This window comes from Dendrobates tinctorius, unplaced genomic scaffold (genome assembly GCF_039654945.1).
Source record: "Dendrobates tinctorius isolate UK_male_01 unplaced genomic scaffold, ASM3965494v1 ptg000231l, whole genome shotgun sequence".
Lineage (NCBI taxonomy): Eukaryota > Metazoa > Chordata > Amphibia > Anura > Dendrobatidae > Dendrobates > Dendrobates tinctorius.
This window is the reverse complement of record NW_027361898.1, coordinates 4,625,131-4,769,309: the sequence shown is the minus strand read 5'-3', so window position 1 is coordinate 4,769,309 and position 144,179 is coordinate 4,625,131. Positions and strand designations below refer to the sequence as shown.

Sequence of the window (144,179 nt, the reverse complement as noted above, 5' to 3'; positions counted from 1 at the left end):
GTGAAGCAAGATGAAAACACTAACACAGATAGAAAGATAGGTTGAGCAAATGATGGGGCCCAAGCTAACTACATAGGACAGGATAGGAAAGCTGCTGTCTGCCATCCGCAAAAACCCTATCAAAATGAGCCAACCGACTGATAGGAAAAACAGGCCCTGAAGTCGCTAGGCTTCAAAAGACTATATCAGCACTCAGGTATATTCTGAAGACAGAGCAAAAGATCAACAGATCAGAGACAAAAATGGAATTCAGCTCACCCCCGGCCGGGGATGGCAGAACTCCCAAAAAACAAGGCAAAACAAAAACAAAACTGAAGAGTACAAAGCAGAGCAGAAAAACTTAGCTTTGAGATGCAGGAATCAGACTGGTCTCCAAGAATCCAGCAGGAAAATCACCAGCCAGGAAGAAGGGCGTCAGTAGCCTTATATCCAGTCCTCAATTCCAGCCACCCAGTCATCATCTAGCTGCCCAGGTGTTTGGTAATCAGCCTCACTACCTTCCTTCACCAGAGGAGGGAGTTCATCAGACCTCAATGGTGAAGGGAAAAATGAACTCACAACATTTAGCAAAACTGGGTGCCAACCTAAACCTCTGCCTACACTGGGACCGCTCCAACCTTCGTTCGGCAAAGCGAAGGTCTATACGGGTGGAGACGGTGATAAGCTCCTCCAGTGTAGCGGGAATCTCCCTGGTGGCCAGAGCGTCCTTCACATGGCCAGCCAAACCCCTTCAGAATGCCGTAATGAGGACCCTATCTGGCCACTCTAACTCCGAGGCCAGCGTCCGGAACTGGATGGCAAAGTGGCTGACCATGGATGAACCCTGTGACAATGCCAGTAGCCGGAGCGCAGTGTCATGGGTGACTCTCGGTCCCAGGAAGACCTGCTTCAGAGTCCCCAAGAACTGCAAGGCACTCTGCACCACATGATTACCACGCTCCCACAGCGGTGTGGCCTATTCCAAAGCCCTGCCCAACAGGAGGGAAATAATAAATCCCACCTTAGCCCACTCAGAGGGGAATCGTGCTGCCAGCAGCTCCAGCTGTATACAGCACTGGCTTACAAAACCCCTACAAGTAGCACTATCGCATGAGAACTTCTCGGGCAGCGGGAGGCGGGACAAAATCGGGGCAGGGATGGCAGTGGTCACACAGGAGACAGCCTCCGTGGCTGCCTGAACAGCGACCGCAGTAACATCCACAGCTGAGGCTGAACGCTCGAGAGCCGCCAACCTGCCCTGTAGCTGCCGGATATACTGCAGCAGTCGCTGTTCGTCCGCCATTACTAACAAGACCCTGGCGCTAGTATAATGTTAGGGGCTGGCGGAACGCACCAAAGAATAAAGATGGTAGTTAGGTGCGTTCGCAGCCCGGGGTCCACTCAACTGCTGCTCGGTAATGGCGGACGTGATATGGCGGTATAATAAAGGGACACACGGGGTTAACCTCACCCAGTGTGTACAGAGGCTGACTCTGTTACCTCACAGGGCCGCACAACCGCCAAATAATAAATGCGTAAGCCTGTTTGTACTCACAGAGCTTGGCAGTGTGAGCGCTAGCGTATAGTCACAGGACTCTGCCCCTGAGACACTGGATTAGAGTCCCTCTAGACACGCTAGTACTTGGTACCACGACTGCGGTGCCAGCAGGGCAATAGCTGCAGGAAACACGCACTCAGTGTAGACTGCATCGCTCTGGCGGACGCCAATAACCTCCCTGACTAGGGCACGGAAAGCGCATGACTTGCGCACGGTGCCGCACTGGCAATTGCAGCTACTTACTGCGGTACTGTACTGAGTTGCCTTGTGCTGAAGGGCACAATATGGCGCTAAGAAGAGTGCTGTGACTTGGAGCACAGTGGCGTGAGCACAGCCACCTTTTGGCACTTACTCTAACTCTGAATCCCTAACGACAAGCACAAGCAAGCATAGGGGTTTCCAATGAGTCAGTCACCAGATACATGCATCCATCATCATACACACCATGAGTATTAGAGTCTATACTAGCGCATGGCCATGCGGCTCTTTATAGCAGCGTCCTTCCAGGACCTTCCTGATCTTCCTGATGGTCCAATCCGAGCTGGAAAAGGACCTGAGCATGTGACCTCCGATCTCCAATGAGAGATCGCCCCAAGAGCATGCTGGGTGGACCGAAATAGGACTTAGTCCTTGGAGTAGCTTGCTGCTGACCAGCACGCATTGCTATAGCTGGACCAGAGGTGGCAGCAGCAACCAAACCTACAGAGCTGGTCTGAGCAGAGCGCCTGAATTGATGAGTCTGCTGAGCAGCCTCCTCTGCGGCCGGAGAGGAATGGGAGACTGCTGAATGCAAGACTTGGGATCTCTGCTGTGCAGTTACAGAAACCCGACGCCTAACATTGGGATGATGTGGGATATTAGTGGTAGTTGTCCGGTGGCTATGGCTGACGGGATGATGTGGGATATTAGGGGTAGAAGTCTGGTGGCTTTGACGGGATGATGTGGTATATTAGGGGTAGTAGTCTAATGACTCTAGCTGATGGGATGGTGTGGAATATTAGGGCTAGTAGTTTGGTGGCTCTGGCTGACGGGATGATGTGGGATATTAGTGGTAGTAGTCTGGTGGCGTGGGATATTATAGTGAATGTGGCTATGTGGAGTGAGTGGGGCTATGCACTCAGCTTTATATATATAATCATAATTTGTTGTAACTAACCGTAGATAGTTACTATGCCCGGGCAGCGCCAGACTCTTCAGCTAGTTAGAAATATTGGTCTTGTAGAAAATCTTCCTTTCCTCCATCCAGAGTAATATATCCCATCTGGTGCTTGGGATGGGGACAGCCAGGGCCTGTGTGATTTCAAATGCCAGCACTGAATTTCAGCCCCAGTCCATACCTGGCTATGTACATACATGGCAGACACGGGGGTCCTCAGTCGGCCCTTGGCTGCCATTATAAGGCAAACTTCTGATGCTCTTGATGAAGGAATCAGTTGGACTTTGAAATGCATAGTGATTAAACTGCAATACTTATAATCATTCCTTGTCTGGACATTCCCATTCATTGAGATGCCAGCTGTGCAGCATAACCGCATCTCCACATCATTTGATGACAAGGTCATCTGCACTATGTTTCGAACTTCTTAAATGAAGCTGTCTCAAAAGACATCAGCATCTACAATGTTAAACTGCTGCGATCATAGCTAGCTGTGATCGTACTCGGGTACTAGCTGTACAGCACTGCCGACTCCAGTGCTGTCAGTTTTTGACATGTAATGCACTCAGGAATGAGTGAGCACTTGCCAGGGTTTGCCAGGTGTGAACGCTAGCCCTTATTCAGCACGCGAAAGGAGACTCTTTTTTTTTTAAACTTCATTTTCTCTCAATGCAGAGAGATGAAAGCTTCTCCCCCACCCCCCAACAAAATAAACCAGCAGTTTCCTTGGAGCTGAAGAGGTATTGAATGTATCACCCTGTGCTATGAGACTAGCATTAAAAAGGAAATTTTGACGCTCATTGTCAGTAGGAGGCAAGAAAGCCTTCACGATTTTCCGCACATTTCTCATGTGGGATTGGAAATACAGTGACTGCTGAGATGTTATCCGGTTAAGAAGCAGAAGAACCATTTTAGAAGTGACGAGAAGTGTCAGCGTTTTGAAAAGGAAGGAGAGCTCAGTGCGGTTGATGGTGGTTGGCGGCTTTCGTTATCAGTGCCTCCCAGTATCCCATGAGGAGACAACACCCCATCCTCACCCAATTACTCAGCAAGTTTTGCCTGCTGCAAAACACAAGAGTGAACAAATCTCACAGTCTGAAACAACTTCTGCAAAATCTACAGACATTAAGAAATTAGTATGTGAACCCCCAAAATCCATATCCTATGCAAAGGGAAATTGGTGGTAGTTTCCTAATAACTACAAACATATTTTTGCACAGTGGTTGAAGTTTAATGGTTTGACCATGTGTTTGGGGAGATGCTTACTCTTCCCCCTACATCATCTGTCCAGGAAGGGACCAAAATCCCCCTTACGCCGGGATCACACATGCGAGAACCTCGGACGAGTCTCGCATCTTAATACCTGGCACTGTCGTTGGCACTCGGATCGGAGCGTTCGGCTGCATAGAAATATATTTAGCCACACACTCGGCTCTCGAGTGCCGGTAGCAGTGCCAGGTATTAAGATGTGAGATTCGTCCGAGTTTCTCACATGTGTGATCCCGGCCTTACACATTAGATGGTCAGCCAGTGCCATCTGTTTGAATGACTTTTATCCCCTTAAGGATCTGGCATGTTTTCATCGATTGTTGCACTGTTGCTTTTTCCTCCTTTTTTGCCCACATAGCCATATGAGGCTTGTTTTTGCAGGATAAGTTGTAATTTTGCTTTACATGATTAATTTTACCATATAATGTACTGAAAAATGGAGGCAAAAATTCAAGTTAGGAGAAATGGTGATTTTTATTAAATTATTATTATAACGTTTATTGGGCAGTAAAAATGATTCCACACCTTGGTACGATTACGGCAATACCAAACTTGTATAGTCTTTCAATTATTATTTTAATAGATACAAAAAATTCAGAATGTAATAAAAAATATTTTTGGTTTGTGTCGCCATTTCTGAGACTTTTTTTATTTTTCCATCCTTGGAGTTGAGTCAGGGCTTGTTTTCGCGCCCTGAGCTGACGTTTATATCAAGACCATTTTGGGATAGCTACGACGTTTTCACTGGTTTTTAGGCCTCTTTCACACGTCAGTGTCTCCGGTACGTGTAGTGACAGTTTTCTCACGTACCGGAGACACTGACACACATACACCCATTCAAATTAATGGGTCTATGCACATGTCAGCGTGTTTTCACTGACCGTGTGTTCGTGTGCAAAACAAGGAGACATGTCCGTTTTAACACGGACACACGACCCGCAACACGTGCTGCACACGTGCAAACGGAGAACAGTTCACACTGTCTTCCGTGCTCACGGACGGCCGCCGGGAAGAAGCGCTACTATAGGCGCTGTTCCCGGCGGCTGGTGCTGACAGCGGTTGTCATTCTGCTCTCCTGCTCTGCCGGCAACAGCAAGCAGGAGAGCAGAATAAATGAAAACCCGACGTGGGATCCCCCTCATTTTATGAACCAACCAGACGAAACTTACAGCAGGGGGCTGCAGCCCTCAGCTGTCAGCTTCATCAAGGTTGGTTCTCAAGAATAGAGGGGTACCTCACGTGGTGTTTCCCACGTCAGGTTTTCATTCATTCTGCTCTCCTGCTTGCTGTTGCCGGCAGAGCAGGAGAGCAGAATTACAGCCGCGTTCAGCACCAGCCGCCGGGAACAGCACTTACTGTAGAGCTACTTCCTGGCGGCCGTCCGTGTGGTCCTTATGCGGCTCACGTGTGACACACGGTTGGCACACGTATGCCACACAGAGGTACCACATGTCCACACGTACTCGGATAGCTCCGGACCGTGTTTACCGGTACCAGAATTATCTGGATGTGTGAAACTGGCCTTATTTTGTTCTTTAGGGGAGAGATAAGGAATGGGATTTCTGGTACTTTGACTTTTCTTTCTTTCTTTACGGTGTTTACCACATGGGTATTTTTAGTTTTATATTTCAATAGATCAGATCATATGTCAATTTGTTTTCTTCCCTTTTTTTCATTCGCAATGTGGCTTGGGGGATATGGGGTGATTCAAACATATATATATATATATATATATATATATATACACACATATATATATATATATATAAACAAAACCTTTATTTATCCTTTTTTATCCTTATCCATGGTTTATAAAGCGATCACAAAGATGTAAATTCCAGAGATTACTTTAATCTGACATTTGATAATCCAGAAATTCTGATCCAATATTGATTGAAGAAGTCGGAGTCTTTGCTAAAATTAACCCTTTGCAGACATATTATAATGTGTCCTAACAATCTTCCCTCTTTCACCCTCCTTCATCCTCTTCCATCCAGTTCTGCCATGTGATTGACTGCTTATTATTACCCAATGTCTTTGTGGGATTATATTTTAAGCTTTCTTATTTTTGCTGCCAGAAAATGGTTAATATCTCCAGCACCCAGCAATCCTTTATTTCCTCCCTGCCTGGATCATTTGCTCCCAACTTCTCTGGGAGTCCTCATGTTCCTAAAAGATAAACTCTGAGAAGCACCAGCTGACCACAGTCTTAAATCCCGGGGAGATAGCCAAGACATTTTTACATTTCCCTTTAGTTGTTCTATTGGGATTTTGTCATCCAGCTGTGTGTGTGTATATAGGCAGGAGATGCCCGGGTTATACCAGCTGCACATATATGACTATATACAGGAGATACCCAAGTTATACCAGCTGTATATATATAATTATATACAGGAAATGCCTGAATTATAAAAGATGCACATATATCACTATATACAGGAGATGCTCAGGTTATACCAGCTGTTACATATATAATTATATACAGGAGATGCTCAGGTTATACCAGCTGTTACATATATAATTATATACAGGAGATGCCCAGGTTATACCTGCTGTACATATATAATTATATACAGGAGATGCCCACGTTATACCAGCTGTACATATATAATTATATACAGGAGATGCCCAGGTTGTAACAGCTGTACATATATAATCATATACAGGAGATGCCCAGGTTATACCAGCTGTACATATATAATTATATACAGGAGATGCCCAGGTTATACCAGTTGTACTTATATAATTACATATAGGAGATGCCCAGGTTATACCAGTTGTACATATATAATTATATACGGGAGATGCCCAGGTTATACCGGCTGTACATATATAATTATATACAGGAGATGCCCAGGTTGTAACAGCTGTACATATATAATTACATATAGGAAAAGCCCAGGTTATACCAGTTGTACATATATAATTATATACGGGAGATGCCCAGGTTATACCGGCTGTACATATATAATTATATACAGGAGATGCCCAGGTTGTAACAGCTGTACATATATAATTACAAATAGGAGATGCCCAGGTTATACCAGTTGTACATATATAATTATATACGGGAGATGCCCAGGTTATACCGGCTGTACATATATAATTATATACAGGAGATGCCCAGGTTGTAACAGCTGTACATATATAATTACATATAGGAGATGCCCATGTTATATCAGCTGTACATATATAATTATATACAGGAAATGCCCAGGTTATACCAGCTGTACATATATAATTATATATACAGTAGAAGATGCCCAGGTTATGCCGGCTGTACATGTATAATTATATGCAGGAGATGCCCAGGTTATGCCAGCTATACATATATAATTATATACAGGAGATACCCAAATTATACCAGCTGTACATATATAATTATATACAGGAAATGCCCGGATAATAACAGCTGCACATATATACTGTAACTATATACAGGTGATGCTCAGGTTATACCAGCTGTACATATATAATTATATATAGGAGATGCCCAGGTTATGCCGGCTGTACATGTATAATTATAAACAGGAGATGCCCAGGTTATACCAGCTATACATGTATAATTATATACAGAAGACGCTCAGGTTATACCAGCTGTACAGTACATATATAATTATATACAGGAGATGCCCAGGTTATACCGGCTGGTCATGTATAATTATATACAGGAAATTCCCGGATTATAACAGCTGCACATATATAACTATATACAGTACCGGACATGCCAAGGTTATACCAGCTATACATGTATAATTATGTACAGGAGTTGCCAAGGTTATACCAGCTTTACATATAATTATATACAGGAGATGCCCAGGTTATACCACTTATACATATATAATTATATACAGGAGATGCCCAGGTTATACCAACTGTACATATATAATTATATACAGGACATACCCAGGTTATACTGGCTCTACATATGTAATTATATAAGGAAATGCCCAGGTCATACCACTGTGGGAGAGAGGGTCCCCGCCGAGTGTCCGAGTCGGAACCAAGGGGACCGTCACCTGGGTTTCGGGGGAAACCGTTTCCGGGGGACAGAGTTCAGGGATGGACTGTGGAGACTGACAGGTGGGCTGGGGGAGGAGCCAATATAAAAGGGGCGGGGAACGCGAGTCAGTGAGTCAGCAGAACGAGACAGAAGGAGCAGGAGACCGTGGGAGCAACTGAGAGCCAGAGCGACTAACCGGAGCCAGGAAGGAGGCCAGAGACAGGAGAGATACTCCCCCTGGACCGTCCGAGAACCGCTGTCCCGCGTCAACCAGCGGCAGCCTTCCTCCAGCCCGCGGCTGCGGCCTGCCCGCGGTCACTCGCGGCCGTTGCCGCCTCGCTCCTGCCCGCAGCTGCGGCCTGCCCGCGGACACCAGCGGCCGCTGCCGCCTCACTTCAGCCGAGGCTGCGGCCTGTCTCCCGTCGCCCGCAGCAGCCCTGCTTCTACCCGTGGCCGCGGCTAGTTCTGTGCCGTTGGCGGCCACCACTGTCCCGCTCCAGTCCGCGGCAAGGGCCAGGCCGTTGCTCGCCGTGGGTCCCCCGTTGCAGTCGCTGGTGGCGCAGGTGGCCTGCCAGCCGCCACCCTGCATCGCCGCTGCTTGCCCCTATCCGGGGGCTGCGGCCCATCTGTCCAAGGACTCCTCCAGGGCCTGTTGTGCCCCTGCTTCACCGGAGCATTGGAACACTCGAAGACTACGAAAGATCTTCAGCAGCTGGTCCCAGCGGCTGCTACGCCGAAGAACCATTGTCCGGGACGACGAGGGACGTCGAGCCGGTTAAATGACACTATAGAGTTAAGGACCCGTAGTCGGCCATACTGCTAGTACCACATTTGGCGTAGTCGGCAGGATATAGTCTCCGAGCGCAGACAACGGCCCAGCATTTCTTTGGTGGCTATGCTAAGCAATCTACCCAGGTTCTCGGTGTGACGAACGTCAGCTTACGCTGAGTCATTTTCCTTTTTTGAGTGAGTGGAGCCTCTGGGCCGTGGCACCCACCCACCTAGGGCGAGCTGACCTAGTGAGAATCCACCCCCTATACAGGGAGTGTCAGGGGCAAGACCAAGGGGCTGAGCCACCACAGCAGCTGGCTCAGGGAAACAAGACAAGGTGAGACGAGACATTAGTTTAAGGAAACTTCATTAAGGAACACTTCTGGGTACAACAGGTGCAAAACGTGAACACACAAAGTACATAAAGCAAGATGCGTGCAAGGGCACGCCGAGGTCCAAGGCATGAGGAACACTTCAGGGTATCGAACGGTGATCTGCACATGTAGAGAGACACGTCAGGGACAGGGTACAGAGCATAGCATAACAAGGAAGCATAGCGAGGACAAACAAAGCACGAAGGACAACACAAAACAAAGCACGAGACAAGAGATGGAATACGACCACAGAGCGTGTGCAGAGACGCACGACAGAGCAAAGTGCAAGGGCACAGAATAGAGGGAGCGACCCAGCAGACCAAGCAGCCATGCAGGGAAGCAACCCAACACTCAGGCCCTGAGCATAGGAAGAGGCGGTCTGATATAGGGCATAGCACCTCCACTTCTGGGTCAGGACCAGGGAAGAACTTCCAGTTCAGTCCTCCAGGATCACAGGGAGCAGTCACATGATCAGGATTCCAGACATGCAGGGATGAATGCAGAACCAGCCTCTGCTGGAACATAGGAAGGACACATGATCAGGGGTTCTATACATGACGAGACGATCACAGAAGACAGAGCAGAAACGCAGGCATCCCGCAGCTCAACAGTCATGAGGTGAGTGTGCACACTGTTCTAGGGAACATGCAGGATAGCAGACATGAGATGCGCGTGCACACCACTCCAGGGGTCATGAGGCAAAACAGACATGGCGGACATGACAGACATGGCAAGCATGACACTTAGACAGCAATACTATGCTGTGGAACTGGACGGAGTGAATGCGTGGGTTATTTAGGATGCATCCGCTTATCCCTGACCTAGAGGCAGAAGTGGCCCTGATGGCGTTGGACGGGGAAGCCCAGAATTCCGTAATGATGAGCCCCCGGGGGCAGCGAAACACCTTCGTCAGGGTGTTACAGATCTTAGAAAAGACCTATGGGGACCCGACCGATGTGGGGGAACTGAGAACCCGGATGTTTAGTCGCATGCAGATAGAGGGGGAAACAGTGACCCAGTATATGAATGTGTTGCAGGAACTGTTTCTAGCCATTGAAAGGAAGGATGGAGTCGGCATAGGGACCGTGGACGTAACATTTTGTGACCTGTTAATGACCGTGTTACGAGACAGGCTCTGCGAGAGTGGGTGCGAGTGGACCCACATCTGACCTTTTCAGAGATAGGGAAGGAGGCACGTGTTCGGGAACAGGAGCAAGAGGTAACGGTCCCCGTGGGGATGGCTCGGAGTATCGAAGTATCCATAAGCGCCCTGAGCGAACCCCACTGGGTACAAGAGGTGAAGCAAGAGATACAGAGTATTAAAGGCAAATTGACCGAAGCCAAGAAAGAGGCCACAAGGAGTCGGTCAGGGCCGGGTAAAGGAGGCATGAACCATCGCGGCCCTTACCCAAGTCGGTCTCCACGACCATTCGCCTGTTACGATTGTGGAGAATTGGGACACTCCGCCCGAGAGTGCCCACGTTCCAGAAGGAACCCACCCCGCTGGCCAAGAAGAGCAGAGAACCCTGAGCTGTGGAGACGAGAGTTCGGCAACCTCCTCCTCAATGAGCCCACACAAGAGACTCTGAGCCACTGGGGTTCTCGCACGGCTCAAGGGCAGGTCTTCCAGCGGTTGGTGCGGGAGGCGTGAGTGCTCCAGGAGTGCCCGTAGGGTGAGGCGCTGGGCAAAGTCATCGCGCCGGCGGCTCCCCCGCTCGTGCTTCCTCCAGGGCAGACGGTGATGGCCCTGCCGATCCGCGCCCCGATGCCACTGGAGAGCGTGCAGGTGCAGGTGGAACCATGCTACTCAGAGCACCTGCACCCTGGCATACTGGTAGCCCGCTCCCAGGCCACGGTGCGGGAAGGGACCGTCCTAGTGCGTTGTGTCAACCTGGAAGACCAAGATATCGCCTTGAAGCCCCGGGCCGAAATGGCCAAACTAGTAAGGCCTTTGGAGGAGATGCTGCCGGACCCCGCGGTCCAGTTGAAGGTGCGGCCCGAAGATCCTTGGGAAGTAACGATACGGACCCTACAGACTGCCATATCCTCGACCCAGGAGAAAGGTCGAGCCATCCTGGAGAGAATGCGGGCCGAACTTTCCGGCCTAGCACCAGCCCAACTTCTCCAGGTAGAGACACTTCTCGGACAATATTTCAGTGTCTTCGCCAGTCATGAGGATGACTTTGGATGTACCACGGCCATCACACATGGGATCCCCACAGCAGGAGCCGCCCCCATCCGGGAGCGATATCGGCAAATTCCACCGCAGCTATACCAGGAAGTGAAAACCTTATTAGCTCAAATGCTTCGGAAGGGGGTCATACGAGAAAGTCAGAGCCCCTGGGCGGCCCCCATTGTACTGGTTTGCAAAAAAGATGGTACTCTGCGTTTTTGTGTGGATCACCGAAAGATGAACGCCTGCACCATCAAGGACTCGTATCCACTGCCCCGCATAGAAGAGTCTCTGTCCGCCTTGGGGAACGCAATGTACTTCTCAACTCTAGACCTGGCCAGTGGGTACTGGCAGGTGCCGATGTCGGAGTCAAGACGGCATTTATCCTTCCCATGGGACTGTTCGAGTTTAATCGGATGCCGTTTGGGCTGGTCAACGCCCCAGGAACTTTCCAACGGTTGATGGAGCGGTGTCTGAGAGACCTCAACTTTGCAGCCACGTTGATATACCTGGACTATATCATCATCTATTCCGCCACGTTCGAGGACCACCTGCGGCGGTTGGGGCAGGTGCTCGGCCAGCTGCAGAAGTACGGGTTGAAGGTAAAGCCCCAGAAATGCCACCTGTTCCGCACCCAAATCGAATATCTGGGGCATACCGTCTCGGCGGAGGGTGTCAGACCATCCCTGGAAAAGGTTGCTGCCATCCAGGGGTGGCCTACCCCCGAGACGGTGAAAGACGTGTGGGCCTTCCTGGGGTTGGCCGGCTACTACCGTCGGTTTGTGAAGAATTTTGCACGCGGTGAAGTGTGCAGACAGGAGGTGCGAAGCTGAGAGGTTGAGCTGCAGAAGGCGAGCTCCCTCAGCTTGAGAGCGCACAGAACTGGAGCCTGGTCTCCACGGTGGTGGTACGGATACTGACGGTCCTACCACAGATACCAGAGGAGTAGGAGGCTGTAAATGCCCTGCTCCCAGCAGAGACTTGGGACACAACAGCAATTGACTAGTGAGCCAGGACTCAGGAGAGGAGTCCCGGAGAGAGGCTACAGCTGTCTGTCATACAAGTAAAGTTCTAGGAACATCTGAAGAGAGGCATTTCAGAGTAACTAAGTACTGGAGTGCTTCACACTACAAAGCGCTAGGAAGGAGACTGCACAGCCCTTCTGCTGAGAGAGAATCCTGATCTGCTTCCAGGCTAACCTGCTCCAATACCATCTGTAATTAGGACTCTGGACTGCATATACTCAGTAAAGGTACAGAAACTACAACCGCTGTGTCTTGTAAGTTCCCTACGCTTTCGGCACTGCTACATCCCCGTACCAACTACATTTACACTGCCCTGGGACTACAGCTCCACCTGTGGGGAGCTTTACCATCTAAGCTGCACATACCATCAGTCCCAGTGGATCTATATGCAGCGTTGGCTTAACACCATATTTGCCAAACACCACGGGTGGCGTCACGAACTATTTTAATAAACTTTAACACCATTAACATCACCGCCATTGATATTGGGCGCCCAGGGGCACGGACCGGGTCACCGCTGCTGAGACACATTCCCACCTTGACACCGGCCCGGTACCGAATACCCCGCTGCCCTGGGCGTGCGAGGGCGACCCACGGATTTCTCGCAACCGCTCATCCTGCATACCGACAGGAGCCTACAGGGACTAGGAGCTGTGTTGTCACTGATGCAGGACGGCCGAGAGAAAGTGATTGCCTATGGTACCCGGTCGCTGCATGACTCCGAACGCAACCCGGACAATTACAGCTCCTTTAAGCTCGAGCTCCTCGCAGTAATGTGGGCAATGACGGAGCGGTTCGCAGAGTATCTGGTGGGCTCCGAGGTTGTGGTGCGGACTGACAACAACCCACTAGCCCATTTGGAGAATGCCAAACTGGGGGCCCTGGAGCAGCGGTGGGTGGCTCGGATGGCCAAGCTCAACTACAACATCATCTATAAAAGAGGGGCTGAAAATGTGCACGCTGACGCACTCTCCAGAATCCGACACACCACCCCAAGGAGGAATCGAGACGACGAATTAGAAGGAGAAGAGACGCTGTTTGCCTTCACCACCGCCGTGCTTACAGCCACCGCGCAAGAAGCGCCTCATCCGGGACCCTTAGGGGGAATGCTGGAACAGCCACGTGACAACTGGATCCAGCAGCAGCAAGAAGATGGAGAAATTGGACTCCTGCGCCGATGGGTGGCCACCTGCAACTGCCCACTGGCTCACAGAGACAGACTTTGACCCAGGATATGTTGCTGATGTTGTGCCAGTGGGAGAAACTAGTTATCAAAAAGGGACTTTTATATCGGAGAGTCGTGTCACGAACAACATCTGCTACAATATGGCAGGTGATCGTGCCCGGAACCCATCTCAGTCAACTGGCTCGGTAAGCCCACGCAAAGGGGGCTCACTTTGGTACTCAAAAGACTTAGCAATGGTTGCAGCAGATAGTGTACCATCCACGCTTGCACGCTGCTGTGGAAGAAGTTTGCCGAACCTGCCGCCCGTGCGAGCTCGCTAAACCTCCCGCGCAACAAGCCCCGGAGCAGACAATTGTAACATCAGCTCCCCTCGAGCTCCTCACGGTGGACTATCTAACCATAGGTCCTGCCTACCAGGGGTATGAACATTGTCTCGTTATGGTGGATCATTTCACCAAGTTCGCCGTGGTCACCCCCACCTGAGACCAGACAGCGGAGTCGGCCGCCTATGCGATTTGTAAAAACTTTATTCAAGTGTACGGCTGCCTGCAACGAATACATTCGGACCAAGGAGCGTGCTTCCTAGAAAGGGTCATGGAAGAACTACATCATCTCTACGGTATCGATAAGTCTCGGACTACACCATACCACCCGCAGGGAAACGGAGCCTGCGAACGATTCAATCAGACACTAATTCAAATGCTGCGTACCCTGGAGAGTGACCGAAAGGCCCGCTGGCCTGAATACGTCCCTGAGCTGGTGTGGGTATATAATAACCGGGTGCACCGGGTGACTGGCTACACCCCCTACTCATTGCTGTTTGGACGGGAAGGCAAAGGAATCACGGAAGTGGAGTTAAACTCGGAGGAACCCCAACCCTGGACCGAAGTATCCTCGTGGGTCCGAAACCACCGGCACCGGCTGCAGACCCTCCACCGAATCGTCCATACAAAGCTCCAGGATCTAGAACACCCGGGGGGAGCGCTGCCCCCACCAATTGACTTCCAGACTGGGGATCGGGTACTCGTACTAGATCAACGCCCCCAAAACAAGTTAGAACCACGGTGGGAGGAGAACTCGTACCGAGTGTTGCGCCGGATAAGCCCCGACGGGCCTGTGTATGAAATACAATCCGAAGGAAACGACGCACCTCTCACTCATACTGTGAACCGAAATATGTTGCGCCCCTGTGCGTCAACTGATCCCATGCGACCCGAGCCGATCCCTCAGGTCCCTGACCCCCCGTCAACGGCCTGGGACCTGGATGACGAAGAGGAGTTCCCAGCCACATCCGTGGGCCCTCCAAGTAGTGACACTGCAGCAGACCCAGTTAGCCCGCCAGAATCGACCAACCTACCACCATCCACCACCCCAGAAAGCTCCACCACAGTCGAACTTAGACGTTCCGAGTAGTCAACAGCTGGCAAACCCACTGAACGTTATGAACAGGACCAGTTCGTATGGCGACAAGAACTGTCGTCTCCAAAGACTAACTCGAGTCTACTAAAGCCCTCGCCCGAGGACTGGCAAGCATACAGGGTGGGGGAGTGTGGGAGAGAGGGTCCCCGCTGAGTGTCCGGGTCGGAAGCAAGGTGTCACATGCCCCGTCCTGTGTGACACGGCCCGCAGGCCGGTAACTAATACAACAAGACACAGGGGATAGGGAAACATTTACATCGGTGGGCCCTGCGATAAGGAACGGGGGACGTGGAGACCTCCTGCACTCCCCTGACTCAGTGTCCCTAACACTCCTAACGTTCCCTATACAGGCTCCTCACCTGTCGCCGATCAGGATACCTGTCACCCTAGCACACCCTACACCTATTCCTTACTAGGGAATAGGGTGGTGCAGGCACTGGCCCCACCGCTGTACTAACACCAACATGAGGAAAAGTGACAAACAGGGAAACACTTAGCTTTGCTCTGATGCACTTGCTCCTGGCAACAGAGTCCAACACCTGAGTGCATCTTCCGTGTTCAACACCTGGGTGCAGCTTTACAGCAACAGCGTCCAGCACCCGAGTGCCGCCTTGGAGCAACAGAGTCCAGTGTTGTGAGTTCATTTTCCCCTTCACCGTCGATGTCTGATGAAGGTTGATTACCAAACACCTGATCTGGTGGATGATGACTGGGTAACAGGAAATTCTGACTGGATATAAGGCAGCCGATGCCTTTCTGAGTCGCTGGTGATTTCTCTGCTGGATTCTTGGAGACCAGTCTGATTCCTGCTTCCCAAAGATAAGTTTTGCTCTGCTATTGAACTTATTAGTTTAGTTTTGTTTACCTTGTTTTTTGGAGTTCAGCCATCCCCGGTCAGGGGTGTGCTGAGTTCCATTTTTGTCTCTGATCAGTTTGTCTCTTTGCTCTGTCTTCAGAATTTACCTGAGTGCTGATATAGTCTTTTTGAAGTCCTAGCGACTTCAGGGCCTGTTTTTCCTATCAGACGGTTGGGACATTTTTTGGTAGGGTTTTTTACGGATTGCAGACAGCAGCTTTTCTATCCTGTCCTTTTTAGTTAGCTTGGGCCCCATCGTTTGCTCAACCTATCTTTCTATCTGTGTTAGTGTTTTCATCTTGCTTCACCGTCATTATATGTTGGGGGCTGCCTATTGCTTTGGGGTCTGCTCTGGGGCAGTTTAGATTTCCCCTTTCTTTCTTTAGGCCTATTTAGTTCTCCGGCTGTGTTCGAGGGGTCTAGGGCATCGTAGGAACCCGCCACGGCTACTGTTAGTTGTTGTGGATAGGATCAGGGGTCTGCAATCCGATAGCTACCAACCTCTCCGGTTTTCTGGACTTAGCTTGTATTTTTGTTTTTTCCTCCTTTGGTGACTCAATCATAACAGTCCAGCACCTGAGTGCAGCTGTACAGCAACAGTGTCCAGCACCTGAGTGCAACTGTCCAGCAATGGAGTCCAGCACCTGAGTGCAGCTTCCAGCAACAGAGTCCAGCAACTGAGTGCAGCTCTACACCATAGCTGCCACTCCACCAAGCTTTGCAAGAATTCTTCACTGACACCATAGCTGCCACTCCACCATGCTTTACACAAACTCCTCGCTGACACCATAGCTGCCACTCCAGGACTCTGACTGAGCTGCCCTGGACTCTCCTCAGCTCCTTCCTTCACCCAGGAAGGTTGGAAAAGACCAACAATATCACCAACGTGAGTGAGCACAACTGACACACCTTTATTGAGTAAACACACCTGTTAGTGATTCCTGTGCAATTACACTAACCACCACCGTGGGCAAAAGTATCTCTAAGCACACCAGTGCAATGACCATACTGGCCACCGGGGGCAAAACTATCTCTAAGCACAAAGCTAGAGAGAGGAAAAAAAGGTTACTAGTGCTCTTATCTGACATGATCCAGCATGGATCATGACACAAGGGGGCTGGGGGAGGAGCCAATATAAAAGGGGCGGGGAACGCGAGTCACAGTGAGTCAGCAGAACGAGACAGAAGGAGCAGGAGACCGTGGGAGCGACTGAGAGCCGGAGCGACTTACCGGAGCCAGGAAGGAGGCCAGAGACAGGAGAGATACTCCCCCTGGACATCAGTGGGATGGCGCCGTGACGACCGTCCGAGAACCGCTGCCCCGCGTCGACCAGCGGCTGCTGCCACCTTCCTCCAGCCCGCGTCTGCGGCCTGCCCGCGGTCACTCGCGGCCGTTGCCACCTCGCTCCTGCCCGTGGCTGCGGCCTGCCTGCGGACACCAGCGGCTGTTGCCACCTCGCTCCTGCCCACGGCTGCGGCCTGCCCGCAGACACCAGCGGCCGCTGCCGCGTCACTTCAGCCCGAGGCTGCGGCCTGTCTCCCGCTTCTACCCATGGCCGCGGCTAGTTCTGTGCCATCGGCGGCCACCACTGTCCCGCTCAAGTCCGCGGCAAGGGCTGGGCCGTTGCACGCTGCGGATCCTCCGTTGCAGTCGCTGGCGGCGCAGGTGGCCTGCCAGCCGCCACCCCGCATCACCGCTGCTTGCCCCTAGCCAGGGGCTGCGGCACATCTGTCCAAGGACTCCTCCAGGGCCTGTTGTGCCACTGCTTCACCGTAGCGTTGGAACGCTCGAAGAGTACGAAAGATCTTCAGCGGCTGGGCCCAGCGGCTGCTACGCCGAAGAACCATCGCCGGAACGCCGAGGGACGTCGAGCCGGTTAACTGACACTATATAGTTAAGGACCCGTAGTCGGCCATACCGCGGCCCTATAGTAACCGGCTTTTGCCGGACGTAGTCGTGTTCCCATATTTCCGTGTTTGCTTGTATTGAGTCCCTGCGAGGACAATTCCTGTTATTTGTTCGGTTGCTGAGACTACCCCTGCGGATAGTTATAAAAGTTATTACTAGAAACACCAGACCGTCTCGGGTCTCGTCACTGCATCCTACGTACCTGTTAGTACCACACCACCACGGTCCATATCACAATACGGAAGATGTATGGCATATGTGAGCTGTACATCACTTTACTAAAGTTCTGTGTTATTTGGTGTTGGCAGTGGATGTCCTATTGTATATAATTTTGCACGTTTGCCATTCAGGACTCTAGGACAGCTGGGTGCTGTATTTTTCATGTTACTCCTTCATTGAATCCCATGGGTCATTTATGAGGCGTCCACACTTTCTGTTGTCTCCCCAAGACAGCTTTGCCCGCTGACATTACCACTGGCAGTTAGCAGGCGGTGGGAAAAGATAAGGATATCACAGAACAGCAATGAGTGGAGTCATCACTGCTCCTCCCAAACCTTCAGATTTCTAACACAACTCGCTATCCAGTGTATCCGTACAACAAAACATCACACTTCATTCGGACGTTTCTGCACCAACATTACAGCTCCAACAGTGTTAGTGCCAATATTCTTGGTGATGTCTGGTAAATAAGGGGTCAAAATCCCTGGTGATCTAGTGTTTTGAAAAATTTCTGGTGGTCAGTGGTATTATAGAGCTGTGCTATAGTAGCCCTGGTGGTCAGTGTCAGACTGGGGTGTCAATGGCCCAACAGTAACCAATTCCAGGGCCCCACTTTACAGCTACATGCAAATATGACATTATCCTCAATCACAAATTTACATCACAATAGACTGGGTAGATTATTATATGAATAAGATGCTGCCTGTGTCTGTACACAGTCATCCAAGTATATAGTGCCAAGTCCTGCTCATATGGAGGGTGGTGCTCACTCCTGCACAGGGGCCCACCGGAGGGTTCTCCTGCTCTTCTGTGGGCCAGTCCGGGTCTGCTGGTGGTTAAGAGCAGTAAAGGAATAATGTTTGAGTCTCTAGTGGCCTTGAGTAGTGAAGGGGTTAGACTCAGAAAAGGGTCAGAGTCGGCATCAATCACCAGGGAGGCGAAACAGTTACTGACCAGATAACATCCCTATTGATGCCCTAGTGATATGCCATCAATGCCAGTATCCCTGGTGGTCTAGTGTTTTGAACTTGATGGTGTCAAAACATCTAGTGGCCTAATGCAGTAATGGACTGTAGCAGCATCCCTGGTGGTCTAGGACAGGAATGGGGAAAATGTCAGTGTTATTGATAAAGAAGCAGAGTAAGGCATTATTTTCTGGATTCCTGGCGGTCAACAGAGGGAGGGAGTTAAAAAGAATATCAATTACCAGGCAGGCTGGGAAGTTACTGGCCTGATGGCAGCCCTAGGTATGTTCTTGTGCTAGGCCATCACTAGAGCATAGTTAGCTTGTATCCCTGTGGGGTAGGTTAGTGAAAGCATTAATATCTGCCTAATTCTCTACAATTTTTAAGGGATCAAATTTTTGGAAAGGCGAATAAAAAAAAACCCTGGTTGTCTAGTGGTTTGGGCAGGGAAGGGGTAATGACACTGGGCAGATTTGACCCTTGCTGGATAAATGGCAACCCTAGGTATGCTGGTAGTGTGGGAGGAAGGGCCCCCGCCGAGTGTCCGGGCCGGAACCAAGGGGACCGTCATCTAGGATCCGGGGGAAACTGTTTCCGGGGGACAGAGTTCAGGGACGGACCGTGGAGACTGACAGGTGGGCTGGGGGAGGAGCCGATATAAAAGGGGCGGGGAACGCTAGTCAGAGTGAGTCAGCAGAACGGGACAGAAGGAGCAGGAGACCGTGGGAGCGACTGAGAGCCAGCGCAACTTACCGGAGCCAGGAAGGAGGAAAGAGGCAGGAGAGACACTCACCCTGGACATCAGTGGGACGGCGCCGAGACGACCGTCCGAGAACCACTGCCCCGCGTCGACTAGCAGCCGCTGCCGCCTTCCTCCAGCCCGCGGCTGCGGCCTGCCCGTGGTCACCAGCGGCCGCTGCCGCCTCGCTCCTGCCCGCGGGTCCCAGCGGCCGCTGCCGCCTCACTCCAGCCCGTGGCTGCGGCCTGCCCACGGTCACCAGCGGCCGTTGCTGCCTCACTCCAGCCCGCGGCTGCAGCCTGTCTCCCGCCGCCCACAGCCGCCCCGCTTCCACCCGTGGCCGCGGCTAGTTCAGTGCCGTCGGTGGCCACCACTGTCCCACTCCAGTCCGCGGCAAGAGCCGGGCCGTTGCTCGCCGCAGATCCCCCGTTGCAGCCGGTGGCTGCGAAGGTGGCCTGCTAGCCGCCACCCCGCATCGCCGCTGCTTGCCCCTATCCGGGGGCTGTGGCCCATCTGCCCAAGGACTCCTCCGGGGCCCGTTGTGCCCCTGCTTCACCGGAGCGTCGGAACGCTTGAAGACTGCAACAGATCCTCAGTGGCTGGGCCCAGCGGCTGCTACGCCAAAGAACCCTCGTCCAGGACGCCAAGGGACATCGGGACGGTTAAGTGACACTATATAGCTAAGGACCCGTAGTCGGCCATACCGCGGCCCTATAGTGACCGGCTTTTGCCGGACGTAGTCGTGTTCTCATATTTCTGTGTTTGCTTGTATTGAGTCCCAGCGAGGACAATTCCTGTTATTTGTTCGTTTGCTTAGGCCTGTTTCACACTTCCGTTTTTTCAAATCCGTCAAAATCCGTTGTTTTCCGTAAAAAAACGGATCCGCCATTTTTTGCAGGATCCGTTTTTTTTGTCCCATAGACTTCCATTACGGTTACCGCGGATCCGTCAAAAAAACGGATCCGTTTTTAAAAAAACGCATCCGTTTGCATCAGTTTCCGTCAAAAAAACGGAAACGGATCCGTTTGGCGGACACAAAAACGGAAGTGTGAAACAGGCTTTCACACTTCCGTTTTTGTGTCCGCCAAACGGATCCGTTTCCGTTTTTTTGACGGAAACTGATGCAAACGGATCCGTTTTTTTAAAAACGGATCCGTTTTTTTGACGGATCCGCGGTAACCGTAATGGAAGTCTATGGGACAAAAAAAACGGATTCTGCAAAAAATGGCGGATCCGTTTTTTTACGGAAAACAACGGATTTTGACGGATTTGAAAAAACGGAAGTGTGAAACAGGCCTTAGACTACCCCTGCGGATAGTTACCTATAAAAGTTATTACTAGAAACACCAGACCGTCTCGCGTCTCGTCACTGCATCCTGCGTACCTGCTAGTACCACATTTGGTGTAGTCGGCAGGATGCAGTCTCAGAGCGTTGACAACGAGGGCCCCCAGCCCAGCATTTCTTTGGGGGCTATGCTAAGCAATCTACCCAGGTTCTCCGGCAGCAATACTATGCTGTGGAACTGGACGGAGCGAATGCGTGGGTTATTTAGGATGCATCCGCTTACCCCTGACCTAGAGGCAGAAGTGGCCCTAATGGCGTTGGACGGGGAAGCCCGGAATTCCGTAATGTTGAGGCCCCGGGGGCAGCGAAACACCTTCGTCAGGGTTTACAGATCTTAGAAGAGACCTATGGGGGCCCGACCGATGTGGGGGAACTGAGAACCCGGATGTTTAGTCGCATGCAGAAAGAGGGGGAAACAGTGACCCAGTATATGAATGTGTTGCAGGAATTGTTTCTAGCCATTGAAAGGAAGGATGGAGTCGGCGTGGGGACCGTGGACGTAACATTTCGTGACCTGTTAATGACCGTGTTACGAGACAGGCTCTGCGAGAGTGGGTGCGAGTGGACCCACATCTGACCTTTTCAGAGATAGGGAAGGAGGCACGTGTTCGGGAACAGGAGCAAGAGGTAACGGTCCCCGTGGGGATGGCTCGGAGCGACCCAGCAGACCAAGCAGCCATGCAGGGAAGCAACCCAACACTCAGGCCCTGAGCATAGGAAGAGGCGGTCTGATATAGGGCATAGCACCTCCACTTCCGGGTCAGGACCAGGGAAGAACTTCCAGTTCAGTCCTCCAGGATCACAGGGAGCAGTCACATGATCAGGATTCCAGACATGCAGGGATGAATGCAGAACCAGCCTCTGCTGGAACATAGGAAGGACAAATGATCAGGGGTTCTATACATGACGAGACGATCACAGAAGACAGAGCAGAAACGCAGGCATCCCGCAGCTCAACAGTCATGAGGTGAGTGTGCACACTGTTCTAGGGAACATGCAGGATAGCAGACATGAGATGCGCGTGCACACCACTCCAGGGGTCATGAGCCAAAACAGACATGGCGGACATGACAGACATGGCAAGCATGACACTTAGACAGCAATACTATGCTGTGGAACTGGACGGAGCGAATGCGTGGGTTATTTAGGATGCATCCGCTTATCCCTGACCTAGAGGCAGAAGTGGCCCTGATGGCGTTGGACGGGGAAGCCCGGAATTCCGTAATGATGAGCCCCCGGGGGCAGCGAAACACCTTCGTCAGGGTGTTACAGATCTTAGAAGAGACCTATGGGGACCCGACCGATGTGGGGGAACTGAGAACCCGGATGTTTAGTCGCATGCAGAAAGAGGGGGAAACAGTGACCCAGTATATGAATGTGTTGCAGGAATTGTTTCTAGCCATTGAAAGGAAGGATGGAGTCGGCGTGGGGACCGTGGACGTAACATTACGTGACCTGTTAGTGACCGGGTTACGAGACACCCTGACGAGACAGGCTTTGCGAGAGCGGGTGCGAGTGGACCCACATCTGACTTTTTCAGAGATAGGGAAGGAGGCACGTGTTCGGGAACAGGAGCAAGAGGTGACGGTCCCCGTGGGGATGGCTCGGAGTATCGAAGTATCCGTAAGTGCCCTGGGCAAACCCCACTGGGTACAAGAAGTGAAGCAAGAGATACAGAGTATTAAAGGCGAATTGGCCGAAGCCAAGAAAGAGGCCACAAGGAGTCAGCCAGGGCCGGGTAAAGGAGGCATGAACCATCGCGGCCCTTACCCAAGTCGGTCCCCACGACCATTCGCCTGTTACGACTGTGGAGAATTGGGACACTCCGACTGAGAGTGCCCATGTTCCAGGAGGAACCCGCCCCGCTGGCCAAGAAGAGCAGAGGACCCTGAGCCGTGGAGACGTCGCCCGGAGCCGGAACCCACCACACGGGGTGGTGGAAATCACGAAGACCTAGTCGCGCGGTGTCCAGTGGTATTGGCAGAGGTCGAAGGCCGTGCCGTATGATGCCTATTAGATACGGGATCGCAAGTAACGACCATGCAAGAGACTTATTTTCGGCAGCATTTTCCCAAAGCAGTGAGACCTCAGTGGGGGACCGTGATAAAGTTGGTAGCCGCCAACCAGCTACCAGTTCCTGTCGTTGGAGTAGCCTGGATGCAGATTTCGATAAGCGGCATATCACTCGGCCACCGGGGAGTGGTCCCAGGGAGACACAAACAGCAAACATCCGGTTACTCTGGGTATGAACATACTACGAGAGTTCGGCAACCTCCTCCTCAATGAGCCCACGCAAGAGACTCTGAGCCAGTGGGGCTCCCGCACAGCCCAGGGGCGGGTCTTCCAGCAGTTGGAGTGGGGAGCGCGAGTCCTCTGGGACTGCCAGGAGGGCGAGGTACTGGGGAAGGTGATCACGCCGGCAGCTCCTCTACACCTGGGCAGACGGTAGTAGCCTTGCCTATTCGGGCCCCTGTGACCCTGGAGGGAGTAGAGATGGAGGTGGAGCCGTGCTTCTCGGAGCGCCTGCCCTCTGGAGTCCTGGTGGCCCGCACCCTAGCCACCGTGCGGGAAGGGACCGTCCTGGTGCGCTGCGTCAACTTAGAAGACCAAGACATCGTCCTGAAGCCACGAGCCGAAATGGCGAAACTGGTCAGACCTTTGGAAGAGGTGATGCCGACCCCTGCGTTTCAATTGAAAGTGCAGGCAGGGGACCCTTGGGCGGTGTCTATCCGGTCTCTTCAGGCCACCGGGACCTCGACAGAAGAAAAGGGCTGACCCATCCTGGAAAGAATGCGAGCAGAACTCTCTGGCCTTACACCAGCCCAAATTCTCCAGATAGAAACGCTTTTGGGCCAGTACCAGGAGGTATTCGCCAACCATGAAGATGATTTTGGATGTACCACAGCCATTATGCACGGCATTCCCACGGCAGGAACCGCTCCCATCAGAGAGCGGTATCGGCAGATTCCCCCACAACTATACCAGGAGGTGAAAACTTTACTGGGCCAGATGCTGCCGAAGGGGGTCATCCAAGAAAGCCAGAGTCCCTGGGCAGCCCCCATCGTATTGGTTCGCAAAAAGGATGGCACCTTGTGGTTCTGTGTGGACTATTGGAAATTGAACGCGTGTACCATCAAGGACTCATACCCGCTGCCTCGGATAGAAGAGTCCCTATCCGCCCTGGGGAAGGCAACGTACTTCTCGACTCTAGATCTGGCCAGCGGGTACTGGCAAGTGCCGATGTCGGAGGAAGACATGGCCAAGACTGCATTCATTCTTCCCATGGGACTGTTTGAGTTCAATCGGATGCCGTTTGGGCTGGCCAACGCCCCGGGGACCTTTCAGCGGCTGATGGAGCGGTGTCTGGGAAATCTCAACTTCGAGGCCACGCTGATATATCTGGACAACATCATCATCTATGCCGCCATGTTTGAGGACCACCTGTGGCGGTTGGGGCAGGTACTCGGCCGGATGCAGAAGTACGGGTTGAAGGTAAAACCCCAGAAATGCCACCTGTTCCGCACCGAGATTGAATATCTGGGGCATACTGTCTCGGCCGAAGGCGTTAGACCGTCCCAGGAAAAGGTTGCCGCAATCCAGGGATGGCCTACTCCTGAGACGGTAAAAGACGTGCGGGCCTTCCTGGGGTTAGCCGGATACTACCGTCATTTCGTAAAGAATTTTGTACGCCGAGCCCGGGCGCTGATCACTTCATGACTCCGAACATAACCCTAACAATTACAGCTCCTTTAAGCTTGAGCTCCTCGCGGTAGTGTGGGCAATGACGGAGCGGTTCGCAGAGTACCTGGTGGGCTCCGAGGTAGTGGTGCGGACTGACAACAACCCGCTGGCCCATTTGGAAAATGCCAAACTGGGGACTCTGGAGCAGCGATGGGTGGCCCGGATGGCCAAGTTCAACTATAAGATCATCTATAAAAGAGGAGCCGAAAATGTACACGCCGACGCCCTCTCCAGGATCCGGCACACAACCCCAGGGAAAAGTCGGGACGATGAATTGGAAGGGGAACAGACGCCGTTCGCCCTCACCACCGCTGCGCTTGCAGCTGTAACGCAGGAAGCGTCCCATTCGGGACCCTCACGGGGAATGCTGGAACAGACACGGGACAGCAGCAGCAGGAAGATGGAGAAATTGGACTCCTGCGTCGATGGGTAACCACAGACAAATTGCCCACTGACTCACAGAGACAAACTTTGTCCCAGGATATGTTGCTGATGTTGCACCAATGGGAGAAATTAGTCATCAAGAAGGGGCTATTATATCGTAAGGCAGTGTCACGGGTGACGTCTGATATAACTTGGCAGGTGGTCGTGCCCGAAGCCCAAGTAGGTGGACTGGCCCGGGAAGCCCACGAAAAAGGGGCTCACTTAGGTGCTCAAAAGACTTTACAATGGTTACAGCAGATAGTTTACCATCCGCGCTTGCACGCTGCTATGGAGGAAGTTTGCCGAACCTGCCGCCCATGCGAGCTCGCTAAACCACCCGCGCAACGAGCCCCGGTGCAAACAATAGTGACATCAGCTCCCCTCGAGCTTCTCACGGTGGACTATTTAACCATAGGTCCCGCGTACCAGGGGTATGAGCATTGTCTCGTTATGGTGGATCATTTCACCAAATTCGCCGTGGTAACCCCACCCGAGACCAAACTGCAGAGTCGGCCGCCTATGCAATTTGTAAAAACTTCATCCAAGTGTACGGCTGCCCGCAATGAATACATTCAGACCTGGGAGCGTGCTTCCTAGGAAAAGTTATGAAAGAATTACATCATCTCTATGATATCGATAAGTCTCAGACTACACCATGCCATCTGCAGGGAAACGGAGCCTGCGAGCGATTTAACCGGACACTAATTCAAATGTTGCATACCCTGGAGAGTGACCGAGTATGTTCCTGAACTGGTGTGGGTTTATAACAACCGAGTGCACCGGGCGAACGGTTATACCCCCTACTCACTGCTATTTGAGCGAGAAGGCAAAGGAATCAGAGAAGTGGAATTAAACCTGGAGGAACCTCAACCTTGGACCGGAGTATCATCATGGGTCCGAAATCACTGGCACCGGCTACAAACCCTCCACTGAATCGTCCATACAAAGCTCCAGGATCTAGAACACCCGGGGGGCGCTGCCGCCACTCACTGACTTTCAAACGGGGGATCGAGTACTCGTACGAGATCAACGCCCCCAAAACAAGTTAGATCCACGGTGGGAGGAAAACCCTTACCGAATGTTGCGCCGAGTAATCCCCGATGGGCCTGTGTATGAAATACAATCTGAAAGAGACGGTGCACCTCTCACTCATACTGTGCACCGAAATATGTTGCGCCCCTGTGCGTCCACCGATCCCATGCGACCCGAGCTGATCCCTCAGGTCCCCGACCCCCCGTCTGGGACCTGGATGACGAGGAGGACTTCCCAGCCACATCCGCGGGCCCTCCAAGTAGTGACATTGCAGTAGACCCAGTTAGCCCGCCAGAATCGACCAAACTACCACCATCCACCACCCCAGAAAGCTCCACCACAGTTGAACTTAGACGCTCCGTGCGGTCAACAGCTGCAAACCCCCGAGTGTTACGAACAGGACCAGTTCGTATGGCGACAAGAACTGTCGTCTCCAGAGACTAACTCAAGCCTACGAAAGCCCTCGCCCGAGGACTGGTGAGCATACAGAATGGGGGAGTGTGGGAGGAAGGGCCCCCCCGCCGAGTGTCCGGGCCGGAACCAAGGGGACCGTCGTCTAGGTTCCGGGGGAAACTGTTACCGGGGGACAGAGTTCAGGGACGGACTGTGGAGACTGACAGGTGGGCTGGGGGAGGAGCTGATATAAAAGGGGTGGGGACAGATAGTCACAGTGAGTCAGCAGAACGGGAGAGAAGGAGCAGGAGACGTGGGAGCGACTGAGAGCCAGCGCAACTTACCGGAGCCAGGAAGGAGGGCAGAGGCAGGAGAGACACTCACCCTGGACATCAGTGGGACGGCGCCGAGACGACCTTCCGAGAACCGCTGCCCCGCGTCGATTAGCGGCTGCTGCCGCCTCGCTCCAGCCTGCGGCTGCGGCCTGCCCGCGGGTCCCAGTGGCCGCTGCTGCCTCACTTCAGCCCACGGCTGCGGCCTGCCCGTGGTCACCAACGGCCGTTGCCGCCTCACTTCAGCACGCGGCTGCGGTCTGTATCCCACCGCCCACAGCCGCCCCGCTTCCACCCGTGGCCGCGGCTAGTTCAGTGCCGTCAGCGGCCACCACTGTCCTGCTTCAGTACACGGCAAGGGCCGGGCCGTTGCTCGCTGCGGATCCCCCATTGCAGCCGCTGGCTGCGCAGGTGGCCTGCCAGCCCGCATCGCCGCTGCTTGCCCCTATCCGGGGGCTGCGGCCCATCTGCCCAAGGACTCCTCCGGGGCCTGTTGTGCCCCTGCTTCACCGGAGAGTCGGAACGCTCGAAGACTGCGACAGATCCTCAGCGGCTGGGCCCAGCGGCTGCTACGCCGAAGAACCATCGTCCAGGAGGCCGAGGGACGTCAGGACGGTTAAGTGACACTATATAGCTAAGGACCCGTAGTCGGCCATACCGCGGCCCTATAGTGACCGACTTTTGCCGGAAGTAATCGTGTTCTCATATTTCTGTATTTACTTGTATTGAGTCCCTGCGAGGACAATTCCTGTTATTTGTTCGGTTGCTTAGACTACCGATAGTTACCTATAAAAGTTATTACTAGAAACACCAGACCATCTTTCGTATTGTCACAGCATCCTGCGTACCTGCTAGTACCACAGTAATATGCCATCACTTGGCAAAGCCAGCCAATATCACTGGGGTCTAGGGCTGTTAAAGGATAATACCAACATCCCAGGTGGTCTAAAGTAGTTTAGTGGTCAATTTTGTGGAAAGATAAATGCAAAAATCCCTTGTAATCTAGTGGCTTGAAGCCTTCAACATCCCTGGTCACCTGGGAAGTTAGTGGTTATGTTAGCATCTCTAGTGTTCTAGCACATAAGGGCATAAAGTCAGCAGCCCTAGTGGACAAGGGCAAATGAAGATTAATGTCTGCATCCCAGGTGATCTAAGGCTGAGAAGGGGTTAATTATAGCATCAATAACACTACCATATATATGTCCTTGTGATATGCCATCACTTGCATAGCTAGCTAATGTCCATGGGTTCTTAGGCACTAAAAGGGTTAATACCAACATTCCTATTGGTCTGCGGTAGTTAAGGGTCAATGCAAATATCCCTGGTGATCTGGTATTTTGAAAAGGTCAGTGCTAAAATCTTTGGTGGTCTACAGTAATAAAGGGTTACATTTTCAATGCTGGTGGTATAAGGCAGTAGTAGGGTAAAGTCAACATCTCTGTGGGCTATCATTATTATTGTTTATTATTATTTATTATTATTGTAGCACCATTTATTCCATGGCGCTTTACATGTAAATGAAAAGGGTTATACATAATAAAAAATTAATCTTAAACAATACAAGTCACGACTGGTACAGGAGGAGAGAGGAACCTGCCCGCGAGGCTCACAATCTGCAAGGGATGGGTGAGGATACAATAGGATACAATAGGTGAGGGTAGAGCTGATCGTGCAGTGGCTTGGTCGATCAGTGGTTTCTGCAGGTTGTAGGCTTGTCGAAAGAGGTAGGTCTTCAGGTTCTATTTGAAGGTTTCGATGGTAGGCAAGAGTCTAGTATGTTGTGGTAGAGAGTTACAGAGTAGGGGGGATGCGCGGGAGAAATCTTGCATGCGATTGTGAGAAGAAGAATAAGAGGGGAGTAGAGAAGGAGAACGGAGGTTGCATGCAGGTATGTACCGGGAGCCAAGGTTACAGATGTATGGAGGACACAGGTTGTGGATGGCTTTGCATGTCATGGTTAGGGTTTTGAACTGGAGTCTTTGGGTAATGGGGAGCCAGTGCAGGGATTGACAGAGGGGAGAGGCCAGGGAATAGCGGGGGGACAGGTGGATTAGCCGGGCAGCAGAGTTTAGAATAGATTGGAGGGGTGCGAGAGTGTAAGAGGGGAGGCCACAGAGCAGGAGGTTGCAGTAGTCAAGGCAGGAGATGATGAGGGCATGGACTAGAATTTTTGCAGATTCTTGATTGAGGAATGTACGGATCTGTGAGATATTTTTGAGTTGAAGTCAGCAGGAAGTGGAAAGGGCTTGTATATGTGGTTTGAAAGAGAGATCAGGGTCAAGGATTACCCCGAGGCAGCGAGCTTGTGGGTCTGGGGAGAGTGGGCAGCCATTTACTTTATTGGATAGGTCCGTTGAGGGGGTTGAGTGAGATGTTTTGTCCATATTAAAATTTATAAATCTGTTTAGTAGGGAGGTGATATCTGGTCCAGAGATGTAGATCTGTGTGTCTTCAGCATAGAGGTGATACTGAAAGCCGTGAGATTCAATGAGCTGTCCGAGGCCGAAGGTGTAAATGTAGAAGAGCAGGGGCCCTAGGACTGAACCTTGCGGTACTCCGACAGATAGGGGGCGCGTTGAGGAGGTGGTGTGCGAGTGGGAGACGCTGAATGTCTGGTCTGTTAGGTATGAGGAAATCCAAGATAGTGCCAAGTCTGTGATGCCAAGAGATGAGAGGGTCTGTTGTAATAGGGTATGGTCCACTATGTAAAAGGCAGAGGACAGGTCCAGGAGGAGGATAGAGTAGTGTCGCTTGGCTTTGGCGATTAATAGGTCATTGGTGACTTTAGTTAGAGCAGTTTCAGTGGAGTGATGTGGCTGAAAGCCATATTGTAAGCGGTCGAAGAGGGAGCAAGAAGAGAGGTGGGAGGACAGTTCAAAATGGACGTGTTGTTCCAGTAGTTTTGAGATTTAGGGGAGAAGTGATATAGGGCGATAGCTAGATACAGAGGATGGGTCAAGAGAGGGCTTTTTGAGGATAGGTGTGATTGAGGCATGTTTAAAGCTTGAGGGGAAAACACCGGTTGTTAGTGATAGGTTGAAGAGATGGGTTAGGGTTGGGATGAAGACTGTGGTGAGGTTTGGGATGAAGTGGGATGGGATCGGGTCAAGTGCACAGGTGGTGAGATGTGATCTTGAGAGTAGAGTGGAGAGTCGATCTTCTGTAATGGTGGAGACGTTGGTTTTGGAGGAGGAGGGCTGGGCAGTTAGGATGTTATCATGTCATACTGTAGTAATGAGTTAATGTCCTTGGTGGTGTAGGGCAAGGAAGGGGTAATAACTACAGGCAGATTGAATATTTACAGACTAGATGGCAACCCTAGGTACTTCCTAGTGGTATGCCACTACTAAGCATGGCTAGCTAATATTTTTAGGGTAGTAAAAGGGATAGTACTAACATCCCTAATGATCTGCAGTAGTTAAAGGGGAAATGTTTTTGAAAGATTAATGCAAAAATCCCTGATGACAGGGGGTCAGCTAGAGAATATATTATAGCATGTCTGCTAGTCTAGGACAGTAGTCGGTAACTCCTGGTGGTCTTGGAGAGGAGGGGATAAAAGTCTGCAACACTGTTGAACAAAATTAGTGAAGAATTAATATCTGTATCCCTGGTGGTCTACAGTTGGGAAGGGTTAGTAATAGCATCAAACCAGGCAAACTGGACATGTACTGCCAACATGTCAAACCTAAGTATTTCGTAGTGATATGCCATCACTAGGGTAGTAAAAGGGTTATTACCAATATCCCTAATGGTCTGTGTTAGTTAAAAGGTCAATACCACCATCCCAGGTGACCTATGGCTATAAGGAGCCATGTAATCATCACTGGTGGGAAGGGTTTAATAACAGCATCAATTACTTTGCAGACTGGAAACTTACATGCCTGATGGTCACTCTGAGGATCTCCTAGTGAAAAAGGGAAAAAGGTAGATCGCTGAATCCGATTTTGCACTGTGCGTCAATTCACCAGGGGTTATCAAGAACAAGTGAATTTCATGACCTGTCTTTTAGGAGGAAGGATCTGATCTGCAAAGCATATGTAAGTGTGTCCAGACCATCAGGATAAAACATCTCCATTCATCTTCCTGTCCTAAACAGTGCAAATCTGAGAGCGGGGAAGAGTGAATCTGACTCTCAGGGGTCCCAATGCGACAAAAACCCATCCACGACCCCGGCTGAAATTAATTACACACATCTTTCAGATAATTCTATGAATTTTCAATAGAGCACTGTGTGGGACCGCTCACTGCATGTGACGCAGATGTGACTGTAGGGGGTCTCCGGTTCTCCCTCTCTTCTGCTCCTATAGAAATAGGCCGATAATGAGATGAGAGCACCCCACCCCACAGCAGGCTCTCACATCCACACCACTCTTCTATCTGCCACCACTCACCATTTTCTTAGGCCTGTAGTACACACGCCACCCAGCTTTCCCCAAGCACCTGACAGGTATACGGCTAGCACTCCAGCACTCACAGGGCAACACTGCCGGGCTGTACTTTTCCTCTACAGGGTTGTGGGTACGTTTAGAGCAGCAAGGAACAAACTTCTTACATTTTAGATTTAATATATGAAAAAGGGTACTGTGCTTCAAAAAAGAGAAATAACAAAAGACAGAGTATACACACTGCAAAAACATCGTACAACAGAAAGGGATAAAAATAACGAAACCACTTAAACATTGGATTGGCGAGTGATCCTTGCGGAGGAAATACTGCTATTTGAAATAAGATACTCACTGTTCCCCTGGGTCCGACCACTGGTGCCTCTGGATGAGATGTTGTAAAGGGTCTCATTCACACCACTCACATCTCCTCCTTGTCAGGTGAGTAGGGGTATGGCTAATCGTATGTACGGAAAGATGGGTGCAGGACAGAATTCTAATTTATGTCATATTCCCACAGGAACCTCCAAGTGCAGGGATGTCAAACTCACATACACAAAGGGTCAAAATTAAAAGCTTTGACAAAGTTGCGGGCCAGCCTTCTTATTTATTAAAAAAGTGTCTACAATTGAGGAAGTTTTTCCTTATCAAATATAACCATGAACCTTTTAACATGGAAACAAAGGTGTTGTCCCATCAAAGTACATTTTAATTAATCGATCTTATAATAAAATATTGGAATATAATATATAAGAGCAGTTAAAAACATAAGGCCCAATGGCATAATTTAAATATGTAATAACACAGGATAAAAGACCTTGAATAATACAGATAATAAAATATGATGCAAAAAAGGTCTCCCAAACACAGTATGAAAACCCCACAGTAAATTTCTCCAGAGGCACAGTATGATGACCCTACTGTACCCCCCTCAATCTCCCCGACAGAGAATGGTGACCCCATCACAGTATGATTCTCCAACTGTAATCCCCACACAGCCCTCTATACAGTATAATGGCCACAAAACGTTCTCTATACAGTATAATGGCCCCACATACTGCTCCATACAGTATAATGGGCCCCACATAGTGCTCCATACAGTATAATGGCCTCATATAGTGCTCCATACAGTATAATGGCCTCAGATAGTGCTCCATACAGTATAATAGGCTTCACATAGTGCTTCATACAGTTTAATGGGCCCCACATAGTGCTCCATACAGTATACTGGACCCCACAAAGTGCTCAATACAGTATAATGGGCCCCACATAGTCCTCCATACAGTATAATGGGCCCCACATAGTGCTCCATACAGTATAATGGGCCCCACATAGTGCTCCATACAGTATAATGGGCTCCACATAGTGCTCCATACAGTATAATGGGCTCCACATAGTGCTCCATACAGTATAATGAGTCTCACATAGTCCTCCATACAGTATAATGGGCCCCACATAGTGCTCCATACAGTATAATGGGCCCCACATAGTGCTCCATGTTAGGGTGCCCGAGGGTGAACCCACTGGACCACGGCAACGAACCTCCCCTGGGCGAGTGGACCAGGTGGACCACCCCCTATTCAGGGAGTGTTAGGGACAGGCCCAGGGAAGACTATTACCGCGGCAGCTGGTACCCAGACAGCCGAAGACACAGGGTAGAGCGGCCAGGAGACAGGATACTGGACCGGGGTAGGATGGCACGAGTACTGGAGACGGGACCAGGGTAGGACGGCAGGAACACAGGAGACTGGAACCGGGTAGGACGGCAGGAACACAGGAGACTGGACCAAGGTAGGACGGCAGGAACACAGGAGACTGGACCAGGGTAGGACGGCAGGAACCATGAGACTGGACCAGGTTAGGACGGCAGGAACACAGGAGACTGGACCAGGGTAGGACGGCAGGAGAACAATAGACTGGACCAGGGTAGGACGGCAGGAACACATGATACTGGACCAGGGTAGGACGGCAGGAGCACAGGAGACTGGACCAGGGTAGGATTGTCCCACTGCAGACACAGGAGAGAGAAGGTAACAGCGCTGGGTGTAGGTAGGCAGGCGCCGCGCAGAGGGATCAGGAGAGGACGCCAGCAAGTGTGGGGCCAGAGTCACGGGGAAGTTCCAATGATGATCAGGCAACATCACTAAGGAGCGACGGCCTGATGTAGGAGAGTGGGGAGGAGCTTCCGGGTCAGGGTCCTCCTTACCAGCAGGAGAGGCGACGGGTTCAGAGAGGAAGTGCGCGTGCCCGTCGGGAGCCGCGGGGAGCGCGCGCCCGGGAGGCCGCAAGCGCCGGCAGAGGAGCAGAGGCACCGACGGGAACGCGCCGGGGAGCGGTGGCCCGGTGAGTCGGATGGAACGCAGGCGGCGGTGACGTGACAGTACCCCCCCCCTTACGCGCCCCCCTCCCAAGGTTGGAAAGAAATCTTGCCAAAATCCGGGGAGCCTGAATGTTCTCCCGAGGTTCCCAAGATCTCTCTTCAGGGCCAAAACCCTTCCAATCGACCAAGAAAACGGTTTTTCCCCTTAGCCTTTTCATGGCGAGAATGTCTTTCACCTCAAAGACATCATCGGCGGAAACAGGCTGTGGAGTGCGGGTGGTAGAGGCATGGAACTGGTTGAGGACCACAGGTTTCAGAAGAGAAACATGAAACGAATTGGGGATGCGAAGCGAGGCAGGGAGCTTTAATTTGTAAGAGGCATCGTTGATGCGGGACAGGACCTCGAAGGGTCCAATAAACCGAGGACCCAATTTGTGTGAAGGGAGCCTAAGGCGGATGAACCTGGAGGATAACCACACTCTATCGCCAGGGTGGTAGAGAGGTGGGTCCAAGCGCCTCTTGTCTGCGTGTCTCTTCATCTTAACCTGAGCTTGTTCGAGGGCGGTTTTGGTCTCCTGCCAGATCCTGGAGAACTCCCCAGACAGAAGATCAGCGGCCGGCACACCCGAGACAGGGGGAACTGGAAGCGGTACGCCTGGATGCAGACCGTAGACAATAAAGAAGGGAGAAGGGAAACTTGGCTGAAGATTCGTTAGTGTGGTTGTTGTACGCAAATTCGGCCCATGGGAGCAAGTCTGACCAGTCGTTCTGGTGAGCGTTGGAAAAATGACGGAGGTAATTAACCAAAATTTGGTTGGTACACTCTGCTTGACCGTTAGTTTGAGGGTGATATGCAGAGGAGAAATCCAGTGTGACGTCCATAAACTTGCAGATCGCCCTCCAAAATCGGGAGGTGAACTGGACTCCTCTATCAGAGACAATACGTTGGGGAAGGCCGTGGAGACGAAAAATATGGTAGATAAAAATCTTCGCCAATTCAGGAGCCGAGGGTAATCCAGACAGGGGAACGAAATGAGCCATCTTGGAGAACCTGTCCACAACGACTAAGATGACCGTATAGCCAGAGGAACGAGGCAGGTCAGTGACGAAATCCATGGCAATGTGCTGCCAGGGAGCCGAAGGGACTGGTAGCGGGTGCAGGAGACCAGAAGGTAATTGCCTGGGGACCTTGTTTTTGGCACAGGATGGACACGAGGCTAAAAAATTACGAACATCCTGGAGAAGAGTAGGCCACCAATAGTAGCGCGAGACCAGAAGAAGAGTCTTTTTCAAGCCCACATGGCCTGCAATCTTAGAAGAATGGCCCCAATGCAAGACTCGTCTCCTGTTGGTTACCGGGACGAAGGTCTTACCCGGTGGCAGGGTAGACAGGCTGAGAGGAGCCACCGTGATGATCTTGGAGGGATCCAGGATGTGCGCAGGTGCCTCCTCGGAGTCAGCGGCCAGAAAGGATCTGGACAATGCGTCAGCCTTAAGGTTCTTCCTACCCGGGCAGAAGTGCCGTTCGAAATCGAAACGGGCGAAAAACAAAGACCATCTAGCTTGTCGTGGGTTAAGTCTTTGTGCCGATCGGATGTAAGCCAGATTTTTATGGTCCGTGTAGACTTTAAAAGGATGCACCGCTCCTTCCAAAAGGTACCGCCATTCCTGCAATGCCATCTTGATGGCCAAAAGCTCCCTGTCACCAATAGAATAGTTCCGTTCCGGAGCAGAAAACATTTTCGAGAAGAAGCCACAGGTGACAAGGTGCCCGGAAGGGGATCGCTGAGAGAGTACAGCTCCGACGCCGATGGCAGAGGCGTCCACCTCCAAAATGAAAGGTTTGTTGGTCTCTGGGCGGTGAAGGACTGGAGCAGAAGCAAAGGCTCGCTTTAGGGCTAGGAAGGACTCCTCGGCCTCAGAAGACCAAACGTGCGGGTTGGCCCCCTTACGGATCAGAGAGGTGATGGGAGCGGTCAAGGAAGAAAAATGGGGGATGAATTGCCGATAGTAATTGGCAAAACCCAGGAATCGTTGGATTGCCTTGACTCCATGGGGTTGTGACCAGTTGAGTACGGCTGACACCTTCTGTGGATCCATGCTTAGGCCAGAATCTGAAACAATGTACCCCAGGAACGGAAGAGAGGTTTGTTCAAAGGAGCATTTCTCCAGTTTCGCATATAGGTGATTCTCCCGTAGGCGAGAGAGGACCAGACGAACACTCTTCCTATGGGTCGCCAGGTCCGAGGAAAAGACGAGAATATCGTCCAGATACACCACCACACAAGAGTAAAGGAGGTCTCAGAAAATGTCATTCACGAATTCTTGGAACACTGCGGGGGCATTGCACAGGCCGAAGGGCATGACCAAATATACCTAGTGACTGTCCCTGGTGTTGAACGCGGTCTTCCATTCGTCACCAGGGCGAATGCGGATAAGATTGTAGGCCCCACGCAGGTCCAGTTTGGTGAAGATTCGTGCCCCCCGCAACCGATCAAATAGCTCAGGAATGAGAGGAAGCGGGTACTTGTTCTTGATAGTGATGTCATTAAGGCCCCTGTAGTCGATGCACGGGCAAAGAGAGTCCCATCCTTCTTCTTCACAAAAAAGAAGCCCGCACCTGCGGGTGAAGTAGACTTCCGAATAAAGCCTTTATCCAAGGCCTCCTGGACGTACTCGGACATGGCTTGAGTTTCCAGAGGATTCAACGGATAAATTTGGCCCCGGGGTGGAGAAGAGCCTGGAACGAGGTCGATGGAGCAGTCATAGGGACGATGGGGTAGCAGGCATTCGGCACCCTTCTTGTTCAAAACGTCCGCGAAGGACTAATAGGCTGAAGGCAAGCCCACGGGCGCCACAGGAGTTCTAGGAGACTTGATGGGCAGGACAGGAAGGAGACACGAAGAGTGGCACGACTGACCCCACCGAAGGATGTCCCCGGATCGCCAATCAAGAACGGGTTCATGGGTCCTTAACCATGGGAGGCCTAAGAGTAACGTGTGAGAAAGTGAGGGCAATACCAGGAAGGTTATCTTCTCCCGATGTAGAGCTCCGACTTGTAACTCCACTTCTTCGGTGACCAATGTAACGACCTCCCGCAGGGGAGCACGGTCGACAGAAGCTAACTGCTGAGGAGACGCCAAGGATCTGACAGGTATCCGCAACTTTTCGACCGCCTCGAGCTGGATGAAGTTCCCGGCAGCTCCAGAATCAATGTAAGCCAGAGCAGACACGCGGGAGGTATCCAGATTGAGTAGGACAGATAGAGTCAAGGGTGGAGAGGTATCACTAACACCTAGGAAGGCCTCTCTTACCTGTCCTAGGCGGAGGCATTTACCAGCCTCACCGAACATGAGCGCAGAAGATGGGAAGAGCTGCCGCAGTAGAGACTGAGACCCTTGTCGAACCTCTCCTGGCGACATTGCTCTGCCGGTTTGAGGTGATCTACCTGCATGGGTTCCGAAGCCAGGACAGTGGAGGTAGAGGCAAACCACGGAACGGAAGGACTGCGGGTGGCTAGGGAAATGCGGGGAAATCTTCTCTCCCTGGCGGACTCGCGGGAGCGCTCTTGGAAGCGCAAGTCAATGCACGTCGCCAAGGAAATGAGATCCTCCAGGGCCGTGGGAGTGTCGCGACCCGCTAGCTCATCCTTAATGCGAGGAGATAGGCCACGCCAGAATGCTCCCACCAACGCATCATTGTTCCAGCCGAGCTCCGAGGACAAGGTGCGAAACTGGATAGCATATTGCCCTACAGAAAGCGTACCCTGGCGAAGATTAAAAAGGGACTCCGTAGTTGAGGCCAGGCGTCCCGGTTCGTCAAAGACCTTGCGAAAGGTCTCGAGGAACGTGGAGAGCTGGGAGACCACCGGATCATCCCGCTCCCAGAGAGGGTTTACCCAGGCCAATGCCTCACCCTCCAAGTGGGATACCACAAAGGCCACCTTGGCACGATCCGTAGGATATTGGTGAGGCAGCAATTCGAAGTGCAATTGGCACTGATTGAGGAACCCCCTGCATAATCGGGGGTCTCCGCCATACCGCGGAGGCTTAGCTAACTGGGCGAGCTCCTGCTGGAGACTGGCCAGCTGCGACGCACTTCCGGGATCCGAGGGCTGGAGGACTGATAACCGGGACTCCATAGATTTTAGGAAGGTCATGATCCGGGCCTGATTGTCTCGGAGGGCCGCCAGCTCCTTCTGGGTGGTTGCTGAGGTACCTGCGGGATTCATGGCCTGATCGTACTGTTAGGGTGCCCGAGGGTGAACCCACTGTACCACGGCAACGAACCTCCCCTGGGCGAGTGGACCAGGTGGACCACCCCCTATACAGGGAGTGTTAGGGACAGGCCCAGGGAAGACTATTACCGTGGCAGCTGGTACCCTGACAGCCGAAGACACAGGGTAGAGCGGCCAGGAGACAGGATACTGGACCGGGGTAGGATAGCACGAGCACCGGAGACGGGACCAGGGTAGGACGGCAGGAACACAGGAGACTGGAACCGGGTAGGATGGCAGGAACACAGGAGACTGGACCAGGGTAGGACCGCAGGAACACAGGAGACTGGACCAGGGTAGGAAGGCAGGAACACAGGAGACTGGACCAGGGTAGGACGGCAGGAGCACAAGAGACTGGACCAGGGTAGGACGGCAGGAACACAGGAGACTGGACCAGGGTAGGACGGCAGGAGCTCAGGAGACTGGACCAGGGTAGGATTGTCCCACTGCTGACACAGGAGAGAGAAGGTAACAGCGCTAGGTGTAGGTAGGCAGGCGCCGCGCAGAGGGATTAGGAGAGGACGCCAGCAAGTGTGGGGCCAGAGTCACGGGGAAGTTCCAATGACGATCAGGCAACGTCACTAGGGAGCGACGGCCTGATGTAGGAGAGTGGGGAGGAGCTTCCGGGTCAGGGTCCTCCTTACCAGCAGGAGAGGCGACGGGTTCAGAGAGGAAGTGTGCGTGCCCGTCGGGAGCCGCGGGGAGTGCGCGCCCGGGAGACTGCAAGCGCCGGCAGAGGAGCAGAGGCTCCGACGGGAACACGCCGGGGAGCGTGACAGTACCCCCCCCTTACGCGCCCCCCTCCCAAGGTTGGAAAGAAATAATCAGTATAATGGGCTCCACATAGTGCTCCATACAGTATAATCAGTCTCACATAGTCCTCCATACAGTATAATGGGCCCCACATAGTGCTCCATACAGTATAATGGGCCCCACATAGTGCTCCATACAGTGTAATGGGTCCCACATAGTACTCCATGCAGTATAATGGTCTCCACATAGTGCTCCTTACAGTATAATGGGCACCACATAGTCCTACATACAATATAATGGCCTTAGATTGTGCTCCATACAGTATAATAGGCCCCACACAGTCCTCCATACAGTATAATGGCCTTAGATAGTGCTCCATACAGTATAATGGGCCCCACATAGTGCTCCATACAGTATAATGAGTCTCACATAGTCCTCCATACAGTATAATGGGCCCCACATAGTGCTCCATACAGTATAATGGGCCCCACATAGTGCTCCATACAGTGTAATGGGTCCCACATAGTACTCCATGCAGTATAATGGTCTCCACACAGTCCTCCATACAGTATAATGGCCCCACATAGTGCTCCATACAGTATAATGAGTCTCACATAGTCCTCCATACAGTATAATGGGCCCCACATAGTGCTCCATACAGTATAATGGGCCCCACATAGTGCTCCATACAGTGTAATGGGTCCCACATAGTACTCCATGCAGTATAATGGTCTCCACACAGTCCTCCATACAGTATAATGGCCTTAGATAGTGCTCCATACAGTATAATGGGCCCCACATAGTGCTCCATACAGTATAATGAGTCTCACATAGTCCTCCATACAGTATAATGGGCCCCACATAGTGCTCCATACAGTATAATGGGCCCCACATAGTGCTCCATACAGTATAATGGGTCCCACATAGTACTCCATGCAGTATAATGGGCTCCACATAGTGCTCCATACGGTATAATGGGTCTCACATAGTCCTACATACAATATAATGGCCTTAGATAGTGCTCCATACAGTATAATGGGCCCCACATAGTCCTCCATACAGTATAATGGCCTTAGATAGTGCTCTATACAGTATAATAGGCCCCACATTTTTAAAAAAATTACTCACCTCTGCAAGTTCCCACCCGTTGAATCGGTCTCTTCAGATCCTCTGCACATCGCGGTACAGGGCGTGTTGTAATGACGCTATCATACCCACTGTGCTGAAACGCCCGATGTAGAGGGGAATGATGGGAGAGCGATTGTCAGCTGATGCGCCCTCCCTCATCATTGCTTTCAAATGTATCGGCATTGTGGGCTAAATATTCTCACCCTGCAGGCCAGAGGTTTGTGAAAAGCACCTGTACATAATTCGGGGTGATATCACATTTCTGTTTCCCAAGGCCGAAAATCCTGGCGCCTAAACCCACAGAAGTGATTATATGCCAAGATCACAGATTTAGCTGTGGATGGTGCTGATATAGAGATGGCAGAGATATATTGCATTTCCACCGTGTCATGTGCTATCTCGGGTGTGGGCTGGAGACGTACAGTACAGCACCTCTTTAATAATGAGGACGCACGCGGAGAACATTTGGTCGATGATGATGAGATTTGCAGTGGTGCAGTGATGCCAGATGTGAGTTCATCTGATCCATAATATCAGTGATTGGATTTTTTTAAACCTGTTTTGATAAAATAAAAAGCTTAAATGTAATTGGTTTCTGCTGGCCTTAAATTGGAGAAACCAATCAGATTCCCCTCTTTTATTATTCTATCAATTAACTAATTGAGGGGCCAATCAGCAACAGCCAATCATTTCTCCCTTCATTCTGCAAATCGATTTTATTGGTTGTTGTACCTGGGCTCTAACTCATCCATTGTAACCAATCAGATTCTTCCCTGCCGTCAGTGATCTAATTGGCCCCACTTACTCATTCTTTTGCATGAAAGAGAGCCCATAGCAACCAATGAGATTTAACATTTTATTTTTTAGCAGTGATTTGATTGGATGTTCCTCCTTTACCTCCTCCTTTGTGTGAGAGACAGCCCACCAATCAGATTATGCCCTCCCTTATTCTAGCAGAGAAAGCCTATAGCAACCAATCAGGATCTCCGTTCATTTTACAAGTAGTGATCTGATTGGTTGTTCTTACTCTATCTTTTCCGCCATAACGTGGGATCAAGACCATAGCAACCAATCAGATTGCAGCTTTTGTTTTTGGAAAAATAGAAGGTTGAGGTGTCATGTAGCGCCATTGTTTCGCTTCTTTTATATTGGGACAATTAGGAGACATGAAATATCCAATGTATAAAAGTGTTTTATTACAAGTAGTAATATTACATTTATAAACACACAAATGTCTGAAAAATGCACAAAACTCGGGACAATCCGCAAAAACACGGCTGTGAAACGCAGCAAATCACTTTATTTTTTTGTTTTGACGGAAATAAATAAAGTTGATACAAAATTTTAGATAAATAAAATCCTTCAGACACACAGACCCTTCTCACCCTGACACACCCCACCGCTATCTGCCATAAGTGGTGTAGGTTGTATGAATCCATGATAACACCCACTGGCCGAAGTAACTGCTGCCAGGCTACCGCCATTCACTACTCAGTGTTAACAGGAAAGATCTCGTCTATGTACTGCAGCCACGTAACACACAGGATCAGCACCCACGTACTGATTAGGGGCCCACCATTAACCCCTATTAGGTCATTTCAGTCCATGTTGGTTTTCTCTGTGTCTCCTTAGGTCCACTTTACGCTGGAAGCCTTTACCGCACAGGTCACATGTAAACGGCTTAAAGCCTGTGTGCTTGCGGCTGTGAGTGATCAAGTTCGAGCTCTGACTGAAAGCTTTTCCACAAACCTGACACTTGTGAGGCTTCTCTCCTAAACATAGGACAAAACACAACCGATATCATAGTAGTTATATTCTTGTACATAGAGGCAGTATTATAGTAGTTATATTCTTGTACATAGGGGACAGTATTATAGTAGTTATATTCTTGTACATAGGGGGCAGTATTATAGTAATTATATTCTTGTACATAGAGGCAGTATTATAGTAGTTATATTCTTGTACATAGGGGACAGTATTATAGTAGTTATATTCTTGTACATAGGAGCAGTATTATAGTAGTTATATTCTTGTATATAGGGAGCAGTATTATAGTAGTTATATTCTTATATATAGGGACAATATTATAGTAGTTATATTCTTGTACATAGGGAGCAGTATTATAGTTTTTATATTCTTGTACATAGTGGGCAGTATTATAGTAGTTATATTCTTGTACATAGAGGCAGTATTATAGTAGCTATATTCTTGTACACAGGGGGCAGTATTATAGTAGTTATATTCTTGTAGGTACGGGGCAGTATTATAGTAGTTATATTCTTGTACATAGGGGGCAGTATTATAGTAGTTATATTCTTGTACATAGGGGCAGTATTATAGTAGTTATATTCTTGTACATAGGGGCAGTATTATAGTAGTTATATTCTTGTACATAGGGGGCAGTATTATAGTAGTTATATTCTTGTACATAGGGGACAGTATTATAGTAGTTATATTCTTGTACATAGGGAGCAGTATTATAGTAGTTATATTCTTGTACATAGGAGCAGTATTATTGTAGTTATATTCTTGTACATTGGCGGCTGTATTATAGTAGTTATATTCTTGTACATAGGGGGCAGTATTATAGTAATTATATTCTTGTACATAGGGGGCAGTATTATAGTAGTTATATTCTTGTACATAGGGGGCAGTATTATAGCAGTAATATTCTTATACATAGGGGCAGTATTATAGTAGTTATATTCTTGTATATAGGGAGCAGTATTATAGTAGTTATATTCTTATATATAGGGACAATATTATAGTAGTTATATTCTTGTACATAGGAGCAGTATTATAGCAGTTATATTCTTGTATATAGGGAGCAGTATTATAGTAGTTATTCGTGTACATAGGGCAGTATTGGAAAGAGCAAAGCAGGCTCACCTGTTGTGGCGTGTTGTCAGCACGGACAGCAAGAGGACCACTTAGGAAACAATGGAAAAAGGAGAAAGGTCCAGCTGATGCAAAGGGCTGTTTATTGAAAATTCAGATCAAAATCAGCATCCCGCAGGCATTGAACGGTAACGCAGCTACACGTTTCGAACACTAGGTGTGTTCTTTGTCAGGGCTCTGACAAAGAACACATGTAGTGTTCGAAACGCGTAGCTGCGTTACCGCTCATTGCCTGCGGGATGTTGATTTTAATCTGAATTTTCAATAAACAGCCCTTTGCATCAGCTGGACCTTTCTTCTTTTTCCATAGGGCAGTATAACAGTAGTTATATTCTTGTATATAGGGAGCAGTATTATAGTAGTTATATTCTTGTACACAGGGAGCAGTATAACAGTTATATTCTTGTACATAGGGGGCAGTATTATAGTAGTTATATTCTTGTACATAGGGGACAGTATTATAGTAGTCATATTCTTGTACATAGGGGGCAGTATTATAGTAGTTATATTCTTGTACATAGGGGACAGTATTATACTAGTCATATTCTTGTACATAGGAGGCAGTATTATAGTAGTTATATTCTTGTACATAGGAGGTAGTATTATAGTAGTTATATTCTTGTACATAGGGGGCAATATTATAGTAGTTATATTCTTGTACATAGGGGGCAGTATTATAGTAGTTATATTCTTGTACATAAGGGGGCAATATAACTTACCAGTGTGTATATACGTATGTTTCTTCATGTCAGACTTTTGATGGAAACGCTTTCCACAGAATTGGCAAGGATACGGCCGAGTGTCTGAGTGGATAAGCAGGTGGGTGGATAACGTGGAAGATCGCTTAAATGTTTTTCCGCACATCTTGCACTCAAAGCTCCTCTCCTGTAAAATAGGAAATGTTTTTTATAACCTAGTATTTTATATTAAGCTTGTGCAATATTTCATGTTGGGGATATGGTTGTTGTAGAGTTGTGTGGTTCTATGAGACTGTATGTACAGTGGGTGCGAAAAGTATTCAGACCCCTTTACATTTTTCACTCTTTGTTTCATTGCAGCCAATTGTTAAATTCAAAAAAGTTCATTTTTTTTCATTAATGTACACTCTGCACCCCATCTTGACTGGAAAAAGCCCCAGAAGTGTAGAGAGTTTTGCAAATTTATTAAAAAAGAAAAACTGAAATATCACATGGTCATAAGTATTCAGACCCCTTGCTCAGACACTCATATTTAAGTCACATGCTGTTCATTTCCTTGTGATCCTCCTTGAGATGATTCTACTCCTTAATTGGAGTCCAGCTGTGTTTAATTAAACTGATAGGACTTGATTTGTAAAGGCACACACCTGTCTATATAAGCCCTCACAGCTCACAGTGCATGTCAGACCAAATGAGAATCATGAGGTCAAAGGAACTGGCCAAGGAGCTCAGAGACAGAATTGTGGCAAGGCACACATCTGGCCAAGGTTACAAAAGAATTTTTGCAGTACTCAGGGTTAGTAGGAGCACAGTGGCCTCCATAATCCTTACTTAAATGGAAGAAGTTTGGGACAGGATAACTGGTTGCAATTGAAGGAAACATGAATGCGGCCAAGTACAGAGATATCCTGGATGAAAACCTCTCCCAGAGTGCTCTGGACCTCAGACTTGGCCGAAGGTTCACCTTCCAACAAGACAAAGACCCTAAGCACACAGCTAAAATAACAAAGGAGTGGCTTCAGAACAACTCTGTGACCATTTTTGACTGGCCCAGCCTGAGCCCTGACCTAAACCCAATTGAGCATCTCTGGAGAGACCTGAAAATGGCTGTCCACCAATGTTCACCATCCAACCTGACGGAACTGGAGAGGATCTGCAAGGAAGAATGGCAGAGGATCCCCAAATCCAGGTGTGAAAAACTTGTTGCATCATTCCCAAGAAGACTCATGGCTGTACTAGCTCAAAAGGGCGCTTCTACTCAAAACTGAGCAAAGGGTCTGAATATTTATGACCATGTGATATTTCAGTTTTTCTTTTTTAATAAATTTGCAAAAATGTCTACATTTCTGGGGGGGTTTTTCAGTCAAGATGAGTGTACATTAATGAGAAAAAAAATGAACTTTTTTGAATTTACCAAATGGCTGCAATGAATCAAAGAGTGACAAATTTAAAGGGGTCTGAAGACTTTCTGTACCCACTGTATTACACCATGATAGGATTGGATACACAGTTCAGCAGTATACAACACATTATGGACCTCACCTGTGAGTGAACATTGAGATGTTGCTCCAGACTGACAGCATGACCAAAGGATTTCCCACAAATATCACAGACAAATGGTCTGGTTCCACTATGAGACCTCCGGACGTGAACCTCTAATCCATGAGACGTTGAGAAAACCTGGAAGATAGAAGAGATTATCTGGCTTTCATAAAATATAATAGTTCAGTGTCCTGCAGCAGCCCCTTAGTCTGCAGCGGCCGGCCCTTGCCCTCCTGCAACGGCTGACCCTCGCCCTCCTGCAGCGGCCGGCCCTCGCCCTCCTGCAGCGGCCCTTCCTCTGCTGTAACGCCCCTCACCCTCCTCTTAGCGGCCCTCCCACTGAATATCTTACCTTGCTGCACTTGACACAGTGATAGTTATCCATAACAGACGAGAATGCCAGGCTGTAATTAATGGGGTGATCATAGTCTGTCTCTGTAGCTTTGGGGGGGCTGCCATATAACCCTAGGACTGTAGGACCCTGCCTCATGGAGGGGTGCCCATGGGATGGGACTTGATTGAAGCTATAGGCTGAATGCAGAGACTCCCAGGAGAGGCTCTGCTTATAGAAGGCCGACAGGGGAAAGGACGGATACGACTTCATGGGGAGCAAGGACAAAGAGAGACCTTAAAGACAGAATTACAACATTGTGTCATTCATATATTCATTCAATGTGATGAAGAGTTTAGTAGTACATTACCTGGGCCTGAAGCCACAGACGGTCCGCGACTTAAATAGAGGGTTCTCTGCATGTCATCTTTTGGTTGAGAGCTCTTGGTCAGGTCCTCAGGTTCATATTCTTTAAGGTCGATGTCAAATGATTTCCTGTCTTTAGAATCTGATGTAATAAAAATAGTAAAAATCTGAGGAAGCTGGAAAAATGTTGTAAATTGGGGTGACCTCCCTCACCCTACTTAGTGGGCTAGCATAGGGTTCACCCTTTCCATAGACCTCCAAAACAGACAGGAGGTACATGATAACATGTCCCTTCTCTCCGAGATATAGACACTAAAGGGCCCATCACACTAAGCCATATCGTTAGCAATATCGCTATAACGTTACTAGTTTTGTGACGCAGCAGCGATATTTCTAGCGATATCGCCATGTCTGATACTTACCTCCGACCGCTCCCCCGCTGGTTATTGCTGATCGTGTGAGAATGTCCTGGGCCGTTTCTCGTCGGCCGCTTCCTGCTGGGCTTCCTGCTAGCGCCGATGAGCGACGCGTGGACGCGGGTGGGAGGACGTCTTCATCGCCTCGTCTGACAGGTAAGTAGCGACCCCCGTCCCCAGCGATGTCGCTGGTGAGATCTGTCTGTGTGGCAGCTCACTAGCGACCACTTAACGATGCACCAGCGATCCTGACCGGGTCATATCATGGTCGGGATCGCTGGTGCATCGCTAAGTGTAATGGTACCCTAAGATTGGGGCCCCATTAGGATTACTGCTCTGGAGCCCCCTGCCTATTCTGCCCAGGATCAGGATCTATACAGACATGTATGTGTTGACGCAGTGTGTGTGACACAAACCACAATGTTTGTACAGACATGGAGCCAATTTCTCTGTGTTTGACAATCCGGCTTTGATTGAATTGAGAAAACACATCGTTGTGATACATCCTTGTCCGGCATCTAATGAAGCTCATATCATTGCCTGCACAGTACAGTATTCCCAGCAACAACGAGCAGCTCAGCAGTCAGTATCTAATCCTATTCTGTGTGATACTGACTGCTGAGCTGTGTATCTAATCCTATCCTGTGTGATACTGACTGCTGAGCTGTGTATCTAATCCTATCCTGTGTGATACTAACTGCTGAGCCGTGTATCTAATCCTATCCTGTGTGATACTGACTGCTGAGCTGTGTATCTAATCCTATCCTGTGTGATACTGTCTGCTGAGCCGTGTATCTAATCCTATCCTGTGTGATCCTGTCTGCTGAGCTGTGTATCTAATCCTATCCTGTGTGATACTGTCTGCTGAGCTGTGTATCTAATCCTATCCTGTGTGATACTGTCTGCTGAGCCGTGTATCTAATCCTATCTTGTGTGATACTGACTGCTGAGCCATGTATCTAATCCTATCCTGTGTGATACTGTCTGCTGAGCCGTGTATCTAATCCTATCCTGTGTGATACTGACTGCTGAGCTGTGTATCTAATGCTATCCTGTGTGATACTGTCTGCTGAGCTGTGTATCTAATCCTATCCTGTGTGATACTGTCTGCTGAGCCGTGTATCTAATCCTATCCTGTGTGATACTGACTGCTGAGCTGTGTATCTAATCCTATCCTGTGTGATACTGTTTGATGAGCCGTGTATCTAATCCTATCCTGTGTGATACTGTCTGCTGAGCTGTGTATCTAATCCTATCCTGTGTGATACTGACTGCTGAGCTGTGTATCTAATCCTATCCTGTGTGATACTGACTGCTGAGCCGTGTATCTGATCCTATCCTGTGTGATACTGTATGCTGAGCCGTGTATCTAATCCTATCCTGTGTGATACTGTCTGCTGAAGAGGAGTATATCTTTCCAGGTATGTTGGTGTACCTCCCAATTGGCTGCGAAATGTAGGCAGCTTAGATACTTGATACGCCGTGGGTGCTAGACACAATGACGCGTGTTTCTGCAGAGCTGCACTCCGGACAGACGGACGCTTCCCGGGAACAGTTACAGTAACGGACACAATTGGATTTGAATAGAGCGGATTTGAATGCGGCTGGAGGCGGGTGGTGGGATCACTGCTGGCACTGCCAGGACGGGCAGGAGTCAGGAGGGCTCTGCACAGAGCAGGGCACCACCTTCCCATATAAGGAGCACACTCCTCTTCTGAAATACTCTGTGCTGCTAAGGACTCAGCTCCTTTTTGTGCTACCACTCACTAAGTCAGCACACTACTTTTCTGAAATACTCTGTGCTGCTAGGGAACCTGCTGATTGCTCTGATCTCATAAGATCAGCACACAGTTCTCTTGTAACACTGTGCTGGGGGGGACCCTTCATCTTCTGACAAGATCGGCACAATCTTATTATTAAGGATCCTGCTCTTCCAGGATAGATCTCTCAGTCTGTGACTTCCCAAAACATTGGTGGACCTCTCTCCTGAAATACTCTGTGCTGCCCCTTACTCTGTTTAAAAGTCTGTAACCTCCTAAAAGTTCGGTGCTCCTCTTTCCTAAAGATACTCTGTGCTGCTCCTTTCTTTGACACTCTCCTCTTCCTAAATACTCTGCATTAGGGCCCCTCCTTCTCCTCTCCTGAAACACTCTGTGATGCTCTGAATATTTTTATACTGTGGGAGTATATACCAGAATAACAAAGGAGATTTTGGGGCTGTGATGTTTGATCAGTGGGGGTGCATCTTTCAAGAACCCCCAGTTTGTAAGCAGAACGAAAGGGGCACTGACATCCATGGAGAGTGTTGTATACCCTTCATCCACACCTGGGCACAGTGCCATATGTCTGGTTCTGGAAGTGCATGAGCAGCAATGAGCTGCAGTGCCAGACACAACCACAACCCTATGGATGGCGCTGTGCAGCTTCAAAGCATTAAAAGAGTACTGCGTCCTCATCAGTCTGGATTAAGGCACCATTTCTGCATGGTCCCAGGAGCTCAATGGTTAGCACATTATATAAACAGGGAAGTCGTTATTATATGTTTGTAAATCACATTATGGACAATGTGTCGGAACAGGAAACCGGGATAGGATTTATTTCCCTGTTTATACAGCGCTGATAATTACACAATGTGCTATTCACACACCAATCACCTCTGCTTGCTGTCAGTGAAAAGGAGCCTTCCTATATACAGCTAAGACTTCACAGCTGAGGGTTTGTTACAGATGTGTCCAGTCCAGACTGAATCATGTTCTCTGCTCTGATACTTTGTAACGTAACACGCAGGGGAGAGATTTGTGCTGCTGTGTTTGGCTCACAGAGGATGGTAACTCTGAATATGACACAACACCAAAGAAATCACACAGTAACAAATAATATCTAATGCATGGAGTAATAATATATACTCCAAATATTAATATGTACTCAAATAGTGAAGGACGGCGCTACTTGAGAGAGCGTGGGGACCACACAGTAAGGAAACCAAAACAGAAAATACCAGGAACATTGGCCATTAAAAAATATATACCGGACAAATAATAATCCCAACAAAATACGTCTTTATTCAAAATTGGCAAACAGTAATGCTATAAAAATTGTGTGCATGTATTAGGAATATACTGTACATAGAGAATATGAATCCAAAATGATAAAAAATATATAGAGAAATATATTTAGTATACCAGGTGATAGACTAAAAAATGGACAATATATCAATTATGATCACATAGATATAATTCATTCATCAGGGGGTTAATTCCTGACGAAGGAATTATATTCCGAAACGCGCGTCGGGGGTGTGCGCCGTAACAGGACCAGGCGGACTTTTAGGATCTGTGCACACGTTGCGGATTCTGCTGCGTTGTACAGTACCATTATACCCTATGTAAATCAAAAAACACTGTGTACATGCTGCAGAACAATCTGCTGCATAAATGCTGCGGGTTCATTTCCGCAGCATGTCAATTCTTTGTGCAGATTCCGCAGCGTTTTACACCTGCTCCATTGTAGGAATCCGCAGGTGTAAAAACGCAGGTGGAATCCTCACAAAATCCGCAGTAAATCTGCACTTAAATCCGCAGGTAAAACGCAGGTCATTTTACCTGCGGATTTAGCAAAATCTGCTCGGAAAATTCCACACTGGAATCCGCAACGTGTGCACATACCCTTAAGGGTACAGGCCCTTTTTTTCCTTAATGATCCATATTGGTCACCTTTTGCATCTAATCATAACATGTGATGCTCAGCATCTTTTTATGTTTGACTGCCAATTGCCCCTTTCATTTTTATGATTGTATATTACTATACTGGGCACTTTTAGAATATTATTCATTGTCAATTTTTCACTTTGTACACCTTATGTGGTACTGTATGTTTTGCACTTCAGTTAATTCCAACATTGTGTGTATTTACCACTCATGTTAGGTGTTTTGCACTAAAATTTCTACATCACCGTTGCTCTTGCCTTTTGTTTTTTTGCTTGATTTTTTCTCTTCCTTTTTTTTTTTATCACATACCTCACAGTCACTAACACGCACGTGGCCCTTTGGCCCAATCATAAATTTTTATATTTTATATTATACTTTTTTCATGTATGACTTTTTTTTATAAAATTTTTTTTGCAAACATAGCAATTAAGAGGGGCTTGTTTTATATATATAAACTGCTCAAAAAAATAAAGGGAACACTTAAACAACAGAATATAACTCCAAGTAAATCAAACTTCTGTGAAATCAAACTGTCCACTTAGGAAGCAACTGTGAAGAGCGTCAGCATAAGCTGAGTCGTTCTTCTTGAATGAGTGGACCCTCTGGGCCGTGGCACCCACCCACCTAGGGCGAGCTGACCTACTGAGGAACCACCCCCTATACAGGAAGTGTCAGGGGGTGAGCCACCACGGCAGCTGGACCAGACGGCCGGCACAGGAAAACAAGACAAGGCGAGACAAGACGTTAGTTCAAGGAAACTTCATTAAGGAACACTTCTGGGTACAACAGGTGCAAAACGTGAACACACAAAGTACATAAAGCAAGATGCGTGCAAGGGCACGCCGAGGTCCAAGGCATGAGGAACACTTCAGGGTATAACAGGTGCAAAACGTGAACACACAGAGAACATAGAGCAAGGTGCGTGCAAGGGCACGCCGAGGTCCAAAGCATGGTACGTGCAGATGGTAGACAGAGGCACGAGGACATCGGACTCCGGACAGCAGGCAACGATCAACCGGGACATCAGGTTCTGTAGCTCTGAAGGTGATCGGCAGGTTCCGGACATCCGGTAAGCAAACCAGGGTTCCATGCAAGGAGACAAGACAAAGTTAGAAACAGGATGCGTGTCAACGAACACGCATGGGTCAGGTTCACAGGACAGAGGCCTGTGCATGCCAAGGGACATGCCAGGGACAGGTACAGGGACGGTGGCCTGCGCGTGCGAAGAGACACGCCAGGGAGAGATACAGGACGGAGGCCTGCGTGTAAAGAGGACACGCCAGGGACCAAGATAGGGTACGGTGGCATCGGAATCCGGGATGCTGGCATCGACCGACAGGGTCCAGGAATCAGACTGCGGAAATCAGCTCTGGACATCAGGCCGCAGTCATCTAGGTCCGGACCTCTGGCAGCGGTTGGCAGGTTACGGAATCCGGCAGGAAGACAGGGTTCAGAGCAGAGCAAAGTAAGCAAAAGACTTTGTGCAAGAGTAGCACGAAAAGGCACAGTGCGAAAACCAGCGTGCGTGCAAGGGAGCACGGAAACCATGGCTGGGGCACCGGCAGGCGGTACCGACGGTGGCATAAGCAGGCGGGCACGACTTAGAGGCGGCACAGCTGCGGCTCACACAGCCGGTAACCACTATAGCACGGGACGGCGGGCACGGCTGAGGCACAACAGGCAGGCACAGGGCGACCAGGCGCGTGCACGAGGGCACGGAGCCACAAGGCAGGGCTAGGCAAAGGTACAGGACAGAGACGCGTGCAAAACAGCACGGCAAAGCCTAGTACGAAAAGTGCAAGGGCGCACGAAACATAAGAGACAAGGCATAGGGTAAGCGGCAGAGTCCTGCGCATGCAGAGGGCATGCCAGGGGCAAAGTACAAGACGAGGCCTGCGCGTGTGGAGAGACACGTCAGGGACAGGGACAGAGCGGAGGCCTGCAAGTGTAGAGAGACACGTCAGGGACAGGGTACAGAATGGTGACCTGCACGTGTACAGAGACACGTCAGGGACAGGGTACAGAGCGGAGGCCTGCACGTGTAGAGAGACACGTCAGGGACAGGGTACAGAACGGTGACCTGCACGTGTAGAAAGACACGTCAGTGACAGGGTACAGAGCGGAGGCCTGCACGTGTAGAGAGACACGTCAGGGACAGGGTACAGAGCGGAGGCCTGCACGTGTAGAGAGACACGTCAGGGATAGGGTACAGAACATAGCATAGCGAGGACAAACAAAGCACGAAGGACAACACGAGACAAAGCACGAGACAAGAGACGGAATACGAGCACGGAGCGTGTGCAGAGACGCACGACAGAGCAAAGTGCAAGGGCACAGAATAGAGGGAGCAACCCAGCAGACCAAGCAGCCATGCAGGGAAGCAACACAATACTCAGGCCCTGAGCAAAGGAAGGGGCGGTCTGATATAGGGCATAGCACCTCCACTTCCGGGTCAGGACCAGTTCAGATCCTCCAGGATCACAGGGAGCAGTCACATGATCAGGATTCCAGACATGCAGGGATGATTGCAGAACCAGTGCTGAAACCTAGGCAGGTCACATGAACAGAGTTCCAGACATGCAGAGATGACCGCAGAACCAGCCTATGCTGGAGCATAGGAAGGACACATGATCAGGGGTTCTAGACATGACGAGATGATCACAGAAGGCAGAGCAGAAACGCAGGCATCCTGCAGCTCAACAGACATGAGGTGAGTGTCCACACTGCTCTAGGGAACATGCAAGATAGCAGACACGAGATGCGCATGCACGCCGCTCCAGGGGTTCTTGAGGCAAAACAGACATGGTGGACATGACAGCAACACTGATTGACAATCAATTTCACATGCTGTTGTGCAAATGGAAAAGACACTAGATGGAAATTATTGGCAATTATCAAGACACCCTCAATAAAGGAGTAGTTCTGAAGGTGGGGACCACAGACCATATCTCAGTACTAATGCTTTCTGGCTGATGTTTTGGTCACTTTTGAATGTTTGTTGTGCTTTCACACTAGAGGTAGCATGAGACGGACTCTACAACCCACACAAGTGGCTCAGGTAGTGCAGCTCATCCAGGATGGCACATCAAAGCGAGCTGTGGCAAGAAGTTTTGCTGTGTCTGTCAGCGTAATGTCCAGAGGCTGGAGGCGCTACCAGGAGACAGGCCAGTACACCAGGAGACGTGGAGGGGGACGTGGGCAACAACCCAGCAGCAGGACCGCTAACTATGCCTTTGTGCAAGGAGAAACAGGAGCAGCACTGCCAGAGCCCTGCAAAATGACCTCCAGTAGGCCACAAATGTGCATGTGTCTGCACAGTTAGAAACTGACTCCATGAGGATGGTACAGTATCAGGGCCCAACGTCCACAGATGGGGGTTGTGCTCACAGCCCAACACCATGCAGGACGCATGGCATTTGCCACAAAACACCAGGATTGGCAAATTCGCCACTAGCGTCCTGTGATCTTCACATATGAAAGCAGGTTCCCACTGAGCACATTTGACAGACGTGACAGAGTCTCGAGACGCCATGGAGAGCGATCTGCTGCCTGCAACATCCTTCAGCATGACCGATTTGGCAGTGGGTCAGTAATGGTGTGGGATGGCATTTCTTTGGAGGGCCGCACAGCCCTCCATGTGTTCGCCAGAGGTAGCCTGACTGCCATTAGGTACCGAAATTAGATCCTCAGACCCCTTGTGAGACCATATGCTGGTGCGGTTGGCCCTGGGTTCCTCCTAATGCAGGACAATGCAAGACCTCATGTGGCTGGAGTGTGTCAGCAGTTCCTGCAAGATGAAGGCATTGAAGCTATGGACAGGTCCGCCCATTCCCCAGACATGAATCCGATTGAGCACATCTGGGACATCATGTCTCGCTCCATCCACCAACGTCACGTTGCATCACACACTGTCCAGGAGTTGGCGGATGCTTTAGTCCAAGTCTGGGAGGAGATTCCTCAGGAGACCATCCGCAACCTCATCAGGAGCATGCCCAGGCGTTGTACAGTAGGGAGGTCATACAGGCACGTGGAGGCCACACACAATACTGAGCATCATTTTGACTTGTTTTAAGGACATTACATTCCACTTTAATTTTGTGTGTGACTCCAAATCCACGCCTCCATTGGTTAATAAATTTGATTTCCATTGATGATTTTTGTGTGATTTTGTTGTCAGCACATTCAACCTTTTACAGAACAAAGTATTCAATGAGAATATTTCATTCATTCAGATCTAGGATGTGTTATTTGAGTGTTCCCTTTATTTTTTTGAGCAGTGTATGATCATTATTTTTTATATATATATGATCATTATATTTGATCAAAGATTTCTGCGCTATGTGATCATAATTTATATAATGTCCATTTTTTAGTTTATCACCTGGTATACTGAATATATGTCTCTATATATTTTTTATTATTTTTGGATTCATATTCTCTATGTACAGTATATTCCTAATACGTGCACACAATTTTTATAGCATTACTGTTTGCCAATTTTGAAGAAATAAAGGCGTATTTTATTGGGATTATTATTTGTCCGGTATATATTTTTTAATGTCCAATGTTCCTGGTATTTTCTGTATTGGTCACAGAGGATGGTCTAGATTGGATGCAACAAACCCTCAGCTGTGAGAAATACTAGTCTGTACATCACAAGATGAAATCCCAGGACACACGACCAACCTCCGTGATGGATGTGCAGTCACCTACCATGACATAACGCCGTGCTGGGCTCCTCCTGGAGTGGGCTCACATCCTCCGGGTAGCGATGTTGATGGTAACTATGAGTTTTCTTGCTTTTTACCAAAAAAGATCGCGGCATCTCCTGAGAAAGAAGCAAATAATAAATACCCAGATGTGACCTCATATATACAAACATGAAGGGTGTAAAGCCATGGGAGCCCAACGAGGAGGAAGGGGGACACATCTCGGAATGACAGCCATGGGTGGTCGATGCCTGAACAGGAAACATACTCTGCTCCGGCTTCCTAATATTGGCAAATGTGAGCAAAACTATATGTGGCATACAACGGAGAGGGGGCACCAGCCCAGCAGACAATTGAGAGGGGGCAGCCGCCATGCAGACAACGGAGTGGGGGCACCCGCTCGCAGACAACGGAGTGGGGGCACCCGCCCGCAGACAACGGAGTGGGAGCACCTGCCCGCAGACAACGGAGTGGGAGCACCCACCCGGTAGACAATGGAGTGGGGGCACCCGCCAGGCAGACAACGGAGTGGGGGCACCCGCCCGCAGACAACGGAGTGGGAGCACCCGCCCGGCAGACAACGGAGTGGAGGCACCTGCCCGGCAAACAACAGATTGGGGCACCCGCCCGGCAGACAACGGAGTGGGGGCACCCACCCGGCAGACAGCGCAGATGTGGAACCCGCTCGGCCGACATCGGAGTGCGGGGCACCAGCCCAGCAGACATCGGAGTGGCGGCACCCGCCCGGCAGACAACAAAGAGGGCACACAAGTCCGGCAGACATCGGAGAGGGAGCAGCAGCCCGGCAGACATCGGAGAGGGGGCACCAGTCTGGAAGACATCAGAGAGGGGGCAGCAGCCGGGCAAACATCAGAGAGGGGGCACCAGCACGGCAGACAACGAAGAGGGATCACCCGCTCTGGCAGACAACAGAGAGCGGTACAAGCCTGAGCATCACTATAGTCAGTGGTTGCTAAGGTGTAATGTGCAGAACCCCCATTTTTTGCCTATGTGGACCTTCCATGTCAGCATGAAATAGAGGACAGACCAGGGCAGGATATCCTCTTATTATACCACGCTACTATACAGGGAAGATCTCTGGTTCCCAATAAGTTGCACAATGCCAGTCTGCAGCCACTGTGATAAAGCCATGTGTATAAAAGTCATCACAAAATATGATTATTTACTAAAATAAAATCGAATTTTTCCCTTGAGACTCATAGAAATCTGAACACTTCACGGCGACAGATTCCAAAGTCTATAAAAAAAAAATCACAAGAGCACAAGTCACAATACACAGACCCAGGGCGCCGCTTCAGGGAAGTGTCTGCAGATTTGCATGGTCCTCTCCTTCAACTCGATTTGCATGGAGAGGAGAAAGCTGATCCCCCAGAGGCCATAATGCAGCTATTATTTCCAACCTGTTTTATGTAGTTACATCTACATGTTTGAAAGAAGAAACTATGAAATCTACATGTCCCTAATCCCTAAGACAACTCTTTCTGGCACTATCAGCACAATATAGAACATGTGTAATGTAAAAACAGAAAATATTGGGGACAGCAGCTGCAGAGAATTGGATATCCCTGCAGCAGCTTTCTCTTTTTTAATTCTCATTTGCCTGTCTAAGGTAACCTGTACACTAAAGGGTTGTCATATTTTACATGAACACCTCCATAAAAGTAATTCTATGTGTCCATACCTGCCAATGTGGATTCCTGGCTTTAAGGAATTCCCTAGTATACAGTTGTGGCCAAAAGTATTGACACCCCTGCAATTCTGTCAGATAATACTCAGTTTCTTCCTGAAAATGATTGCAAACACAAATTCTTTGGTAGTATTATCTTCATTTAATTTGTCTTAAATGAAAAAACACAAAAGGAATTGTCCTAAAGCCAAATTGGATATAATTCCACACCAAAACATAAAAAAGAGGGTGGACAAAAGTATTGGCACTGTTCGAAAAATCATGTGATGCTTCTCTAATTTGTGTAATTAACAGCACCTTTAACTTACCTGTGGCACCTAACAGGTGTTGGCAATAACTAAATCACACTTGCAGCCAGTTGACATGGATTAAAGTTGACTCAACCTCTGTCCTGTGTCCTTGTGTGTACCACATTGAGCATGGAGAAAAGAAAGAAGACCAAAGAACTGTCCGAGGACTTGAGAAACCAAATTGTGAGGAAGCATGAGCAATCTCAAGGCTACAAGTCTATCTCCAAAGACCTGAATGTTCCTGTGTCTACCGTGCGCAGTGTCATCAAGAAGTTTAAAGCCCATGGCACTGTGGCTAACCTCCCTAGATGTGGACAGAAAAGAAAAATTGACAAGAGATTTCAACGCAAGATTGTGCGGATGTTGGATAAAGAACCTCGACTAACATCCAAACAAGTTCAAGCTGCCCTGCAGTCCGAGGGTACAACAGTGTCAAACCGTACTATCCGTCGGCGTCTGAATGAAAAGGGAATGTATGGTAGGAGACCCAGGAAGACCCCACTACTTACCCTGAGACATAAAAAAGCCAGGCTGGAGTTTGCCAAAACTTACCTGAAAAAGCCTAAAACGTTTTGGAAGAATGTTCTCTGGTCAGATGAGATAAAAGTAGAGCTTTTTGGGCAAAGGCATCAACATAGAGTTTACAGGAGAAAAAAAGAGGCATTCAAAGAAAAAAACACGTTCCCTACAGTCAAACATGGCGGAGGTTCCCTGATGTTTTGGGGTTGCTTTGCTGCCTCTGGCACTGGACTGTTTGACCATGTGCATGGCATTATGAAGTCAGAAGACTACCAACATATTTTGCAGCATAATGTAGGGCCCAGTGTGAGAAAGCTGGGTCTCCCTCAGAGGTCATGGGTCTTCCAGCAGGACAATGACCCAAAACACACTTCAAAAAGCACTAGAAAATGGTTTGAGAGGAAGCACTGGAGACTTCTAAGGTGGCAAGCAATGAGTCCAGACCTGAATCACATAGAACAGCTGTGGAGAGATCTAAAAATGGCAGTTTGGAGAAGGCACCCTTCAAATATCATGGATCTGGAGCAGTTTGCCAAAGAAGAATGGTCTAAAATTCCAGCAGAGCATTGTAAGAAACTCATTGATGGTTACCGGAAGCAGTTGGTCGCAGTTATTTTGGCTAAAGGTTGTGCAACCAAGTATTAGGCTGAGGGTGCCAATACTTTTGTCTGGCCCATTTTTGGAGTTTTGTGTGAAATGATCAATGTTTGGTTTTTGCTTCATTCTCTTTTGTGTTTTTTCATTTAAGACAAATTAAATGAAGATAATACCAAAGAATTTGTGTTTGCAATCATTTTCAGGAAGAAACTGAGTATTATCTGACAAAATTGCAGGGGTGTCAATACTTTTGGCCACAACTGTACATATATATTCCCTGTATTGCAGTGGAAAAGAGCTGCTGCAGGGAAATCAAACTCCCTATGACAGTTCTTCCTGGCACTAGCGTAATCTAGAAGACATATGGGAGCAGCTATAAAGTAAATTGTGAATGTACCTCTCTGGGCAAGAGCAACTGCTAAGAATTTGACATCACTGCAGCAGCTGTCCTATTTTACAAGAATTACTCCCTACTAATAAGGAAATTTTCCAATAGAGAGGAAAACTACAACTACCAGCATGCCCTGTCAGTTGAAGGATGTCAAGGCATGCTGGGGAGTTGCAGTTTCGAGGCTAAAACTTCACCCGTGTCTATTCACATCTTTTTTTGCCATCGATCCTGATTCTGGTGGAAATCTGTTTGTCTATTGAAAGTACACCCTAAAAGTGAACACCAATTAAAAGTGTACCTGTCTCTTTAATATCGAAGCGGTAGGGGTTAACTATTTTACATGAGCGACCCAATAAAAGTGATTCTATGGAGGTAGTATTTATCTATTATCTATAGCTGGTCATGTAAATATCTGCAATTATGGATTCCCGAATATTGGAGCAGTAGAGGAGAGCTGCTGCAGGGAAAATACCCCATGACAACTCTGCCTGGCAGCAGAACATTGCATACATGGAGAAAGGGCAGATGCAAGGTGTGCTGGAGAAGAGGAGCTATCCCTGCAGCAGCCCTCTGCTTGTATAATAATCCCTGCTGATAAGGTAACAATGCAGTATCTGTCCGGGCATGCTGGGAGTTGTAGTTTCCCTATTAAGATACTAATTCCATCTATCCACATCACCATACAACTGTTCTTTATTGGCATCAGATGTGATTCAGGTGACGAGTCATTTGCTTGACATTTGCATTTGTCCTGCAAGGATTTAGTGGCGTCCTAATCAGACACAGTCCGCCATTGATGTGGAAGAATAGAGCGGGCACGATGCCCACGAAACCTGTTATTTGTCTCATTATGTGCCCTTTGTTCCAATGTTTGGGGACAAGAAAATTCAAATATGGGAAAGGAGGGGGGCATCGCAAATATCAACATTGGGCCCCTTCTTGGGTTCATGCCACCATTACTATAAGCAATGTTCCCCTGACTTGTGGCTCTCCAGCTGCTGCAGAACTACAACTCCCAGCATATCTGGAGAAGTGAAGGCACTCTGAGCGTGCTGGAAATCGGAGTTTTGAAACAGCTGGAGAGCCATAGGTTGGGGAACTGCTGTCAAGGCATGCTGGGAGTTGTAGTATTGCAACAATTGGAGAGTCACGGTTAGAAAACCACTGTCAGGGCATGCTGGGAGTTGTAGTATTGCAACAGCTGGTTAGGGAAGATGGAGAACCCCTGTCCGGCAATGCTGAGAGTTGTAGTTTCACAATAGATGGAGAGACACAGGTTTGGGAACCCTGACATTAAATTCAGGTATGGCAATATATACAGTATATGCAAAAAAAAAATCTGCTGCAGGTGCCCATTCCATAAATCTGGATGATTTTCATCAAGTGATGGATTTTTATCAACTATATATGCAGAGCATAGCTTTTCTGCACAAATCAGCCATTTCTGAATACTTTATGTAGAAATATCAAATTTAAAAAATAAAATAAAATAAAAAAACCTTAACAAAAACAGCTCAAAATGCTGAATATTCCTACACACATAGCATGAAATATAAAGGAAATGGAAGAAAAAAAAAAATAGGCACGTAAATTAATTAATGTGAAATTCACTAAGCAAATGGGTGCTGATATACAGAATATTACACACATCTATATAGCAGACATATAGATATACCTATAATATCTTCTAATATTTCCATCTAATATACATAGCTCCCAATTTTATACCAATATGATTTTGATTCCAAAATGTATTATATAGAGTTAAAAAAGCAAAAATAAGTTAAACAAAAAAAACACAACAACATTTTTCAGATATAAGAAAAAAAAAAAAAAAAAATCTATTGTAAAAGTTTACAAAACTCCTAATTATTTGTCTACACGGAAATCTATAATAAGAGGCGAAAGATGAATTAGATCTGTAGAGAAACCAGATTATTCTTGTAGATATTCTTACTGATATATATATATATATATATATTTATTTTAGCATAGCATTAAAAAAAGAAAAATAAGGTACAAAGAATATAAGAGATTAAACTGTAATATGCAGTGAATAAATGATACAACTGTGATAGGGACACAGCGTAAAAAAAAAATTCTACAAATACATTCAGATATTCCGATATAAAGTATAAATCTGCACTAAAAAAGATAAAAAAATATAAATACAAACAGATATAAAAAGGATTTCCGTATATTTCACTAAGCGTATGGTATATAACAAGATAGAACTCATTCTATGCAAAAGCAAAAATAAAAATGTATTAAATACCATAATTAACCCTATGAAACATTTATTTTAATTTCCATAGATTTTATTTATAGTTAATGATAAATATTTACACTATGAAAACTTAAGAAATAACACATAATAACATAAAAAAGTATGTATTGAAAAATATTGCATTGCTCCTGGAGGAGTGGTGTATCATTACCTGGCGGTGGTTGTAGTCAGGATGATAGGTGTGATCCCTCCCTGCCAGCGCCGGTGTCGCACTGATGTGGGGCACCACTGTCCTGGCACTTGTGTTTGCCCTCAGCTTCTCCCCCCGCCCTGATTTTTCAATCTGATTACTTGTGTCAAAATCTGGAGTTGTCGCAGCCAATGGGGAAGCTGAGAGAGACAATATTTGCTTATCAGAAGTGGAGCAGACGTTGCAGAGTCGCCCAGAGCTCCGCACAACTCGATAAACCCACACTACACTTTGTGAATTCTACAGTAACAGTTGGGACTGGGGGGCAAACGTACCAGGATTTTGGACAACAAAAAAAAAATGGAGATTTTATTTTTTTTTGGGGGGGGGGAAATTGCATAAAGTGCAATTCCTGGATATTTATTCACTGTCATAATTGAGCAATTGTCCTTCAGCTGCTGTTTGTGGCAGCCTGCACTCTGCACATGCTGTAGTGGATAAAATGGAAACTCCATTGAGGATTTTATGAAATATCTGCTGTGGTTTCAGTCCGTGACCTCCTTCATGATCAGCAGATGTCTCCTGAAATACTCTATACTCCTGTAAAACTTCACATATTGCTCTCCTGAAATACTCTGTGCCACTTGAGGCCATTTTCGGATTGTAAACCCTCCTTTCCTGAAACGCCCTGTACACTATGTAGGTGCCACAAGGCCAGCACCCTTGCTTCCTTAAATGCTCTGTGCTGCTGGGGTCATTCCCACCATCTGACTTTCGGGTGTGTTATGCTTCAGTCCGCATTATCGTGTATAGATACGATCATTTCACACGTGAATCCATGCTCTGGTGAGCGGCAATCTGTGTAGAGATAGCAGAACTCTGATACCAGTCCTGTCATGGGGTCATGTCAATGGGACAAGGAGAAAAAAAAAGTTCCAAACCACAATACAGAGAGTCCTCCCAGTCACCGCCCTGATAGAAGGGCTATCTAATCGGCCAGATCACACAGCAGCAACATGGCAGGAAATGGGCATTAGAGAGAGGTCTACACATGGGTGGACCGGGCATCAAGAGGGGCACATGTATGCTGCAGAACATTATTTGGATGTCCCTCTTAGGAAGCCCAAAGCCTCCAGTATGGCGACAGTGCCCATATGAGGGTCGATACCAACTGCTTCTCTCCATAATACCTGCTGCAGAGCCCATACTACAATGCCAGCCACAGTGCCCCTTTTCCAATGACTGGAACCAATTTTAAAAAGTTAGGCCAGCGCTGCCCATATATGAGTGTCAGTCTCTTCCCTCCATAAGTGTCACCTACGGTGCCCATATAGCAATGCCTGACACTTTCTACATAACAGTGTCAGCCATTCCAGCTGCTGTGCCCATATATCAGTCAGCAACTTCTCTACACAACAGTACCAGTGCTGGTGCCCATAATACAGTGACAGCTGCCAACTATTATAGCAATAAAGCCCTGTAACAGTACCAGACAGTGCCTATATAACAATGCCAGCTATTACCTCCATAACAGTACCAGACAGTGCCTATATAACAATGCCAGCTATTACCTCCATAACAGTACCAGACAGTGCCTATATAACAATGCCAGCTATTACCTCCATAACAGTACCAGACAGTGCCTATATAACAATGCCAGCTATTACCTCCATAACAGTACCAGACAGTGCCTATATAACAATGCCAGCTATTACCTCCATAACAGTACCAGACAGTGCCTATATAACAATGCCAGCTATTACCTCCATAACAGTACCAGACAGTGCCTATATAACAATGCCAGCTATTACCTCCATAACAGTACCAGACAGTGCCTATATAACAATGCCAGCTATTACCTCCATAACAGTACCAGACAGTGCCTATATAACAATGCCAGCTATTACCTCCATAACAGTACCAGACAGTGCCTATATAACAATGCCAGCTATTACCTCCATAACAGTACCAGACAGTGCCTATATAACAATGCCAGCTATTACCTCCATAACAGTACCAGACAGTGCCTATATAACAATGCCAGCTATTACCTCCATAACAGTACCAGACAGTGCCTATATAATAATGCCAGTCACTGCCTCCATAACAGTACCAGACAGTGCCTATATAACAATGCCAGCTATTACCTCCATAACAGTACCAGACAGTGCCTATATAACAATGCCAGTCACTGCCTCCATAACAGTACCAGGCGCAGTGCCTATATAACAATGCCAGCTATTACCTCCATAACAGTACCAGACAGTGCCTATATAACAATGCCAGCTATTACCTCCATAACAGTACCAGACAGTGCCTATATAACAATGCCAGTCACTGCCTCCATAACAGTACCAGACAGTGCCTATATAACAATGCCAGCTATTACCTCCATAACAGTACCAGACAGTGCCTATATAACAATGCCAGTCACTGCCTCCATAACAGTACCAGGCGCAGTGCCTATATAACAATGCCAGCTATTACCTCCATAACAGTACCAGGCGCAGTGCCTATATAACAATGCCAGTCACTGCCTCCATAACAGTACCAAGCGCAGTGCCTATATAACAATGCCAGTCACTGCCTCCATAACAGTACCAGGCGCAGTGCCTATATAACAATGCCAGCTATTACCTCCATAACAGTACCAGGCGCAGTGCCTATATAACAATGCCAGCTATTACCTCCATAACAGTACCAGGCTCAATGCCTATATAACAATGCCAGTCACTGCCTCCATAACAGTACCAGGCGCAGTGCCTATATAACAATGCCAGTCACTGCCTCCATAACAGTACCAGGCGCAGTGCCTATATAACAATGCCAGTCACTGCCTCCATAACAGTACCAAGCGCAGTGCCTATATAACAATGCCAGTCACTGCCTCCATAACAGTACCAGGCGCAGTGCCTATATAACAATGCCAGCTATTACCTCCATAACAGTACCAGGCGCAGTGCCTATATAACAATGCCAGCTATTACCTCCATAACAGTACCAGGCTCAATGCCTATATAACAATGCCAGTCACTGCCTCCATAACAGTACCAGGCGCAGTGCCTATATAACAATGCCAGTCACTGCCTCCATAACAGTACCAGGCGCAGTGCCTATATAACAATGCCAGCTATTACCTCCATAACAGTACCAGGCGCAGTGCCTATATAACAATGCCAGTTACTGCCTCCATAACAGTACCAGGCGCAGTGCCTATATAACAATGCCAGTCACTGCCTCCATAACAGTACCAGACAGTGCCTATATAACAATGCCAGTCACTGCCTCCATAACAGTACCAAGCGCAGTGCCTATATAACAATGCCAGTCACTGCCTCCATAACAGTACCAGGCGCAGTGCCTATATAACAATGCCAGTTACTGCCTCCATAACAGTACCAGGCGCAGTGCCTATATAATAATGCCAGTCATTGCCTCCATAACAGTACCAGACAGTGCCTATATAATAATGCCAGTCATTGCCTCCATAACAGTACCAGACAGTGCCTATATAACAATGCCAGTCACTGCCTCCATAACAGTACCAGGCTCAGTGCCTATATAACAATGCCAGTCACTGCCTCCATAACAGTACCAGGCGCAGTGCCTATATAACAATGCCAGTCACTGCCTCCATAACAGTACCAAGCGCAGTGCCTATATAACAATGCCAGTCACTGCCTCCATAACAGTACCAGGCGCAGTGCCTATATAACAATGCCAGTCACTGCCTCCATAACAGTACCAGGCGCAGTGCCTATATAACAATGCCAGTCACTGCCTCCATAACAGTACCAGGCGCAGTGCCTATATAACAATGCCAGTTACTGCCTCCATAACAGTACCAGGCGCAGTGCCTATATAACAATGCCAGTCACTGCCTCCATAACAGTACCAAGCGCAGTGCCTATATAACAATGCCAGTCACTGCCTCCATAACAGAACCAGGCGCAGTGCCTATATAACAATGCCAGTCACTGCCTCCATAACAGTACCAGGCGCAGTGCCTATATAACAATGCCAGTCACTGCCTCCATAACAGTACCAGGCTCAGTGCCTATAAAACAATGCCAGTCACTGCCTCCATAACAGTACCAGGCGCAGTGCCTATATAACAATGCCAGTCACTGCCTCCATAACAGTACCAGGCTCAGTGCCTATATAACAATGCCAGTCACTGCCTCCATAACAGTACCAGGCTCAGTGCCTATATAACAATGCCAGTCACTGCCTCCATAACAGTACCAAGCGCAGTGCCTATATAACAATGCCAGTCACTGCCTCCATAACAGTACCAAGCGCAGTGCCTATATAACAATGCCAGTTACTGCCTCCATAACAGTACCAGGCGCAGTGCCTATATAATATTGCCAGTCACTGCCTCCATGACAGAACCAGGCGCAGTGCCTATATAACAATGCCAGTTACTGCCTCCATAACAGTACCAGGCGCAGTGCCTATATAACAATGCCAGTCACTGCCTCCATAACAGAACCAGGCGCAGTGCCTATATAACAATGCCAGTTACTGCCTCCATAACAGTACCAGGCGCAGTGCCTATATAACAATGCCAGTCACTGCCTCCATAACAGTACCAAGCGCAGTGCCTATATAACAATGCCAGTCACTGCCTCCATAACAGTACCAGGCGCAGTGCCTATATAATAATGCCAGTCACTGCCTCCATAACAGCACCAGGCGCAGTGCCTATATAACAATGCCAGTCACTGCCTCCATAACAGTACCAGGCTCAGTGCCTATAAAACAATGCCAGTCACTGCCTCCATAACAGTACCAGGCGCAGTGCCTATATAACAATGCCAGTCACTGCCTCCATAACAGTACCAGGCTCAGTGCCTATATAACAATGCCAGTCACTGCCTCCATAACAGTACCAGGCTCAGTGCCTATATAACAATGCCAGTCACTGCCTCCATAACAGTACCAAGCGCAGTGCCTATATAACAATGCCAGTCACTGCCTCCATAACAGTACCAAGCGCAGTGCCTATATAACAATGCCAGTTACTGCCTCCATAACAGTACCAGGCGCAGTGCCTATATAATATTGCCAGTCACTGCCTCCATGACAGAACCAGGCGCAGTGCCTATATAACAATGCCAGTTACTGCCTCCATAACAGTACCAGGCGCAGTGCCTATATAACAATGCCAGTCACTGCCTCCATAACAGAACCAGGCGCAGTGCCTATATAACAATGCCAGTTACTGCCTCCATAACAGTACCAGGCGCAGTGCCTATATAACAATGCCAGTCACTGCCTCCATAACAGTACCAAGCGCAGTGCCTATATAACAATGCCAGTCACTGCCTCCATAACAGTACCAGGCGCAGTGCCTATATAATAATGCCAGTCACTGCCTCCATAACAGCACCAGGCGCAGTGCCTATATAACAATGCCAGTCACTGCCTCCATAACAGTACCAGGCGCAGTGCCTATATAACAATGCCAGTCACTGCCTCCATAACAGTACCAGGCTCAGTGCCTATAAAACAATGCCAGTCACTGCCTCCATAACAGTACCAGGCGCAGTGCCTATATAACAATGCCAGTCACTGCCTCCATAACAGTACCAAGCGCAGTGCCTATATAACAATGCCAGTTACTGCCTCCATAACAGTACCAGGCGCAGTGCCTATATAATAATGCCAGTCACTGCCTCCATGACAGAACCAGGCGCAGTGCCTATATAACAATGCCAGTTACTGCCTCCATAACAGTACCAGGCGCAGTGCCTATATAACAATGCCAGTCACTGCCTCCATAACAGTACCAGGCGCAGTGCCTATATAACAATGCCAGTCACTGCCTCCATAACAGTACCAGGCGCAGTGCCTATATAATAATGCCAGTCACTGCCTCCATAACAGAACCAGGCGCAGTGCCTATATAATAATGCCAGTCACTGCCTCCATAACAGTACCAGGCGCAGTGCCTATATAACAATGCCAGTCACTGCCTCCATAACAGTACCAAGCGCAGTGCCTATATAACAATGCCAGTCACTGCCTCCATAACAGTACCAAGCGCAGTGCCTATATAACAATGCCAGTTACTGCCTCCATAACAGTACCAGGCGCAGTGCCTATATAATAATGCCAGTCACTGCCTCCATGACAGAACCAGGCGCAGTGCCTATATAACAATGCCAGTTACTGCCTCCATAACAGTACCAGGCGCAGTGCCTATATAACAATGCCAGTCACTGCCTCCATAACAGTACCAAGCGCAGTGCCTATATAACAATGCCAGTCACTGCCTCCATAACAGTACCAGGCGCAGTGCCTATATAATAATGCCAGTCACTGCCTCCATAACAGTACCAGGCGCAGTGCTTATATAACAATGCCAGTCACTGCCTCCATAACAGTACCAGGCGCAGTGCCTATATAACAATGCCAGTCACTGCCTCCATAACAGTACCAGGCGCAGTGCCTATATAACAATGCCAGTCACTGCCTCCATAACAGTACCAGGTGCAGTGCCTATATAACAATGCCAGTCACTGCCTCCATAACAGTACCAGGCTCAGTGCCTATATAACAATGCCAGTCACTGCCTCCATAACAGTACCAGGCGCAGTGCCTATATAACAATGCCAGTCACTGCCTCCATAACAGTACCAGGCTCAGTGCCTATATAACAATGCCAGTCACTGCCTCCATAACAGTACCAAGGGCAGTGCCTATATAACAATGCCAGTCACTGCCTCCATAACAGTACCAGGTGCAGTGCCTATATAACAATGCCAGTCACTGCCTCCATAACAGTACCAGGTGCAGTGCCTATATAACAATGCCAGACACTGTCTCCATAACAGTACCAGGCGCAATGCCTATATAACAATGCCAGTCACTGCCTCAATAACAATGCCAGTCACTGCCTCCATAACAGTACCAGGCGCAGTGCCTATATAACAATGTCAGCCATTACCTCCATAACAATACCAGGCGCAGTGCCTATATAACAATGCCAGTCACTGCCTCTATAACAGTACCAGGCGCAGTGCCTATATAACAATGTCAGCCATTACCTCCATAACAGTACCAGGCGCAGTGCCTATATAACAATGCCAGCCATTACCTCCATAACAGTACCAGACAGTGCCTATATAACAATGCCAGTCACTGCCTCCATAACAGTACCAGGCGCAGTGCCTATATAACAATGCCAGCTATTACCTCCATAACAGTACCAGGTGCAGTGCCTATATAACAATGCCAGCTATTACCTCCATAACAGTACCAGGTGCAGTGCCTATATAACAATGCCAGCTATTACCTCCATAACAGTACCAGGTGCAGTGCCTATATAACAATGCCAGCTATTACCTCCATAACAGTACCAGGCGCAGTGCCTATATAACAATGCCAGCTATTACCTCCATAACAGTACCAGGCGCAGTGCCTATATAATGTCAGCCATTACCTCCATAACAGGACCAGCCAAAGCACCCAGGTAACAATTCTGGCCACAGTGGAAGTGAAACTCACCAAAAGAGTACCATCCACAGTACCTCCACAGCAATGCCTACCACTGTGCCCATATACCTGTGCCAGCCCCCAACGGTTACAGCCAAAGCGCTCCCATGGCGCAGAAAGCCAGAGTGCTGTATAACAGTGCCAAGTACATGAGCCCTCACATCGGTGACATCTCTAAGTGCCCCCATTACAATGCTGACCACAGTGCCTGTACTGTATAACACACCAAGCTCCTTCAAACTCCTTGTAACTCATCCAGTCGTCTGCTCTCTGGGTGACTTCCAGTTTCTGTCCAGACATTGATAGCACCCACTTAATCAATATCCCCTTCATTCCTATGGTGGGAACCACACAATACAGAGGAGTGACATACAGCAGTGCCTGTGCTCCAATATGACAGTCCAGCGCCCTCTGGTGGTAAATGCATGGCAGTACAGACCTCAATCGCAGTTCCCTATCACACAAGATCATTTGTTGTATCAGCCTTCACGAAACATGTAGTTTAGCAATAGCAACAATGGCCACCAGTAGAAACAAAGAGGGGCGCTTCTATGTGCAGTCTGCATGCAGGCAATCCAATGTACAGATAATGTCCATATAGTGGCTTGTATATGGGCAGATGCTGACATGGAGAACCGAGGGTCAATAGGTATGTGACCCCTTCCATCAGAGTGACTGCAACTTACATTGCCTCATAGTTCAAAAGCGTGATTTTCTCAGCCAAGCAAATAGATAGAACATCTCTGGTATTGTAGAGAAAGGAAATAGTCAATGCTAACATCCCTGGTGGTTTAGTGCAGAGAATGGGTCCATGTAACATCCCTGGTGGTCTGTTGCAGAGAATGGGTCCATGGTAACATCCCTGGTGGTCTGGTGCAGAGAATGGGTCCATAGTAACTTCCCTGGTGGTCTGTTGCAGAGAATGGGTCCATAGTAACTTCCCTGGTGGTCTGTTGCAGAGAATGGGTCCATGGTAACATCCCTGGTGGTCTAGTGCAGATAATGGGTCCATGGTAACATCCCTGGTGGTCTGTTGCAGAGAATGGGTCCATGGTAACATCCCTGGTGGTCTGGTGCAGAGAATGGGTCCATAGTAACTTCCCTGGTGGTCTGTTGCAGAGAATGGGTCCATAGTAACTTCCCTGGTGGTCTGTTGCAGAGAATGGGTCCATGGTAACATCTCTGGTGGTCTAGTGCAGATAATGGGTCCATGGTAACATCCCTGGTGGTCTAGTGCAGAGAATGGGTCCATGGTAACATCCCTGGTGGTCTAGTGCAGAGAATGGGTCCATGGTAACATCCCTGGTGGTCTAGAGCAATGAAAGAGACAACGGGTTGATAACAACATTACTTGCGATCTAGAGCACAACATGGGTTAATGGAAACATCCCTTATGGTCTTGTGCAGAGAATGGGTTAATGGAAACATCCCTTATGGCCTGGTGCAGAGAATATGTTCATGGTTTCATCACTGGTGGTCTGGTGCAGAGAAAGGGTTCACGGTAACATCCCTGGTGGTCTGGTGCAGAGAATGGGTTCATGGTAACATCCCTGATGGTCTGGTACAGAGAATGGGTTCATGGTAACATCCCTGGTGGTCTGCTGCAGAGAAAGGGTTCATGGTAACATCACTGATGGTCTGGTGCAAAGAATGGGTTCATGACAACATCCCTGTTGGTCTGGAGCAATGAAAGAGACAACTGGTTAATAACAACAATATTACTAAAGATCTAGAGCAGAAAATGTCTTAATGGAAACATCCCTGGTGGTCTAGTTTAGAGAATGGGTCCATGGTAACATCCCTGGTGGTCTAGAGCAATGAAAGAGACAACGGGTTAATAACAACCTTACTAAAGATGTAGAGCAGAAAATGGGTTAATGGAAACATCCCTGGTGGTCTGTTGCAGAGAATGGGTTCATGGTAACATCCCTGATGGTCTGGTGCAGAGAATACGTCCTTGGTAACATCCCTGGTGGTCTAGTGCTACAAATGGGTCCATGGTAGAGTTGAGCGACTTTGGTCGGATCAGGTTTCGTGAAACCCGAATGAAACAAAATTCGAGTGGATGAATGTCATCCGCTCAATGCCGACTTTTATTTCCCATTGACTTGCATTGGGGTCGGGTTTCGGACGAAACTCCGACTTTTTTTTGCCCTAGTCGGACCAGTTTCATCTGAAACAAATTTTATTTCGAGTAGTAGAAACAACAAGGCACTCAAAATATCAATAGGCCCATAGAAGGTGCACAAGTAAGGGTATCCAGCCCGTATCATAAATATCAAAGAAACTTGGCACTGAAAGTGGTGAAAAAGGTGATTCCATTTATTGGCATCCAGATAACATTAACTAAAGGTTTTCGGCCCAATGTTGGACCTTCATCAGAGTTTCTCTAAGGAATTGCTGGATGCTGTTTTAATAGGCAGAGGAAGTAGCGCTGCAGTGTGGCAACATGCGTCGCTAATGGATAAGCGCTGTGATCGTGGCTCCTTGGTTGTGCGGTGTGCACTGCTGTAGATGGAGGACGCCATTAGCGACGCATGTCGCCACACTGCATCGCTACTTCCTCTGCCTATTAAAACAGCATCCAGCAATTCCTTAGAGAAACTCTGATGAAGGTCCAGTGTTGGGCCGAAAACGTTTGGTTAATGTTATCTGGATGCCAATAAATGGAATCACCTTTTTCACCACTTTCAGTGCCAAGTTTCTTTGATAGCAAATTTTATTTAATTCGGCTTTCACAAAACCCGATCCGACCAAAGTCGCTCAACTTTAGTCCATGGAACATCCCTGGTGGTCTAGAGCAATGAAAGAGGCAACGGGTTAATAACAACATTACTAGAGATCTAGAGCAGAAAATGAGTTAATGGAAAAATCCCTGGTGATCTGGTGCAAGAATGTATGGTAACAACCCTGGTGGTCTGCTGCAGAGAATGGGTTCATGATAACATCCCTGTTGGTCTAGTACAGAGAATGGGTTCATGATAACATCCCTGTTGGTCTAGTACAGAGAATGGGTTCATGATAACATCCCTGGTGGTCTAGTACAGAGAATGGGTTCATGATAACATCCCTGTTGGTCTAGTACAGAGAATGGGTTCATGATAACATCCCTGGTGGTCTAGTACAGAGAATGGGTTCATGATAACATCCCTGTTGGTCTAGTACAGAGAATGGGTTCATGATAACATCCCTGGTGGTCTAGTACAGAGAATGGGTTCATGATAACATCCCTGTTGGTCTAGTACAGAGAATGGGTTCATGATAACATCCCTGGTGGTCTAGTACAGAGAATGGGTTCATGATAACATCCCTGTTGGTCTAGTACAGAGAATGGGTTCATGATAACATCCCTGGTGGTCTAGTACAGAGAATGGGTTCATGATAACATCCCTGTTGGTCTAGTACAGAGAATGGGTTCATGATAATATCCCTATTGGTCTGGTGCAGAGAATGGGTTCATGATAATATCCCTATTGGTCTGGTGCAGAGAAAGGGTTCATGGTAACATCCGTGGTGGTCTAGTGCAGATAATGAGTTAATGATAACATCCCTGGTGGTCTAGAGCAATGAAAGACTGAAAGACTCCCCAATGCTCCAAGGCAGCAAAGAGGTTAATGTTAATATCCCTATGGCAGTAAAGGGGATTAATAATTACCTTCCTGATGATCAGAAACAGAAAAAGGTTTATGGTATGATCCCTGGTGGTCTGGGGAGGTACAACTTTTTTTTTTTTTACAACAGAAAGAATGGTAAAATATATAACAAAATATCCCCAACTGTGTTTATACAGTAGCTTCTATGGGTTCATTGCAATACATTGATCACGAAGTTGAGTGAACCTCAGAGCTGCATTCATTATTCTGCTGAGCATCAGTGGAAACCATCAGCAGGCTGGTTAATAGATGCCTTCCCTACAACTGAGCTAGTCTGTTGTGATGCAGCGCTGAATTAGGATATACAAGCCCTGCGTCATAGATGACACTATCCAGAATGCAAACCATCAGATGTTGCAGGGAATTCTGGGAGATTTCAGCTCTGAAATCAGCAGACATATCAATCATTAATTGGAGCTGAATTCCCATGTAGTCAGAGTGATGTAATTTGCCTGTGTAGCCATAGTAGAGGATATAGGGGGCCCACAATGTCATCCGATGATCGTCTTGGGCGATGACCTGAAAAGCTCCAGCAGACACTCCTGACCGCCGGGCTCAGCCTTTTGGAGGCTGCTGTCTTTGCACAGGGCTGCTTTGCATGGAAGAAATGGAGAATTATCTGCTTCTAAGCCACTTTGCATAAATGAGTCTCTTCAGCTCCAGCCGGTACAAAACCTCCATTGTTAATGACACCTTGTGGGTGCAGCTGGCACAAAGCGTGCCCTTGTAACCTGCAAGGTGAGAGACAACCACCATCATCCGCTTGGGAATATAAAGTAATTCTTGTTCATCCAGAGCCTCATGGTTCATGAATAGAACTCCAGAACCTCTACTCTACAACTACTCGTCTTAATCATATTGATATGGAGTTTTCATTTAACATTTTTGGAGTTTGCGCATGTGTTCACCATTTTCCAAAATGGTGGCTCCTGCTATGCATAGGCAACAGGTACCTTGTGCATTGTTTACCAGTGACACAGTCGGGGAGGAGGTTTTACTCCTTTGCACAATTCTTAGTACCTGGTAGCGTGTGAATACTGCAGCGGCAGCCATCGTTGCTGATGGAGTTTACGTTGGCACCGCGCTCAATAAATCCTTCCAATTTACTTTCTATTTATTTGGTTTCGCCATTTGTGGACACCTCTGGCTTTCTCATGCTGCGCGCCCCATTGTTCTCCTCACTGTAGTGATTGAATTTCATTCCTAATTACAGTATTCTTAAGTCAGATTCAGCTTTGCAAATAAGGGAAGGTCAGCAGCCAGGATTGTGACTTTTTAAAGGGACAGCGTCTTTGTTAAGTTGTCCGGAGCTTTCAGTTGCCAAGATGGTCCCGTGGTCAGAGGTCCTGATGTCAAGATGGTCCCGACGTCAGATTTCCTGTATGGTAAGATGGTCCCGTGGTCAGATTTCCTGTATGGTAAGATGGTCCCGTGGTCAGATTTCCTGTATGGTAAGATGGTCCCGTGGTCAGATTTCCTGTATGGTAAGATGGTCCCGACGTCAGAGGTCCTGTATGGTAAGATGGTCCCGTGGTCAGAGGTCCTGTATGGTAAGATGGCCCGTCGTCAGAGGTCCTGTATGGTAAGATGGTCCCGTCGTCAGACATCCTGTATGGTAAGATGGTCCCGTGGTCAGAGGTCCTGTATGGTAAGATGGTCCCGTCGTCAGACATCCTGTATGGTAAGATGGTCCCATGGTCAGAGGTCCTGTATGGTAAGATGGTCCCGTGGTCAGAGGTCCTGTATGGTAAGATGGCCCGTCGTCAGAGGTCCTGTATGGTAAGATGGTACCGTCGTCAGACGTCCTGTATGGTAAGATTATCCATTCATCAGAGGTCCTGTATGGTAAGATGATCCCGTCGTCAGAGGTCCTGTATGGTAAGATTATCCATTCATCAGAGGTCCTGTATGGTAAGATGGTCCCGTCGTCAGAGGTCCTGTATGGTAAGATTATCCATTCATCAGAGGTCCTGTATGGTAAGATGGTCCCGTCGTCAGAGGTCCTGTATGGTAAGATTATCCATTCATCAGAGGTCCTGTATGGTAAGATGGTCCCGTCGTCAGAGGTCCTTTATGGTAAGATTATCCATTGATCACAGGTCCTGTATGGTAAGATGGTCCCATGGTGAGCGTTCCAGTATCTAATATGGTCCCATAGTCAGAGTTACAGTATATAATATGGTCCCATAGTGAGGCCTTCCAATTTCCAAGACTGTCCCATGATGAAATTACAGTGTATAAGACGGTGGAGAGGACTCCAGTGTCTAAGAAAGACCTATTAAGTGTTCTCCAGCTTCTAAGATGATTTTAGGAGATCTCCTATGTTTAAGAAGGTCATATGGAGAGGTCTCCGGCATCCTAGAACGGTGTCACGGTGGGGTCTCCGGCATCCGAGAAGGGAACCACGGCCGGGGCTCCAGAATCCGAGAAGGGCGCCACGGTGAGGTCTCCGGCATTCTAGAAGGACCTACGGTGAGGCCTCCAACATTGTAGAAGGACCTACGGTGAGGTCTCTGACATCCTAGAAGGACCTAAGGTAAGGTCTAATTTGATCACAAATTAAGAGCTCCATTTTCTGAAATGGTCTATCATCTGGGACCAGCCATCTTGCACGCTCTCGTGGTAACACTTCTGGTATCTGATGGTATTGTGATAACAATTCCTATGACAAAATAATACCAAACTATTCAGGTCCTCTGCTGGGGAAGTAATACTCCCAATATCTAAGATGGTTCGGCGATGCCTGGGTTGGTCCTTTAATGAATCCTCCGCGTTTGTAAATACTAAGGTTGTTCAACTCCACCCAGAGAAGTAGTCACTGACACAGGAAGTATTGTACTGCCTGGTGATTTACTCTGAATGGAGGTGCCCTCCAAATTTCTACACAGCCTGGAATCCATCTCTGTATTTAGGGGGCGGAAGTTTCCTTCCTCAGAACTCTCTGGTCGGAGCTTTGTTTACCCTGGTATGGTGGTCTGGCACAGCGCCCTCGCCAGCTCTGGCATTGCACCTGTTCCCATATGTTTCATTCTCTGCTCTGTTTGCTTTCATGCTTTGCTGCTTCTATAAATATGTCAAAATCCCAAACTTATTTACGAGGTGTGGACAGTGCTGGATATTTCCCACGGAAAATGAGCACGAGCAGCACCATGATGCAAACACACAGCGCCCCGACCGGTAAAGCCTACTGCCAATGGCCAATTCTTGGAGGAAGGACTACAGGGAGGACGCCACTTTCTAATAGGATTTGTTGTTTCAAATCTTCAGTTTTCAAGATCACTGCTTGCTGTCAGCGAACAGAAATAATCTTCCTGAAAATCAATCTAGTTCATTCATTTGTTATAGTGCGTCATTGAAGACAGAGGCATATTTGGGGCTTCTGTGCCCAATGTAAAATTGGTAACAGCCCTATTGATTATCAGGTGTCATATATAGTGGCCCCTCCGACAATAGGGACCCTACAACTACACCCCTGTGTATACGGTGGCACAGTGGTTCAGTGGATAGCACTGCAGCCTTGCAGCGCTGGGGTCCTCTGGGTTTGAACCCCACCAAGGACAACATCTGCAAGGAGTTTGTACGTTCTCCCTGGGTTTGCGTTGGTTTCCTCCCACATTCTAAAGACATACTGATAGGGAATTTAGATTGTGAGCCCCATCGGGGACAGTGATGATAATGTGTGCAAACTGTAAAGCGCTGCGGAATGTTAGCGCTATATAAAAATAAAGATTATTATTATTAGGGAACTTCTATTAATGAAGCATGGGAGCAAAAATCTGCTCCTGTTCTGGACTTCAAACTGAGTTTTTTCCCACCATGAAAAAAAACCTCCCAACTTCAAAAGACAGAAAACGGGCACGAATGATTGACGTGCTTGTGCAACCACACAGAAATAGTGCCCAATAGTATTCCCATCCAATACAATTCCTCTTTAATGGTCCCCACACAGAATGGGGTCTCCATGGGCAGCTAGATGCCCCCTCACATATGATGCCTCTAATAGTATGGCGCCCAAAGTATAATGCCCCCACAGTGCTACTCAGACAGTATGATGTTCCTGCAAAGTGCCCCCCCACATATTATGATGCACCAGAGCACCCCACAAAGTATTATGCCCCACCGGCCACCTAGACTGTATCATGCCCTTTAGTGACTCTCACACAGAATGAGGCCCCCACAGTATACCTTACACAGTATGATACCCCACAGTGCACCTTACACAGTATGATGCCCCCACAGTACACCTTACACAGTATGATGCCCCCACAGTACACCTTACACAGTATGATGCCCCCACAGTACACCTCACACAGTATGATGCCCCCACAGAACACCTTACACAGTGAGTCCCTCACAGTACACCTTACACAATGTGATGCCCCCATAGTACACCTTACACAGTGTGGTGCCCCCACAGTACACCTTACACAGTATGATGCCCCCACAGTACACCTTAAACAGTATGATGCCCCCATGGTGCCCGGCACACAGTGTGATGACCCCACAGTACACCTTACACAGTATGATGCCCCCACAGTGCCCGGCACACAGTGTGATGCCCCCACAGTACACCTTACACAGTATGATGCCCCCACAGTGCCCGGCACACAGTGTGATGCCCCCACAGTACACCTTACATAGTATGATGCTCCCACAGTACACCTTACACAGTATGATGCCCCCATGGTGCCAGGCACACAGTGTGATGCCCCCACAGTACACCTTACACAGTATGATGCCCCCATGGTGCCCGGCACACAGTGTGATGCCCCCACAGTACACCTTACACAGTATGATGCCCCCACAGTGCCCGGCATACAGTACACCTTACACAGTATGATGCCCCCACAGTGCCCGGCATACAGTACACCTTACACAGTATGATGCCCCCATGGTGCCCGGCACACAGTGTGATGCCCCCACAGTACACCTTACACAGTATGATGCCCCCATGGTGCCCTGTACTCAGTGTAATGACCCCACAGTACACCTTACACAGTATGATGCCCCCATGGTGCCCGGCACACAGTGTGATGCCCCCACAGTACACCTTACATAGTATGATGCCCCCACAGTGCCCGGCATACAGTACACCTTACACAGTATGATGCCCCCATGGTGCCCGGCACACAGTGTGATGCCCCCACAGTACACCTTACATAGTATGATGCCCCCACAGTGCCCGGCATACAGTACACCTTACACAGTATGATGCCCCCACAGTGCCCGGCATACAGTACACCTTACACAGTATGATGCCCCCATGGTGCCCGGCACACAGTGTGATGCCCCCACAGTACACCTTACACAGTATGATGCCCCAATGGTGCCCTGTACTCAGTGTGATGACCCCACAGTACACCTTACACAGTATGATGCCCCCATGGTGCCCTGTACTCAGTGTAATGACCCCACAGTACACCTTACACAGTATGATGCCCCCATGGTGCCCGGCACACAGTGTGATGCCCCCACAGTACACCTTACATAGTATGATGCCCCCACAGTACACCTTACACAGTATGATGCCCCCATGGTGCCCGGCACACAGTGTGATGCCCCCACAGTACACCTTACACAGTATGATGCCCCCACAGTACCCGGCATACAGTACACCTTACACAGTATGATGCCCCCACAGTGCCCGGCATACAGTACACCTTACACAGTATGATGCCCCCATGGTGCCCGGCACACAGTGTGATGCCCCCACAGTACACCTTACACAGTATGATGCCCCCATGGTGCCCTGTACTCAGTGTGATGACCCCACAGTACACCTTACACAGTATGATGCCCCCATGGTGCCCGTCACACTGTGTGATGCCCCCACAGTACACCTTACACAGTATGATGCCCCCATGGTGCCCGGCACACAGTGTGATGACCCCACAGTACACCTTACACAGTATGATGCCCCCACAGTGCCCGGCATACAGTACACCTTACATAGTATGATGCCCCCACTGTGCCTGGCATACAGTACACCTTACACAGTATGATACCCCCACAGTGCCCGGCATACAGTACACCTTACACAGTATGATGCCCCCACTGTGCCTGGCATACAGTACACCTTACACAGTATGATACCCCCACAGTGCCCATCACAATGTGTAAGGCCTTACAGCGCCCCTCATATGTTATGATTCCTCAAAAATTCCACTTAATGCACAACTGACTAAAAAAACCTCAAGTACGACTTGTCTATTTTGTGTGCGGTTTGGTGCAGCCATGCGCCCCCTGTGCTGGATCAGAGAATGCAGAGGGAACACACAGGCTGGATGGTGGAGCAGGGATCTGACGGCTCCCTGCACCACTATCGTGTCAGCTCCATCTGCCTCCTAAGGAAGCAGATATAATTGACACCAGGACATACCCTCAGCCAGGGACAGCAGCCCATCTTACCAAATGTCCAAGTGTCTGGGACAATTGAGAGGTAACATACCATCAACTGAATGGTCCCTAATTTTATCAGAGGAGAACAAAGACATCAGATCAGACCAGTAAATTGAAGAGTTAAATAATGCCAACCATATTTGTGAAGAGAATGTTGCTCCTTGTATAGATCACCCTGCCAACACCACCTGCGCAATGGGAGTACATGGACGTTGCGAAGTGCTGCAGAATTAGAGATGAGACAATGCAGCCATGGAGGGCGCCACATAGAGGATTTGCTCAGAGAATGCATCCACTGGCTTTCGCAGAAAAACAAAGTGCAGTTTGTAGATTTTCCACCAGAGGGCAGACAAGGTTGTAACAAAGCAGGGACATATAGTTGTTTACTGCTGGCGTAGGGGCAGCTCGTCCCTGGCATGGGATTCACATGACTCTTCACTTCTTTACACTGGAGAATCATTGTCCAGTTACAATGAGACTAAATTGTTAACAGACTGGAGAAAAATCTTTGCAAAAGAAGCGTGCAATCCACTGTGCTAACACCGAAGGGCCTGTAAGAGCCAACTATAGTCATACAGATTTATACGGTTACCACTAGAGGGCGCTCCCTACATACAGATTTATACAGGGGCCCTATGCTGGACCTATCATGTAATGTACAGGACTTAGCTCCTGGAAAAATTGCAGTACAAACAGGATAAGACCAGATACAAGAGAAATGGTTTTGTTATCTGTCCATACAAGGATCAGCCACAGTATAACCATATACATCATATGGTGTCCTGTGGTATCTGGCAGGAGATCCTGTGCATTGCTCAGTGTAGCCTCCGAGGGAACCACCGATGATCAAATAGATTGAGATTTGGGCATTTATCGACACATTATCACCTTGCCCTGACACCTATCTATCATAGCCACAATGCTCTGCGTGTCCTGACTCCTCTCTATCATAGCTGCGATGCTCTGTCCTGACTCCTCTCTATCATAGCTGCAATGCTCTGCGTGTCCTGACCTTCTCTATCATAGCTGCGATGCTCTACGTGTCCTGATCCCTCCATTATACCTGTGATGCTCTGTGTGTCCTGACTCCTCTCTATCATAGCTGCAATGCTCTGCGTGTCCTGACCTTCTCTATCAGAGCTGTGATGCTCTACGTGTCCTGATCCCTCCATTATACCTGTGATGCTCTGTGTGTCCTGACCTCCTCTATCATAGCTGTGGTGCTCTGTGTCCTGACCTCTATCATGCACTACCGTTCAAAAGTTTAGGGTCACTTAGAAATGTCCTTATTTTTGAAAGAAAAGCACATTTTTTTTCCAATGACGCTAATATTAAATGATTCAGAAATACACTCTATACATTGTTAATGCGGTAAATGACTATTCAAGCTGCAAACATCTCAAAATGGCCAGAAAAAAAGAACTTTCATGTGAAACTCGACAGCCTATTCTTGTTCCTAGAAATGAAGGCTATTCCTTGCGAGAAATTGCCAAGAAACTGAAGATTTCCTACAACAGTGTGTACTACTCCCTTCAGAGGAGCGCACAAACAGGCTCTAACCAGAGTATAAAGAGAAGTGGGAGGCCCCGCTGCACAACTGAGCAACAAGACAAGTACATTAGAGTCTGTAGTTTGAGAAATCGACACCTCACAGGTCCTCAACTGGCAGCTTCATTAAATAGTACATGCAAAACGCCAGTCTCAACATCTACAGTGAATAGGCGACTCCAGGATGCTGGCCTTCAGGGCAGAGTGGCAAAGAAAAAGCCATATCTGAGACTGGCTAATAAAAGGAAAAGATTAATATGGGCAAAAGAACACAGACATTGGACAGAGGAAGATTGGAAAAAAGTGTTATGGACAGACGAATCCAAGTTTGAGGTGTTTGGATCAAACAGAAGAACATTTGTGAGACGCAGAACAACTGAAAAGATGCTGGAAGAGTGCCTGATGCCATCTGTCAAGCATGGTGGAGGTAATGTGATGGTCTGGGGTTGCTTTGATGCTGGTAAAGTTGGAGATTTGTACAAGGTAAAAGGGATTTTGAATAAGGAAGGCTACCACTCCATTTTGCAACGCCATGCCATACCCTGTGGACAGCGCTTGATTTGAGCCAATTTCATCCTACAACAGGACAATGACCCAAAGCACACCTCCAAATTATGCAAGACCTATTTAGGGAAGAAGCAGGCAGCTGGTATTCTATCTGTAATGGAGTGGCCAGCGCAGTCACCAGATCTCAACCCCATTGAGCTGTTGTGGGAGCAGCCTGACCGTATGGTATGCAAAATGTGCCCATCAAGCCAAACCAACTTGTGGGAGGGGCTTCTGGAAGCATGGGGTGAAATTTCTCCAGATTACCTCAGCAAATTAACTGCTGGAAAGCCAAAGGTCTGCAATGCTGTAATTGCTGCAAAGGGAGCATTCTTTGACGAAAGCAAAGTTTGAAGGAGAAAATTATTATTTCAAATCAAAATCTTTTTTTCGAACCTTGTCAATGTCTGGACTAGATTTTAAATTCATTTGGCAACTCATTTGATTAGTAAAAGTATGAGTTTTCATGGAAAACACAAAATTGTCTGGGTGACCCCAAACTTTTGAACAGTAGTGTAGCGGTGATGCTCTGTGTCCTGACCTCTATCATAGCTGCGATGCTCTGCGTGTCCTGACCTCCTCTATCATATTTGCAATGCAGTGTCCTGACCTCTATCATAGCTGTGATGCTGTGTGTCCTGACCTCCTCTATCATAGCTGTGATGGTCTGTGTGTCCTGACCTCTATTATAGCTGCGATGCTCTGCGTGTCCTGACTCCTATCATAGCTGTGATGCTGTGTGTCCTGACCTCCTCTATCATAGTTGTGATGCTCTGCGTGTCCTGACCTCTATTATAGCTGCGATGCTTTGCGTGTCCTGACTCCTATCATAGCTGCGATGCTCTGCGTGTCCTGACCTCTATCATAGCGATGCTCTGCGTGTCCTGACCTCTATCATAGCTGCGATGCTCTGCATGTCCTGACCCCTCTATCACAGCTGCGATGCTCTGCGTGTCCTGACCTCTATCATAGCTGCGATGCTCTGCGTGTCCTGACCCCTCTATCATAGCTGTGATGTTCCGCGTGTCCTGACCCCTCTATCATAGCTGTGGTGCGCCGTGTTTCCTGACCCCTCTATCATAGCTGTGGTGCGCCGTGTTTCCTGACCCCTCTATCATAGCTGCGATGCTCTGCGTGTCCTGACCCCTCTATCATAGCTGTGATGTTCTGCATGTCCTGACCCCCCTATCACAGCTGTGATGCTCTGCGTGTCCTGACCTCCTGTATCATAGCTGCAATGCTCTGCGTGTCCTGACTCCTGTATCATAATTGCGATGCCCTGCGTGTCCTGACCTCTATCAGAGCTGCGATGCTCTGCGTGTCCTGAATCCTCTATCATAGCTGTGATGCTCTGCGTGTCCTGACCCCTCTGTCATAGCTGTGGTGCGCCGTGTTTCCTGACCCCTCTATCATAGCTGTGATGCTCTGCGTGTCCTGACCCCTCTATCATAGCTGCGATGCTCTGCGTGTCCTAACTCCTCTATCATAGCTGTGGTGCTCTGCGTGTCCTGACCCCTCTATTATAGCTGCGATGCTCTGCGCGTCCTGACCCCCTCTATCATAGCTGTGATGCTCTGCGTGTCCTGAACTCCTCTATCATAGCTGCGATGCTCTGCATGTCCTGACCCCTCTATCATAGCTGTGATGTTCTGCATGTCCTGACCCCCCTATCACAGCTGTGATGCTCTGCGTGTCCTGACCTCCTGTATCATAGCTGCAATGCTCTGCGTGTCCTGACTCCTGTATCATAATTGCGATGCTCTGCGTGTCCTGACCTCTATCAGAGCTGCGATGCTCTGCGTGTCCTGAATCCTCTATCGTAGCTGTGGTGCTCTGCGTGTCCTGACCCCTCTGTCATAGCTGTGGTGCGCCGTGTTTCCTGACACCTCTATCATAGCTGTGATGCTCTGCGTGTCCTGACCCCTCTATCATAGCTGCGATGCTCTGCGTGTCCTAACTCCTCTATCATAGCTGTGGTGCTCTGCGTGTCCTGACCCCTCTATTATAGCTGCGATGCTCTGCGCGTCCTGACCCCCTCTATCATAGCTGTGATGCTCTGCGTGTCCTGAACTCCTCTATCATAGCTGCGATGCTCTGCATGTCCTGACCCCTCTATCATAGCTGTGATGTTCTGCATGTCCTGACCCCCCTATCACAGCTGTGATGCTCTGCGTGTCCTGACCTCCTGTATCATAGCTGCAATGCTCTGCGTGTTCTGACTCCTGTATCATAATTGCGATGCTCTGCGTGTCCTGACCTCTATCAGAGCTGCGATGCTCTGCGTGTCCTGACTCCTCTATCATAGCTGTGTTGCTCTGCGTGTCCTGACCCCTCTGTCATAGCTGTGGTGCGCCGTGTTTCCTGACCCCTCTATCATAGCTGCGATGCTCTGCATGTCCTAACTCCTCTATCATAGCTGTGGTGCTCTGCGTGTCCTGACCCCTCTATTATAGCTGTGATGCTATGCGCGTCCTGACCTCCTCTATTACAGCTGTGATGCTCTGCATGTCCTGACCTCCTCTATTATAGCTGTGATGCTCTGCGTGTCCTGACCTCTATCATAGCTGCGATGCTCTGCATGTCCTGACCCCTCTATCATAGCTGTGGTGCTCCGTGTTTCCTGACCTCACTCTCATAGCTGTGATGCCCTGCGTCTCCTGACTCCTCTATCATAGCTGCGATGCTCTGCGTGTCCTGACCCCTCTCTATCATAGCTGTGATGCTCTGTGTGTCATGACCTCTATTATAGCTGCGATGCTCTGCGTGTCCTGACTCCTATCATAGCTGTGATGCTCTGTGTGTCCTGACTCCTCTATCATAGCTGCGATGCTCTGCGTGTCCTGACCCCTCTCTATCATAGCTGTGATGCGCTGCATGTCCTGACCCCTCTATCATAGCTGTGGTGCTCCATGTTTCCTTACTCCTCTATCATAGCTGTGATGCTCTGCGCGTCCTGACCCCTCTATCATAGCTGCGATGCGCTGCGTGCCCTGACCCCTATCATAGCTGTGATGCTCTGCATGTCCTGACCCCTCTATCATAGCTGTGATGCTGTGTGTCCTGACCCCTCTATCACAGCTGTGATGCTCTGCGTGTCCTGACTCCTCTCTATCATAACTGCAATGCTCTGCGTGTCCTGACCTCTATCACAGCTGTGATGCTCTGCGTGTCCTGACTCCTCTCTATCATAGCTGCAATGCTCTGCGTGTCCTGACCTCTATCACAGCTGTGATGCTCTGCGTGTCCTGACTCCCCTCTATCATAGCTGTGGTGCTCCGTGTTTCCTTACTCCTCTATCATAGCTGTGATGCCCTGCGTGTCCTGACCCCTCTATCATAGCTGCGATGCTCTGCGTGTCCTGACTCCTCTATCATAGCTGCGATGCTCTGCGTGTCCTGACCCCTCTCTATCATAGCTGCGATGCTCTGTGTGTCCTGAACTCCTCTATCATAGCTGTGATGCTCTGCATGTCCTGACCCCTCTATCATAGCTGTGATGCTCTGTGTGTCCTGACCCCTCTATCACAGCTGTGATGCTCTGCGTGTCCTGACTCCTCTCTATCATAGCTGCAATGCTCTGCGTGTCCTGACCTCTATCACAGCTGTGATGCTCTGCGTGTCCTGACTCCTCTCTATCATAGCTGCAATGCTCTGCGTGTCCTGACCTCTATCACAGCTGTGATGCTCTGCGTGTCCTGACTCCCCTCTATCATAGCTGTGGTGCTCCGTGTTTCCTTACTCCTCTATCATAGCTGTGATGCTCTGTGTGTCCTGACTCCTCTATCATAGCTGCGATGCTCTGCATGTCCTGACTCCTCTATCATAGCTGCGATGCTCTGCGTGTCCTGACCCCTCTCTATCATAGCTGCGATGCTCTGCGTGTCCTGAACTCCTCTATCATAGCTGTGATGCTCTGCGTGTCCTGACCCCTCTATCATAGCTGTGATGCTCTGTGTGTCCTGACCCCTCTATCACAGCTGTGATGCTCTGCGTGTCCTGACTCCTCTATCATAGCTGCAATGCTCTGCGTGTCCTGACCTCTATCACAGCTGTGATGCTCTGCGTGTCCTGACTCCTCTCTATCATAGCTGCAATGCTCTGCGTGTCCTGACCTCTATCACAGCTGTGATGCTCTGCGTGTCCTGACTCCCCTCTATCATAGCTGTGGTGCTCCGTGTTTCCTTACTCCTCTATCATAGCTGTGATGCTCTGCGTGTCCTGACCCCTCTATCATAGCTGCGATGCTCTGCGTGCCCTGACCCCTATCATAGCTGCGCTGCTCTGCGTGTCCTGACCCCTCTCTATCATAGCTGCGATGCTCTGTGTGTCCTAACCCCTCTATCACAGCTGTGATGCTCTGTGTGTCCTGACCTCTATCATAGCTGCAATGCTCTGCGTGTCCTGACCTCCTATCATAGCTGTGATGCTCTGCATGTCCTGACCTCTATCATAGCTGCGATGCTCTGTGTCCTGACCTCCTCTATCATATTTGCAATGCACTGTGTCCTGACCTCTATCATAGCTGTGATGCTGTGTGTCCTGACCTCCTCTATCATAGCTGTGATGCTCTGTGTGTCCTGACCTCCTCTATCATAGCTGCGATGCTCTGTGTGTCCTGACCTCTATCATAGCGATGCTCTGCGTGTCCTGACCTCTATCATAGCTGCGATGTTCTGCGTGTCCTGACCCCTCTATCACAGCTGCGATGCTCTGCGTGTCCTGACCTCTATCATAGCTGCGATGCTCTGCGTGTCCTGACCCCTCTATCATAGCTGTGATGCTCCGCATGTCCTGACCCCTCTATCATAGCTGTGGTGCGCCGTGTTTCCTGACCCCTCTATCATAGCTGTGATGCTCTGCGTGTCCTGAACTCCTCTATCATAGCTGCGATGCTCTGCATGTCCTGACCCCTTTATCATAGCTGTGATGTTCTGCATGTCCTGACCCCCCTATCACAGCTGTGATGCTCTGCGTGTCCTGACCTCCTGTATCATAGCTGCGATGCTCTGCGTGTCCTGACTCCTCTATCATAATTGCGATGCTCTGCGTGTCCTGACCTCTATCAGAGCTGCGATGCTCTGCGTGTCCTGACTCCTCTATCATAGCTGTGATGCTCTGCGTGTCCTGACCTCTATCATAGCTGTGATGCTCTGCGTGCCCTGACCCCTATCATAGCTGCGCTGCTCTGCGTGTCCTGACCCCTCTCTATCATAGCTGCGATGCTCTGTGTGTCCTAACCCCTCTATCACAGCTGTGATGCTCTGTGTGTCCTGACCTCTATCATAGCTGCAATGCTCTGCGTGTCCTGACCTCCTATCATAGCTGTGATGCTCTGCATGTCCTGACCTCTATCATAGCTGCGATGCTCTGTGTCCTGACCTCCTCTATCATATTTGCAATGCACTGTGTCCTGATCTCTATCATAGCTGTGATGCTGTGTGTCCTGACCTTCTCTATCATAGCTGTGATGCTCTGTGTGTCCTGACCTCCTCTATCATAGTTGCGATGCTCTGCGTGTCCTGAACTCCTCTATATCATAGCTGCGATGCTCTGCGTGTCCTGACTTCTATCATAGCTGCGATGCTCTGCGTGTCCTGACCTCTATCATAGCGATGCTCTGCGTGTCCTGACCTCTATCATAGCTGCGATGCTCTGCATGTCCTGACCCCTCTATCATAGCTGTGGTGCTCTGCATGTCCTGACCTCCTCTATTATAGCTGTGATGCTCTGCGTGTCCTGACCTCTATCATAGCTGCGATGCTCTGCATGTCCTGACCCCTCTATCATAGCTGTGATGCTCTGCGTGTCCTGACCTCTATCATAGCTGCGATGCTCTGCATGTCCTGACCCCTCTATCATAGCTGTGATGCTCTGCGTGGCCTGTCCCCTCTATCATAGCTGTGGTGCTCCGTGTTTCCTGACCTCACTCTCATAGCTGTGATGCCCTGCGTGTCCTGACTCCTCTATCATAGCTGCGATGCTCTGCGTGTCCTGACCCCTATCATAGCTGTGATGCTCTGTGTGTCCTGAACTCTATTATAGCTGCGATGCTCTGCGTGTCCTGACTCCTATCATAGCTGTGATGCTCTGCGTGTCCTGACTCCTCTATCATAGCTGCGATGCTCTGCGTGTCCTGACCCCTCTCTATCATAGCTGTGATGCTCTGCGTGTCCTGACCCCTCTCTATCATAGCTGTCATGCTCTGCGTGTCCTGAACTCTTCTATCATAGCTGTGATGCTCTGCATGTCCTGACCCCTCTATCATAGCTGTGGTGCTCCGTGTTTCCTTACTCCTCTATCATAGCTGTGATGCTTTGCGTGTCCTGACCCCTCTATCATAGCTGCGATGCTCTGCGTGCCCTGACCCCTATCATAGCTGCGATGCTCTGCGTGTCCTGACCCCTCTATCGTAGCTGTGATGCTCTGTGTGTTCTGACCCCTCTATCACAGCTGTGATGCTCTGTGTGTCCTGACTCCTCTATCATAGCTACAATGCTCTGCGTGTCCTGACCTCTATCACAGCTGCAATGCTCTGCGTGTCCTGACCTCTATCACAGCTGTGATGCTCTGCGTGTCCTGACTCCTCTCTATCATAGCTGCTGTGCTCTGTGTCCTGACCCCTCTATCACAGCTGTGATGCTGTGTGTCCTGACCTCTATCAGAGCTGCGATGCTCTGCGTGTCCTGGCTCCTCTATCATAGCTGTGATGCTCTGCGTGTCCTGACCCCTCTATCATAGCTGTGATGCGCCGCGTGTCCTGACCCCTCTATCACAGCTGTGATGCTCTGCGTATCCTGACAACTCTCTCTCATAGCTGCAATGCACTGCGTGTCCTGACCTCTATCACAGCTGTGATGCTCTGCGTGTCCTGACCCCTCTATCATAGCTGTGATGCTCTGTGTGTCCTGACTCCTCTCTATCATAGCTGAGATGCTCTGCGTGTCCTGACCCCTCTCATAGCTGTGATGCTCTGTGTGTCCTGACCCCTCTATCACAGCTGTGATGCTCTGTGTGTCCTGACTCCTATCACAGCTGTGATGCTCTGCATGTCCTGACCCCTCTATAGCTGCAATGCTCTGCATGTCCTGACCCCTCTATCATAGCTGCGATGCTCTGCGTGTCCTGACCCCTCTATCATAGCTGCAATGCTTTGCATGTCCTGACCCCTCTATCATAGCTGCAATGCTCTGCGTGTCCTGACCCCTCTCTATCATAGCTGTGATGCTCTGCGTGTCCTGACCCCTCTCTATCATAGCTGTGATGCTCTGCGTGTCCTGACCTCTATCATAGCTGCGATGCTCTGCATGTCCTGACCCCTCTATCATAGCTGTGATGCTCTGCGTGGCCTGTCCCCTCTATCATAGCTGTGATGCGCCGCGTGTCCTGACCCCTCTATCATAGCTGTGATGCTCTGTGTCCTGACCCCTCTATCACAGCTGTGATGCTCTGCGTATCCTGACAACTCTCTCTCATAGCTGCAATGCACTGCGTGTCCTGACCTCTATCACAGCTGTGATGCTCTGCGTGTCCTGACCCCTCTATCATAGCTGTGATGCTCTGTGTGTCCTGACTCCTCTCTATCATAGCTGAGATGCTCTGCGTGTCCTGACCCCTCTATCATAGCTGTGATGCTCTGTGTGTCCTGACCCCTCTATCACAGCTGTGATGCTCTGTGTGTCCTGACTCCTATCACAGCTGTGATGCTCTGCGTGTCCTGACCCCTCTATAGCTGCAATGCTCTGCATGTCCTGACCCCTCTATCATAGCTGCGATGCTCTGCGTGTCCTGACCCCTCTATCATAGCTGCAATGCTCTGCATGTCCTGACCCCTCTATCATAGCTGCAATGCTCTGCGTGTCCTGACCCCTCTCTATCATAGCTGTGATGCTCTGCGTGTCCTGACCCCTCTCTATCATAGCTGTGATGCTCTGCGTGTCCTGACCTCTATCATAGCTGCGATGCTCTGCATGTCCTGACCCCTCTATCATAGCTGTGATGCTCTGCGTGGCCTGTCCCCTCTATCATAGCTGTGGTGCTCCGTGTTTCCTGACCTCACTCTCATAGCTGTGATGCCCTGCGTGTCCTGACTCCTCTATCATAGCTGCGATGCTCTGCGTGTCCTGACCCCTATCATAGCTGTGATGCTGTGTGTCCTGAACTCTATTATAGCTGCGATGCTCTGCGTGTCCTGACTCCTATCATAGCTGTGATGCTCTGCGTGTCCTGACTCCTCTATCATAGCTGCGATGCTCTGCGTGTCCTGACCCCTCTCTATCATAGCTGTGATGCTCTGCGTGTCCTGACCCCTCTCTATCATAGCTGTCATGCTCTGCGTGTCCTGAACTCCTCTATCATAGCTGTGATGCTCTGCATGTCCTGACCCCTCTATCATAGCTGTGGTGCTCCGTGTTTCCTTACTCCTCTATCATAGCTGTGATGCTTTGCGTGTCCTGACCCCTCTATCATAGCTGCGATGCTCTGCGTGCCCTGACCCCTATCATAGCTGCGATGCTCTGCGTGTCCTGACCCCTCTATCGTAGCTGTGATGCTCTGTGTGTTCTGACCCCTCTATCACAGCTGTGATGCTCTGTGTGTCCTGACTCCTCTATCATAGCTACAATGCTCTGCGTGTCCTGACCTCTATCACAGCTGCAATGCTCTGCGTGTCCTGACCTCTATCACAGCTGTGATGCTCTGCGTGTCCTGACTCCTCTCTATCATAGCTGCTATGCTCTGTGTCCTGACCCCTCTATCACAGCTGTGATGCTGTGTGTCCTGGCTCCTCTATCATAGCTGTGATGCTCTGCGTGTCCTGACCCCTCTATCATAGCTGTGATGCGCCGCGTGTCCTGACCCCTCTATCATAGCTGTGATGCTCTGTGTCCTGACCCCTCTATCACAGCTGTGATGCTCTGCGTATCCTGACAACTCTCTCTCATAGCTGCAATGCACTGCGTGTCCTGACCTCTATCACAGCTGTGATGCTCTGCGTGTCCTGACCCCTCTATCATAGCTGTGATGCTCTGTGTGTCCTGACTCCTCTCTATCATAGCTGAGATGCTCTGCGTGTCCTGACCCCTCTATCATAGCTGTGATGCTCTGTGTGTCCTGACCCCTCTATCACAGCTGTGATGCTCTGTGTGTCCTGACTCCTCTCTATCACAGCTGTGATGCTCTGCGTGTCCTGACCCCTCTATAGCTGCAATGCTCTGCATGTCCTGACCCCTCTATCATAGCTGCAATGCTCTGCGTGTCCTGACCCCTCTCTATCATAGCTGTGATGCTCTGCGTGTCCTGACCCCTCTCTATCATAGCTGTGATGCTCTGCGTGTCCTGAACTCCTCTATCATAGCTGTGATGCTCTGCATGTCCTGACCCCTCTATCATAGCTGTGGTGCTCCGTGTTTCCTTACTCCTCTATCATAGCTGTGATGCTTTGCGTGTCCTGACCCCTCTATCATAGCTGCAATGCTCTGCGTGCCCTGACCTCTATCACAGCTGTGATGCTCTGTGTCCTGACTCCTCTCTATCATAGCTGCAATGCTCTACGTGTCCTGACCTATATCACAGCTGTGATGCTCTGCGTGTCCTGACTCCCCTCTATCATAGCTGTGGTGCTCCGTGTTTCCTTACTCTATCATAGCTGTGATGCTCTGCGTGTCCTGACCCCTCTATCATAGCTGCGATGCTCTGCGTGCCCTGACCCCTATCATAGCTGCGATGCTCTGCGTGTCCTGACCCCTCTATCGTAGCTGTGATGCTCTGTGTGTTCTGACCCCTCTATCACAGCTGTGATGCTCTGTGTGTCCTGACTCCTCTATCATAGCTGCAATGCTCTGCGTGTCCTGACCTCTATCACAGTTGCAATGCTCTGCGTGTCCTGACCTCTATCACAGCTGTGATGCTCTGCGTGTCATGACTCCTCTCTATCATAGCTGCTATGCTCTGTGTCCTGACCCCTCTATCACAGCTGTGATGCTGTGTGACCTGACCTCTATCAGAGCTGCGATGCTCTGCGTGTCCTGGCTCCTCTATCATAGCTGTGATGCTCTGCGTGTCCTGACCCCTCTATCATAGCTGTGATGCGCCGCGTGTCCTGACCCCTCTCTATCATAGCTGTGATGCTCTGTGTCCTGACCCCTCTATCACAGCTGATGCTCTGCGTATCCTGACTCCTCTCTCTCATAGCTGCAATGCACTGCGTGTCCTGACCTCTATCATAGCTGCAATGCTCTGTGTCCTGACCTCTATCATAGCTGCAATGAACTGTGTGTCCTGACCTCTATCACAGCTGTGATGCTCTGCGTGTCCTGACCCCTCTATCATAGCTGCGATGCTCTGCATGTCCTGACCCCTCTAGCATAGCTGCAATGCTCTGCATGTCCTGACCCCTCTAGCATAGCTGCAATGCTCTGCATGTCCTGACCCCTCTATCATAGCTGTGATGCGCCGCGTGTCCTGACCCCTCTATCATAGCTGTGATGCTCTGTGTCCTGACCCCTCTATCACAGCTGATGCTCTGCGTATCCTGACTCCTCTCTCTCATAGCTGTGATGCTCTGTGTCCTGACCCCTCTATCACAGCTGATGCTCTGCGTATCCTGACTCCTCTCTCTCATAGCTGTGATGCTCTGTGTCCTGACCTCTATCATAGCTGCAATGCACTGTGTGTCCTGACCTCTATCACAGCTGTGATGCTCTGCGTGTCCTGACCCCTCTATCATAGCTGCAATGCTCTGCATGTCCTGACCCCTCTATCATAGCTGCAATGCTCTGCGTGTCCTGGCTCCTTTGTTTTTTTGCCTGCACCCCAGACGCTCACAATAAATACTCCATAAAAGTCTTCCTACTTCCACCCTAACCCTTGCAGATGACATTTGGCTCCCTGTGAAGCGCCCCTTTAAGACTCCCTCCTCTGAGATGCAGGATTTGCAGTAACCGGATACGCAGCAGATCACGTGCTCACTATGACCCCGCCCACTGAGCAGCCTTTTATAGCCTTTTAATGACGTCACCGCAGCAATGTAGTCCCGGCGCTGTAAATCACGAGTTATAATGCGTCCTCTTCTATATCCATCCGCACCTCTAATTATGGTTTATTTTTCCCATCGGCTTCCTAATGGCTCAAAAAAAGAAAACCGCGCTGAATATAGCTATCTGGGTCCAAGTTTTCAGCAAAACTAGACTGGAAGGGAAGAGCGGCAGGAGAGACAGGACTATTTTTTTCTTCTCATTGGCGGAAGGAAACAGACGGAAGGGGGTGGCACTGCGACACAAGATGGCGGCGCCCTGAGGAGCTGTGAGGTAAACAGGCTGTCTGTGTGAGGGGAGACAAGCTCGGAGGAGTTGTGGTGTTGGTGTTGACCGGTGAGGACCCGGCAGGCGGGCCGGGGATGGTGGTGGCAGTGTTTGCGGGTTCTCCTCAGCTGGGGGGGGGGGGGTTCGGGTCTGTTGTTATTTATTAGATACCTGCACGGTCGTCTGGCCCTGGCTCATTTCTGCCCTTTGTCACATTCTGTGATTGCTGTCAGTGAATGGAAACGTTCTTGGCTTCTTGTAGGGACTGAGGTCATGTCCTGACCTGATCTCTCTCAGAGCTGAGGCTTTGTTACAGCTTTATCCAGTCTGCACAATGTATCCTGCACTGACACATTGTAGCAAAGCATCAGCACCGGAGGGAGATGTGCTGCTCTCCAGGTCACAGGATTGGCTGCAACTGTCACAAACCCTCAGCCGTGGGAAGAATCGTGTCAGCACTAGAGGCTCCTACGCGACAGCAAGCAGAGGTCTGACAATGTGATCTGAGAGCCTGGCTGTGTACTGAAGTATCGCCTGATTAGATATTCTTCTGCTAAGTGAAAGTGGGACCAGGTACGTGGTTTAGCTGACAGTATCACACAGGATGGGATTAGTTACGCGGATCAGCATTGGCTTCCGCTCAGGATGGGATTAGATATGTGGCTGAGCAATCGGTTTTGCGTGGCCTGGTATTAGCTCCACGCCGCGCAGGGTGGGAGCAGCTAGGTGGCTCAGCGGTCGGCGCCGCGCAGGGTGGGAGCAGCTAGGTGGGTCGGCGCCGCGCAGGGTGGGAGCAGCTAGGTGGGTCGGCGCCGCGCAGGGTGGGAGTTTTGTGGTATCCACCAACCCATACAAGCTATTTGGTCCGTCAGAACCTCTGCCTGATTTAAACAAATGAGCACAACTCCTACAGATAATTCCTGTGAGTGTGGTAAAGGGAAAAAAAATGTATCTATCACAGTCCATACATATAGGATATTTATAACAATAAAGAATGATGGGGCAATATATCATCATCACGGTCAGGAAAGTTAGCAGTGCAGTAGTAAATTCAACAAGATAAAGGTTGTTCAAAAAAGGAGGCAAGTATGCTAATAAGGTAGAAAAGGATAGTGAGATACACATAGAGTGTGCACAGGGTGAAACACAGGTCTGTGTGAAGGAAGAACTGAAGCAGAGTCAAAATGAAGCCCTGCCGTTTACTTTATAGTAGAAAAAGTATATCCCTGCTACCATGTGTATGACAGATAATTTAATGCAGAAAAAAATGGTGTGCCATATTACAACAATGTGACAACAGTACATGTCTCACCTAGTAGTCATCTGTCATACTATTGCATATTTTTTGTGATGACCTGTGATGCATTGTGTTAGCACATTGCATTACTATAGATTGATGAGTAGATTTTTTTTTTTTTTTTTTACATCTTATTAGTATCAGCATAATTCTCTTTTGTTGGGAACTACCTGGATGCACTATATACAATTTGCCATATGATATACTTTTACTTCTATAAAGTAAACTTATTTTTGTTATTTTGCAGGTCAGATCGGCGGCTTATCTACAGTATTATAGAATGCTGTAGATAAGCCCTGAAAGGCGGTGGCCGCATCTTATAGCGACAGGTTCGCTTTAAAGCTGAAATGCAACTCTACTTGTTACTTACCTTGAGAAAGACACCCCAGTGTCGATATGTGTGGGTCCATGTACCCACACAGCCGGACTGTCTGCCTTGGGGACGCGACCACCTTACTGGGATAGGGCTAAGTATTTACCTGATCACCTCCTCTGGTTCCTAATTTTATATTTATTATCCTTAAAGGCCTTGTTATTGGTGCTGAGGAACGTGCTGGAGATTTACTCATTATTCTTCAATATGTAGCAATTGTGATAACAGCATGTATATGTACTGCTATTTGAATAGCCTGTGTTCAGCCTTATTTTGGCTGGTTTATACCTAACTGTACCTTGGGACTATGTCAAATTTATCGATGGTATAATGGCTTTTGGGTCTGAGTATTCTGTTGATTGTGGATCCCTTTTCTTTGTGCAATACCTGCTATGGGATTTTTTTAAGTGTTTTTAAATGTATTGTGCTGTATTTCAATAAACGTTGTAAATTTTATGGTGATTTCCTTGCTATGTGCATATACTTTTTTTTTTTTTTTTTTTTTCTTGGTTTGTGGTCAGCAGTCGGTGCCGCGCAGGGCGGGAGCGGCTGATGTCCTGTTGTGTGCAGTATTTGTATCTTTCTCGCTCATTTTCCTGGTCTTCGGATAGAATATTTCTTATTCTTCACCTTTTTGGTTCTTTCCTTTGTAACTTTCTTTGTATTTTGCTGTCTGTGACATCTGAGGATGTTACATTTGTCTCCTGTGAGGTTGCTGATCGGCGCATTGCCGGCACTGATTGTCACAAGCCTTCAGCCCTGAAGATGTTGTGGCTAATGATGATTTCTTATTGTAAGCTCTTGGCTGTGAGACGTGACTGGCGGACGCTTCCATTCATTGATAGCAGGCTGAGGTAGTTGTAGTAAGAGACTGATGAGCTTTGTCTGTTTGCAGCAGGACTTCCTGCCATAGGGATATGCTGTGATTGTGGTGGTCTGCAGGCATTTGCTCTGGCACCATGCCTTTGTGGCAGCAGGGGCTCTGTAGTATGTGGACAGGCCCCGATCTCATCTCTTGCTCTATTTTAGCTGTCTTGATTCCAGGAAACCTATAGATAGCGGAGCTGATCTGCTCCTGAGATTACAAGCAATACCTGGGCCTGGCTGAGGGACTGTGTGCTGAGACCCCCTCCATTTTTGTCACTGATGCAGCACATAACCAAAAATCAGTCAGGCAGGTTTCACATTGGCGTTTCACAGACCTGCGTCGGTCTGCGCACGGCCGCTGCTAAGCTCTGCCCCTGCCGCGCCTCCTCTGGTTAGCTCCGCCTATGGGCGCAGGACGCTGCATGCGGCCTGCGTCCCCTATCTTTAGCATTGGGGACGCAGGCCGTGTGCAGATATGCGTTTGGCGGCGCATGCGTCCTTTTGACGGTGTGCCGAGCGCATCAAAATGCAACAGGTTGCGTTTGGCGCACCGTCAAAAGGACGCATGCGCTGTAAATGCATACCTGCGCACGGCCTGCGTCCCCAATGCTACAGATATGGGACGCAGGTAGCGTCCTGTGCCCATTGGCGGAGCTGACCAGAGGAGGCGCAGCAAGGGGTGGAGCTTAGCGGCGGCCGTGCGCAGACCGACGCAGGTCTGTGAAATGCCAATGTGAAACCAGCCTCATAGAGTAATTCCCTATGACAAACACTGCCTGTCTGCTTTGTTCCCAATGTAGTGAACACAGGGACGGATTTAAAATGTTTTCCCTATTTTCTACTGCAATGTGGCACCCCCCCCAACCACCTGGCTGTGCAAGGATCTAAAGGTGGCAATATTTACACTAGTTGTGTTCGGTGCCTGTGAAGGTGAAACAATGCTGCAGCCCCATCTTTTAGACACCCACAGATCATAGACTATATCCTACCCATACCTTATTAATAGCATTGGAAGACCACCTTCAAATTTAACTCAATGCCAATTTTTAAACTAATTTTGATGCTACTCATCGGCAGTGAAGACCCCCCTACCCCCACAGTTTTAACAGGTGATAGCGCTACATCCACTGCAATAAAGATGGCGGCGGTCACATATTTAATTGTCATCGCCTCCCTAGCTCCATCGTCTTCTGTGCAGTCGCAAGTTGTCCTTGCCTCCGGGAAGGCGATCTTGAGATTACTCGCGTAACCACTGTTGCCTTGATTGGTATCGTCGCAGCTATTGTTTACAACTGACGCATGGGGGTCTTTAATATTGGCCACTGTTAAAACTTTGCCAGGAAGTGATTTTAACCTTTAAATGATTTATAGAAGTGCACGTATGGATCTGTTTGTTGCAGACAGGCGGTGTTGTCATAAGGTGGTTTTTTTTTTTTTTTTTTTTTTTTTTTTTTTTGTTTGTTTTTTGGTGCACATTAAGGGTGAGCTACTTAAAGTGCTGTTCCTGACACAGCAATCTTTCCCAGCTCCACAGGATTAGCAATAAGTTGCTGACTGACAGCCAACTTAAACTGCATAGTTGGAAGACCGCTGTCAATCATCATGACACCGGTAGTTCCACCCCATCAACAGGAAGAGAAACTGCTGCTCTGTTGACAAGGAGCAGAAGAATCTGGCAGGAGCAGTCAATGATTGGCACCAGGTGCAACAGGCAGGTAGTTGCCTCTGTTAGCAACTACATTGCTTTTTTTTTTTTTTTTTTCTAACGTCCTGGATATCCTTTTTAAGTAGAAGGTCCAAGCACAGACAGGCAGTGTTGTCATGGGTTCTCAAAGACAGGAGTGTCTGCTTATTTTTTTTCAGCATTTCTCTATGGCTGACAAATCCCAAGCTTTTGGGTCGTCCCCCTGTGACTACTGTCCATCCAGGCAGCTTCTATTATGAAGGTGGTCTCGCCAGGCCTCCCTGTGATGCCCTCATGTTGGGCCTAATAGCCAGAGAGCCCAGAATGGTCTCTTTAGATAATTCCATATTATCTATGCAGTTGGCTGTTTCATCCGAGGAAAATGTATTAATCCTGTAATGTCTCTGCAGTTCGGAGGAGGCACAGATGAGGACCCTGCTGTGACCTAGAACCTCCCGTGTCCTAAGACCAGCACACCCACCTGGACAGCAGCATGGCTCACCCAATGACCGTGTGGGAGAACCTCGGCTTGCTGGAGTCCACTGATCTGCAGCAACTGGACAACATACACAAGCAGATCCGGGAGCAGCTCAGCTCAGGTATTGGAGACTGGGGAATGTGCTCCAAAGTGACGCCTTACTGAGGTGTCCGTAGCACGTGTTACTGACCACTGTATGCTCCGTGTGCCGCCATATAGTGCATGTGACCCTCCTTATCTCGTGTCCTGCAGATCGCTCACCGGTCCTTGTGAACAATCTGGTGGATCATTATCTGGAAAATAATTCTGAACAAGCAATGCTGATCCTCTCCATGGTACAAGAACCTCATGAAAAGGTGGGTGATGAATCCATCCTGGGTGATGTTGGCAGCCCTAAATTAGAAAAGTAGGCTGCTTTTTTCCAGCTGCACCACCCCTGTCTTCAGGCACCATGTGGTATTGTAGCTCAGTGTATTCATCTAAGTGGAGCCAAACTGCAAGCCCAGACGCAACCTGTGGATAGGTGTGGCGCTGCAGGAGAAATCACAATATATTACTCTTCCCAGACTGCCCCTTTAATTGCCCAGGAATGACATGCTGACTTAAAGGTGCTTTTAATTTTCTAGAAAAAAAAACTCTCCACCTGAATGCCCCTCAACGCCAATGTTCTTGGTTGGGACGAGAAGTGGCAACTGACCCGGAAGTGAAGACACCATCACTTCTGGTCCTGATGCAGAGCAGGGTCTTTTGTGGTTTTTTTTTTTTTTTTTATCGGATCATTTATTGTGAAAAATTAGACACAAATCTCAAACATTTTGTATTTTCCATGTACAATACAGAACAAAGTAAACTCCAAACTGTGTGAAAAGAACACTTTAACCCCTTAGTGAACAAGACAATTTTGACTTTAATGACTAGGTGGTAACTCTAGAACGCTTCAACGGATTCCAATGATTCTGAGCTTTTTTTTTTTTTTTGTGATATTTTGAAACTTCATGATGGTGGCAAAAGTTGTTCACTATGACTTGCGTTTGTGTGAAATTATCGCAATTTTTGGGGAAATTGTGTTTTGTTTTTTTTTTCGCCTCATTGGGGGGGGGGGGGGGGCGGGACACAGACCATGGGTGTTATGCTGCGGCCAATAGGAGGCTGACACTAAAGGCCCCGTTACACTAAACGATGCACCAGCGATCCCGACAACGATACGACCTTGTCAGGATCGCTGGTGCATCGCTACATGATCGCAGGTGAGCTACCAAGCAGGCAGCTTCACCATCGATCAGCACCAGCGAGGACGGTGGTCTCTAAGGTAAATATTGGGTTACTAAGCGGCGCGTGTCACTTAGTTACCCGCTGTGTACCTTAGAAACGTGCGTGCTCGCGCAGGGAGCTGCACATCGGGTAGCGAAGTGATGCGCGCCACTTAGTAACCCGATATTTACCTTGGTTACCAGCTCCCAGCGTCTGCTTAGAGCGCTGGGAGCGTCGCTGATCGTTGGCTCCCGCTGCCACACGCAGCTATGAGTAACCAGTCATGCACCCCTATGGTGTTTTGGATCCCGAGAACGAGCTCAGAAGCTGGGTACCTTGCCGTTCAGTCTTAAAGCCATCCGGTCCCCATTTGGAGTCCCCTAACGAAAACCGTTCTGTTAAAGGGCCTCCGTGGTGTGTGCCACAACCGTGGCGTTATGCTATTGAATTTGAATGGGGTGATTCGCGAGCAGATACTGAAACACCTGCTGGGTTAACTGGATCGCTTGGATTACAAGGATATACAAAAAGACTGCTCTCCAACCAAGGAGGCTGGCATCGATAGCCACTACTGGTGATTAGACCAGAAGAGAAGATTTTTCTCCATGGTATATTTGCTTGTAATGTAGCATTATAAAGGGACCGCCTGAGCCCTGAAAGCTTGCAAATATCATTTCTCTGGTTAGCCAATAAAGGCATCACTCCTTGAATACCATTCTCTTTTTTGGGGACATAAGTATTTATATCGTTTTTTCTGGCTAACACGGTACCACAATATTATTTTGTTTTGGACATCTCCTTTGTATAGAGAGAGAACCTCAATGTCCACCGCCTGTGAGGCTATTTGACATGCGGGGGCGAGCGGCACTGCAGCAGAGGAGAGCAGTCTTCTGGCGCAGACTGAGTGTACAGTTAATGGAAGGGGATCACTTCAAACTGCTGCGATATGCCTTAAGCCTTGCTGGGAAAGAAATTTTTTACCTCATATGGCCTAAGAGATAAGCTGAAACTACTACTGTCCATGCAAACCCACTCTAGTAAGAAAGGTGTCGGAGTTCTTTCTGTGGGTGCCAAGCTCTTTCCATTCCCTGAGTCATGATGCCCTATTGAGTGCGAGGGCATCTGCCACAGATAGTGTGGTGCAGCCGGAACAATGTAAAAGGCGTCCAGCTAAAAATGGGAAGAGAGCTGGTTTCGAGGCCCTCAGAATGGAACGAATCAGATTCTCGTCTGTCGGCCTGTGTGACCATTAATTTGATTATCTACCTGGCCTAGATAGCCCGGAGATTCAACCCATTGTTTCCGTCAACCACCTGAAATCAAGGGTGATTCCTCCTTTTTGGAGACTTCTGACTTGGTTATCACATGGCTCCCTTTGCCGGTCAACTATACTGCGAGCCCTCTGTATTATGGTGTATAGCCCACCGGAAAAACGCTACGTGATTCGGGACAGACGAGGCATCCTCGCTGACCTTCAGAAAACTGGATGCCTGCCTCTAAAAAGCGAATCGGCCAGTTTTTTGTTTTTTGTTTTTTTTTCTTTCTTCCCCAGCGAATCCACATTCACGGAAAACATTAAGCTGATAGAGTCCTGTACTCTGTAAACCTGTGGTGAGGGGAAGCGAGACACAGAAAATACGGACATTCAAGCATGTAGTTGGTCAGATAGTTTCTCTAGATGCCTGCGGCTGCTAATCTTCCTTTGAACACTCAATGCACAGAGGGATCGTGGATAATCTGTGAGAAGCCTGCACTGGAGGGGGCTTGCAAGTTGGGCCCAGTGTTGCCGGAATCCAACACTGGTGTGGTGAGATGGCTTATGAATCCCCACGAATTAACATGTCAGGCATTCGCAGGGCCAGTATAATTCTAATATAAGTACTGCAATCTCCTGAGAGAGAATATATACGCACACACTGAGACTGAGGCCCTCCCCAGGGAAATAGCACCCTTGTCAGCGCTGTGAATAAGCACAGTCTTTGCCCTCGGTGTTTTATGGCCATTTAAGTCATACAAAAGGTGCCCGTACCTTGGTCTGCAGGACGGTCGGACAGAGCGACCGGCGGCGCACTCTGGTGGAGTGCGAGGATGAGGGTGCCAGTCATCTGCTGACGGACCACAACTCCCAGAGATCAGTGGTTCCACAGCCATCACAAGTAATGCAGTCCGGCAAGGAATATGGCCGCTGAGATTATCGGAGATAGGTGGAGCTTCATCGAAGTAGGCCAAAACCAGGGCCTGAATATTAGATGCCTGTCGGCGCGCCTCCAAGGGGGAAATCCATGAAGCAAGCACTTCCCGGCGGATGCCGAGGGAGGCGCGGACACTCACACTGTGCATGGCAGAGCGGATCAGGACACTGCAAGAAACGCCAGGCTGTTGGGCGGAGTAACCGGCCTGCGGCCCTAGTAAGGGCCAAAGCCGGGGGCTAAATTAGCGGTGCCCGGCCTGAAAGAATGACTGGGCCCGCGACACGCTCAGGAGCCCCCATCCCTTCTTGAGCTGTGGAGGAGTGCTGAGACTGATGGTGCAGGAGCCCTCAATCCACTATCCCCTCTGAGAGGGAGGTGGAGAGGGACCGTCCAGCTCCCTGCAGCACTGCTGTTCCATAATTGATGGTACAGAGGTAGCAGTGCGGACGGCGTGGGGGGCCTCTGTATATCCCAAGGGTTCACTACCGTAGGATTTCACAGGGCTATGTCCGGCTGTGGCAGAACTTGTGCTTCGTGGATCCCCTGGCACTCACTACAGTGCACGTCCCGGCATGGAGCTGCCATGATGGGACTTCAGCACGGAGGTGCGAGTTCCCCAGGCGACCCTTGGACTGTTCGGTCACTTATCCGACCGCTGTAGGGGACCATGGGTAATCTTCAGGATGGTATGGGGTAAGAGAACGCCTCAATCTACCATCCCCTAGAAGGGAAGTGGAGAGGGACCGTCCGCCTACTTGCATCATCCGCTTTGAAAAGTGGTGAAGCAGTGGGGGCTGCACGGACGCCATGTAGAGGCCTCTGAGCATCCTATGGGTTCAATCCCTAAGGATGGGCAGGGCAGGTTATCCGGCATAGGCCGGCTGCAGAAGAGGATACATGAAGGCGACACTCCATGTGCTCGTCCGTAAGTCGGTGCGGGGACATAGGAGCCCTTTAAGAGACCAGTCGCCCTTGAATCAGCTCAGGCATGGTATCCCACGTCACAGGAGAGGATACGTGGAGGCGACACTTGTCACTCGCACATGCTCGCCTGTTGTTGGTTTGGGGAAATCAGAACCTTGAAATGATCCGTTGCCCCTTCATCCGGATTAAAAAATGAGAAAAGTGTAAAAAAAAAAAAAAAAAAAAAAAAAAAAAAAAAATTCAAAAGTTAAAATAAATGGTCTGAAGACCAGACCAGTGTGCCTCCTACAGACACTAAGCAAGAACTGGTTTGCTTGGGGCCAGCAGGAAGGTGTATACTGAGGAGGAGCTAACTCTTTTTGTCTCAACTTTAGGTCCCGTCCCGAGGAGAAGCTGACTGGAGGAGGCGGGGGCGGAGCTTAGCGGTGGCTCTGCGCCGCGCCTCCTAACGCAAGTCTGAAAGTAGCCTTAGAAATGGTTATCGTAGGAGAAATTAAAACCCATGGCATCTCCTAAAAGGCCGAGTATGCATAACCATGGGTCCAGTTGTAAAAGTATCCCAAAATCTGTTCTACAAGTTTGGTCACCCCAGTGCAGTATCTTCCTATAGTTACACTCCCACATAATGGACATGAATCTGTTGTCTGTGCTCCAATCTTATACACTCTATGGAGAAGGGAGATTTGATTCTCAGATAAGGATAGCATAGGTGTTCTAGAATTTCAGTCCATTGTTCCTCTGATGTAGGGCCCACATCCTCTTCCTATTTCAGTTTGACATTCCAGGGATATTTATTTAAAGGGAACCTGCCATCAGAAAAATGCTATTAACCTGCAGACATGAAGAATGTAATATGTATTGATGGGAAATTGTTATTGTCTCAATAAAAATGGTTTTGATTAAAAAAAAAAAAAAATCCCCTGCAGACATGGAGTTAATCTTCACGTTAAATAGCGTTATTAACCTGCACGTAGCTGAATGCTCCGAGGAGAAAATGAATTTTAATCTTCCCAGCACCATGAGATGGCTATAACCACACTCCCGTCTGACGCTCTGTATTGGGGCTGGCTGTCAGGCTTGTTACTTTAAAGGGCCTGTCACACTAAGCGATATCACTAGCAATATCGCTATAACGTCACTGGTTTTGTGACGTAGCAGCCATATTGCTAGCGATATCGCTGTCTGATACTTGCCTCCGACCGGCTCCCCCGCTGGTTATCGCTGATTGCGTGAGAACGTCCTGGACTGTTTCTCGTCGTCAGCTTCCTGCTGGCGCCGACGAGCGATGCGTGGACACAGGCGGGAAGACGTCAGGATCGCCTCGTCTGACAGGTAAGTAGCGACCCCTGCTATGTCGCTGGTGAGATCTGTCTGTGTGGCAGCACACTAGCGACCACTTAGCGATGTACCAGCGATCCTGACCGCGTCATATCGCTGGTTGAGATCGCTGGTGCATCGCTAAGTGTGACAGTACCTTAAGACTCGCTGTATACTCAGAGTGGTGCCTGAAACCTGAAAAATCTGCCGGAATAAAGTTAATTTTATTCTCGCAGTGTTTGGCTAAGAGCGGGCGCCCATCAGGTTAACGCTATTCACCTGCAGATTAACAACCTCTTTTCTTCTCTTGAAAGGTTCCCTTTAAATATAAAGTAATAGCTTAGGTATAGCGGATATTGGGCCTCTTTTATCTATTATGTAGTGTTTATCAATATTAAGGCTGTGTGCCCACGATGCGATTTTTAAGCGTTTCTGCCACGATTTTCGGTGCAAAAGCGCTGCCAAAATGTTTAAAAATCTTGTACAGAACGCACCCCATGCATTCCTATGGCATTCCGCACATGCTGTGCTAATGCTGAGCTTTTTTCCGCGGCGGAATCGCATCGCGGAAAAAATCGCAGCATGCTCATTCTTTTGTGCGGAATCGCAAAGAATTGCCGCAATTCCACACCCATAGGAATGCATGAGAATCGCTTACTTCCCCCATGTGGCTATGCCCACCATGCGCAAAGTTAAGCGTCTCATGTGCGGTTGGTACCCACGGTGTGGAGGAGAGGAGACTGTCCTCCAGGCCCTGGGTACCATACCTCTGTGTGTGTAAAAAAAAAAAAAAAAAAAAAAAAAAAATCGGGGTATATTTACCTTCCGACGTCCCGCGCTGCCTTCCCGGGCCACAGCGTTCCCAGTAATGCCTTGCGGCAAGGTCCTGTGATGACGTAGTCTCGCGTGACTCTAGCGGTCTCGTGAGATTGCTATAGCAACGCGAGACCAACGTCATCACAGGTCTCGCAAGGCATCGCTGGGAGCGTCGCTGAGACTGCGCGGGACGTCGGAAGGTAAATATACCCCGTTTTGGTTTTTTTTTTTTTAACATTCTTTTACTATTGATGTTGCATAGGCGGCCTCAATAGTAAAAACCTGGTCACACTTGTCAAACACTATGTTTGACGAGTGTGACCAACCTGTCAATCACTTTCCAAGCGATGCTTCAAATCGCTTGGAAAGTGCTTGAATATCACACGCGAAAATCGCGGCAAAATCGTGCGGAAATAAACGCGCGATTTCTGGGAAGGAGTTCGGTTTTCAGTGTCTGGATTTAAATGCAATGTGGGCACATAGCCTAATGGTATTAATCTTAAGTTGTGCATTAAATGCATGATGAAGTTGCAGATATTGGTAAAATTTCATGTGGAAGATTGAACTCAGAAGGAATTTGTTCAAAACTTCTGACTGATCCATTATGTACCACTAGATAGTAAGTGAAACCCTTTGTCTTCCCACTTGTTAAAACCTTCTAATTCATGGAAACAGATAATTTGGGGTTATGCCACAGAGGAGGAGAATCCGTATGTCCTGAGACCAAAATATTTTTACCTCTATCCCAAACTTTGCATGTCATATTTAAGGTGGGGCAAGCTGGGTCTTTTTCTCTAGAGGGTCTATCTTCTAAAGTTTAATAATGGAAATTTCCACTTAGTTTCTTCTCTAATTAATTGTCCTGATACCTCACAATGTTCAGTTGTTCCCCCATCCTTGAAGTTGTGAGCCAAGAAATGGACCCAGGCTTTTTGCAATGGCCAGGACAACGTCTTTTCCTTTTTCCAGGGGAAGGTTGGGTTTCTAGTGGCGAGCGTGGTTACTTTTGAAAGGATGGTCTCCTTCTGTTAAAGGAGCGCATAGCACCTTTTAAAAGTGTATTCACAGTTCAGTGCAGTGCCTTAGTTGGTTTAATGGGGGCCAGCTGCCATTTCCTTAACACCCAGGTGGGCTGGAGCCCTGCTATGCAGGGGGAAAAAGATGGTAAAGTTGAGTGAACACTATATCAGAGCTGTGTACCCTTTATTATCAGGATCAATAGTGGTCTCGGAGTCCCAATCCACCGTCATTTCTGAGTATTACAGGTTCTGGCAGATGATTCTGTTTCGTCTTCTCTTTTGCAGCACTTATTGGATAAGATAAATGAATATTTAGGTAAAGCTGCCACTCGTCTACCAACCCTGACACTACTGGGCCATGTGATTCGCCGTCAGCCATCTTGGAAGCACAAGTTGTCACAAGCTGCCGTCCTACAGTCCTTATTGAAGTGTCTTAAGGTAAAGTAATATACATTGATGGGAGGAGTTGAATTAACACCTGGGTTATTAGTGATACTTGGGTGGAAAAAAGTTTGACTACCACTATGTGTGGTACAAGATGCATTAATGGCAGATCTGCCTGTATTCCTGCCTACGTGATCAGATCTGCTGTCCAAGACTAGCAATGCTGGGCAATGACCACTTCAATCACTGGGGCGGGGGGGTCTCCACACAACTTTCCTGGACACAGAAGTGAGTATTTTGGGGAGATCAGCTGATCGTTGTAGGTTTGGCTTCTCTATCCTCTCTGCTTTTCTGATTGCTTTATGCACAGTAGTTAACCAGCATAAGAAGCCCTTTCTCCTCCCATCCCAGCAATTGTGACTGCCAGGTGCTGAGAGGAAGCAGGCGCTGCTGGGTTGCAGCTGATCTGACTTCATGTTCAATTCATACGAAGGCGACCCCCCCCCCCCTTTAACCCCTTCACGACCTTTGGGTACTAGTACGGCGGAGGTCGCTTCCCTTTCTTTGATGTGGGTTCCGGCGTTGAGCCCACTTCTTTACCGGGACATATCAGCTGTTTTTGAACAGTTGACATTTGCCTGCAATAGCTGTAGGTGGAATTGCCAGCTACCCTCGCTATTAACTAGTTAAATGCTGCTGTCAAACTCTGACAGTGACATTTAACATGTGCTTCCGGCCATCGGGCCGGAAATACGCACTCGGGTGACCCACGTCTCGTGATCGGGTGACCCACGTCTCGTGATCGGCATGACACCCTGAGGTCTCCTGGAGACCTCCAAGGTTGTCAGTGCCAGATTGCTATGAGTGTCACCCGGTGGTCGGCGCTCATAACAATTCAGTAAATTGCTACTCTACTCATCGCCTATATGTAGCAGAGCCGATCGGGCTATGGCAGCTTCTACCCTCCCAAGGAGGCTATTAAAGCATGCCAAAGGTTAAAAAAAAATATATATATATATATATATATATATATATATATATATATATATATATATTCAGATCGCTCCCCCCTTTTGCCCAATTAAAAATAAAACACAATTAAAATCAAACATGCACAGATTTGGTATCCCATCGTTCAGAATTGCCCGACTTATCAATAAAAAAAATATCTATCTGAACGCTAAACAGTGTAGTGAGAAAAAAATTCAAAACGCCAGAATTATGTTTGTTTGGTCGCCGCGACATTGCATTAAAATGCAATAACAGGCGATCAAAAGATTGCACCAAAATTGTATCAATAAAAATGTCAAATCGGCACATAAGCCCTCAACCGACCCGAGATTACGAAAAATGGAGACGCTATGGGTCTCGGAAAATTGTGCAATTTTTTTTTTTTTCTTTTTTTTATAACTATGTAGACTTTTTTTCACCCCTTGGATAAAAAAAGAACCTAGACTGACCTGAAGAATCATAATGGCAGGTCAGTTTTAGCATTTAGTGAACCTATTAACCCCTTCACCCCCAAGGGTGGTTTGCACGTTCATCACCGGGCCAATTTTTACAATTCTGACCACTGTCCCTTTATGAGGTCATAACTCTGGAACGCTTCCATGGATCCCGGTGATTCTGACATTGTTTTCTCGTGACATATTGTACTTCATGATAGTGGTAGAATTTCATTCAAATAACTTGCGTTTATTTGTGAAAAAAAACGGAAATTTGGCGCAAATTTTGAAAATTTCGCAATTTTCCAACTTTGAATTTTTATGCCCTTAAATCACAGAGATACGGCACACAAAAAACTTGATAAGTAACATTTCCCACATGTTTACTTTACATCAGCACAATTTTGTAACCAAAATTTTTTTGTCAGGAAGTTATAAGGGTTAAAAGTTGACCAGCGATTTCTCATTTTTGCAACACCATTTTATTTTTACGGACCACATCACATTTGAAGCCACTTTGAGGGGTTTATATGATAGAAAATACCCAAAAGTGACACCATTCTAAAAACTGCACCCCTTAAGGTGCTCAAAACCACAATCAAGAAGTTTATTAACCCTTTAGGTGCGTCACAGGAATTTTTGAATATTTAAAAAAAAAAATGGACATCTAACTTTTTTTCACAAAAAAAATACTTCAGGTTCAATTTTTTTTTTATTTTACCAAGGGTAACAGGAGACATTTGACTGCAAAAGTTATTGTGCAATTTGTCCTGAGTACGCTGAGACCTGATATGTCGGGGGGAACCACTGTTTCGGCGCATGGCAGAGCTCAGAAGGGAAGGAGCGCCGTTTGACTTTTTCAATGCAAAATTGGCTAGAATTCAGATCGGACGCCATGTCACGTTTGGAGAGCCCCTGATGTACCTAAACCCCAAGGAACTTATCTAGATATGTGGTGAGAACTTTGAACCCACAAGGGCTTCACAGAAGTTTATAACGTACAGCGGTACAAATAAAAAATCATATTTCTCTTTCGCCTCATTGGGGGACACAGGGAACATGGGTGTATGCTGCTGCCACTAGGAGGCGGACACTATGCACAAAAAAAAGGTTAGCTCCTCCTCCGCAGTGTACACCCCACCGACCGGCAGGAAATCCCTCCGTTTAGCTTACTGTCAGTAGGAGGTGGACACGGGTCTTTCATTAGACCCATATCTACCTCGATGTGCGTCGTTCCTTTTCAGGTTTCCGGAGGGATAGTGTGAGAAGTCACAACTGTACTCCCACAAAGAGGCTATGAGTACGGTGTGTACTGCCACCCCGTATCCTCATAGCTCTCCGTGCAGACCACAAGCTCGGCACAGGTGCGTGCCAGCAACGGATGGTCCTTGCCCCCCGCCTCCCACCCACTCGCCCACCAGAGCCTGTCGATCGGACGAGGTGCGGACACTGGAAAGATTACAGACGGCGTTGGATAAAGAAGGTACCTTTATGGAGCGGCGCCAGGGCAGCGCCGCAGGTTCTATACGCTGCCCGCGCCTCCCGACGGTCGCCGCATTTCATCTAAGCCCCGGGCGGGCCTTGTCCAACCCCGCCCCCCCCGGTATTCCTCGGGGGCTTCATCTTAGAGCCCGGTTCAGGCAGCGTCGTCTTTGTGGGTGGCCGCGGCAGCATTGCGGGACTTCCGCGCTGCCCCGTGTTGACAGGCGGCCGCCGTCTCAAATTTAGTTCCCGGCTTCAAAAGTCCTGCCTTGTTCCGACAGTGTCTTGTGTTACTGGGTCTATTGTTCGACACTCGTCGATCGAGGGTTTCTCTACCACAAGAAAAGATTTGTTCCCTGCAGCGGGATGTACGATCGCTGCAGATCATACGACTTCCATCTCTCAGGACAACCATGAAAGTCCTGGGAAAGATGGTGACGGCGACACAGGCGGTTCCCTTTGCTCAATTTCACTCCAGACCTCTCCAACACGCCATCCTGTCTCGGTGGAACAGGTCTGTTCTTTCCCTGGACCGTCCATTTCGTCTTTCATACCGGGTCAAGCAGTCCCTCATTTGGTGGCTGACTTCTCCTCTCGTCTCCCTGGGACGGTCATTCCTCCCCATTCACTGGCAGATTGTGACAACGGATGCCAGCCTCCTCGGCTGGGGAGCAGTGTTCCGCAATCACACTGTTCAGGGTCAATGGTCGACTCAGGAGTCAGCCCTGCCGATCAACGTCCTCGAGATACAAGCGATTTATCTGTCTCTCGTTCACTGGGAGACACTTCTCAGGGGCCTGCTTATCCGGATTCAGACAGACAATGCCACAGCAGTGGCATATGTCAACTGCCAGGGGGGAACACGAAGTGTCTCAGCCCTGGCAGAAGTGTCCAAGATTCTTCATTGGGCAGAGGCTTCAGTCCCGGCAATATCCGCGGTGCACATTCCTGGCGTGGACAACTGGGCCGCCGATTTTCTCAGTCGCGAGGGTCTCTCGGCGGGAGAGTGGTCCCTACATCCGGAGGTATTTCTCCAGCTTTGTCGTCGTTGGGGAACCCCGGACGTAGATCTGCTAGCTTCTCTCCTCAACTGGAAAGTCCACAGTTTGTATCCAGGGCTCGAGATCCTCTCGCAGTGGGCGCCGACGCTCTGGCCATTCCTTGGTCGCAGTTTGAGCTCCCCTACTTGTTCCCTCCCCTGCCTCTTCTTCCCAGGCTGTTGAAGAAAATCAAGGCGGAAGGAATTCCAGTCATCCTCATCGCCCCGAATTGGCCCAGAAGGTCTTGGTTCGCGGACATCGTCAACCTTCTCGCGGACGCCCCCTGGAAGCTTCCAGACAGAGCAGATCTGCTGTCGCAAGGTCCGATTTGCCACCCCAATTCTCGGCCGCTCAATTTAACGGCGTGGTTTTGAAATGATCAGGATTTTCCGATCGAGTTATTCATACCATTATCCGAGCCAGGAAGCCATCGTCTTCCAAAATTTATTACCGTACTTGGAAAGCCTATTTCACTTGGTGCGAGACCAATGACATTCCGCCCATGTGTTTTTTGCTCCCTTCTGTCCTGGCGTTCCTTCAAGCGGGGCTGGATGCGGGTCTTGCCCTCAGCTCTTTAAAGGGTCAAGTATCGGCGCTGTCCATTTTATTTCAGAAGACGTTGGCATCCCGTCCTCAGGTTAAAACCTTCCTTCAAGGTGTGGCTCACACGGCTCCTCCGTACCAAGCGCCCGTAGATCCATGGGATCTTAATCTGGTTCTCGAGGTTCTGCAAGGTCCTCCCTTTGAACCTCTCAGGCATGTTTCCCTTTCTCTCCTTTTGTGGAAAGTAGCCTTTCTGGTAGCCATCACCTCCATCCGGCGCGTGCCAGAATTGGCGGCTTTCTTGCCGCTCCCCTTTCTTGGTACTCCACCAGGATAAGGTAGTTCTGCGGCCTCCGCCCTCTTTCCTTCCTAAGGTGGTGTCCACTTTCCACCTCAATGAGGATATTGTTCTCCTGTCCTTTTGTCTGAGTCCAACTCCTCCTCGGGAGCGATCTTTGAACAATCTGGACTTGGTCAGGGCGATGAAGGTCTACCTAACTAGGACGACTTCTTTGCGGAAGACAGATTCTCTCTTCATCATTCCAGATGGGGCGCGGAAAGGTCACCCGGCCTCCAAAGCGACTATTGCTCTCTGGATCAGATCGGCAATTTTGGAGGCCTACCGGGTCAAACATCGGGAATTAGTGCGCACTCTACCCTGGCAGTGGGTGCCTCCTGGGCGGTACGTCACAGAGCTTCCGCGCTGCAGCTTTCCAAAGCTACAACCTGGTCATCGGTTCACACGTTTGTGAAATTCTACAAGGTCCACACCTACGCTTCGGCAGACGCCAGCCTAGGTAGAAGGATCCTGCAGGCTGCGGTAGTGAGTCCGCTGGCCTGATGGAAGTTTGTTTTTTTTTTTTGTTTTTTTTTTTTCCCCACCCCAGGGACTGCTTTGGGACGTCCCATGGTCTGTGTCCCCCAATGAGGCGAAAGAGAAAACAGGATTTTTGGGTTGCTTACCGTAAAATCTGTTTCTCGGCTCCATCATTGGGGGACACAGCACCATCCCATGTTCTACAACTCCTGTTCTTATGACTGTTGGTTGTTTACAGTTCTGTTTTCAATCTGTTCTGTTACTTCTCCTACTGCTTTCTCACTAACTGAGAAATTTCCTGCCGGTCGGTGGGGCGTGCACTGCGGAGGAGCTAACCTTTTTATTTATTTATTTTTTTTCCACAAAAATGATCTTTTCACCCCCAATTTTTATTTTCCCAAGGGTAACAGGACCCTAAAAGTTATTGTGCAATTTGTCCTGAGTACGCTGATACCCCACATGTGGGGGTAAACCACTATTTGGGCACATGGCAGAGCTCGGAAGGGAATCGGTGCCATTTGACGTTTTTGGCTGGAATTGAAATCTGACACCATGTCGCGATTGGAAAACCCCTGATGTACCAAAACAGTGGAAAACCCCCACAAATGACAGCATTTTGGAAACTAGACTAAAATTGATAAAGCGGTTTTATTCTTCGGGTCAGTACGGTTACAGCGATACCTCATTTAGGTCGTTTTTTTATGTTTTGTCGGTTTTATGCAATGAAAACTATTATATAAAAAATTTTGCATCGCTTTTTTTCTGCGAGCTATAACTTTTTTATTTTTTCGCTGATGATGCTGTGTGGCGGCTTTTTTTTTTTTTTTTTTTTGCGGGACAAGATGACTTTCAGTGGTTCCATGGATATTTATATGCCTCTTTTTGATCGCGCGTTATTGCACTTTTTGTTTGGCGGTATGATAATAAATCATTATTTTTTGCTCTGTTTTTTTATTTTTTAAGGTGTTCGCTAAAGGGGTTAACTAATGGGACAATTTTATAGGGCAGGTCGTTACGGACGCAGCGATACCTAATGTGTACTTTTGTTTGTTGTGGTTTTTTTTTTTTTTTTTTAAACTTTATTACTTAGTCCCAGGTTGGACATCACTGTCCTGTGACAGATCGCTGATGTGTCACATCACAGATCACTGTGACAGATCAGCGGTCTGTCACAGGCACTGCTGCAGACTTCCTCATGCCTGCGCTTTGCAGGCACTGAGGAAGTGAGCTCCCTGCAGGCCTCCGAAGGCCCCCGTCGCCATCTTGGATTCGGGGGCCTGCTGGGAAGGAGCCCTCTGCAGCAGCGCTGCACATTGTGCTGCTGTGGGGGGCTCAGGGAAGCACAGAGGGAGCCCCCTCCCTGCCGATGCTTCCCTTTAACCCCCGGTACACCGCGATCATGTTTGATCGCGGTGTGCAAGGGGTTAACGTGTCGGGGGCGGTCAGTGACTGCCCCTGACATTATCACAGCTGACACCCGACACAATCAGCTGACACCTGGCCGCGATGAGCGGTGCTCACCACATGGGCGCTGCTGATTGCGCTAGAAGTACTATCCCGTCCATGGGCATAGGGGCCCAGGTCCCATGGGCGGGATAGTACATCTGATGTCAGAAAGGGGTTAAAGCCAAACAAGTCTGCATTTTTTTTGAAATTTTACCGCACTTAGAATTTTTTTCCCATTTTCTAGTACACAACATGGTAAAACCAATAATGGTGTTCAAAAGCACAACTCGTCCGGCAAAAAAACAAGCCCTCACATGGCCATATTAAAGGAAAAACAAAAAAGTTATGGCTCTGGGAAGAAGGGGAGCAAGAACAGAAACAAAAAAAAAAACCTAAAAACGGCAGGGTCTTGAAGGGATTAAAAGATAACTTTTATTGAATATACTTTAAAAACCAAGGACACTCTTAAGCACCTCTCTGGTAGTAGACTTATTTATCAAGAGGGACCAAGTAACCTTAAATGCATGTAATGGCACCCCTGCTCAATGTCGAATGATCCTATATGTCCTTAAAAGCACCCTGTCTATAAAAACATATGCGACAATGTAAACACAGTTCCTAAGAATATAGTAAATCAGAAGTGCATCAATGGTCAAAGTAAATATTGAGCCATTCTTTTTAGTGATCCAATGGATAGTTACGTGGCCACATAGACAAAAAATAAGCTTGAAATTGTGCTGTAAGCCCCCATACTTGCCTAAGTGAAGCACTTATCAGGATCTAGAATTCTAATCCCATGCCCTAACGTGTTTCCCCGACTGAACCTCTGGGTTCATCAGGGGACTAACTCCGTCATGGAGCCAAACATGAGAAGTACTGGCTAAATTTTGTATCCGCATCACAAGTGCCTCATTCATTATTTTTTATTTATTTTTTTTTCTTCCTGACGGGCACCCATCAAGTAGTCTGTGTCCTTTAGGCTTTTAAAGTGTATTTAATAAGTTATTCTTAAGGGTGTTTTTTTGTATTGGTAGGTAAATCTAATTGGAATATATATATATATATATATATATATATATATATATATATATATATATATATATATATATATATATATAATATATATAATTTTAATTTTTTTTTTTTTTTTTTTTTTCCTGGTAGATCTTTAGTAGACCCAGATCAGTCCATGGTGATGACTGTGGTTTGACTTGAAGTTGATTGGTGCTGGTGTCTGCCCAGGCTGTAGGCAGTTGAGACCCCATTATGCTGCCGGGAGTTTGTGGTAACCCCTCTGCTAACCACTCGTGTTTTACAGACGGACACAGATGTCGTCATTCTCACCACAGCGGTCCTAGTGTTAATCACCGTGCTGCCAATGATCCCGCAGTCCGGGAAACAGTATCTGCATGAGTTCTTTGACATTTTTGGCCGCCTGTCAGCCTGGTGCTTGAAGAACCCAGGTGAGGAGTGTAAAGACACTTTCTTCTTTCTCCAGTTTGTGGTGTGTTCATTGGGGTACATCTTTATTCTCCAGGTTTTGCAGTGAGCAATGCCAGTGTCACGTGCCCAGCACTAAAGATGCATTCTGGTGCTATATTTACACTGGGGTATCCATAGCTTTGACTCCTGTAGGAAAGGGGTGAACTGAGGAAGGATGTGCCATTGGTGTCCTGTCTGTGGCCAGTGGCAGACTCTTCTTGCGGGGTGCAGACCCTTCTGCTATGAAGGGCCTGTATATGGCATACCAGAATGAACAAGTAGCCTGTGAGAAGCCATGAGGGGGCCGATCGTCCCCCTCTAATTCTTAGTTAAGGCTTACCCACCTGTCGTTATTACTAGGGTTGGTGACTACTTGGGCATTCTCTTTACATTCTACATTCCCCCATGTAAAAAAGAAACCGGTGTTCTTGTCTCTCGTTTGGCTGCAAAATGCACAGGTGAAAACTGCCATGTTGCAGAAATGGCATTGTTTTTGTTCATACCCAGCCTCATGAAGACTGATCCTGGCACTGAAGAGCGATAGCATTGGAGCTGCTATTTATATATAGGAGCCATTGATATGGTACATGCTGTTTTGGGCTGGGCCTCCAGCTTGGATTTCCAGGGACATGCATGTCGATTAATGACACATCTGCTGTTTCTGCTCATGCCAGGTCATGTAGCGGAGACTTGCCTCGTCCATCTACATGCCAGCGTGTACGCACTCTTCCACCGCCTCTATGGGATGTATCCATGTAATTTTGTGTCGTTCCTGCGCTCCCATTACAGTATGAAGGAAAACCTCGAAACGTTCGAAGAAATAGTGAAGGTAAAAGGTGTATGATGTGGATTAGTCTTTCAGAATTAGTAATGGTTGGTAAAACAACCTCAATTTCTTCCTGCATGGAGCGCCTCTATGACGACTTCATGCCGTTTTAATGTATGTATATTTCTCCCCAGCCGATGATGGAACATGTACGAATTCATCCAGAGCTGGTCACAGGCTCCAAAGACCATGAATTGGACCCGGGCAGGTACACAGCACTCACTAACATCTTAAAATCTCCCTAGATGTCATGTCACCTGGTCCTTTGACAAGCACATTAACTATTCCTTCCATTTTACTGGCTTTTGTTACTCAGGTGGAAAAGATTGGAAACTCACGACATAGTTGTTGAATGTGCCAAAATTTCTCTGGACCCTAACGAAGCGTCCTATGAAGAAGGATATTCTCCCCTTTCTGCCCGGCTTCGATATAGGCAACATGACGCAGTCTCTAGCCCCCACCCTGAGACCTCCAGTAGCCATGGTGAGTAACTGGTATACGGTTAGTAAGTTGGGGTGGCGCGGACACATCCGAGCTGTGGGCAGCGTAATCTCTATATTGTGATTGAATTATTCTAAATCTCCTTCTGGCTAGGAAGCGACTCCTCCACACCTTTTTCCACTCCTCGGCTTTGCACACAGGAGCCCTTAATGCAGCACATTGGAATCCAGGCTTTCCGCCTGCCAGCAGAGATGGCACAGGTAGGTTATGCCAGGCAAGCAATGATGTTGTCGGAGGACAGATGGGATCAACGTTCTTTAATTGATACATGATAATTTGATCTTGCATTTCCAAGTTTTGGTTTGTGTTGTTGGTTTTTTTTTTTTTTTTTTTTTCTTCTTTTCAGGTCATAAACAATTATTGCATGATGCTATTGCTTCCATCCACTTTTTTTCCTTATTATGCATTCAATAGTTTGTGATGTTTGTTATTTCTAGGACTCTTTATGGAGCCCTTCCACTCTGTGTGGGATGACTACTCCTCCCAGCTCCCCAGTCGGAGCGCAGCCAGACGTCTCTCTATTTGCTTCCCGACCTCCTGGCAAAGCCATGAGCGCACAGAGTAAGTGATGGACACCTCCTAGGCACTGTAGTATCTAGTGGTTTTTCAGGAGCAGACCTCTTTACTCAGTCAATGTCCTCCTCAGCCACTTGCTTTGGCTCCGAGATTCATTCACCTATCTAACACCTTAGCGACTTACACCATACATTTAGGGCAGATGTGCACTCTGAGGTGTGGAGGCTGTCGACATGCGGACGAGTCTCACACGTCAATACCCGGCACTGCCACCAGCACTCAGGAGCGGAGCGTGCGGCTGCATGTATTTCTATGCAGTCGCACGCTCCACTCCTGATTGCCGGCGGCAATGCCAGATATTAAGATGCAAGACTCGTCCAAGTTCCTTGTGTGTGTGATCCTGGCCTTACACAGCATAATCAGAGCTGGCTCAGATGGCGAGGATTTAACATTTTTAAATGCCTCTGTAAAGCATGACGTATTTGATTGGTAACAAACATGGCAGCCGTCCTAACAGCGATAGCCCCGTTTGCAGTGCGATCATGGCATCCGGAAACCTTGTGTCAGCCATGTTAGTCCACCTCGGAGGAACAGCCTGTGGCAGAGTTTCGTAGAAGGTCATAAATTATAAAATAAACTGCAGTGACTTAATATTGGATTAAATCAAGTGATTGCAGGTTCAGTTCCTTAGAGGGATAAATGAGAAAAGTGGGAAAATTAAATGTATCTAAAAGGCAGCTAATCCAGTTGAGGATGAGTAGCGTGGCGGTCCTGATTGTGCACTGCTGCACCGAACTAACCAGGATAAGTGCCCCATTCAGCCAAGTGCTGCAGAGGCCGGACCTCAATAGATCAATAAGTTATTCCCATCAGTCAGATATTAGTCTGTCCTTCCCAGAGCTCACTATCGATAGTGTGGTTGGGGGGAACCAGGAACCACAAATTCTTACTAGGAAGGATTTTGTCTCCCAGACTTCTAGTTCTGTGTTTTGGCTAATGCTTTTCTGGATTATTAGATACTGGAGAAATGTTGGATGAATTAATGTGTACTTTGATGTGGTCAATTTTGTAGGCAGCAAAGGAACCCCTATGGGTAAACCAGCAACATCCCCTCCTCCCGTTCTCAGCTCTGATGAACCCATGCAGACCACAAATGTCTCTTACACGACATTGACCCCCAGAAAGGCAAGTTGTATGAAGACAGACCTTGATATTTGTTATCTGCTTCCCAAGCTGCTATAATTAATATATATTATATATAGATATATCTGGCTTGTTCTACACATATATAATTTTTTTTTTTTCTTCATAACAGAATGAATCCCTGAATCAGGAGAAGCTCAAGCAACAGCTCAGCATGGGAGAAATGGGTTTCGGTATGGTGCTGGAGGGGGCATGTGTTATGGGGTTACCGGTTACCCTGACTTTGTGCACTTAAGGGTGCTATAGTCTTGTTTCTACGCTGCAATTAATATTTTTTTTTTGGTTTTGTTTTTCATTCTTTATAGATAAAACGTCCAAAGTTCAGAAGATGGTGTCGCTGAGTGACCTCCCTGAGGTGATAGAAGAGTTTACAGCAGACCAGAGTAACGCAGAGGAAGGTGAGTGTTGTTTGGTTAGAACTGATTGGTGACCTGGTGATTAAATCTTTTTTATTTGTATAGCACTAACCAATTCCACAGCACTTCACAATTAAGCGGGGATGTATACAGACAATAAAAACAATACAATGTAGCCCAGTTCAACAATTGCCGAAGAAGTGAGGGCCCTGCTCGTAAGCTTATCTATAAAGAGTAGAGGTTTCTCGTTCGCCTTATTGGGGGACACAGAGACCATGGGGTGTATGCTGCTGCCACTAGGAGGCTGACACTATGCACAAAAAAGGTTAGCTCCTCCTCCGCCGTATACACCCCACCGACCGGCAGGAAATTCCTCAGTTTAGCTTAGTGTCAGTAGGAGGTGGACACGGGTCTTTTATTAGACCCATATCTACCTCAGTGTGCGTCGTTTCTTTGCAGGTTCCGGAGGGATACGGAGTGAACAGTCACATCCGTACTCCCACAAAGAGACTACGAGTACGGCGTGTACTGTCACCCCGTATCCTCATAGGCCTCCGCAGCAGGACCAGGAGCCTCGCACAAGTAGGTGCCAGCCGCACGGACGGTCCTTGCCCCCCGCCTCCCACCCTCTCGCCTACCAGAGCCTGAAGGTTGGATGAGGCGCGGATTTCATAGAGACAGACAGCGTGGGATTTTCAGGTACCTTTATTGTAAGGCCCCCTGCCTGGGTGAGTATGTCAGTCTTCCCCCGGCGTTTTCTCTTGGAGCGGTCGCCAGGGGGACCACGTTAGGGTCCCTGCACGCCCCGCATCCCCCCATGGTCACCGCATCCATGCAGGCCCCGGGTCTTCACGGGCCTCGTTCTGCGCTTCCCCCCCTTTTTTCCATTTCGGCAGGGGTAGCGCTGGAGTCGGGCAGTTCTGGGCAGGGACGCGGCCCGGTGTTGCGACGCGTCTTCCGCGCCGACCCCCTGCTGACAGGCGGCCGCCGCAACTGATTTAGGCCCCGGCTTGTGTTCGGGCCTACCACAGCGTCGCGGCCACGCCCCCCGCCCCTTTCTACTAAGCGGGCTTCACTCCCGCTCTCCCCAGGCCCTCCCCCCGCCTTTCCCTCTCCTGCCCAGCATATTATGGCTAGAGGGCAGCAATTATTAACCCTGCGAGGAGCTCCGCCCTTCCCCGGGACCCGCACTTTTCTATAGGCAGGTGCCATCTTCACAGCCTGCCAGCCGGACGCAGCTGGAGAGGCTCCCCAGCCCCTGAGCAGTTTCTGCAAGCAGCTTTTTGCCTCTTTGGGACGGCCAGCCGGACTTCTCCCTGATCTGCATCGCTTTTGGGGACACCGGACCGTGAGTAGCTCTGCACGGCAGACTGACCCTTCTCCGCCCTCTGTCCCCCAACCTTCCGTCACTACCTCAGGTTTTTCACAATGTCTATCCCTAAGGCTGATCGTACCCGCTCTTCGGCCCTCCCCTGCACCCTAGTCAAGTTCTTCGCATGTTCTTCGTGCAACCGCAAACTTCCCTCACAAGGTGTCTCAGTCCCTAGTAGCCGTTCTGGATAAGTTGCCCTTGGGAGCTTCTGCGGGACCTAGCACTTCCCAGGACGTCCCATCTGAGCCAGCCAGTGTCAGTCGCAAGAGACCCAGGCAGGATCTCCAGGCGGAGTCCTCTCCTCGCCCTACCTCACCCCATACTCACCAGCAGTCTCCCTCTCGGGCCTCCTCTCCCGAGTCAGGTGAAGCGCTTTCGGAATCTGAAGGGGTCTTAGAGCTGGATTCGGATCAGGATGCGAACATGAAGGTTACGGTGCAGAACCTCATTGCCGCGATTCAACATACCTTCGACATCACTGACGCCCCTGCGAAATCCTCAGATCAGGAGGTTTCGTTCAGACGGGCGGAAACACCTTCCAGGGTGTTTCCCTTTCATTCCGAGTTTGGGAAGATTTTTACCAAGGAAAGGGAAGATCCGACTAGACGCTTTCAAAGAGGAAAGCATCTCGGCGTGCTGTATCCGTTCGCTAAAGAGCTCACGGACAACTGGGCCGCTTCTCCTTCAGTGGACCCTCCCGTATCCAGACTCTCTAATACTGTTCTTCCGCTGTTGGGTGTAGCGTCTCTAAAGGATTCTAATGACAGAATCATAGAATCCCTAGCAAAGTCTGCCTTCGAGGCGGCATCTGCGGCGGTATGTCCAGTGTTTGCTTCATCTTGGGCAGCAAAGGCTATATCCGCTTGGGCAGAGGACCTTCGGCAGGGCATTCTGGATAAGGCACAACCGGAGCATTTGGCCGATCTCGCCAATCAGATTTCCCATGCGGGGGATTATCTGCTTTCTGCTTCCTTGGATGCCGCATCTTGCGCGGTTCAGGCGTCAAGCAACATCGTGGCAATCCGACGTACAATTTGGCTCAAGGCCTGGCAGGCGGACTTGTCCTCTAAAAAGTCTCTGACTAATCTGCCTTTTCAAGGAGTGCGTCTCTTTGGGTCCCAATTGGACCAGATTATTAAGGACGCTACCGGAGGTACGAGTTCTCTTCTCCCCCAATCCAAGCCTCGCAGACCTCCTCCAAGGCGTCAGTTCCGTCCCTTTCGGTCTTTCCGTCGTTTCAATGCGGCGGACAACCCTTCCAACCAGCAAAGGCCACAAGCACGTCAGGAAAGAAAGAAGGTCTCCTTCAGGCCCACTCCGTCCTGGCGGTCCCACTCTTCCCAGGGAAGACCACCCAGATCTAGATCTGGACGGTCTACGTCCGCATGACTATCATCGGACTTCCGTGGGTCCCTTCCAATTGGGAGGTCGACTTCTTTTCTTCAGCGACGTCTGGTTCGCCTCAGTAGAGGACGCTTGGGTCAGAGAGGTTTCGACAGGATACAAAATAGAGTTCGTTTCTCTTCCACGGGATCGCTTCTTCCAATCCCGTCCGCCATGGGATCCTGCCTTGATCCCGGGGTTCGGTTCGGCCATCGCCTCTCTCCTCAGCTCCGGGGTGATTGTGCCCGTTCCCGAATCGGAACGATTCACAGGGTTTTATTCAAACCTGTTTGTGGTGCCGAAAAAGGACGGGGCGGTTCGACCCATCTTGGATCTCAAGTTACTCAACAAGAGAGTTCGCCTCCGCCACTTCCGGATGGAGTCGGTTCGCTCGGTGATTGCCTCCATGGAGGAGCAGGAATTCATGTGTTCCATAGACATCCAAGATGCCTATCTACACGTGCCCATATTTCCCGGACATCCGAAGTTCCTGTGGTTTGCGAGTCACCACGAACATTATCAGTTCGTCGCGCTCCCTTTCGGGCTCGCCACCGCTCCCAGGGTCTTCACGAAGATTATGGCGGCGTTGATGGCCTTGTTGAGGATCAGAGGTCTTGTTCTTTTTCCGTATCTCGACGATATTCTGATCAAGGCTCCCTCCTTTCATCAGGCCCGCCTAAGTGTGGCGATCGTTCTAGACACCCTGTCCAGTTTTGGGTGGATCGTCAACCGGAAAAAGTCCTGTCTGATCCCTACTCAACGCCTTGTGTTTCTGGGCCGCCTTTTCGACACTCGTCAGTCAAGGGTATTTCTCCCACAAGACAGGATTCTTTCCCTGCAGCAGGGCGTCCGATCACTACAGATTGCACGGTTTTCATCTCTCAGGACAGCCATGAGGATTCTGGAGAAGATGGTGGCAGCAATAGAGGCAGTTCCCTTTGCCCAGTTTCACGCCAGGCCCCTCCAGAAGGCCATTTTGTCCAGGTGGAACAGGTCGGCTCTGTCTCTGGATCATCCGGTTCGTCTTTCATGCCGGATCAAGCGGTCTCTCAATTGGTGGTTGACGTCTCCCCTCATTTTCTCGGGGCGGTCCTTTCTTCCCAGATTGTCACAACGGACGCCAGCCTCATCGGCTGGGGTGCAGTGTTCCGCAATCACAATCAGCTCTGCAGATCAATGTCCTAGAGATACGAGCGATCCTTCTGGCTCTCGTCCACTGGGAACGGCGCCTCAAGGGCCTGCCTGTCAGGATTCAAACAGACAATGCCACTGCGGTGGCGTATATCAACCGACAAGGGGGGACACGGAGTGTCTCAGCCCTGGCGGAAGTGTCCAGAATTCTTCAATGGGCAGAGACCTTTGTTCCAACAATTTCCGCGGTTCGCATTCCCGGCGTGGACAACTGGGCCGCCGATTTTCTAAGCCGCGAGGGTCTCGTGGCAGGGGAATGGTCCCTACATCCGGAGGTGTTTCATCTGCTCTGCCGTCGGTGGGGAACCCCGGACGTAGACCTCATGGCGTCTCGCCTCAAAAGGAAGGTACCACAATTCGTGTCCAGGTCTCGGGACCCCCTGGCAGTGGGCTCCGACGCTCTGGCCGTTCCTTGGTCACAGTTCGAGCTCCCCTACCTGTTCCCTCCCCTGCCTCTTCTTCCCAAGCTGTTAAAGAAAATCAAGGCAGAAGGGATTCCAGTCGTCCTCATCGCCCCGAATTGGCCCAGAAGGTCTTGGTTCGCGGACATTGTCAACCTTCTCGCGGACGCCCCCTGGAAGCTTCCCGACAGGGCAGATCTGCTGTCGCAAGGCCCGATTTGCCACCCCAATTCTCGGTCGCTCAATTTAACGGCGTGGCTGTTGAGACCGAGGTTTTGAAACGGGCAGGATTCTCTGATCGAGTGATTCATACCATGATCCGCGCCAGAAAGCCTTCCTCTTCCAAGATCTATTACCGTACTTGGAAAGCCTATTTCTCCTGGTGTGAGGCCACTGACATCGCGGCCATGGTTTTTTCGCTTCCTTCTGTTCTGGCGTTTCTTCAGACAGGGCTGGATGCGGGGCTTGCTCTCAGTTCCTTGAGGGGTCAAGTTTCGGCACTGTCCATTTTATTTCAGAAGACGCTGGCCTCCCGGCCCCAGGTCAAAACCTTTCTTCAGGGTGTGGCTCAAACGGTTCCTCCGTACCGAGCGCCCGTGGATCCTTGGGATCTTAATTTCGTTCTTGGGGTTCTGCAAGGTTCTCCTTTTAAACCTCTCAGGGATGTTTCCCTTGCCCTCCTTTCTTGGAAGGTGGCCTTTCTGGTGGCCATTACTTCCATCCGACGTGTGTCGGAATTAGCGGCCCTTTCTTGCCGCTCTCCCTTTTTGGTACTTCATCAGGACAAGGTAGTTCTGCGGCCTCCGCCCTCTTTCCTTCCGAAGGTGGTATCTTCGTTTCACCTCAATGAGGACATTGTTCTGCCATCCTTCTGCCCGAGCACAGCTCATCCTCGGGAGCGATCCTTGAACAAGCTGGACTTGGTCAGGGCATTGAGAGTCTATCTAGCCAGGACATCTTCCTTGCGGAAGTCAGACTCTGTTTATCATTCCAGACGGTGCAAGGAAAGGTCACCCAGCCTCAAAGGCCACTATTGCTCGCTGGATCAGATCGGCAATTTTGGAGGCATACCGGGTCAAGCATCGTGCAGCTCCTTCAGGGATCAGAGCGCACTCTACCCGGGCGGTGGGTGCCTCCTGGGCGGTGCGCCACAGAGCTTCTGCGCTGCAGCTTTGCAAAGCTGCAACGTGGTCTTCGGTTCACACTTTTGTGAAATTCTACAGGGTCCACACCTACGCTTCGGCGGACGCCAGCCTAGGTAGGATTCTGCAGGCTGCGGTGGTGAGTCCACTGGCCTGATGGAAGTTTGTTTCCCACCCCAGGGACTGCTTTGGGACGTCCCATGGTCTCTGTGTCCCCCAATAAGGCGAACGAGAAAACAGGATTTTTTGGGTTGCTTACCGTAAAATCTGTTTCTCGGAGCCTTCATTGGGGGACACAGCACCCTCCCATGTTCTACAACTCCTGTTCTTATGTTTGTCGATAGGTTACAGTTGAGTTGTTCGTTCTGTTTTCAATCTATTCCGTTACTTCTCCTACTGCTTTCTCACTAACTGAGGAATTTCCTGCCGGTCGGTGGGGTGTATACGGCGGAGGAGGAGCTAACCTTTTTTGTGCATAGTGTCAGCCTCCTAGTGGCAGCAGCATACACCCCATGGTCTCTGTGTCCCCCAATGAAGGCTCCGAGAAACAGATTTTACGGTAAGCAACCCAAAAAATCCTGTTTTTCCAGACATGGAAGTTGCCCCTTATCCAGAGAAGAGAAGTTCCTAGTCACTGGGACTTCCACCAACCCTGAGACAGAGCCTCCTCTGATTGAATCTCAGAGCTATTCTCCATTCTAGCTGGGACCACTGGAGGTGTGCATGCTCAGCCTCTACTCAATTCATTCGGTGCGCTTTGGGATCAATGGGGGAGCAGCAATTGGGAAGTTTAGGGTGGGTGAGGGCTTAATTTTTGCATGCTGCACTGACCTTTTTATTGATACCATTTTGTGGTAGATCACGTCCATTATTGCATTTTATTGGAATGCTGCAACCACCCCAATTTTTTTTATTTTTGCCACACCGTTTAACGATCAGATTAATTCTTTATACATCTTGATCTGGTGTTTCTGAACTCAGCGATGCCAAAGTGTATTTTTGTTTTTATTTTGAATGGGGCAATAGGGGGCTAGGTTATTTGAACTTTTTAAAAAATATATATAAATATAACTATGCTTTTTACTGGTTTCAATAGGATCCTTATTAGACTTGAAGCTGTGATCTTCTTCTGATGGCTTGTTTTTTTGTTTAAATCAGATTATTTTTATTAAACAGTTTTAACTTACAAAATTGAGACAAGGCACACAGTTTTAACATACAGATTTGAGCCATACCTCTTGTACACAACCCAACCCCCCCCCCCCCCCCTATAACTAATATAACCATGGGTCCCTTAGAATGTGACCTATAAATGTTAGTAGAAAAAAGGGAGAAACACAAAAAAAAACAATTTTTAAGGGGGACAATATGAAACAGGATAAGACTTGTACAGCATAGAACTATGAACAGTCAGGCACATAGTACAAAATGAGCAATAGACATATTCATCAAACCTACTCATAAAGCAAGAGATCATATGGAACCAAGAGGGAGCAAGGGGTACCATAATGAAGCATAGGGAACAGATTATCCAGCCACAAAATTTGGGATGGCAAACCCGGTATGTTAAGCCAGGGGTTATGGCTTGTTCTACACATAGCATAGCTTCCTGCTATGTGTAGCAGAAATGGTCATCTGCTAGGAACACCGGCCATGGGGCAGCACTCATAGCAGAACTGCAATGAAAAGCATGGGGGGGGGTCTTTTGCAGACCCCCGGTTGTCATGCCAATGCATCGGTGCCCTGTGATCATGTGACGAGAGCTGATGGGTGGATTGCGATTTAACGGCGGCTCTTAAGGGCCTGTCACACTAAGCGATATCGCTATAATGTCACTGGTTTTGTGACGTTGCAGCGATGTTGCTAGCGATATCGCTACATGTGATACTTACCTCCGACCGGCTCCCCCGCTTATTATTGCTGGTCGCGTGAGAACGTCCTGGACCGTTTCTTGTCAGCTTCCTGCTGGGCTTCCTGTGGCGTGGACGTGGGCGGGAAGACGTCAGGATCGCCTAGTGTGACTGGTAAGTAGTGACCCCCGACCCCTGCTATGTCGCTGGTGAGATCTGCCTGTGTGGCAGCTCACTTGCCACCACTTAGCGATGCACCAGCGATCCTGACTGCGTCATATCGCTGGTGCATCTCTAAGTGTGACAGTACCTTTAGAAGCATATGATGGCTGATCAGATCGGCTATCATATGCCAGGAAAGATGCAGGCTCAGGGCCTGAGTCTGCACCAAAGAGGGAGTGAAGGAGTCAAGAGTATCTCTTCTGTAAGGCTAGTTTCACACTAGCGTTTAGTCGACGCAGCGCACGGCGCCGCTAAGCCCCGCCCCCTGCCGGCTCCCTGCCCGCCCCGTCCGGTCATCGCCGCCTACTATCGCACATGGACGCTTGCGATCTGCGCACCCTATCTTTAGCATAGGGTGCGCTGGCCGTGCGCTAGTAGGATTTTGGCGTGCGCTGCACACCTTTGAAGGTGCGTGCCGAACGCAGCATGTTGCATTTCGGCGCGCACAGCGCGCGCCAAAATCCTACTAGCGCATGATCTGCGCACCCTATGCTAAAGATAGGGTGCGCAGATCGCAAGCGTCCATGTGCGATGATAGGCGGCGATGACCGGATGGGGCGGGCAGGGGGCGGGGCTTAGCGGCGCCATGCGCTGCGTCGACTAAACGCTAGTGTGAAACTGGCCTAAAGATAGGAGGGGAGGTCTCACAGCTCAAAACCCTTCCATAATGGCCAGTGGGGGGGGGGGGGCAGTGTAATAAACTGGCTGACGTCTTAGGCTTGGTCCACGCTTTGCCTTTCTCTGAGATATGCCAGAATTGGTGCGGACATGTCTGTCTATTTTTGTGGTTGTGTGGCCATGTTGCTTCGTTTGTCTCTCTGGTCTGTTGCTTCTGTTAGGATTGTGCTCCATGTTTGCGGCCTGCATATTAATACTTTGTCTATGTAAATGTTTCATCTCTCAGGACCACAGAAACAAGGTAGGTTGTGTTGATCAGGTAACCTTACAAAGCGAGCACGGTGACGGGCGATCATTGTGGTGGGCTTTTGGTCGCTTTGTTTTTTTGTTTTTTTTATTGGAAAATGACATACTGGTGTCTACAGATATTTGGTTAACACGTGTGGTGTCCCAAAATGTGACCAAATGTGGCAAATACAGCACTCGATGTACGGTACTAGTGTTCATTTTTGGGAGTGCACAGTTACGCACTGGTTTACATGTGTTCTTTGGTGTGTGTGTGTGGGGGGGGGGGGTGTTAAGGGTCTCTACCCTCAGAATTCAAGACTTAAGAAAATGCCACAAGTTTGCTGCGCTCATTGGGTGCGGTGTTTGCCTGTTTAATGAATGTTGACTGATTTATCCCTTTTCCTTTCTGTACCAGCTGCTATATCCCAGGAGCTGTCTCAGATCACCACCCATTCTGATCATGAGCCAAGTGTTCGCCGTGGGGGCTTTGATTCACCCTTCTGTCCTCAGTCTGAAAGCCAGCCCAACTCTCAGAGGAGGAGCAACACTGGTTATGTCCTCCAGACCCCTGATAACTCAGCTGCTAACAAGCCTCCCTACAACAGCTCCCAGGACTCTTCAAAACAGGCATTCACCCCCATTGAGCCCCCCAATGGAGCGGAGAATGACAACTCAGGGAAGACACAGACTACTAACTCTTTGCCCGATTCCAGGAACATCCTTACCCCCAGCCCTTGCAAAACTCAGGCACGCTGCAGATACTGCTTCAATCCTACCCCTTACGAGCACCTTTTCGAGCTGGCTTTTCCTAAAACGGCGAGCTTTTTCATCTCCAAAAAGACAGAGGAACTGTACAAAAAATTGAAAGGGAGCAACGAAGAAGTTGAAGAAAACAGCCCTTCAGCATCACCGGCGGAGGTGCTAGACAGGCTTATACATTTAGGGGCTGACGCACACACCAAAGAGCTGAACAAGTAAGTATTGACTTGCTTAAGTCCCGCAGTGTTGTATCTTATTGTTAAGAATACCCACTTGGGTACATATCCTTCTAATGAAATCCAGGCTTCCAAGCCTCTCTGACCCCTGTGCTGCTGTAACCATATGTTGGCTGATGCACTCTGCTTTGCTTTATTCTGTAGATTGCCTTTACCCAGCAAATCAGCTGACTGGACTCACTTTGGAGGTATGCTGCACTTATTAGTCGCCAAAGGACTTCCAAAACTGTTGCCCCATTTATTATTAGTTATTCCATGGTGCTTTACATGTGAGGAGGGGTATACATAATACATACAAGTACAGTAATCTTAAACAATACAAGTCACGACTGGTACAGGAGGAGAGGACCCTGCCCGCGAGGGCTCACAATCTACAAGGGATGGGTGAGGATACAGTAGGCGAGGGTAGAGCTGGTCGTGCAGCGGTTTGGTGGATCGGTGGTCACTGCAGGTTGTAGGTCTTCAGGTTGTTTTTGACGATTTCCATGGTAGGCGAGAGTCTGATATCTTGTGGTAGAGAGTTCCAGAGTAGGGGGATGCGCGGGAGAAATCTTGTATGCGATTGTGGGAAGAGGGGAGTACAGAAGGAGATCTTGTGAGGATCGGAGGTTTCGTGCAGGTAAGTACCGGGAGACGAGGTCACAGATGTATGGAGGGCTCAGGTTGTGGATGACTTTGTATGTCATGGTTAGGGTTTTGAACTGGAGTCTGAGTAATGGGGAGGCAATGCAGGGATTGACAAAGGGGAGAGGGCCGGGGAATAGCCGAGGGGGGGGGGGGGGAGCAGGTTGATTAGTCGGGCAGCAGAGTTTAGAATAGATCGGAGGGGTGCGAGAGTGTTAGAGGGGAGGCCACAGAGCAGGAGGTTGCAGCAGTCAAGGCAGGAGATGATGAGGACATGGACTAGGGTTTTTGCAGATTCTTGATTGAGGAATGTACGGATCCATGAAATATTTTTGAGTTGAAGTCAGCAGGAAGTGGAAAGGGCTTGGATATGTGGTTTGAAAGAGAGATCAGGGTCAAGGATTACCCCGAGGCAGCGAGCTTGTGGGTCTGGGGAGAGTGGGCAGCCATTTACTTTATTGTATAGGTCCGTTGAGGGGGTTGAGTGAGATGGGGGAAAGATGATGAATTCTGTTTTGTCCATATTAAAATTTAGAAATCTAGCGGAGAAGGGTGAAATAGCAGGCAGACATTGTGGGATTCTATTTAGTAGGGAGGTGATATCTGGTCCAGAGATGGAGATCTGTGCGTCTTCAGCATAGAGGTGATTGAGGAATGTACGGATCCGTGAAATATTTTTGAGTTGAAGTGGAAAGGGCTTGGATATGTGGTTTGAAAGAGATCAGTGTCAAGGATAACCCCAAGGCAGCGAGCTTGTGGGACTGGAGAGCAGGGCTGTGGAGTCGGTAAGCCAAACCTGCGACTCCGACTCCGACTCCTCAATTTCCCTTACACCGACTCCGACTCCACGACTCCGACTCCGACTCCCACACATATTGCTTATATTTAAGTGAAAAATTTATTGTAGTACAATGTGAACCTCAGACATTTAATCATTTTTATGATCCAATAATCAAGATATTTAGATAGAACAGAATATATATTGGTGTACTACCCGGTTTTCATTCATTTTGGTACAGATACGATATGGATAGACAGATATGGATAAATGGATGGATAGAGCAGATTTCTAATCTGCTTTTGCTATTGAAAACATTATCTATGAGCTCAAAAACCTTTCAGGTGATGCAGTTTTTTAAAAAGATGATCAGCTTTTGCAGCTGAAAAACGTATCCTCAAAAAACAAAGGAAAAACGCTGTGTGTGAATATAGCCTTAGATCAGGAATATAACAGCCATTTATAGGACATTTCATAACTTTCCCAAACTCCTATGAAAAAATATTCAGCATATTCTGCATTGAATTACTGTACCCAATTTATTATATATTTTAGGAGTCGGTCCACTTTATACCGACTCCGACTCCACCAAAATGAGCACCGACTCCACGACTCCGACTCCACAGCCCTGCTGGAGAGAGTGGGCACCCGTTTACTTTAATGGATAGGTCCGTTGGGGGGGGTCACATGAGATGGGGGGGGGGGGGGGGGAGATGATTAATTCTGTTTTGTCCATATTAAGTTTTAGAAATCTAGTGGAGAAGGATGAAATCGCAGACAGACATTGAGGGATTCTGTTTAGTAGGGAGGTGATATCTGGTCCAGAGATGTAGATCTGTGTCATCGGCATAGAGGTGATACTGAAAGCCGTGAGATTCTATGAGCTGTCTGAAGCCGAAGGTGTAAATGGAGAAGAGCAGGGGACCTAGGACTGAACCTTGCGGGACGGATAGGGGGCGCGGTGAGGAGGTGGTGTGCGAGTGGGAGACGCTGAATGTCCGGTCTGTTAGGTATGACTCAATCCAAGATAGGGCCAAGTCTGTGATGCCAAGAGATGAGAGGATCTGTAGTAATAGGGACTGGTCCACTGTGTCAAAGGCAGAGGACAGGTCCAGAAGGAGGACGACAGAGTAGTGTTGCTTGGCCTTGGCAGCTACTGCTTCATTGGTGACCTTAGTTAGGGCAGTTTCAGTGGAGTGGTGTGGCTGGAAGCCAGATTGTAATCGGTCAAGGAGGGAGCAAGAAGAGGTGGGAGGACAGTTCAAGATGGATGTGGTGTTCCAGTAGTTTTGAGGCATAGGGGAGAAGTGATATAGGGCGATAGCTAGATACAGCGGATGGGTCAAGAGAGGGCTTTTTCAGGATAGGTGTGATTGAGGCATATTTAAAGCTTAAGGGGAAAACACCAGCAGTTAGTGGTGGGTTAGGGTTGGGATGAAGACTGTGGTGAGTTGTGGGATGGGATCGGGTCACGTGCACAGGTAGTGAGATGTGATCTTGAAGTAGAGTGGAGAGTCGATCTTCTGTAATGGTGGAGAAGTTGGTTTTGGAGGAGGAGCAGGGCAGTTAGGAGGAATGGCTCTGGGGGTTGTCTACCAAAACTGTGCCTGATGTTATCAATCTTCTCCTTCAAAAATGAGGCAGCCTTCAGCTGAGATGAGTGGGGAGGGAGGAGGTGGGGGGGGGGGGCGGAGGAGAGAATTGAAGGTGTTGAATAAGGGCCCCATCACACATGGTGATCTCGCTAGCGAGATCGCTGCTGAGTCACAAGTTTTGTGACACAACAGCGATCTCGCCAGCAAAATCGCTGTGTGAGACAGCGATCAGCGACCGCCCCCCCCTGCCGGGATCGCTGTAGGAAAGCCCAGGACTTTTCTTTGGTCGCTGGTCTCCCGCTGGCCAGCACACATCGCTGCATGTGACAGGCGGGAGACCAGCGATCAGCTGGCAACTAACGTACACATCGGGTATCCAAGGGACGTGCGTCCCTTAGAAACCCGATGTGTACGTTAGTTACCAGCACGCTGATGCAGGGAGCTGGTAACTAACGTACACATCGGGTATCTAAGGGATGCACGTCCCTTGGATACCCGATGTGTACGTTAGTTACCAGCTCCCTGCATCAGCGCACTGGTAACTAACGAACACGGCGACGCCACACTAATCGTTGGTGAAGCTGTCTATTTGACAGCTCACCAGCGATCATGTAGCGACTCTCCAGCGATCCTGACATGTTGATATCGTTGTCGGGATCGCTGGTGAGTCGTTGTGTGACGGGGCCTTATCTGTTTAGGATTGTGAGACGGAGGATATGAGAGATGAGAAGTAGGTTTGTTTTGCTGCAGTGAGTGTGGCCTTGAAAGTAGTGAGGGACTGTTTGAATTTGATGAAGTCCTCATTGGAGTGGGATCTCTTCCATCTCTGCTTAGCAGCCCTGGAAGCCCGCCTCAGTTCTTTGGTCAGACTGGTGTGCCAGGGCTGTCTGTTGATTTTGCGAGCTTTGGTATGTTTGAGAGGGGCAACTGATTCCAAAGCTACAGCTATTGTGGTGTTATATAGAACGGCAGCGGCATCTGCATTGTGTAGGGAACTTATGTCTGTAAGAGGGAGGAGGGATTCAGACAGTGAGTGTGCATCGAGGTGTTGAAGATTTCTGCAAGGGTGTGCAAGTTTTTGAGGTTGGGCTTTGTGGACCTGAGGAGGAGAGGGAAGAGAATGTAAGTAGGTTGTGGTCAGAGAGGAAGAGCTGAGTTAGAGAAGCTAGATAGGGAGCAGAGGCGGGTGAAGATGAGGTCTAGTGTGTGGCCATCTTTGTGAGTGGCTGCAGAAGACCATTGAGTGAGGCCGAAGGAGGAAGTGAGAGAAGTTTAGTGGCAGCTGAGAGGGAAGTGTCAATGGGGATGTTGAAGTCGCTCAAGATGATAGTTGGGATATCAGTGGAAAGGAAATGAAGTAGCCAGGTGGTGAAGTGGTCAAAGAAGGTGGTGGCTGGCCCTGGAGGGTGGTATATGACAGCTAGTTGCAGGGGGAGTAGATGCGCACAGAGTGCACATCAAAGGAAGGGAGGGTGGCAGTGGGATTTTCTGCCACTCCGCAAACCTGCAGTCACAGAGGTGATTGTTTTTAATCTGTCAGGTTCACCCCCCACCGATGAGATCCACATCTTGAGGAACCAGTTGGTGCTTCTTCATAACCAGCTTTTGTACGAGCGATTTAAGAGACAACAACATGCCCTACGTAATAGGCGGCTGCTGCGCAAGGTGATCAAAGTGACTGCCCTTGAGGAACAGAATGCTGCTATGGTGAGTGGGCATCATTTAGCCTGATGGGAAGGGGCTGAAAAAAGATTGTATATTTTAATAAACGCATTTTCCATGCTGAGCATGCCCCTTGCTCAGCACCTGCATGGGCAGCCTGTGCGTCCCTTGCTCTCAATAATCGTATTCATTCTCCTACCTTGCATCATCAATTTTTATTTTTTTCCAGAAAACGCAGTTAAAGATGCAAGAGGCAGACATACAGACTGCAAGGCAAAGTCTTATCCAAGAGCAGGTGCGATACAACAGGCTGCAGGACGAAAAGGACACTGTGCTTACTCAGCTTCACAGCCAGATTCGACAACTCCAACATGACCGGGAGGAGTTTTACAATCAGAGTCAAGAGCTGCAGGTCAGACCCCTCAAAAGATCATCTTTCAAGGTGGCATATACCAGGTTGATGTCTTGGCTGCCTTTTGATCAGTGACTAGATTCCAGTTAGCCCTGACTTTCATTTGTCTCCTTTGCTAATTGTCGCCTCTGCTTTTCTAGACTAAGCTGGAGGATAGCCGCAGTACGATAGCGAACTTGCGGTCTGAGCTGAAGCTATCCAACAACAAGGTGTGCAATACGGAGCTGAGGCTCAGCCAGGTGTCTCAGAAGGTGAGGATCCATTTCTTTTAAAATGGTCATGTGCCCATCTGTAAGCCGAGGTCCCACTAGCAAATCACATCCGATGTGATTTGCTAATGACTTGGCTCAAGCTCTGCTGGGAGTCGGAGCAGAGTGTCGGTGCTCTGTGCTTCGATGTAATTTCTCCATCTCCTCTACTGTTGGCGCCGGCCGGAATCACACTGCACCCAGGTGATATCCGAATGCAGTACGATGTTTCACATGCACCCATAGACTTGTTTAGGTGCATGCGATCCGATTTCAGCATGCAATCGCAGCGTGCTAAAAGTTGTTTTGTTTTTATTTTATTTTTCCCCAGTTAGAGAAATTAGTTTTCTTTTACTGCTCTATCGCTTCATTGGGGGACACAGGAACCATCGGTGTATGCTGCTGCCACTAGGAGGCTGACACTATGCAGAAAAAAAGTTAGCTCCTCCGCAGTGTACACCCCACCGACAGGAAGTAGGATGTTCAGTTTAGCTTAGTGTCAGTAGGAAGTGGACACGGGTCTTTCACTAGACCCTTATCTACCTCAATGTGCGTCATTTCTTTTCAGGTTTTCCGGAGGGATACAGTGTGCATGGTCACTACTGTACTCCCACACAGACTGAGTACGGCGTGTACTGATACCCCGTATCCTCATATGTCTGGACTTTAGGACCCCATCCCCTAGCACAGAAGCGTGCTTAGGTGTTCCAGACCCGGTCCTGGCCCACCGTCTCCCACCTACTCGCCCACCAAAGCCTGTGAGTTGGAGGAGACGTGATGTCCGGCAACCGTCAGACGACTTCACCTTAAGAAGATAGGTAAAGAAGAGGCGACCCTTTTGTCAGGTGTAGACAGTCACTGGTAATTTAGGCCCCGGCTTATATTCGGGCCTGGACCTCCCTTTCCCCTGGCTGCTCTCCTGCCGCACTTGTGGGGAGCTCACTTCCCTGCTAAGGGTCGGCGGAGCATTCACCCTCCTTACGCCGGGCGCTGTGCGCTTCAGGCTTTCCTCAGTTAGTGCCTTCTCTCAGAATAGGCAACGGTGGGCAGCAATCTGCTCTCCTCAGCGCGGTGCCCCCGCCCCACCGTTTTTCCCCCGCATCTGATAAAATCCGGATTAAAGCGCCAGCGTTTTCCGGGCCGCCCCCGCTCCGTCGGCAGTTTCCAGGGACTAATCTAGGCCCCGGCTTCATTGCGGCCTAGTTCTCGGTAGCTCCGCCCCCTGTCTTCTCTGTATTCGGGCGGAAAAAAAGCCTCCCCTCACTTCCCCAGCGCAAGCTCTGCCCTCTCTACCCGGCCTCACAGGCGGCGCAGAGATAGTAGCCATCTTCCTGCGCCCAGAGCTGACGTTTAGCTCTGTCGCCTTGTGGGCTGTGCAGAGCGGTGTTTTTCACAGCGCACTCATTCTATTGCGGCGAGAAGCGTCTTCCTTGGCATCCTCCCAGCGGTCGCATTCTCCCAGCGTGGGACCCGGATAGTTCTTTCACCTGGCAGGACAAGCTCTTTCCTGCCTATCTCTGCTCAGCCTAATCAGGTACGTTGCAGAGTATAAGCCCCTCGTAGTAAAACTAAGCAGGGCCACACTTTCCGCAGGTCCAGTGAAGGAGCAGAGAATCCATCTTTGCTAGTGTCTCATGTGATATGCGCAGTCACCGACTTTACTGTACTCTAGAGCCATACAGTCACTGACGTAATAGTACTCTAGAGGCGGGTAATTCACTGGCATAATAATCTACTGCGCAGTCTCTAGTGCATCAGTATGTCTGGTGTCATAGCACACAGCCATGTAGAGCCACACTGCTGTCTACTGTAATTGCCGCATGGCATTTGGAAGAAAGTTCCACCGCCATTGCAGATATGTGCCTTTAATTTTCAGTAGAGCAAGACTCTATCATTGCCTCACACATATTGATGCTGGAGGCCTGGCATAGCAACTGCTTCCATAGCTCACAGGCACTCGCCCTTCTTTTTTCTGCAGCCCCCTCCGGACACTGGCTTCACATTGCCCTAAGCAGAATAATGAAATGCTTCTATCTCTTCACGTCTGCAGTGTTTTGGGCTGGACTTCCAGCTGGATAGAAGTCCTTGTTACCTGGCAATTGTCTGCTGTGGCTCATTGGTTAAGGAAGCTGTCCACAACTCGCAGGTCCAGGGGTTGCAACCCTGGCGCACAACAGAGTAGAGTTTAGTCTCTTTCTAATCCCAGACCTACTGTTTTACCGTCAAGAGAATTGACAGGTCAGAATCTACTTTAATACAGACTTCAGGGTACGGCTTACTACACATGAAGCCGTTATTATGCCTAATGTCGTCAGGTATCCAGGCCTAGACCGCACCGCAACACAGAAACGGCTATCTCCTATATCCTTCTCCGGGTTCTCTCCACGCTGATTTGTTCACAGGATACTTAGAGCCAATTGCAGCTATACTATATCCGCTATCCAGGCTTCAGATGCACCACCTACCAGGTACAGTGGTTGAAATGGCTGTATTACTGTGGAGACGTGTCTGGGGATGACTGCTTCACAGGTACTGGTGTTCAGTACCGTATTCAGGTGAGTCAGACGCCTTCGTATTCAGGTTCCTCGCGTCCTATTGCAGCAGTATTCTATCCCTTATCGAGCACTTGGATAGTCCTCTACCAGACAGGTTTAGTCAATACACGCAATCTTTCCGGTAACTCAAACGTACCCGAAGTCCATCGACTACACCGGCCCGGTTCTACTGTCGCATTGTCAGATGAGTAAGGAGCACCCTCTCTCTCGTTTCTCAGGGTCCTTTGCCTAGCTCCCGTCTAATCACTCGAGGTGAGGTGCTGGCATTTACCTCTGGCGGACTGCAGCTGCGATTTCAAGCCTCTTTCATGTGAGTCTAAGACACCTTTCAGCTGCATATTTCATAGCCAATAACATCTGTGGTTTGTTAACAGTTAAACGTAAAAAGCTACAATGTCCAAACGGCGTGGATCTCTGTACCACAGAGCGGATCTCAGTAGCAACATAACTGGATACTCCACCTTCAGGTAGGTCAGACACTCGTGTCAGGTACGGATGGTCGAGGTTACTGTGGCATGATCTGGACCCTAAGTGTGAGTTGCTCCACAAGAGTTTTTTGTACCACCTTCTGATCAGTTTACAGTACTGTCCGCAGGCTATCTTTACTGCCCGTCCTGTTACGCCTATCATTGTTTGGCTAATAGTAGTCAAATTCTAGTATTGCCTGAGGGCCTTCCAGCTGCCCCAATACCCAAGCTCCTTATTTGTCGGAACTTACCTATTCTTTCTTAGACACCGGATAAAGCCTCCAGCAGCTCACAGATGTGACTTCTGACCGTGACTGGGACAAGTATCCCACCTCAGACAGGAGTGGGATCTCACTCTGTGCAAGTATCGACCAGGGTAGAAAGCTGCTCCAGTCTTGGATCTAAGGATGAGTCTGGTGATAACACGTTTCTTATTTCAGCTAGAATGGTATTTTTCACTGTGATTTTCGGGCGCTTGTTGTCTGAGACGTAGGCACGCAGATCTACACACTGCAATCCCCTCCCTGCTCCAGAGGGTCCAGGATGAATTCGGTCATTTACATCGTCATAAGGATTGACCTTCCTTTCATCAGCCTAGTTGTCTTTCTGGGGTCTATTTGATCTACCTAGAGCCAACTTTCTTTGCAGTTGACATACTCCATGTTTTGCCATGGACTTTCCTTGCTCGACTATTCGCTCTTATAAATCCAGCTGGACTAATTTTTTCCCATATTCACCCTCATCCCTGTATGCTGGGTTTATCTTCCTCTTGATCTCGGTCTGATCAGTCTGAGAAGTCATCCAGTAGTCTTCAGTCTACCTGCTTAATCGAGCAATCAGTTGTCTCTTCATAGCCAACCTGTGCCTACATTGCAGCGATGAGATCCTGGTTATCCCCAGGTTCCATTCAGTACGTTTTCAGTGTTCGGTTCTTTAGCAGGTTCTCAGGGCCTGCTCTCAGGTCTTGTCATTTTCTCATAGAACGGACTTCAGCCGTTTCCAAACAAGGGGGCGCCTCGGTATATCTTTTTTTTTTTTTTTTTTTTTCACCTCCTGAGCGCTTTAAAAATTAGACTACTTCTGCAACTACGAACCCTCCGGTTCCAAGTTCTCCACCACTATGGTCCTTTCTCGCCCAGACATGCATCCCTCAGGGATACCAATGTCGAATTTGCACAGTAGTTAGCAGGGTCAACCTTGAAAGCACCCGCCGCTATAGCGTGGCCTAGCTTGCTCAGAGCATTCTTTCTGGGGGCCGGTCGGAAGATTTGACCGTCCTCACTGTCCAAAAATTTTTCTTGCATGGAGACATAGTTTTTCTCCTAATCGTTCCCATTTAAGGGTCCATTTGGCTTTCGGTTTCACGAGCGAAATTATCCCCAATGAGGTCCCTCACCAACTTTCCGTTCCTTCCATGTGGCTCCAATAGGCCAAATTGTTAAGGAGCTCACCGGAAGGACAAGAGCTCCCCTTCCTCAGGCTAAGCCTCGTTGTTCTTCAGTGCTTTTTCCCTCAGCATGACGTTTGGGGATCTAGGATTGAGTCCATCCTTGTTTTTTTCAGGAAGAAATTTTCTTTGTTCAACATTTACCTTCTGTGAATCGCATGATTTTTTTCCTTGTTCCATGAAGCTCTTATCCAGGTCCTGGTTTCTTCAGGGCTTTGGCGATGTCTGCCTTTGCAAAGAACTGGTTCATTTTCCTTTTCAGTTGGTATCTTTCCCTTTTCAGACTCTCAACCATTCCTGGGGTCTTACAGAGCCTGTAGCAGCTGTGGTGCACTTCCTGTGGATCAAGGGTTCACTCTCCATGATTCTGAATTCCCTTTCTTTAGTCCCTCAGACTTTTCCTTTGTGACGCCTTTTCATCAGGCTACTTGGCCTCAGCAACGGTACTTCTCAAGCTCAGGCTTGAAGTGTAGAGGTCCTCTGGCCTTCAGGTTAGAATTTTTTGGGCGCGGAATCTGGTCGGCATAAATAGGGTTGCTAGCTCAGGAAGGACTGTGTTCTTTTGAGTACGACGCATTCTGCCCGGGCAGTGTGTCTTCCTGGCCGTACTCTTTGGGCCTTCGTCTGGCACCTCTGCAGTGCGATATGTCCTCCACAGGTCCATAAGGTTTTCAAAGCCCATGCCTAGCTTCGACAAGTGCCCATCGGGGTAAAAAAGACCTTGCAGGTGACGAGGGTGACTTCCTCGTCCTGATGGAGTTATTTGCTGTTCCCTCCCCTTGAGGACTGCTTTGGGACGTCCCGTGGTTCCTGTGTCCCCCAATGAAGCGATAGAGAAAACAGGATTTTTAGTTGCTTACTGTAAAATCTGTTTCTCTGAGCCTTCATTGGGGGACACAGCACCCTCCCAAGTTGAACAGCTCGGTTTACAGTATAATATTGTTACAGTATGGATTTGTGTTTCTGTGGTTTTTATCTCGTTTACAGATTGCTTCTCCTACTGCTTTCTCACTAACTGAACATCCTACTTCCTGTCGGTAGGGTGTATACTGCGGAGGAGGAGATCATTTTTTTTCTGCAGAGTGTCAGCCTCCTAGTGGCAGCAGCATACACCCATGGTTCCTGTGTCCCCCAATAAAGGCTCAGATAAACAGATTTTACGGTAAGCAACTAAAAATCCTGTTTTGAGAGCAGAACCATAGGATTTAATTGGTATGAATGCCATCCGACTTTTAATCGTATTGCATTCGTTCAATTTTAATTGCAAGTGGGAGCGATCCCAGAGACTGTGAACTCCTATAAATTCCCTTCCACCTCTCCCCAGCTTAGCACATAGCAGCGCACTTACTATTCATGTAAATCCAAGCCTTGTTCACAAGATGTAACGTCTGGCTGTGGTTTCTCAGTACAGAAATGCTGCAGCTTCTCTTTCCAGACGCAAAATACTTAATGAAAGACAGGAGTAGAAAAGTGGATGAGGAAATTAACAAGTGGTGTGACGATGGCTAAATCCGCTACTTGTTAGCTTTATCTGGACTCGGTTTGTTGCAAATTTTTCTAAGTGAGTTCAGTAGGGAAGACCAAATTTGCAAGAATCTCTTAATTGTTGGTTACTTTAGAAAATTACAAATAAACCTCAGCTGTCGCTCCTGGGGTAATAGTGCGGTGACAAAACGACTGATTCTGGCAACAAAAAATAAAAACATTTTTATTTCTTTTTAAACTTTCATTCCATTTTGAGCCTGCAATTGTCTGATCGCTTGCTCTCTCTATTCCCCATTATTGCAATATAGGGGATATGATTATCTCCAGTAAAGCCCAGCTTGTGAGCGAATACTGCAGCCATAGAGGGCCACAACAGACCCCCAGCTTCCCAAGCCATCCTACTGGCACCCTGCCATCATGTTGGTGTGAAACGGTGCTTTCCAGACCATGGTTGTTAATGCCACTGTCAGAGATTGAACTTGGCATCAGATCTCAGTTCTCAAAAAGAGCTGAATGACCAAGCTGTAATATATGGGTAAATGGATTGGCTGGAAGGCAGGAGAAGCCTCCTGGGTATAGGTAGGAGTCCCAGGCAGGTAAGTGTAAGGTCCCATTAAGTAGAGTGTATGGGAATGAGACACAGATTAGATATTAGAAAAAACTTTTTGACAGTTAGAGTGATCAATGAGTGGAACAGGCTGCCACGAGAAGTGGTGAGTTCTCCTTCAATGGAAGTCTTCAAACAGAGGCTGGACAGACATCTGACTGGGATGATTTAGCGAATCCTGCTTTGAGCAGGGGGTTGGACCAGATGGCCCAGGAGGTCCCTTCCAACTCTACGATTCTATGATTCTATGAGTAGTGTAGGTGACCTGGGATTGTCTGGGGATGGCTCCTTCTACAGGCCTATGGGGTCACCGAGTCTCGGTCCAGCCATGTAATGAGTGAGTGCAGCATACAGTTTCGCTAAAAGCAAAATTACTATTTTTGGACAAGTTTTCTGACTTCTCTGCAGCTTTCAAATAGCGAGTCCTTACAGCATCAGATGGAGTTTCTGAACCGGCAGCTGTTGATTCTCGGGGAGGTGAACGAGCTTTACGTGGAGCAACTGCAGCACAAAAACACCAATGCTGATAAGGTACGAGCTGCTGTGAGGTCCGGATGTTACTGGTGCAGCGTGATATTGCAGCAAGAACTATTGATTTTACTCAGTTGTTGTGTGTTTAGGAAGTGGAGATGCTGCAGGGTTCTTTTAAAAAAGATCTGGAGAAAGCCCGCTGTCTGGGGGTGCAGCAGAGTCAGAGACTAGAGAGCGTCCAGAAAAAGATCGCGGAGCTGGAGGCGCAGCTGGCCAAAAAGGAGTTGCTGTTCCAGGAGCAGAAGAGATTCCTGGAAGATGTGAAACAGAAGCAGAGGTATTTTCCAAGTGATATCATACAAGTCTTTGGGTGGAAAGGAAATTCCAAGGCCTTTTATTAATGTCCTGTCTGTATATTAAGTGCGGAGCTCCAGGCGGCACAGAGCAAGTACAACGCACAGAAAAGGATAAGTCAGGTCTTCGAAGTGGAGATCCTCAGCCTGTATAGCCAGCTCGAGAAGGAGGGCTTGTTAAAGAACCGAAAGGAAGAAAAAGCTGAAACAGCAGAAGTTGCGGAGGAAAGGTAAGATTGTTAAAAGGATTGTCCACCTCTGGACAATCCACCTTTATTTTGTATTTATTTTTTTTAATACTTTAAAATCATTGTTGTAATTGGGTTTTATAAAAAAAAAATAAAAAATCCCAGTCTGTCTTCTATAGCCTGTGTTGCACTGGCCATTACCGGATGCAGAATGATTTGGCTGAGAATCTCAGTGAGCTGCTAGGAGGGTATAATGGTGATCATAGTAAAATGTGCATGGAAACGTGCTATTATGATGTGATCTGCGGTCATAAATCGGCTGAGAGCAGCACTTCAAGACACGTAAGCAACTTTTCATCATGGCGACTGACAGATTCTCAGTTATCTCATTCTCCTGCCAACAATGGCCAAAGTAACGGCAAACCTGTAGAAGGCAAATGGCACAAAATTTAGAATCAAACCCAATTTAAAAAAAAAATAAAAATCTAGCCCCAAATAGATGCATTTGATGATAAAAAAAAAAATGAACAGCCCCTTTCTTGGGTTTGTTACTTTTGATTGTGATCTGTAGAGGTTGTCCACAAATTGAGTATTTTGATACTCTGTGAGAACACAAATAATGGGCTTGTTAAAGGGGTTGCGGTAATTCAACAATGCAAACCCTTTCAATATGACTTATTAGGACCTCACAGGTGAAGACACTCAAACATAGGACAGTTCTCATGTGCTTAGTCTGGCTACCTCTACATCAGCTGCTGTACAACCACCAGCTATGCCCTAACGGGTAGCTTCACCAGGCTGGCTACTCACCCTTTTTCTACATTTCCTTGCTAGTGCAAGAATTATGTGCACTTTTCATGGCTTGTGGCGGGGTCTCGGTGCTGAACCCACATTAAACAGACCATTGCACTGGCTCCTTTACTGTGTGCGAGCTGTGCCACCCTTCTAAATCACAGAGCTGTGGAGTCGGTAAGCCAAGCCTCTGACTCTTCAATTTCCCCGACCCCACAGCACTGGTCACTACTGAGCATGTACATAAAGGGCAGCACAGATTCATCTCGTCTACGACCCCACAGCACTGGTCACTACTGAGCATGTACATAAAGGGCAGCACAGATTCATCTCATCTACGACTCCACAGCACTGGTCACTACTGACATGTACATAAAGGGCAGCACAGATTCATCTCATCTACGACCCCACAGCACTGGTCACTACTGAGCATGTACATAAAGGGCAGCACAGATTCATCTCATCTACGACCCCACAGCACTGGTCACTACTGAGCATGTATATAAAGGGCAGCACAGATTCATCTCATCTACGACCCCACAGCACTGGTCACTACTGAGCATGTATATAAAGGGCAGCACAGATTCATCTCCACTAAAAGCCCAGATCCTTTGATCAGGAACAGACATTTATAGGACATTTCATAACTTTACCAAATTATTATGAAAAAAATCTACAGCACATCCTGCATTGTACTACTGTACCCAATTTATTATATATTTTGTCAAGATCTCCGGACATGGCAAAATGCAGCATAAAAGCCCCTGGTCTGGTCTGTCAGCTGACTGGGTAGGAGGATTGCACTAGTCTCAAGTTCTTGAGACGGTGGCTCAGTGGTTAGCACTGCAACCTTACAGTGCTGGTTTCCTGGGTTCAAATCCCACCAAGGACAACATCTGCAAGGAGTTTGTATGTTCTCCCTGTGTTTGTGTGGGTTTCCTCCCACACTCCAATGTTATACTGTTAGGGAATTTAGGTTGTGAACCCCATCGGGGACAGTGCCAATGTCTGTAAAGCGCTGTGGAATTAATGGAGCTATATAAATAAAAATAAAATTGTTTTATTTTACAGGTTTGGTAGTGACGATGTGGATGTTTACAGTCCGGTTGACTTGAACAAGGAAGAACTGAATGTTGGTAATGGTAGCAAAGCTGTTCTGCACACAAGCCCTCAGTCTAGCAGTGGAAGCAGCAGCAGTAGTAGCGGTGACTCCACCCCTGAGAAAGCCACTAACTTGCCCCATGCCATTAGAGAAGTGCTGGCGTTGCCTCCCAGTGGCCGTCTGACTATTGGCTCGTACCCGAACGCTAAGAGTTTTCTTGGTATCCGTGCCCGGGAGCTGTTTCGTAACAAGAGCGAGAGTCATTGTGATGAGGAAGGAATAAGCAGTCTCTCAGAGATCCTGAAGAACGAGCTCTCCCAGGGAGAGGGATCTGAGGCCGGGGTCTCATCAGCAAGTAACGTGGGAAGCCAACATGTGCCGGATTTTCAAATCATGGACTACGATTAACCAGACACATCACAACCACAGTTAGGAGGCGAGCAATCAGTGTTAACTTCCTTCTGGCTCCTGGCTTCACTCGTTGGTGTTGTGCTACTCCTGCAGTGCATCAGTAGCTGACCACTGGAACCGATGGGGATCAAGGAATCTGTATGTCACCCCGCTTCTTCACCCCTTCATCTAAGCCGTTCTATGGTTCAGAATGACCATCCACCCTTTTTATCACGGGCTCCATTCTCACATGCTGAGTCTGGAGCGATTATTGCTAACGAATTTATCATTGGTGCACCCTGAGCATTTAAATACTGGAAAGTAACTTTTTTTTCTTTTCTTTGACTCCCCCCAGTAGTTTCAGCCTGCACCCCTTAAGCCATCATGTAACTAATAACTTAAGACATATCGCCAGCATCTTGCCCCCTTATGGCGCTGGAATACGGCAGCTCAGTCCAGTATATTGCTTTCTAGAAGTGGCCTTATATGTTAGTTGGATGCCAAATGACGAAAGGGACCAATCGTTTACCTGGGTTCATCTGATGTGTCCCCCATTTTTCTGCACAGCCCCAATACAGAGCTCACAGCCAGTTCCTTCATCATTTCAGTCTGCCATCCATTGGGACAGCCATAATCATCAATGTACAAATCTGTATTTTGGCCTAAACACAAACACATTATTTATATATTTTTTTTTTTTTTTTTAAGTCTATAAATTGCACTTTAACAAAGAAAACCTGACCTCAAATTAAACACTACACGTTGCACTCACACGTTGGTGGATCACACCACCTAAGTCACCCTTTCATGACGGTCCTTATTGACCTGTAACTCGCCAGTTAGTGGAAAACTACTCCCAGTATGATGGGAGTTGCAATTGGAAGTGCACAGGTTGCGGAGAACCGCTTTAAGCATTAACTCGCGTTCACTCTTTGTATTACACCCTACTTCCTAGTTTTACAGCTTGAAAACCCCAGAGAAAAATTTGTTCCCAAATCTGACTACAAATCATTGCTGGAATATTATTATATTTTTTTTTTATTATTTTTTTTTTTACTAAATTTCTACAAATCTGATCTTTTGTTACTTGTAATTGTAAGGACTTAAGGAAGTTTACATCGTGGGTAATTGCAGCGTGTCCTAAAATGCAAACAGTTTTCCTGATTTCTCCTAATGTGGGAGCAAAATATCAGTGCTCCTTATATTGGACAGATATTAGCAAGTGCCCACCTGGCTGCAATTTTGTAGGCTTGCCCCATATCGGTTGTGAACGCTGCATCAGTACTGGTAAATAATGCAGCCTCCTGTTTAAAATGGATAATAAACATTTGAAAGGGGTTCTATTAAATTGCTCATTTTTTTTTTTTTTCCTTGCACCACTGTCCAGTAGGTGGCGTCTGATTTTGCAGGTGTGACACATTTAGGCGCTGCAATACCAGACCTGGCCTCTTCAGCCATAGTAGTGCTGATTTTGGTGGGCGGGAAGGGAAACATCTGCCATTCTTTCCTAAAAAGCCATAAAATCCTTTGTGGTCAAAGACTGTGACCCAGCAAAGTGATTTTTTTTTTTTTTTTTTTCTCCCCTCCACTGCTCGGTCTAACCCTTGCTATATCATGTTCTTGCCACTTTTTTTTTTTTTTGACCAGCGGACTACGGTTCCCATCCTGCAAGCATAGGTACAGACAGGCTGCAGAAAGAGTATTAGTCCGGAGTAGACTATACCCCAGGATGTCCAGGACTGTTTCAGACGATTTGCTTGTGTATAACTGTGAACAAATAAACAGATTATTCTTTTTGCACTATTTCTGTCTTGTCACTTTATGGCTTTAATTGGATTTTCTGTGATGTGTTCTGTGTGGACAGGATGAGGTTGTGGAATTGAACTAGTATTGGGAATAGGATCTTCTAGGGAATCAGGTACATCTAATTTCTTTATCGCCTTATTGGGGGACACAGAATACCATGGGTGTATGCTGCTGCTGCTAGGAGGCTGACACTATGCAAAAACAATGAAATTAGCTCCTCCCCGGCAGTATACACCCACCGACAGGCACCAAGCACCTCAGTTTGTGCTTAGTGTCTGTAGGAGGCGGACCGGGATCTCCCCAGATCCGCATCTAACCATTTTCTTTTAGGTTTTGTGTGTGTGTATTAATCTTTTCCCATTTATTTTCCAGATTCTACACCGGGAAACAGGGGGTAAATGTTCACCCTGCTTTCCCATATCATGCGGCTGAGCGAGCAATGTGGTGTTACCCACATCGCAACTCTCAGGACCGCAGGCAGGACCCTTTCCCTATCACCCTCGGGTGCTACGGGCTGGCTTCAGGTGGCGGGTCCTAGCCAATTCCCCTCCTCACCCCTCTCCCGGGAAAGGGCTGAGAGGAAGACGGCGGTCACCGGCGGTGACTATCCCTTGCAGGCAGAAGGGTTTGGCGCCGTCTTCTGCACTATCCAGATAGAGTGCGGGGCAGAGGACATTCATTCCCAGCGGCACCCACTCATCGCGGGCCCCTGTGGTCATCCTCTTCAGGCATGTGGACGTCAGGTAAGCGCTACCATACAGTCTGGTAGCAGAGTCTGCTTTGAATTTCCCGCCCATTCTATGCAGCCGCGCGCCTCTCTGCAGCCGCGCGCCTCCCAGCTCTCACGCCGGGTACCCTTCCCTGAAGCAGTGGGGCCTCTCTCCCTTACCTCCCTCATCTACCGTGGCGTCACGGGCTCATCGCTCCAGGATCAGGGCTGCGGGGGCAGAAAACGGCGCGGCGCTGATTTTTTACTTTCACTTTCGGTCTGCTCCGGTGCGTGCCCGCTGCAGAACGCGCGCTTTGTTGGCGCCATTCCTCAGTCAGTCACGGGACTGCGTTCTGTCTCCTTATGATCCGCCCCCCCCCCAGGTCTCAGCCACTCGCGCAGCGCTGCCGCCCAGCACCGCCCATCTCTAAGGTCCTGCACCTCCCTGATTCCTCGTGTGACACATGCCAGGGATCTCAGCTTGGGGGACTCTTCTGCTGTTCTGCTCCACATCAGATAACGGTGCTGGCGACGGTAGGCTCTTATTTTTTTCTGAACCCCTAATTCAGCCCCCGCGGCAGTACTCCCTATTCAGATACTGGCTGCAGTAATTCTGCAGTCCTTGCATATGTCCTACTCTGCAGGGGCTCCTTACCCTAGATCCATCGCTATCCACTTCGCCTGCGCGCACTGCAAAGAGAAGCGGGCGTCAAGGCAGTTGTCTCCCTTCTGCCCGTCCGGCAGTCCTTCCGTGATGTCTGCCCCACCGGAGCACCCCGAGTCCCGGGATGAGCGCACCCCTCCTCCTCCAGAGTGGGCTGCTGCAATGTCTCTCAGTCCCTGGTCCAGGTCTTGGAACGTCTTCTGCAGCCACCTGTGCTCCGACCGCCTCTCACGGTGAGTCGTCTGCACCTGACCGCGACCTCCACAGGGACAGGCCGGATAGGATTGCTAGGAAGCGCGTTATTTCTAGCTCGTCTTCCAGCTCGCAAGGTCCGTCCGCTCTACCCAGGCTGCTTTTCTCGTATCCCTCGTCAGAAAACGACGGGATCTGACTCAGACGCAGATAACATGTTTAAGTCTCAGAACATGGTCGATAGTCTCTTATCGGCCATTTTCAAATCGCTCGAAATAAAGGAAGATAAAGCTCCTCTTCAGGACGGCGCCGTCCCCTTTAAACGAGCAAAACCTTCCTCCCGAAACTTTCCTAATCACAAGGAATTCGAGACCATTTTATCCAAACACTGGGAGCCCCCTGAGAAGCACTTCTCAGGCTGCAGGTACTTAGACGTCCTGTATCCATTCGATGCGGACCTTCTTATAAAATGGACGAAAGCTCCCGAAGTGGGCCCACCAGTTCCTTGTCTATCCTCTTTGAAGCATCTAGCCCCTCTTTCTGCCCTATTTTTTTGCTTCTGCCTGGGTGGCAAATGTCATTTCGACTTGGGCAGAAATTCTTCGCAGGGGCATTCTGTCGGCTGCCCCTCAGGACGAGTTGGAAGTTCTGG

The 144,179-nt window shown here is 48.7% G+C and overlaps 2 protein-coding genes across 8 annotated transcripts; one reads left to right on the top strand and one right to left on the bottom strand.

Moving 5' to 3' along the window:
• Positions 1 to 40,899: 40,899 nt before the first annotated feature.
• On the bottom strand, positions 40,900 to 90,922 carry GFI1B (growth factor independent 1B transcriptional repressor). 4 transcript variants are annotated; one of them, XM_073555996.1, is made up of 7 exons: positions 90,812 to 90,922; positions 54,397 to 54,511; positions 45,565 to 45,702; positions 45,216 to 45,490; positions 44,864 to 45,001; positions 43,343 to 43,508; positions 40,900 to 41,497 (listed from the first exon to the last, which is right to left on the bottom strand). In XM_073555996.1, exons 1-7 carry the CDS (start codon positions 90,836 to 90,838, stop codon positions 41,319 to 41,321), a joined length of 1,038 nt encoding a protein of 345 aa, XP_073412097.1. In that variant the 5' UTR covers positions 90,839 to 90,922; the 3' UTR covers positions 40,900 to 41,318. The 4 variants fall into 4 exon arrangements, with proteins under 4 accessions (XP_073412097.1, XP_073412099.1, XP_073412098.1 ...); XM_073555998.1 differs by lacking the exon at positions 90,812 to 90,922 and adding an exon at positions 68,504 to 68,595; XM_073555997.1 differs by lacking the exon at positions 90,812 to 90,922 and adding an exon at positions 60,336 to 61,839.
• Positions 90,923 to 91,120: 198 nt separating this feature from the next.
• On the top strand, positions 91,121 to 141,959 carry TSC1 (TSC complex subunit 1). Of its 4 annotated transcripts, none has more exons than XM_073555993.1 (23): positions 91,121 to 91,265; positions 95,891 to 96,079; positions 96,211 to 96,314; positions 103,763 to 103,915; positions 111,953 to 112,097; positions 112,791 to 112,945; positions 113,077 to 113,150; positions 113,259 to 113,425; positions 113,537 to 113,643; positions 113,881 to 114,004; positions 115,032 to 115,144; positions 115,275 to 115,335; positions 115,468 to 115,560; positions 123,984 to 123,998; positions 124,401 to 124,959; positions 125,125 to 125,168; positions 129,518 to 129,684; positions 129,869 to 130,051; positions 130,192 to 130,302; positions 137,269 to 137,391; positions 137,481 to 137,668; positions 137,753 to 137,914; positions 139,736 to 141,959. In XM_073555993.1, the coding sequence occupies exons 2-23, from the start codon at positions 95,974 to 95,976 to the stop codon at positions 140,172 to 140,174; spliced, it is 3,393 nt and encodes a 1,130-aa protein (XP_073412094.1). In that variant the 5' UTR covers positions 91,121 to 91,265; positions 95,891 to 95,973; the 3' UTR covers positions 140,175 to 141,959. The 4 variants fall into 4 exon arrangements, with proteins under 4 accessions (XP_073412094.1, XP_073412093.1, XP_073412095.1 ...); XM_073555992.1 differs by having other exon boundaries at positions 91,211 to 91,328; XM_073555994.1 differs by lacking the exon at positions 123,984 to 123,998 and having other exon boundaries at positions 91,211 to 91,328.
• The last annotated feature ends 2,220 nt before the right edge of the window (positions 141,960 to 144,179 follow it).

Coding starts and splice junctions, on each gene's coding strand:
- GFI1B (XM_073555996.1), bottom strand. CDS start 90,838: ATGTCATCTGCAAGGGTTAGGGTGGAA. Junction 54,512..90,811: donor CTGCAAGGGTTAGGGTGGAA/GTAGGAAGACTT, acceptor CTTCTTTCTCAG/GAGATGCCGCGATCTTTTTT. Junction 45,491..45,564: donor GTCTGTGGCTTCAGGCCCAG/GTAATGTACTAC, acceptor TCTGTCTTTAAG/GTCTCTCTTTGTCCTTGCTC.
- TSC1 (XM_073555993.1), top strand. CDS start 95,974: ATGGCTCACCCAATGACCGTGTGGGAGAACCTCGGCTTGCTGGAGTCC. Junction 112,946..113,076: donor CGTTCGAAGAAATAGTGAAG/GTAAAAGGTGTA, acceptor ATTTCTCCCCAG/CCGATGATGGAACATGTACG. Junction 115,336..115,467: donor CATGGGAGAAATGGGTTTCG/GTATGGTGCTGG, acceptor CATTCTTTATAG/ATAAAACGTCCAAAGTTCAG.